This window comes from Capra hircus, chromosome 17 (assembly GCF_001704415.2).
Source record: "Capra hircus breed San Clemente chromosome 17, ASM170441v1, whole genome shotgun sequence".
NCBI classification, from domain to species: domain Eukaryota; kingdom Metazoa; phylum Chordata; class Mammalia; order Artiodactyla; family Bovidae; genus Capra; species Capra hircus.
The window spans coordinates 32106173-32250351 of NC_030824.1; positions in this window are offsets into that span (position 1 = coordinate 32106173).

The window sequence follows — 144179 nt, forward strand, 5'->3', positions numbered from 1 at the left end:
CATTTTAGGCAAGTTACTCTTTAACTTAAGGAGTAGAGGGAAGGAAGGAGAGAGCCAGTTAGGTGGGTGCAAAATGACTGGGTCAGTATGCAGAATGGAGCATCCATAAGCTGCGGAAGGACACTGGCAGAAATGAAAATGGTTACCGTTGTATGAGGGGGGAAAAAACCCACTATGGATTACTGAATATCCTTGTGTGCTTAGTTGCTCAGAAGTGTCCGACTCTTTGTGATCTCATGGACTACAGACTGCCAGGATCCTCTGTCCATGGGGATTCTCTAGGCAAGAATATTAGGGTGGGTTGCCATGTCCTCCTCCAGGGGATCTTCCCAACCCAAGGACTGAACCCAGGTCTCCCACATTGCAGATGGATTCTTTACCAACTGATCCATCAGGGAAGCCCAAGAATACTGGAGTGGGTAGCCTATCCTTCCTCCAAGGGATCTTCCTGATCCAGCAATTGAACTGGGGTCTCCTGCATTGCAGGCAGATTCTTTACCAACTGAGCTACCAGGGAAGTCCCTGAATATCCCTAGCATTCAGTAAACTCATACCAGAAAGAGTCTTTAATAATATTCATTTGTTGTTTTGTGTAACTTTTCTGAAACATGGGGACCCTTCTTACTGTTTATACTGATTGTAAGGGCCTGTCTATCCCAACCAAAGAGCTACTGACTAGTAAAAGCATGATAATATTTTTCTATAGCAATGTGTTAATGTCTTCCTTCTCTCCATGAATTTTTTCCTTTCTATGGTTGCAAATTTTGCCTTAATAATGAAGATGTTTATTTAATATTTTGGCTTTGATTTGCCAAGAAAGCTCTGGTCCCATATCCCTATTTCCTCATAGGTCTCTGTAAGATAATGAATCACTACTTTTGAACTTGATGAATTTAAAACTATACTTATTCTTCCCCAAAGATTCTGATTTGCATCAATCCTGTTTATGTTAATGATACAGTGATATCAATCATTGCCTCAAAAATTTTGAAGTTAACTTTAAAATCCTTTTCCTTCACATCTCATATTCAATATCTTACTAAGTTTTCCACAGGTACTTCAATTTCCAATTTAATTTCTACTCTTGCTTTTGATATTTGCCTCTGAAATTTTATTTCTGATTAAAAAATAAAAGCATTCCTAAACTGTGTTACTTTGCTACTGATAAGTTAATAATATTAGGAAAACAAACTTCAAAATTTCTGATCCTAAAATTCAATAATTTAAGTTTATTTAAATGTGGCTGATATATAATGCCTGAAATACTATGCTTTTGGTTTTTTGACTCACACTTAAACGTACTGCATTCCAATAACTTCACAACATGAATTATGATGTGTGTGACATAGTGTGTCTGCCACTAACAAAATAGTGTATACACGCTAGTTTAGCGTTTCATGGTTGGATACATTCATTTATGCAAGAAAAGTACTTTGCAACGTGTTTTTCAAATATGAGAAACCCACAATTATGGTAGAATATGGAATAAGAGAAAAGATTCTTAGAGAAGAGACATTTTTCTTTCAGATTAGTAAGCAAAGTGTACATATAGAGAAAATAACCTACATCAGAATAGGAAATTTTAGTGCCATATTAGGCACTAACAAGGATATTCAAGCTCAAGATGTCTTCCTTATTTTCAGTGTGATTCCTGAGAAGAGACATGCACATCAAAAGCAGTCAGGTAAAATGTAAGGTGATAAATAATTAAGGACCAAATAAATGGAAGCCCTAGTTCATGCAGAAATGTTAAGTGTTGGGTGAATGTTGAGTATCCTATACAATGTCCAACAGAGGGATGTGATTCACATGAATCTAGTGTAATTCTAGTGTATTAGAAGGATGATGCTGAAAAATTAGAGTTAACTTTAACAATATTCTTTTGAAACATGTAACAGATGATTACATTGAAGGCTTTAAATATGTTACAGTTTTATTTGTTAATTATACCACACAGTAAACTGGAAAAAAAAAAAAAGGGTAAGTATCACTTTAGGTGACAGAGGAGTGGATCTTATGAATTTGGGCAGAAGTTCTCCAGAATTTCCCAGTCTCTCTGTGTCACAGTCATGATCCTAGATTGACAGTGAGGATGTATTGGATTAGGGAGTTTAAAGAGAGTAGCAGATTTGAGAAAGTTTTGTAAAAAATGGAAGAGGGAACATCACATAAGAACAAATAATAGAAAAAATGTATGTATATGAAGTTTGAATTAAAGTTTTTTTCTTTTCCCTCCTCCTTATCTTCTTCCTCTTCTCTCACCTCCTCCTCTTTCCTCTTATTTTAGCAATTTTAAGCAGCTCTGATACAGAAGCAAAAGTGCAGCCCAATTTAGTCCCAGGGAGTTACTTGCTGAGTGTTATGTAAGGGCAAGGAGAGTGAAGGTGTTGACAACAGCTCAACTTAGGTGGAAAGAAAGTGATGACTCAAGGAGTTTGCAGATTAGGATAAAATGACAAGTTAAAGGACCCTTGAGAGACAGGACATTATAGGTGATGAGGACTAAAAGAGCTAGAATAATAGGGGTTATAATTAGAGAGAAAGATATCATAGGTTAAAATTCCAGAGGTGTGGTGATTTTCAGGTGATGGCAAACTTGTCAGTGTGAAGAAATATGAAGTGAGTGTTCATGCATTCCAGAGCCGTAAGAAACAGGCCCCATAAATGTTACTTACATGGAATGTAAGCCACGTGCCGACATTCTTCATGAGACAGGAAAGATGACCAAACTGGCAGAGACTATGAATGGTTGAGGATGAAGGACTTTTAAATAAAAAGGGGAGGTTTTAGTGATCTGCAGGCGACAGTGTAGCCCAGGGCAGGAGAGGGTGTCCTGTTTCTGGGGGAGGGCCAGATTTCAGCCACGGCAAGGAGACCGAAAGAGAACTGACACAAAAGTGGATGCTGTGATAAGAGAGCGCGTAACCCACAGGGACTGCTCTTCAGAGACTGCCTTAGCGCTGAATTTGAAAGAGGAAGTGAAAAGAGATTCTCGTTTTGGTTTTCTGGCCATAAGGTTCCCAGCAGAACTCTGGTGAGAGGTGTGTCAGTCAGTTCTGGAGAAGATCCTGGTCAGAAGCCTGCAAGGACTCTCGGTCAGGCAGAGAATGCCGGCGTTACGTATCACGCTTACACGTCTCAGACAGCACTTCCACCAGGAAAGGAACAAAGTGGCATTTGGCAGTCTCCCTTGAGGAACCTGATTTCAGTTTTTGCATTATCATTTACCAGTTTAATTGTGTGTTAAAGCAAACCTTGTTCTATCTTAGGTCAACAGGCTCTGTGGTAGCCACTGTTGTGTCCCTGTGTCCTCCACGTGTTTTCCTATTGTTTCAGGACCACCCAGTCTAAATTCCAAATGACAGCCTTTGTATCACTTAGAGCACTTTTTCTGTAGTCAAGGCCTGCTCTCCCCTCACGTCTGACATCTCTGCCAAGTGGGACCAGCATGCCTGGATGGTGAGAGTGAATCTGAGGCTGCCTCTGCCCTAACTCGCAGAGCTCCCCTGCAGGGTCAACTCCAGGTGCCCACAGCAGAAACTTGCTTAGTGGTTTCCTCTCTTTCTCAGTCTCCACTCCCTACTGGTATTTATGGGATCTATTCTCTCACATTCTTGTCATGGGCAAAGCCAACTAAGAGAGGTCCCAAGAAAAGAGGTCCCGTCATCCACGCATTCCAAGTAGGTTTGGTATAACATGGGTTTCCAATGTCCGGGATCTAATGCCTGATTATCTGAGGTGAAGCTGATGTGATACTAGAAGTAAAGTGCACAATAAATGCAATGCACTTGAATCATCTGGAAACCATCTCCTCACTGGTCCTTGGAAAAATTGTCTTCCATGAAACTGGTCCTTGGTACTAAAAAGGTTAGGGAAAGCTGCACTAGATTACTCAGGAAGGACTCAAGAAGGAAGGCAGTGTCTAGGAACAATTTGTAATCCTTAGATACAAAACTATAACGAGAACTAGGTGATCAAGAGTGGATTTGGGTGGAAAGAATTTCCTTGGAGAGAGTTGAGTCAAACCCCATCATGGTGAAGGGGCGGGCTGTGCTTTCCTTTGCCTACATCTAGAGAATGACTCACCCCTCCTCTGATGGGTTCACAGGGAAGCCCTTCAGTTATGATTGACGAATAATGGATATTTCTATTAGAGAATGATGACTATTTTTTGTATTGTCAAAGACAGACTAGAAGTCGTGGGATTAGCCCCCGTATCATCCAGAGATAGTCCTCTCCACAGAAACTGGATGCAGAAAGAATCTTTGTTTGTTTTTTCCTGCTTTTAACCTTTAGAATTCCACTTTACAGCATAACTGGTACAAACATTTTCATATTCATTTATTGTTTAGTTTTTAAGTCATGTCCTACTCTTCTGACTCCATGGACTATAGCCCATTAGGATTCTCTGTCCATGGGATTTCCCAGGCAAGAATACTGGAGTGAGTTGCTATTTCCTTCTCCAGGGGATCTTCCTGACCCAGAGATTGAACCCTGGTCTCCTGCATTACTGGCGGATTCTTTACTGCTGAGTTACCAAGGAAGCCCTTATTCATAAATTCATGTGTTCCTTGGCAACAAGAAAGTCAAGAGTTTCAATCCATGTTTGACTAAAACCCATGGAAATATTCTGGGAATGTGCATATAGCCAAAATTAATTATGACTGTCAATACTGAGGGGCTTCCCTGGTGGCTCAGAGGTTAAAGCATCCGCCTGGAATGTTGGAGACCTGGGTTCAATCCCTTGGTCGGGAAGATCCCCTGGAGAAGGAAATGGCAACCCACTCCAGTACTCTTGCCTGGATAATCCCATGGAGGGAGGAGCCTGGTAGGCTACAGTCCATGGGGTCGCAAAGAGTCAGACATGACTGAGCGACTTCACTTCACTTCTTCAATATTGAAGATAATAAGAGATGTTTTAAATCTTTGAATCCTTAATGGACGAAGCTATGAATATTTTAGGGGCTTCCCAGGTGTCACTAATGGTAAAGAACCTGCTCGCCAATGCAGGAGACATAAGAGATGCAGGTTCAGTCCCTTTGTTGGGAAGATCCCCTGGAGGACGGCACAGCAACCCACTCCAGTATTCTTGCCTGGAGAATTCCACGGACAGGGGAGGCTGGTGGCCTACAGTCCACAGGGTCGCAAAGAGTCAGACACAACTGGAGCGACTTAGCATGCATGAACACAAATTTTAGCTGTCATTTTTGGTTGTATATTAAATCTTGCAAGTGATTATGATTCTTCATGTGTGAACCATAAGACTTTCTTACACATTAATATATACCTGATTTGCATGAAATAGAAACAGCTACTTTCTGAACTGTCTAAACTCACTGCTGCTCTAGCCTTGGTTAAAGGGTGCAGCTCACCATCAGGGCAGCTCTCCTTCATTTCCTGCTGGCCTGTCTCCACTTTTGCCTCCCGGACAGTTGCTCTCTGTACTCCTTGTCATTCATTTTTCTGAACAGGTCCAGCTCAGGAGGACTAAACTGCAGCGAACTGTCAGTGCTGATGGACTGGCTGTCTTCCAGGCCCTTCTTGTTGGCGATCTTTTTGGACCGTTACATGCTGATTATGGTTTATTGATGATGCGTGTGAAACTGCTCAACAGATCAGATGTAGCATCTCTGAGCAGTGGAAACCTCCCGACTGGTTAGTATGTGGTGCAGCGCTTCTGCTTTCCACACTCCGCGGTGCTGTATCAGAGACATGCTGCCTGATAACCTCCGGAAGGACATGTAGCCCTTGACGGATTTGCTGTCTCTAGATGTTTCAGCCCACCTCGCTGCCTGAATAGAAAATCACAGTAACTTTGTGTACTCACCGGCATTTCTTCTCTCTTTAATACGCTGTGTTTTTTTCAATCTTCTCTGACTATTAACAAGTTTTTGAACAATATTTTCATAGTTGAAATATGGTATATGAGTAAATTAAAAATCGGAATCCTTGAATATTTGGGCTGTGGTGAGGATGTCTGTGTGTGAATTAAGCTCTGTGACTGTTGAAATCATGTGTGTCTATGTGTGTTAGTCGCTCGGTCGTGTCTGACTCTGTGACACTGTGGATGGACTGTAGCCCGTCAGGCTCCTCTGTCCATGCAATTCTCCAGGCAAGAATACTGGAGTGGGTAGCCATTCTCTTCTCCAGGTAATCTTCTCGATCCAAGGACTAAACCTGGGTGTCTCTCATTACAGGCAGATTCTTCACCATATGAGCCACCAGGGAAGTCCATGTCATCATATCTTAAAACAAGAGCACTGATGTAGGTGATTTATGTGGTAAATAAACTCCTGACCACTAGATGGGGCTATGAAACCTCTTGCATTAACTGAGCTCTTGCAAACATTCACTTTTCTTGAATTAAAAGTTTTTCCTTGAAAATTTCTTAGTCTTTTTCAACTTTAACCTCACCTTGTACTGAAGATTTAAAAAAAATGCTCCTGATTCTCTGTAATGATGACTAAGCAACATTACGGTAATGACATGGAAGTATAATCATTATGTTTCAGGAAGGAAATGGATATATTGCCAAAGTCACCTCATAGTTAATTCAGGCTTTTCACTGATAGGGATAGGTTTATCATGGTAACACCCTAACAATTCCTCCTTTCTTTCTTTCCCTATTTATTGGTCTGAGACACAACTCATTAACTTCACCTATTTGGATTGTGGACCCCAGATTGCCTCTAGGACTTAGACGCTATGAGAGTGTGATGATTACATTTGCAGTGGATATATAAACCACTACTGGTTTAATAAGCCCACACAATAATTTTTCTTTTATTCTTATTTACTTTGTGATAATCTGCAGGTCCTCGTGAACCTGGAGGAAAAAGGATCAGTCCTGAAAAATGATTAGCATTTCTTGTAAAAAACAGTATAATTGTAGTATTGTGTGACTTTATTTTTATCTTTACTTCAAAAGAAAGATTTATTTCACTTCACTTTAATTTACAAGTAATCATTTAACTGTTTTGGCTTTCACTTATTATAACCAACAAAAGAGAAAAAAATCAGTTTTCCCAAATATTTTGGACTGCCCGGCAGAGAATAAATTGTATAAAGTGGCTGTTCAATAAGTACTTATTATATAAATCAAAGACTCGAGTTACCATAAGTATATTTTGCATTATGAAGTCAGTGCAATTTCATTCGTGTCTCTTATTATTGTTCAGACTTTAATTTATTGAATTATCATATATTTCCAGTAACAACTAAGATTTACATAAGATTAGATGTGATATTCCATATTTAAGACAGATTTGGGGATACAGAAATAATAAAATTCAAGGGACCGCTATGTTCCTCATTGATTCAGGAACTTAATGAGATTCATAGACTTTAATAGTTTTAATCAAATGGCTTTCTCTCAACTCTACGTTCAGATGGAAATTGGTAATCGGGCAGAAGCTGTCAGTCAAATATTTCTGATGGAGATTGTTTGTGAAGAAAGGCATAATCAAAAGATTCTTTTTAAAGAAGTTAAATGCTTTTGGTAAAGCAAGGACATAAAATGGAAGGATGCTTCACTTGACTCCTTGCTCCCAGAATGAGACAATCCTGGAAAACTGCAGATAAAGAATCAGCCATTAATCTCTGCTGGCATTCAAACCAACCTGATACAAACACAGGAGCTAAAATGAGTTGATTTTACTTCTGAGAGTAAATACAACCTCAATTTCCTTTCAGCCTATAAAAGGCTTCTCAAAAATGTGATGAGACCTGGGCTCACACAAAGAAAACACATTAAAATATATGTTTCATTTTCAAAATGAAACTAGCATACTCCCCTGATTATGACAGCAAGACAAATTCATAACAGACATTCAGAAAATGCAAAAACTGCAAATGAGAAAATAAGAATTACCCATAATTCTATCACTCAAAGAAAACAATTTTCAGAGTTTTATTTGCATGTTTGTGTATTTGTGTAACCATGCTGACTATATTTTTCTAATTTGCCTTTGCTCTTTTTTCGTGTGATACATAGAAAGCTTTTTAAAAATCCCTTATCTCCTTTTTAAAACATGATTTTAATAGCTGCAAATAATTCTATTATATAGATATGCAATGATAATTTGACCAGGTGTGCATTAAATGATTTCTTAATCTTGACTACTGTATGCAATGCTACATTTTTTTTTTTTTTTTGGTCTGAGTTGATATGTGGTGAAAATCTGTCTCAGAATTACTTTTAAAAATGAATTGTCATATAATACAACTTTTTCGGCACCAGGTGCCAGTTTTGTGGAAGACAATTTTTCCACGGACAATTTTTTCCATGGAAATTAAAAGCATTACATATATTGTGCACTTCATTTCTATTATTATTACATCAGATCCACTACAGACCAACAGGCATTAGATCCTGGAGGCTGGGGACCCCATAATGCTTATTTGTAAAAGATGGTGTGGGTGTTATACATTCAACTCTGTATTTCACTACTGTTTTTTAATATATAAAAAAGAGCACCTCATATAGCACTCTGATTCCTCCATTGATACAGCATAGTGGAAGCAACAGGGGCAAGTGCAGGGCTGGTTCAGGTGTATTTTTCTAACAGTTGGTAGAAATACATAAAGATTATATCTGTCTATACTTTCTAAGGTGCTTGAACTTCTAATTTCTGAGAAGAACCTAAATACCAAATAGTATGCCACACAGCTACATTTGTAATCCTCATCAAGGCAGCATTTATTACAACAGTGAGAACAAAGAATTAATGTAAAGGCACAGATGCCAGTCCCAGTAGGCCTGCTGACAGTAAGCATTTTACTAATTTTCTGTATCTGGCCATAACTTCAGCCAAAATCCCATTTATAGCAAAGCTCCCATAAATTTAGCTTCTTTCTCTAGAAGCCCAATGAAATAATGATAAAAGTTGTATTGTGCTCCCCAACACAACATTAACAAGCAACTGTTTTTAGCTGATTTCCTTATGAAACTATTTTGCTATTTTCTAAAGGAGAATTTTAAACTATACTTGTTTTTTCTTTAACTTTTTATTTTAAAATAGTTTAAAATTTAGAGAGAAGTTGAAGGATAGATCAAATGGTGGATCCTCATTACCCAGATTCCACAGTTGATGACATTTAACCACACATGCCTTTTCATACTGTTAATGGGGTTTTCAAGGCAAGAATGCTGAGGTGATTTGCCATTCCCTTTTTCAGAAGGGCGATGCCAAAGAATGTTTAAACTACTGCACAATTGCACTTATTTCACATGCTAGCAAAGTAATGACTAAAATTCTCCAAGTGAGGGTTCAACAGTATGTGAACTGAGAACTTCCAGATGTTCAAGCTGGATTTAGAAAAGGCAGAGGAGCCAGAGGTCAAATTGCCAACATCCACTGGATCATAGAAAAAGCAAGCAACTTCCAGAAAAACATCTACCTCTGCTTCATTGACTAGGCTAAAGCCTTTGACTGTGTGGCTCACAGCAAACTGTGGAAAATTCCTAAAGAGATGGGAATACCAAACCACCTTACCTGCTTCCTGAGGAACGTCTATGCAGGTCAAGAAGCAACAGTTAGAACAGGACGTGGAACAATGGACTGGTTCCAAATTGGGAAAAGAGTATGTCAAGGCTGTACACTGTCACCCTGCTTATTTAACTTACATGCAAGTACATCATGTGAAGCACAAGCTGGAATCAAGATTGCTGGGAGAAATATCAATAACCTCAGATACGCAGATGACACCACCCTTATGGCAGAAAGTGAAGTGGAACTAAAGAGCCTCTTGATGAAGGTGAAAGGGGAGAGCGAAAAAGTAAGCTTAAAACTCACCATTTAGAAAACTAAGACCATGGCATCTGGTCCCATCACTTCATGGCAAATAGATGGGGAAACTTGACGGGCTTCATTTTCTTGGGCTCCAAAATCACTGCAGATGGGTACTTCAGCCACTAAATTAAAAGACACTTGCTCCTTAGAAGAAAAGCTATGACAAACCGAGACAGCATATTAAAAAGCAGAGACATTACTTTGCCTACAGAGGTTTGTATTAGTCACAACTATGGCTTTTCCAGTAGTCACGTATGGATGTGAGATTTGGACCATAAAGAAGGCTGACCACCAAAGAATTGATGCTTTTGAACTATGGTGTTGGAGAAGACTCTTGAGAATCCCTTGGAGTGTAAGATCAAACCAGTCAATCCTAAAGGAAATCAGTCCTGAATATTCATTGGAAGGACTGATGCTGAGGCTGAATCTCCAATACTTTGGCAGCCTGATGCGAAGAGCCAAACTCATTAGAAAAGACCTTGATGCTAGGAAAGATTGAAGGCAGAAGGAAAAAGAGATTAGAGTGGATGAGATGGTAGGATGGCATCACTGAGTTCATGGATATGAGTTTGAGCAAGCTCTGGGAGATGGTGAAGGACAGCGAAGCCTGGCATGCTTCAGTCCATGGGGTTCCAAAGAGCTGGACATGACTGAGCGACTGAACAACAACAACCACACTTGACTGAATTCTCTAGTACCTGTCTACCTGCCATCACACCCATCTACATGTATGTATCTGGCAGCAATATCACCTAAGTCAGCAGTCTCCAATCTTTCTGTCACCAGGGACCAGTTTCATGGAAAACAAGTCTCCCACAGATGGAGGGGGGGTGGTTTTGGGATAATTCAAGCACATTATGTTTATTGTGCACTTTATTTCTATTATTATTACATTGTAATATATAATAAAATAATTAGACAATTGTCACTTGCCACTCACTGATAGGATTGTAATATGAATCTACTGACAATTGATTTATTGTGATCTCTGCGCAGTCAAACCTCTCTGCTTATGAGCATCTATATTTGCAGCCCCTCCCCAGCGCTAGCCTCACCACCCCAGCTCCAGCTCAGGTCCTCAGGCAGTAGGTTCTCATAAGGAGCACACTACCTAGATCCTTCACATGTGCAGTTCACAGTAGGATTCACGCTCCTGAGAATCTAATGCCACCACTGACCTGATAGGAGGCAGACCTCAGGCGGTATTGTGAATGCTGGGGAGCAGCTGTAAATACAGATGAAGTTTCACTGGCTTGCCTGTCACTCACCTCCTTCTGTGCAGCCCAGTTCCTAACAAACCATGGACCACTGCCAGTTTGTGGTCTGGGGGTTGGGGACATCTGACCTAAGTGATGCTGTGTTCTTTTACTATACTTTATCCAGTAAGTGGTTACAATATCAATATTCCCATTCTTATTCCTGATGACTTTAACTCTGGTCACTTGATTAAGTGATGTCTCCTACATAAAGTTACTATTTTCCCTGTGTAATGAGTAATTACTTTGTGTTTTATGGGAAGACACCTTGTCACTATGAAAATTTAGCTTTCCTTATCAAACTTTTGCCCACTAGTTTTGGCATCCATGGAAGGTTCCTACCTAAAACAGTTGTTACTATGATTTTTGCCAAATGGTAATTTTCCAATTCCACCATTCTTTACATAAAAATGCCAACTAACACTGTCATTATTTTGATGATCAGATTTCTGAAAATCTGGCCCATGGCGCAACTTTAAGCTGGTTTCAGTATCATTTTTAATATTCCCCTGTCATTCTTTGAGCAGTTTTTTGTTCTTTAACACATCAATATTTTCTAGGTTTATTTGTAATTTTCCAGCTCTGGTCTCTGAATAAGCCATTCCTCTCTTGAGCTCAGTTTGTTAGTGCAGATATTTAGAAAACAAAAAATAATAAGCTCCGTGTGCTTACTGACCCTGGTTTCGCTATTTTCTGTCCCACTTAATTGGTTAATTGATTGAACTAAGGAAAAAATGTGTGTGTGGTACATGCATATATATATATGTAAATATATATATACATGCATACATTCAGAAACACGTATAAGCATATTTACATTTGTGTTTCTCTCTCACTTTAGATCCATAGCAATGCCTAAGTTCACTGCAATACCTCCAGTTTCGCTGACATCCACAGGATGCATGACAACTTTTTTCCTTATTGTGTCTGTCTGTTGTTCCCTTTCCAGACAAAGAGAAACCTGATTTCTGCTTTTCAATACCTGTGAAGTTAATCCATTCAGATGATGTCTTGGAGCTGCTACCCCAAACCTCCTTTTGCAGCTGTCATATTGCACAGGAGCCTAACTCCCTTGGCTGCCTCCAACAAGTCCAGGAGAAAGGGAATGACAAGGAGAAGAAGAGAAGTGAAAGCTCTCTAATGGTTTTGGACTAAATTACCCAAAGATGGAAGGAAGAAAGAAAACAAGAGAGGAAAGAAAGAATATCTTTATATTTAATGGATAGATAATTTGGGTGAAAAAATCCCTTGCTGTCAGCTTTTGTTTGAGTGATTTTATTTCAATCAAACTAGATATATGATAGTAAAAGAAAAAAAGTCGCCCAAAGAGCAAGAATCAAATCTTTGATTAATAATGAAGGCCAATGTCATGTGAAATGATCTGAGAATCCATGCAGTTTATCTCCAAGTCATGATTTTTCCCTTTATAGTTTGATCAGAGCTGCATAAAACTTTAGGGACAGATAGCTGACATACCTAGGATTATCCTTAATTCATTCTGATATGTTCACTTTTGTTTAAATGATATTCAAACATAAGTGTTAACAATGCAGATTATAGACTTTTGATTTTTTTTTTTGAGCTGTATTCACTCAGGAATATGAGTTTCTTTTACAGAACATCAAAGATATCTAGAGCATTATTTGAAGATCAGGGATAGAGCATAATGAAATTAAAGTTGTCTTCCCTATTCCTAATAAGTAGTATGGAATGACATTAAAATCTAATAGCTCAAATGCTCAACTTTTGACCATTTAGTGGAGTTGCTTACCTAATTCTTTAATGGCACAGAGAAATTGAAAGCAAAAGAAGAGAAGCTGAAAAACAAAAACTCTAATATAAATTCAACACTGTTTAGTAACAATACTGCGCACAAGACTGAGTTCCGTCGAGGAAAGAAAACTATGTTGCGATCAAATTAAGTTATTGACATTGTGTTAGAAGGCTACAATGAATGGGGTGTAAGCTTGCATACATTACCTTTTCTAGCCTGTTTATTTACAAAGATCCAGTCACAGATGATCTTATATTTTCTTGCACTGTTGTCAATGTTTCAAGCACAGAAGATTGAATGCTAGTCAGCGGCATTGTCACAGTTTTGAAACTGACAAAATATATTTATTCAAAAAATTTATTGAATGTGTTAGGTATTATTTTAGATCCTCACAATAAAGTGATGGATAAGAAATTATAGTAAAGTGATAAATATTTATTCTGTGCCCTCATAGATCTTCACTGGGATAGAGGCATACAGTAAATATATTAAATATACATACATATACATAAAATACTTAATATAATGCTAAGTTTGATCAGGAAAAACAAAGGTGGGTAAGGAAGTAGAGTGTCAAGGCTAGTGCTAGTCTATTAGAAACACGAAACACTGCAGATAATCACAAAACTTACATATTAGAACTGAAAAAATCAAGACACTGTTTAGTTCAACTCCTTTTTTGCAAATGTTGGTTCTGAATTCCACAGAGACTGTGACTTACTGAAGCTTCTGTGGCTTTTTGGTGTCTTTGGTAGGATTTGGGATTTCTTGCTTAGTAGAATGTTAGTCACATATCCTACCTGATATCCTGCTATTCAATACTTCATTACAAATTTAGATGGTGACTTAAAGTGTCATTTCATTTCTTGGGGTCAAAGGTCTTCTGATGCTTCCTAAAAATTTATTCTCTAAATTTTTCTCATCTTTATCAAATTAATATTGTACATAGTTTTAAAAGACAGAGACTATTATATCATCATATAGAATATGCTGTACTTTAATAATATCTAAAATTAAAAAAACCAAAAAAACAGTCTCTATCCCCATCTCTCTCAGTGCCTGATTTTAACTCCTAGAAGTAATCACTTCTCAATTTTCTGTATGTCTCTTCTAGGAAATGCCTCCGTATACCTAAAGAATATACTCATATCTCTATCTCTTGGTTTTCCAACCTTTGCACTTAATAGTCTCATTGAACAGGCACAGTTTCTGGCATGTTATAGGAATAGGAATTAAAATATCTCCTGTAGCTTCCTTAAGTTTCTTTAGTAGAGCTAGTATTTCCTTGGTCTTTGTCTTGTCTGTTTGGGCTGCTATAACAAAATATCATAGACCAAGTTACTTACAAACAATAAACATTTATTTTTGGAGTTCTAGATGCCAGACAGTCAAGATGTAGCTGATTGACTGTCTGGTGAGAAACAGCTGCTTGTCTTTTCTTTCTAACTTCATATGGAAGAAGTTGCAAGGGATACCTCTGGGGTCTCTTTTGTAAGGGTGTTAACCCTATTCTCGAGGGCTTCACCTTCATAAACTAGTCACCTTGCAAAGGTGCTACCTCTTACTGCTATCACATGGGTCTTTAAGATTTAACATGTGAATTTTAGAGGGACAGAGCATTTAGTCTACGGCATTATCCTTGGACCACCCAAATTCATGTTTTTCTCACATGCAAAATACATCCATTTCATCCTAAGAGTCCCAAAGTCTTAACTCATTCAGTATCAATTTAAAGTCTGAAGTCCAGTGTCTTAGTTAAATGTCATCTAGACCAGATATGGGTGAGACTTAAAGTATGGTTTATCTTGAGGCAAATTCCCTTCTAGATGTGAACTGGTGACATGAAATATATTATATGCTTCCAAAATACAATGGTAGGACAGGCATAGATTGGACATTCCCATTTCAACTGGGACAAACAGGAACGAAGAAATGAGCAATAGATTCTGAGCAAGTCCAAAACCCAACAACACACATCCTGATTGACATTAAGTTCCATACTAACTCTCTGTTTGACGTTATGCTCTCCAGACCCACTGGAGCAAAGGTTCCACTTTCCTGGCACATGAGGTGTGGGGTCCCATCTCCTGTACTGACTGCACACTAGTACTATTTCCCCAACATTGCTGGGCAGAGATTGGGTCCCTCAAGGCACCAGGCTGCCCTGTCGGATGGCTGGCTTGGACCAGCCAGCAGCAGCCTTCAGGCTGTGTCCGAACCAAACCAGCTGGAGCCCACAGTACCTGTGGCTGTGGCTGCGATGGGCACCTTTTGAGATTAAGGTAAAAGTAGTCTACAGCCACATACTTTTGAAAATATTTTGGGATAAGGCCTATCATTTTGAGGTTCAAGTCCAAGTTAAGAATTAAAAATTACATTTTAAACATTAAATTACCAATATTTCCTACTAACTTCCTACTATGAAAGGAAAAAACTAAAGCTGTTTCTCTTATCTCTTTTCTCCACATAGTTTCCTTTGAATCCATCCTCCCAGAACAGTCATGTCACATTTTCAGTTGAATCGATGTTTAGTATGTATATTATTGTGATTACAAATAATAAATTTAAAATCAAGTCATTATTTTGCAGTTTTCTTCAGAACATGGAATGTTTTTTCCTGATTGAAAATTTTTGGACTATTAACTATTTTGAGGATCATATATAACTAATTCCAAAAGTCTTAAAGTGTTCAAATTTCAAGAAGAATATAATTTTCCCTCGGGAAAAAACTCTTTTAGATCCTTATCTTCATACATCAATCTGGACACACTGCCCAGAGCAGTGACCTGGGATTTCCCTTGATCACCTTCTTTGGCATTCTTACATTTCTCCTGCATATCATGGAACTTGATTTTACTGTTTCTTGGTTTACCTACTGATTTTACAAGATGAAAGGGGGATCCTATGGTCGGAAATACCTTTATTCAACTTTCACATTTGATTCATAGTAAATGCTTTGCTCCATTGTCTTCTGATTGCAATGTACTAAGATGTGTTTGAAGGAGAAGGCTTTGGCACCCCACTCCAGTACTCTTGCCTGGAAAATCTCATGGATGGAGGAGCCTGGTGGGCTGCAGCCCATGGGGTCGCTAGGAGTCGGACACGACTGAGTGACTTCACTTTCACTTTCCTGCATTGGAGAAAGAAACGGCAACCCACTCTAGTGTTCTTGCCTGGAGAATCCCAGGGATGGCGGAGCCTGGTGGGCTGCCATCTATGAGGTCACACAGAGTCGGACACAACTGAAGCGACTTAGCAGCAGCAGCAGGATGTGTTTGATGACTTTCTTGTTTTTGATCCTTTGAGTATTCCTCCCTCTCTGATCATGACGGTTGCTGAGTGGGCCTGCCTTCTATTCTGACAGCTCATGTCTTCGGTTCTGGGAAACTGTCTTCTTATAACTTCTTGGGTAATTCCCCCTCCCATTTCTTCTTTTCTTTCCTGCTCCCACTTTCTCTTTCCTTTTCTGGAATGCCTAATTTATTATTTGAATATCTTTGACAGGTCTTTTTTTTTTTTTTAAAGCAAACTTTTCTCTAATTTCCCACTCTTTTTGTTCCTAACATCTGAAAAATTTCCTTAATTTTTCAATTTCATAACTTCTATTGTATTTGTATTTATTTTGTGAGACTCACCTTTTCCAATAATTAGTTTTTGGGTATTGATTATTTTCATTAAAAACAAACAAAAAAGCAACCAGTGTCTTTATCTTATGTACAACTTACCCTCTCTTATTTGAAGATTTTACTTAGTTACTTTTCTATCAATCACTTCCTAGACTGTTTCCTCTGAGTTCCTTTATTTCACTTTTGTCTTTCTAGAATGACAAACCCCCCGTCCCCCCTTTTTTTTCTCAAATCTGTTTGATCCTCTTTCCTGTTTATCCTTAAGCTTGAAGCACTGAAATGCTTTTTGGGGATTCTGCTTAAGGAGATGATTTGCAATTTATAGTCCTATTATAATGTTAGTAGGGAACCTGCCAGTTTGATGTGGTCAGGCCAAACGTGAGCATCTGTGGATCTTTACTTTGAGGTAAGTCAGTTTTGCTAGGGAGGATTCTCCAAGTTCTGTGCAGTTGATTATGTGGCTCCTCGCATTCCTAGAGTCAGGCTGTTAATGTAGACTATGGTTTTCAGTGTTCAGGAGATCAGATTCCATTTACAGAACTCCACCTAACTCTGTCCCTTTCAGCTTGTCTTTTTGTCTCAAAGTTCAATCTACTTCTAGTTCTCTAGAGGGTAAAGCTCTAGTCTTCTGTTGGGGGATGAAAGCTGAGAAATGCCTGCCTGCATTGGATGGATAGTTTCTTGGGCATCTAACCATCACTTAGAAACACTTTCAAATAGTCCTTCAGCTCTTTCTTAGTGGCATCTAGAAGAGTATGCTCAGACATATTCAGGGGTCAGCATTCCTTAATTAACTGTGCCTTTCATCACTCTTACATTCACTTTTGAACTTTCAGGTTTTGTTGATGTATCTTTTCCATGGTCCAATTTTGAACTTTCATCTTTGTTTTTGTAGATTTATGTTTCTTTCATTTTTTTTTTTTTTTGGTGTTATCAGTGCAGTTTTGCCTCAAGTCTTCTCATTTATATTCACTGAACTTTTGTAAAGGGTTAATGTCAAGTAAATTAGTGTAATTTAATTTTTTAAACACAAAATAAGTTAGGTATAAATAAAGATTAAGAATAATATTTATTTAGAATTATTGTACATGTTTGGGAGAGGCATATTATTAGAAACTAAAATGCAAGACTCATTTGACTGCATCCTTGTTCTAATAAATAGTTAAATCTTCAGCTGAATGCAAACTATGTTGGAATACATACAGCATGTGATGCAAATTCCCTTTCTGAATTGTTAACAACTACAGTTTTCATTGATTTGGGTATTTCAGAAATTAATTCATTAAAGACCTATTGTGCATAAGGTAGGTAGAGAAATTCATATAAAATGATTTTAAGTGAATATTCAATCATAAATTCTCAATCATGAAATTGTCTTGTATTAGCAAAATGAGTCCTGTTATCCAGTATTCCTTATTATTATGATATATGGAAATTGTTATTCGATAATACTACTAAAATTTAAAAGTATGTCCATGAAAATATTAAAAAAAAATGGTTGTTTTGGCTTCTGACTTATACTCAAGCCCTGATCTGCTATCTTCTTTTGGTTTAGTTCTCTTTTTAAATTTGATTCATATAAGGATTGACGATATATTAATGAAATGCCCAATTTTTATCAAAAATTCCACTGCATATCCCTTCTGTTGCCCCATGTCCAGCATCTTCAACAGCTTGACCTAATCATTCAGACCATAGCCATAAGGGGTCTTGGAACACTTGAATTCAAATATCCCTCAATATTTCATCTCCTCTCCTGGAGACATACTATACAGTTCATAATTCAGGCTATCTTTTTATGCTTTGATATAGTTTTGTTTAATATAAGATTGGGTCCAAGTGTTTTGTAAATTAATACAATTATATGTTTATAATTTCTTGTTGCATGACTATTATTATGAACTAATCAGACTTTTTCCTGCAGTAAAGAGTTCTTTATAAATCAAGCTTCTGACATCCTAGGTTAGATAGTTAATTATAAATGAGTTAAAACTGATGGGTTTTTCATTCTCTAATATGAAGTATGATTTTAATAAGCCATAATTCTGGAAAATGGGGAAACATTAGAAAAGTGATTGGTGAATATGATGATATAGTGCTATAGAAATCTAAGCACCAAAGAGGAAAGTGAACATAAGAAAAATGAAAGAAAATGATGTAGGGAAGGAAGAAAACTAAAATTTTTTTGAAAGTACTTAGTCATTGTTATTAATAGCAAAACTTTATGAAGTGCCCAACTAAGAGGAAATAAAAGTAAAGGGTGATTTAGAGATAACTGTGGTGACACATTCCATTATGTTTCTCTATAAGTAATTAAAAAAAAATAGACAGTACTAGGAACAGTCAATTTAGCATCCAACAAAGTTCTATTATTACTAAATAATCTGTAACTTTGTATAAATCTAACCTTCTAAATAGTCTGAAACCTTTGTAATGTCATATAATGTTGTTTTCAAAACTAAGAGTAAAAAGAATACAATTCATCAAAATGAAAAAAAGCTATAAGAAATGTAATATTTTTTAGAGGAAAACAACTACCACTTAGGATGAATAAGGAGTTCATTTATAATGGTTATTTGTCAGAGACAAAACAGGAAACCGCTACAAGGTACTCAGCTTCTGCAAGATATATATCCCAATTACTTATATTGCCAATTGACTGTATTTGACATTGCTGAGTACTTTGCTCTTTGGAAGTGGAGGGCTCTATTAAATAATAAAAGGTCCTTTTTGTATGGACTATTGCCTCTAATTTAGGTTATAAATTTCTGTAGATGACAGTTCAAAGTCAAGACAGTTAACACCATGAATATTACTACTACCAATGTGTGAATAATTTTAAATGTTGCAGCTGATTTGTGTGATTCAGTTTAAAAATGACGTACAGTTGCTGTGCTTAGTAGAAATTTAAAATATTTGTTATTATTGATTGGGAATTTTATAGGAGTTTTGGTGTTCTTAGTCTGAAAACCATAAAAGCAATTATTTTATATTTGCAAAGAGGAAAAAAGAATTGGATGCAAAAACCATATTGAAATTTCTCATAAACCTTCCAGACACTGTAGAGAACATACTATCCCAAACTCTCCAGACCAGTGTAAATAAGATAAATTGATATTTTTAAAGGGATAAAAAGTTAAATTGACTTATGTAGAGCTAACAGATCACCAAGAGTTGATCTAAGTGTTAATGTGTGTTCAAATAGGCTATAAATTGAATTTTCTAGTCTCATTTCTTATTTTTTTAAGTGTCAGAGGCTTAATACTAAAAATGAGCATTTTAATTATGTTTATGATATAATCTTGTCATTCCAAGTACTTTTTCTATTTTTTAAATTTTCTCCTTATATCTGTTTTCACTTCTCTGTTTTGACTTGCTCTGTTTCTCTATAGGTTCTTACATTTATGATATGATATGGTTTGTGTGTGTGTGTGTGTATGGTCTTATAAAATATACAGTAATGTTTGTATTGTTTCACTGTACTTTAATTTGCACATATAATATTGCGACATGCTTTAATTTACACATGGCTCTCATTCTGGTTTGGATTTTTTGCTTATTTGTTTGCTTTTAAGGAACATACCTCAACATAATAAAAGCTATATATGACAAACCCACAACAAACATTATCCTCAATGGTGAAAAATTAAAAGCATTTCCCCTAAAGTCAGGAACAAGACAAGGGTGTCCACTTTCACCGCTACTATTCAACATAGTTCTGGAAGTTTTGGCCACAGCGATCAGAGCAGAAAAAGAAATAAAAGGAATCCAAATTGGAAAAGAAGAAGTAAAACTCTCACTGTTTGCAGATGACATGATCCTCTACATGGAAAACCCTAAAGACTCCACCAGAAAATTACTAGAGCTAATCAATGAATATAGTAAATTTGCAGGATATAAAATCAACACACAGAAATCCCTTGCATTCCTATACATGAATAATGAGAAAGTAGAAAAAGAAATTAAGGAAACAATTCCATTCACCATTGCAACGAAAAGAATAAAATACTTAGGAATATATCTACCTAAAGAAACTAAAGACCTATATATAGAAAACTATAAAACACTGATGAAAGAAATCAAAGAGGACACTAACAGATGGAGAAATATACCATGTTCATGGATCAGAAGAATCAATATAGTGAAAATGAGTATACTACCCAAAGCAATTTACAAATTCAATGCAATCCCTATCAAGCTACCAGCCATATTTTTCACAGAACTAGAACAAATAATTTCAAGATTTGTATGGAAATACAAAACACCTCGAATAGCCAAAGCAATCTTGAGAAAGAAGAATGGAACTGGAGGAATCAACTTGCCTGACTTCAGGCTCTGCTACAAAGCCACAGTCATCAAGACAGTATGGTACTGGCACAAAGACAGACATATAGATCAATGGAACAAAATAGAAAGCCCAGAGATAAATCCACACACATATGGACACCTTATCTTTGACAAAGGAGGCAAGAATATACAATGGAGTAAAGACAATCTCCTTAACAAGTGGTGCTGGGAAGACTGGTCAACCACTTGTAAAAGAATGAAACTAGATCACTTTCTAACACTGCACACGAAAATAAACTCAAAATGGATTAAAGATCTAAATGTAAGACCAGAAACTATAAAACTCCTAGAGGAGAACATAGGCAAAACACTCTCCGACATAAATCACAGCAGGATCCTCTATGATCCACTTCCCAGAATTCTGGAAATAAAAGCAAAAATAAACAAATGGGATCTAATTAAAATTTTACTGCCAGATTACTTTAAAAATGCCTGTAGCATTTTCTACTCCCATTAGTCCATGAAAGTCCCCAGTCCCTTACAGTCTGGCAGATTTGGGATCAATACATAATCTGAATATCTGCAAAATTCATTCTTGTAGAGTTAAGTCTTTCTTGTATTAACCTGCATTATCTGGTTACAAAGAGTTATTCTTTATTGATTTCAGATACTGCAAATATCAGTTCCCAGTCTGTCACCTGTCTGCATGCAGCTGATTAAAAATCTTTTCATTTTGATACATAGTTTTACACAGAAAACTATTTGCATTCTGCTTTGTGTTCATGAAATCCTTATCTACCCCTAAGTCACAAACATACAGAATTCTCTTGCATTTTCCTTTTTAGCTTTATAATTTTACCTGTCACTTTTATAGCTATAATATATCTGTGTTCACATGCTTATGATGTGAGGAATCCAACTTTATTTTTTCAATATTCGTTAAAATTTTGCAACTTCAGTCATTTTCCCCACTGAGATGTGTGCCTGTATGCTCTGGAGCTAAGTCGTGTTCAACTCTTTGCAACCCCATGGACTGTAACCCACGAGGCTTCTCTGTCCAAGGAAGTCTCCAGGCAAGAATACTGTAGTGGGTTGGAATTTCCTACTCCAGGGGATCTGCCTAATCCAGGGACTGAATCTGTGACTCTTGTATCTTCTGTACTGGCAGGTGGATTCTTTACCACTGTGCCACCTGGGAAGCTCATAGTGTTAAAATTACTATTACATTTGTTGATTCAGTTATTTTTTCCATAGTTCTAATTAGCTGTATGTATATTCATAACCATAATATCTTCTGGATCTAGTGTAGCTTTTTATCATAATATAATATCTTCATTGTCTCATGGTATTTTTCATTAAGATTGAATTTTCTTATTTATAAAATTGCAACAGGTTTACTTTTGCTTAATTTTTGATACTATATCCTTTTTCATCTGTTTATTTTCAGCCCTCTTGCTCTATTTCTTTTAAGAACATCTATTACACATAGTACGTTGCTGAGTTTATTTTCATAAATTCAATTTTAGAGTCCTTGTGCTTTATTTATTTATTTATTTTTTTGAGTCCTTGTGCTTTAGACTGAGAATTTATTTATATTTTCCATGATTGCAATTAAGTTAGAACTATTCTTTGCCACTTTATTTTATATTTTAACTTCACTATTATTTATTCACTAAAAATGTTTTTATACGAGCTTCCTCTTACTTTAAAAGTTGTACATTCATTATTCTCTTCTGTTGGCAAGTTCTAATTATTGAGATCATATTTATAGCAATACTTAGGTTCTCAATTTTATGTCATCTGTCATAACTTACCTTTCTTTCTTGTTATTGTAAATCTGTGAAGAGTGTATAGTGAGACTACTGAAACTTATATTCAGATAAAAAATTCAGATTTATCTTTGCAATCACATATTAGTTTGGTAAAGTAGAATAAAATTGTAGTTTGAATATGTCTTTTTTATTATTATATATTCAGAGATAGTGTTGAAAGTTTTATGAAAAAATAGTTTCCTTTGATTGCTCTTCTGGAAGCTTGTAAGAATGTCTAATTGTCTTTAATTTTCTTTAACTATGCATTTTATTTAAGTGTAAGTGTAAATATCTGCTTAGCATTCACTAATTAACTTAATTTAAGTGTAAGTGTAAATATCTGCTTAGCATTCACTAATTAACTTAATTTAAGTGTAAGTGTAAATATCTGCTTAGCATTCACTAATTAACTTAATGATACTTCATCTTTCTTTAATTTTCATCATTTATTTTATTATTTTCTTTTTTGACTATATAGTTATATAAATGTTGATATGTGTATTCTATATTTATATCACATTAGGATTTAAAAATATATTATTGACATATTTTTTCACTGATGATATTTCCAAGAGGAATTTTTATCTGATATTTAATTAATTTATTGTTTATATTTGTTCTTCTATTTAAACCATCAGTTGATATCTTTAGGTCAATTACACTTTTCTCACAGAATGCAACTGTGCTTACATTTAATTGTATTTTTATATACAAGCAGATAATGATTACAGATAAAAATTTATGATATCACCATAAAACATAAAATATTTGGAATGCATTTCACAAAGGTTGTATAAGTCCTCTATACTGAAACCTATAAAGCACTGCTGAGAGAAAATAAAGACTTAAATAAATGGGTAAATATACCATATTCATGGATTAGAAAACTCAATATTTTTAAGATGGCAGTTGTTCTCACTTTATCTGTAAATTAAAAAGAATCCCAAAGAGAATCTCACTAGGCCTTAAACTTTGACAAGCTGATTCTAAAATGTATATGGGATAAAGCCCACTTGGTCATGCTGTATGATCTTTTTAATGTGTTATTGGATTCTGATTGCTAGAATTTTGTTAAGGGTTTTTGTATCTATGTTCATCAGTGATATTGGCCTGTAGTTTTCTTTTTGTGTGGCATCTTTGTCAGATTTTGGTATTAGGGTGATGGTGGCCTCATAGAATGAGTTTGGAAGTTTACCTTCCTCTGCAATTTTCTGAAAGAGTTTGAGTAGGATAGGTGTTAGCTCTTCTCTAAATTTTTGGTAGAATTCAGCTGTGAAGCTGTCTTTTCCTGGGCTTTTGTTTGCTGGAAGATTTCTAGTTACAGTTTCAATTTCCGTGCTTGTGATGGGTCTGTTAAGATTTTCCATTTCCTCCTGGATCAGTTTCAGAAAGTTGTACTTTTATAAGAATTTGTCCATTTCTTCCAAGGTGTCCATTTTATTGGCATATAGTTGCTGATAGTAGTCTCTTATGATCCTTTGTATTTCTGTGTTGTCTGTTGTGATCGCTCCATTTTCATTTATAATTTTATTGATCAAAACCACAAGGAGGTACCATTTCATGCCAGTCAAAATGTCTGCAATCCAAAAGTTTACAAGCAATGCTGGACAGGGTGTGGAGAAAAGGGAATCCTCTTACACTGTTGGTGGGAACGCAAACTAGTACAGCCACTATGGAGAACAGTGTGGAGATACCTTAAAAAACTGGAAATAGAACTGCCTTATGACAAAGCAATCCCACTGCTGGGCATACACACCAAGGAAACCAGAATTGAAAGAGACACGTGTACCCCAATATTCATATAATAGCACTGTTTATAATAGCCAGGACATGGAAGCAACCTAGATGTCCATCAGCAGATGAATGGATAAGAAAGCTGTGGTACATATAGACAATGGAGTATTACTCAGCCATTAAAAAGAATACATTTGAATCAGTTCTAATGAGCTGGATGAAACTGTAGCCTATTATACAGAGTGAAGTAAGCCAGAAAGACAAACACAAATACAGTATACTAACATATATGGAATTTAGAAAGATGGTAATGATAACCCTGTACGCAAGACAGCAAAAGAGACACAGATGTATAGAATAGTCTTATGGACTCTGTGGGAGAGGGTGAGGGTGGGATGATTTGGGAGAATGGCATTGAAACATGTATAATATCATATAAGAAATGAATCGCCAGTCCAGGTTCAGGACACACACCAAGCATGGAACAGTATTGATAGATTTTCCTGGGGAAACACAAAGAAAGGAGTGGTGGCTGTTGTGTGGTTACCTCATTATCCATGGAGATCTGAAGGATCCATACATTAAGACCTCAAGAAAATGATTCAATTGTATTCTTTTTAATGGCTGAGTAATACTCCATTGTGTATATGTACCGCAGCTTCATCTGCTGATGGACATTTAGGTTGCTTCCATGTCCTGGCTATTATAAACAGTGCTGCGATGAACATTGGGGTACACGTGTCTTTTTCAGTTCTGGTTTCCTCAGTGTGTATGCCCAGAAGTGGGATTGCTGAGTCATAAGGCAGTTCTATTTCCAGTTTTTAACCTGGAATTTATTATGCAGAGTGAAGTAAGCCAGAAAGAAAAACACAAATACAGTATACTAATGCATATATATGGAATTTAGAAAGATGGTAACGATAACCCTGTATGGAGACAGCAAAAGAGACACAGATGTACAGAACAGTCTTTTGGATTCTGTGGGAGAGGGTGAGGGTGGGATGATTTGGGAGAATGGCATTGAAACATGTATAATATCATATAAGAAATAAATCGCCAGTCTAGGTTCGATGCAGGATACAGGATGCTTGGGGCTGGTGCACTGGGATGACCCAGAGACATTGTACGGGGAGGGAGGTGGGAAGGGGGTTCAGGATGGGGAACACGTGTACCCCTGTAGCATATTCATGTTGATGTATGGCAAAACCAATACAATATTGTCAAGTAATTAGCCTCCAATTAAAATAAAGAGAGGGTGGGATGATTTGGGAGAATGGCATTGAAACATGTATAATATCATATAAGAAACAAATTGTCAGTCTAGGTTTGATGCAGGGTGCAGGATGCTTGGGTCTGGTGCACTGGGATGACCCGGAGGGATGGTGTGGAGGGGGAGGTGGGAGCGGGGTTTGGGATTGGGAACACATGTACACCCTTGGTGGATTCATGTTGATGTGTGGCAAAACCAATACAATATTGTAAAGTAAAATAATAATAATAAATAAATTTAAATTTAAAAATTATAAAATAAAAAAATGTATATGCAAATGAGAGGGACAAAAGTAGCCAAGGCAGTCTAGAAAATGTATGGCAATGTTAAGACTTGCATCCTATATTTCATGACTTACAAGGTTATTGTAGATAAGGAAGTGTGTTACTGATGTAAGACAGAGAAAGGAATCCAGAAATAAACAGACATACACAGTGAATTGAGTTTTGACAAATATGTCTAAATAGTCATTGTTGAACATCTTTTTATTTATATTCTGACTGAAGATTGCTGCTTAGCTTTTAGAATTTAGGAGACAATTGTTTTCATAAAATTTGCAAACATTCTTAACCATTATGTTTTTAAAAAAGTGTTTGTTTTTTTTTTTTCCTCTGCTATTAGTAGCTATCTCCAGTCATTCTGGGAATCTAGTTTTACAATATTAGATTGGTTGACATTTCTCACATGACACTAAGTCTCTGTTCATTCTTACCCATTCTCTTTCCTCTTTGATTTTCAGGTAGGAAATTTTCTAGTAATTTGTCTGCAAGTTTATCAGCCCTTCATTCTGTATCTCCAATCTGTTCTTAAAACTACAGAGTAAATGTTTTACTTCAGCTAAGATTCTTTTCAGGCTTCCCAGGTGGCATCACTGATAAAGAACCTGTCTGCCAACGTAGGAAACATAAGACACACAGGTGCACACCTTAGGTTAGGAAGATCCCCTGGAGGAGGAAACGGCAGCCCACTCCAGTACTCTTGCCTAGAGAATCCCATGGACAGAGGAGCCTGGAGGGCTACAGTCCATAAGGTCACAAAGAACTGGACACAACTAAAGAGACCCTAATAGCTCAGTTGGTAAAGAATCCACCTGCAATGTAGAAGACTCTGGTTTGATTCCTGGGTGTGGAAGATCCCCTGGAGAAGGGAAAGGCTACCCACTCCAGTATTCTGGCCTAGAGAATTCCATGGACTACAGTCCATGGGGTCACAAGGAGTCAGAAACAACAGAGAGACTTTCACTTTCACACACAAGGTAATTTTCAGCTCTATAATTTATTTTTGATTCTTTTTAATGGATTCTATTTCTCTTCAAAGATTCTTCTTTTATTCAATCATTGCAACCACCTTTTACTTTAAATCTTTGAACATACTTATACAAGCTCTTTTATTGAATGCTAATTGTGATATTCAGGTATGACCTAAATCAAATTCCTTATGATTATACAGTGGAAGTGAGAAATAGATTTAAGGGCCTAGATCTGATAGATAGCGTGCCTGATGAACTATGGAATGAGGTTCATGACATTGTACAGGAGACAGGGATCAAGACCATTCCCATGGAAAAGAAATGCAAAAAAGCAAAATGGCTGTCAGAGGAGGCCTTAAAACAGCTGTGAAAAGAAGAGAAATGAAAAGCAAAGGAGAAAAGGAAAGATATAAGCATCTGAATGCAGAATTCCAAAGAACAGCAAGAAGAGATAAGAAAGCCTTCTTCAGGGATCAGTGCAAAGAAATAGAGGAAAACAACAGAATGGGAAAGACTAGAGATCTCTTCAAGAAAATTAGAGATACCAAAGGAACATTTCATGCAAAGATGGGCTCGATAAAGGACAGAAATGGTATGGACCTAACAGAAGCAGAAGATATTAAGAAGAGGTGGCAAGAATACACAGAAGAACTGTACAAAAAGATCTTCACTACCAAGATAATCACAATGGTGTGATCATTCATCTAGAGCCAGACATCCTGGAATGTGAAGTCAAGTGGGCCTTAGAAAGCATCACTACGAACAAAGCTAGTGGAGGTGATGGAATTCCAGTTGAACTATTTCAAACCCTGAAAGATGATGCTGTGAAAGTGCTGCACTCAATATGCCAGCAAAATTGGAAAACTCAGCAGTGGCCACAGGACTGGAAAAGGTCAGTTTTCATTCCAATCACAAAGAAAGGGAATGCAAAAGAATGCTCAAACTACTGCACAATTGCCCTCATCTCACATGCTAGTAAAGCAGTGCTCAAAATTCTCCAAGCCAGGCTTCAGCAATGCATGAACCGTGTACTCCCTGATGTTCAAGCTGGTTTTAGAAAAGGCAGAGGAACCAGAGATCAAATTGCCAACATCCGCTGGATCATGGAAAAAGCAAGAGAGTTCCAGAAAAACATCTATTTCTGCTTCTTGACTATGCCAAAGCCTTTGACTGTGTGGATCACAATAAACTGTGGAAAATTCTGAGAGAGATGAGAATACCAGACCACTTGACCTGCCTCTTGAGAAATCTGTATGCAGGTCAGGAAGCAACAGTTAGAACTGGACATGGAACAACAGATTGGTTCCAAATAGGAAAATGAGTATGTCAAGGCTGTATATTGTCACCCTGCTCTTTAACTTCTATGCAGAGTACATCATGAGAAATGCTGGGCTGGAAGAAGCACAAGCTGGAATCAAGATTGCTGGGAGAAATATCAATAACCTCAGATATGCAGATGACGCCACCCTTGTGGCAGAAAGTGAAGAGGAGCTAAAAAGCCTGTTGATGAAAGTGAAAGAGGAGAGTGAAAAAGTTGGCTTAAAGGTCAACATTCAGAAAACGAAGATCATGGCATCCGGTCCCATCACTTCATTTCAAATAGATGGGGAAACAGTAGAAACAGTGTCAGACTTTATTTTTTGGGGCTCCAAAATCACTGCAGATGGTGACTGTAGCCATGAAATTAAAAGACGCTTACTCCTTGCAAGGAAGATTATGACCAACCTAGATAGCATATTCAAAAGCAGAGACATCACTTTGCCGACTAAGGTCCGTCTAGTCAAGGCTACGGTTTTTCCTGTGGTCATGTGTGGATGTGAGAGTTGTATTTTAAAAAGGCTGAGTTCTGAAGAATTGATGCTTTTGAACTGTAGTGTTGGAGAAGATTCTTAAGAGTCCCTTGGACTGCAAGGAGATCCAACTAGTCCATTCTGAAGGAGATCAGCCCTGGGGTTTCTTTGGAAGGAATGATGCTAAAGCTGAAACTCCAGTACTTTGGCCATCTCATGCAAACAGTTGACTCATTGGAAAAGACTGATGCTGGGAGGGATTGGGGGCAGGAGGAGAAGGGGTCGACAGAGGATGAGATGGCTGGATGGCATCACAGACTCGATGGAAGTGAATCTGAGTGAACTCTGGGAGTTGGTGATGGACAGGGAGGCCTGGTGTGCTGCAATTCATGGGGTCACAAAGATTCAGACACGACAGAGCGACTGAACTGAACTGAATTGTGATATCTCTGCCGTCTGTTTCTACTGATTGCTTGTTATAGGTCACACTGCCCTGCTTGTTTATATATTTAGAGATTTTAAATTATGTGATGGATAATATTCAAGACATTGTAATGTGTCTGGATTAGATAGTGGTCCTCTCAGTGGTGCTGTTTAAAAAAATTTTTTTTTCCTGGAAAGCTGTTAAATTACCAGTGGATCTATTTAATCTTGTCAGAATTTGCTGCTTCTTTAAAAAAAAAAAATCAAACAAACTCCCTTATTTGTGAGTTTGCATTTTGTTTTGCTTTTGTTTTTCAGTTTTGTCTTTAGTCACAGGGTATGGCTCTTACTTTAGGGCATAGTTGTTACTCCTAAGGCATGGTCTTTTGGAGGTCTCAACTAAGTGTCTGATGTTCACTGAAAAGTTTCTAAGCACCTTGCATTGTATAGCCTCTGTTATACTGTCTCTTATTAGCTAGCAATTCTATACTCTTGTCAAGACTTGCTATCCAAGTAGTCTTTATTTTTGAACTTTTCCTTAGTTTTATTGAAGTATAATTGGAATATAACACTGTATAAGTTTAAAATGCACAATAAAATGATATTGCATCTACATATACTTATTGAAGTAATCTTCATAATAAGTTTAGTTAATATCCATCACCTCACATAGTTATATACTAATCTTGACAAAGAACTTGCACAGGCCAGCCATTTCTCAAAAACTTCTGAGGAAGACCCTCTACTGTCCTGGCCTCTTCTGATTCCAGCCTTTTATTGGCATGCTTCTCTATGAATTTCAGCCTCGTTGGTTGTCTGAGTACTACTATTGGTCTTTTTTAGATCAGTGAGTTGACTTGCTTTATTCGAGTTACACTTCTTTTGGCTACAGAAAACCCATGTAAAAAAGCCCTAGAAAACAGGACTAACACCTTTAATCTCCTGAATTTTCTTTCTCCCAAGAACCACATTTATGCATTGCTTGTTTTCTAGTTACTAGAGACACTTATCACATATATTTTGTTCAGTTTTTTCCTTATTGAGAATAGGAGGGAAAGTTTAATCTTGACCCTCCTAATTTTATTTGTGGGAACTTTCAGTATGTTTAACTTCATTATATCTGACTGGAGCTTAAGAATTAATGGCATTTTTGTTAATGCAGTGTTTTATTTAATATTCTATTGCTTTGTAAATTGTTATAGTATATAATATCATAACCCATAATCATAGAATTCAGTGCTAAAAGATTTTTTCCCCTTAGAACTACCTGTTGGTTTATAGATAGGTAAATACATAAATGTTGTTGTTGTTCTTCAGGCTCTAAGTTGTGCCCAACTCTTTGAGACCCCATGGACTGTAGCATGTCAGGATCCTTTGTCCTCCACTATCTCCTGGAGTTTGCTCAGATACATGTACATTGAGTAAGTGATGCTATCTAAGCATATCATCCTCTGCCACCCCTTTCTCCTTACAGACTGACTTCTTCTGCTGTTATTTTTTCCAAATCTCATATCTCTTCTTTATAGGCCCCAGTCTGGAACCACATTGAAAGAAATATTCTGGGGAATGTAACTCCTGGTGTAACTCCTTTGGACTATGCACAAGGAAACCATGTGAAAAAGTAGTTCTGATACTGACTTGATAATAAGCAGTGAAGCACAAGTGTGATTTCCCTCAATATCTCATATATATATTTTTTTCTAAAATTGAAACTACTTTTGTTGTCAGACAATTTTGAATATATTTTATTTTTTCAAATTAATTTAATTTTTATTATATATTGGAGCATAGTTGTTTTATAATACTGTGTTAATTTTGAGTGTGTCAACTTTCCCTATTAATTGTTTTCACTTACTGCCCTCAACCCTGTTGCCCTAGGTGGTCTGATATTTCCATTCTCCTTTTCAATTAATATCATAATATTTCCTTACTTTGGTCATTCATCTATTCAACAAGCATTTACTGCGTCCCTACCATGTGCTAGGCATGGTTTCTAGATTCTGGGTGTACAAAGGCAAACAAAATAGTAAAAAATCCCTTCTTAATAGCTAAAATGTAAACTATGTTGGATAGTTAGAGTTGCTATAGCAAAAAATAATTCAGGGGAGAGATATTAAAAGCTTTTGTCAGGGAGGCAGCTTTACAATATTAAATAATAGAGAAAGTTTCATTGAAATTTTAACACGAGTCACATTGTAGAATTTGATCACTCTGTTTCACATTTCTCCATGTACTTCTCATCCCCTGTATTTTCTGCTCTCTGTTCCTTCTTTATCTTTTCTCCTTGGTATTTACACTTCTCTAAATATAAATACATATCTGTCTTTTTTACTGACCTCGTTAAATATAAGCTCCATGAAGACAGTGATTTTATAATGTTTTGTTCATTTTTGTATTCTCAACTCCAAGAAAGTGTTATTTTTTTTAATTGATAAATACAATTAAATGAGAAATTGAGTGAATGCTTGAAGAAAAACATTTCAGAGACCAGCAAGTGTAAAAGCAGTAGAGAGTGTGTCTGGTAAATTAAATTTAAAAAACTAAGAAAATAGCTGGACTGGAGTTAGTTTTGGAAACAACAGTAGGAGATGAAAAGAGAAAAGTTATGGAGCAAGAACGTGGCAGCTAACATCAGGCCTTAGGCCACTGTGATAACTTTGGCTCCTACTCTGAGTGAAAGAGAAAGCTATTTGGATGGGTCATATTAGTGGTGAGACCTCACTTTTGTATTTACAGGATCATGCTGACTGTTGTATTGAGAATTGATTGAAGATTCAAGAATGGAAGCAGAGAGACCAGTTAGGAATTCATTGCAATAACAGCCTTCCCAATATTTTCTTTTGTCCAGTGTCTGTAAGTGTAACTACCTTATTGTCCAGAGTACTGTTTCTTCTGCTCAGTTGAAAGCAGGGAAAAATAAAAGCAAATTTGAAGTGCCATTATAGATGAATTAAGGTGGGCAGAGAAAGATACTGAAAGCCATCTGACTTGGTTTAAATCATGTACTTGGAAGTAAACAATTTATACCTAATATTATTCTTAATAATTAAAAAAATCTAAAATTTCAGTGAATGTAAATGTGAACGGATGCCACACTTTGATACAAAAAGCATCTGCATAAGAATTTTTAAAATATGTACTTTTGTATTTGAGAAAAAGCCTCTTCAATTATGTTTTAATGACAGTAAGTTATTTTCTAGTATTGATACAAAATGAATGTCTTCTGGACAGTTAAATTTAAAATGAGGCTCTCATATTCAGTCAACACACTGCTTAGTCTAGATAATTTAGTCATAAAAGAATGACTCTAGAAAATTCATTTAACACTAATTCTGGCAAATAAGTTGATCTTAAACCCCCATTTCAATAAAATAAGTTGCAATTAGGCAAAACTTTGACTGTGACTATAACGTGGATGCCAACAGTCTTCTCCTGTGCTGGTAAGGCTGAACTCCTTAACACCCTAAGACATGACACACTCTACATTTAATATCAAGCACTCTGTGATAAAAGGGCCTTTGCATTGCACACAATCTTACTTTCTTACAAACACACACACATTTAGTAACTAATACAATTTGCCAACTCCCAGAGATCACTGAGAGAGAAGGCAATGGCACCCCACTCCAGTACTCTTGCCTGGAAAATCCCATGGACGGACGAGCCTGGTAGGCTGCAGTCCATGGGGTCGCTACAAGTCGAACGCAACTGAGCAACTTCACCTTCTCTTTTCACTTTCATGCATTGGAGGAAGAAATGGCAACCCACTCCATTATTCTTGCCTGGAGAATCCTAGGGACGGGGGAGCCTGGTGGGCTGCCATCTATGGGGTCGCACAGAGTCAAACATGACTGAAGCTACTTAGCAGTAGCAGAGATCACTGAAAGAAACAGACAGTAGTGAACCCTGTTCTTACATCTTGTATTTATATATTGGAAGATATTTTAATTATATGTTTGAGAAATTTTCTTGGTTATTAATATGCTAGAGATGAGCAACAACTAACATGTAATTAATGGTTATCAAATATTAAGCAACATGCTACATGCCTTATGTATATGCTCTCATTGAAGACTCACTAAAACCCTGTGAGTAATGGGCCCTCACAGTACTCATTTTAGAGATGAGGAAACAAGGCTAAAGGTTAATTCTTTAGTTCATGCAGATTGTAAGTGATCTGACAGAGATTTCAATTCTGATTCCAAAAAGCAGCTATTACCCACTACATAGGCCATAATTTAAAACTATACTGGGAATAGTTAGCTATTCATGTAAAAAATAAAACATTTAACTTAAAATACCTAATGTTTTATTTCACAAACATGATTTCTTTAAAAATTAACTAGTTTCCTAAGTTCTACCCTTTCGTCTAGTTAATTAGGTAGATATTTCTATTAAAAAGGGTAAGAGTACCACAAAGAACATATTGATAAAAATATTTTGGTTTTAAATACTTGAACATAATTTCCGGAATCTGTCTGCAGAAATGGTACTTAGGCAGAGTCAATCACAAGCCAGTCTTAGTGGTCTGTTCAGTTCAGTTCAGTTCAGTTGCTCAGTCGTGTCCAAATCTTTGCGACCCCATGAATGACAGCACGCCAGGCCTCCCTGTCCATCACCAACACCCGGAGTTCCCTCAAACTCATGTCCATCATGTCTGTGATGCCATCCAGCCATCTCATCCACTGTTGTCCCCTTCTCTTCCTGCCCCCAGTCCCTCTCAGCATCAGGGTCTTTTCCAGTGAGTCAACTCTTCGCATGAGGTGGCCAAAGTATTGGAGTTTCAGCTTCAGCATCAGTCCCTCCAATGAACACCTAGGACTGATCTCCTTTAGGATGGACTGGTTGGATCTCCTTGCAGTCCAAGGGACACTCAAGAGTCTTCTCCAAAACCACAGTTCAAAAGCACCAATTTTTCTGCACTCAGCTTTCTTCACAGTCCAACTCTCAATCCATACAGGACCACTTGAAAAACCATAGCCTTGACTAGACGGACCTTTGTTGGCAAAGTAATATCTCCGCTTTTGAATATGCTATCTCGGTTGGTCATAGCTTTCCTTCCAAGAGGTAAGTGTCTTTTAATTTCATGGCTGCAGTCACCATCTGCAGTGATTTTGAAGCCCGCCCCCAAACAAAGTCTGATGCTGTTTCCATTGTTTCCCCATCTATGTGCCATGAAGTGATGGGACCAGATGCCATGATCTTCGTTTTCTGAATGTTGAGCTTTAAGTCAACTTTCTCACTCTCCTCTTTCACTTTCATCAAGAGGCTTTTTAGGTCCTCTTCACTTTCTGCCATAAGGGTGGTGTCATCTGCATATCTGACGTTATTGATATTTCTCTCGGCAATCTTGATTCCAGCTTGTGTTTCTTTCAGTCCAGTGTTTCGCATGATGTACTCTGCATAGAAGTTAAATAAGCAGGGTGACAGTATACAGCCTTGACATACTCCTTTTCCTATTTGGAACTGTCTGTTGTTCCACCTCTAGTTCTAACTGTTGCTTTCTGACCTGCATATAGGTTTCTCAAGAGGCAGGTCAGGTGGTCTGATATTCTCATCTCTTTCAGAATTTTCCACAGTTCATTGTGATCCACACAGACAAAGGCTTTGGCATAGTCAATAATGCAGAAATAAATGCTTTTTTTTTTTCTGGAACTCTCTTGCTTTTTCCATGATCCAGCAGATGTTGGCAAGTTGATATCTGGTTCCTCTGTCTTCTCTAAAACCAGCTTGAACATTTGGAAGTTCACGGTTCACGTATTGTTGAAGCCTGGCTTGCAAAATTTTGATCATTATTTTACTAGCATGTGAGATGAGTGAAATTGTGTGGTAGTGTGTGTATTCTTTGGCATTGCCTTTCTTTGGGATTGAAATGAAAGTTGAGCTTTCCAGTCCTTTGGCCACTGTGGAGTTTTCCAAATTGGCTGGCATATTGAGTGCAGCACTTTCAGAGCATCGTCTTTCAAGATTTGAAATAGCTCGACTGGAATTCCATTACCTCCACTAGCTTTGTTCGTAGTGATGCTTTCTAAAGCCTACTTGACTTCACATTCCAGGATGTCTTGCTCTAGGTAAGTGATCACACCATCGTGATTATCTGAAGCTCTTTTTTTGTACAGGTCTTCTGTCTATTCTTCTCACCTCTTCTTAATATCTTCTGCTTCTGTTAGGTCCATACCATTTCTGTCATTTACTGAGCCTATCTTTGCATGAAATGTTCCCTTGGTATCTCTAATTTTCTTGAAGAGATCTCTAATCTTTCCCATTCTGTTGTTTTCCTCTATTTCTTTGCACTGATCGCTGAGGAAGGCTTTCTTATCTCTCCTTGCTATTCTTTGGAACTCTGTATTCAGATGCTTTATCTTTCCGTTTCTTCTTTGCTCTTCGGTTCTCTTCTTTTCACAGCTATTCATAAGGCCTCCTCAGACAGTCATTTTGCTTTTTTGCATTTCTTTTCCATGGGGATGGTCTTGATCCCTGTCTCCTGTACAATGTCACGAACCTCTGTCCATAGTTCATCAGGCACTCTATCTATCAGATCTAGTCCCAGTGGAAGTGAGAAATAGTGTTCTGTTACCTGTTTCTATATAACAAATAATTCTAAAGTATAGGAGCTAAATATGAATGGCTCAAAATATGGAGTTAAAGACACTTGAATAACCAAGAGAAATCAGTTTTACAGGAACTTTCAGCTCATCAAAGCTTGTTTATGCTAAGGTGCAGGGAAGTAATGTAGATGAAAGAATAGACCTGAAGTCACACAGGTATGGATTTAAATCCCATCCCTGCTGCTTTCTGAGCTTGTAACTTCTGGCAAGGCACTTAACAAACATATCTATATTCTGTGTTGAAATAAAAATGGTGTTGGAAATAATATTTAAACATTGTGAAGAATAATAATGCTTTTTGTCTGTCTAGCTAGCTAGTTATCCAGGTCTATCAGTTCCCTAGGTTTTCTGCTACAAACGACCAGGAACTTTGTGATTTAAGAAACTAAAACTCATTGACTCAGAGTTCTGGGAGACTTACACCTGAGATCAAGGTGTCGGCCAGCTTGGTGCCTTCCGATGGCTATAGGGAAGACACTGTTCCATGCCTCTCTCCCAGCTCCTGGTGGTTTGTTGATAATATCTGGCTCTCTTCAGCTTATAAAAACATTACTTTGATCTCTGCCTTTATCTTCACATGGTGTTTTCGGTATTTTTGTCTGTCTTTGTGTCCAAATTTCCCCTTCTTACAAAGACAGCAGTCATTCTGGATTAAGGTTCTACCCTAATAACTTCATTTTAACTTATTAAATTTACAGCAATGCTATTTACAAATAAGGTCACATTCTGAAGTGCTGGAGAGGGGGACTTAGGACTTCAAATGTGAACTTGAGAGTATACAGTTTAATCCTTCTTTCTTTCTTTCCTTCATTCTTTCATTTTGGGTTGAAGAACAAAAGCTGACCCCACACTTCAAAGGACAGGCTGACTGTTTTGGAGCTATAGTAATATATATTCATTTGATCAATACCAATTCTCAGTAAACATATCTCTGAAAGCCAAAAAATTTGTGACAACCCCCTACTTTGGAAAGTCAGCCACTAAGGAACAGGGTCACTTTATCTAACATGCTTCTGATGGCAATCAGTCAACAAGTACCTCAGCTGATCACCGAGCTTCCACCTAGGCTGTCAGCCCCCTGAAGCCCTTGAAACTTCTCCTGTACCCATGCTTCCCCAAATTCCCATATAAGATCATCAATCTGCTCTGCTTGAAGACTGTGACTGACCAATTTAGTTTTCCCTTAATATACTAATGAGTCCTAAATCTTTTTGTTTCAAGTGTTACATAATTATTACACAAGTTTCATCATTCTTTAACAGACTGAATGAATCAAATGAATATATTAATAACATGGCATCCGGTCCCATCACTTCATGGGAAATAGATGCAGAAACAGTGGAAACAGTGTCAGACTTTATTTTGGGGGGCTCCAAAATCACTGCAGATGGTGACTGCAGCCATGAAATTAAAAGACGCTTACTCCTTGGAAGAAAAATTATGACCAACCTAGATAGCATATTCAAAAGCAGAGACATCACTTTGCCGACTAAGGTCTGTCTAGTCAAGGCTATGGTTTTTCCAGTAGTCATGTATGGATGTGAGAGTTGGACTGTGAAGAAGGCTGAGTGCCGAAGAATTGATGCTTTTGAACTGTGGTGTTGGAGAAAACTCTTGAGAGTCCCTTGGACTGCAAGGAGATCCAACCAGTCCATTCTAAAGGAGATCAGTCCTGGGATTTCTTTGGAAGGAATGATGCTAAAGCTGAAACTCCAGTACTTTGGCCACCTCATGTGAAGAGTTGACTCATTGGAAAAGACTCTGATGCTGAGAGGGATTGGGGGCAGGAGGAGAAGAGGACGACAGAGGATGAGATGGCTGGATGGCATCACTGACTCGATGGCCATGAGTCTGAGTGAACTCTGGGAGTTGGTGATGGACAGGGAGGCCTGGCATGCTGTGATCAATGGGGTCTCAAAGAGTCGGACACGACTGAGAAACTGAACTGAACTGATCAATAAGTAATAATTAATATTCTTATTGAAATAAAGCAAATGATCAGAGTTTTATATTGGGTTCAGCAGAAACCCAAAGATCTTACCTGCTATTAGCTTTACTAACAATTTCAAAAACATAAGCAATGTTCCCGAGGCACAGCTGAAGAATGGTGAGATCCTTGACTGTCAGTGCAGATTTTTAACTCTTGTCTTTCCTTAAAGACATATCCTGGATTCAATTAACAGATGAAATTTTAAATTAATGTACATAGTTACACTATTTACATAGAATAGAGCCTTTTTAGTCCTGAAATATCTCTATTTTATGCTCACATAGTAATAGTATATACAGAAAACTTTCCAGGGAACCATGAACTTCCCTGGTGGCTCAGACAGTAAAGCATTTGTCTACAATGCGGAAGAACCACGTTCAATCCCTGGGTTGGGAAGATCCCCTGGAGAAGGATATGACAATCCACTCCAGTGTTGCCTGGAAAATCCCACGGACAGAGGAGCCTGGTAGGCTACAGTCCGTGGGGTCTCACAGAGTAGGACACGACTGAGCGACTTCACTTCACTTCTAGGTTTGTTTACCATAAAATATTCTAGGCAAATGAGAATTCCATAGATAAGGATCTTTCTTTCAGCGAATAAAATTTCCTTTGTGGGCATAGCTTCCTACCATCCCACTAATAATGGAGAGAATATATGCAGATCTGTAGCATAATCCTTTTCTTGAAAATTATTAATAAAAATATAATTTACATTTTAGAATAAAAATTTTAATGGTAAAATGGAATATTTTTGAAAGTAGAGGATCTTTTGTTTGTTGGTTGGTTCGTTTTGTTTGTTTGTTTGTTTTGGGTTTTTTTTTAGCTCTTGCTATTAATATTAGAATTATTATTTACAGATGAGTACTCCAAGACAAAACTAAAATTATAGCATGAGAAGGCACTGAGACATCCAAAAATGGGAATTATAGTCCACTGATGACATTATAATACTAAATGCCTTAAAACTTAATCTGTGGCTTTCTTGGTGGGCCAGATGGTAAAGAATCTGTCTGCAATGCAGAAGACCTGGGTTTGATCCCTGAGTTGGGAAGAGCCCCTGGAGAAGGGAGCAGCTCCCCACCCCAGTATAATCCCATGGACAAAGGAACCTGGTGGGCTACAGTCCATGGGGTCACAAAGAGTCAGACACACCTGAGTGACTAACACTAACACTAAACCTTAATCTAGATAGTGAATATGACAAGTGATTAAAAAAATGTTCTTTGAAATATCATCTGAAAGAATAGTGTGCTATTCCTGACTCTTTACCCTTAACCAGGATTTTCCATTACCCGTTCTCACAAGGACACCACTGCCTGAACCTCACGCACCAGATCACAAAGTTTCTTAGATTTGTCTGAAGTCAATTCAGTCCACTCAAGATGAAAGAAGAAAAACAAATTCTCACATCTCAAATGCCAAGTGTGGTAAGTAGTTTCCAGGATGGCTGCTAACAATTTCTTTTCTCTAAGCACATGTTGCTCCTCACATCAGTAGGTGGGGCCTAATTCCTACTTCGATTATGAGTCTAGGACAAGACTTGTGTGATTACTTTCCTAGGAACCTTCTAGCTTCTCCCTGAGCCTCCTGGGATGCTCTTGGGATGCTCCCTAGGGGAGCCGAGAAACCATGCTCTGAGAAGTCCAAGGTACATGGATAGTCCATGTGAAGATGTTCCAGGTTACAGCCCGCGTGAGTCTGTTCAGGCTCTTACAGCAAAATACCATACACTGGTTGGCTTAAACAGAGGAAACTTATTGTCTCACAGATCTGGAAGCTAGAAGTGCATGTTCAGGGTGCTAGCATTGTCAGCTCTGGCAAAGGCCTTCTTGCTATGTCCTTACACGATGGAGAGAAAGAAAGCTCCCTGATGTCTCTTCTCATAAGGCACCAAATCTATCAGAATAAAGCCCACTTTTATGACCTCCTCTGACAGTAACTACTTCCCAAAGATCCATCTCCCAATACCATCAAGTTAGGTGTTGAGGCTTGGGCATATAACGTTTTGGGGACACAAGCATTCATCCCATGACTTAGCCCTAAGTTACCTTCCAGTTTATAGCCAGCATTTCTGCACCACCACTTATATGAGTGAGCAATCTTCTATGATGGGCCCAGTCAGACTTCAGAAGACTGCAGGATAAACATCTGTCTTACTACAACCTCATAAGAAATTCAAAGTTTGAACCACTCAATCAACAGTAGTCAACTCACGAACGATCTCATTTTAGGCCACTATATTTTAGGCTAACTTGGTATGCTGCAAAACTAATCCAGACAGAAGTGAGCACCCAAGACCTAACTGCTGTTATACAAAAATTATAATGTTTGGCATTGTTTAGGATAAGGAAGAGAGTAGAGCTTTTGAGTATCTCAGGAAAGCTCTTAGCAAAGGATGGGAGACAGTGAGATTTTGTAAACGGACCCTCAAGGAAAGGCAGTCCATATTATGTAATGGCTGAAAGTGAAGTTGCTCAGTTGTGTCTGACTCTTTGCGACCCCATGGACTGTAGCCCACCAGGCTTCTCCGTCCATGGGATTCTCCAGGCAAGAGTACTGGAGTGGGTTGCCATTTCCTTCTCCAGGGGATCTTCCGGACCCAGGGATTGAACCCGGGTCTCCTGAATTCCAGGCAGATGCTTTAACCTCTGAGCCACCAGGGAAGAAGTGGCTGAAAAAGTATGGCTAAACTGTTGCAAGGTTGGAAAAATAAAGACATACCTACTAAAATGGTAGATTTAGCTAAGGAAATTACCAGGTGGAATGTTAAAAGTGTCAGGTGGTTTCTTTTAGTCACGTATGATAAGATATGGATATATAGAAATGATCAAGAAGGAAATAGTCAAGATTCAAGTAGAACTTAAGAAAAATGTAATATAGTCAGGAACTGTTATGTTAAAAAATAAAATTATTAATTATCTCTAAAAAATCTCAATAAAAAAGCACTGAAACTAAGAAATGACCCCGTTCTATACTTCCCTCATCCTGTTCAAACTATATTTCATGTTCCATTTCTTCAATCAGTAATTTGCCAGTACTTTAAACTTCTGTGCACTTCTGCTAGGCAAAGATGAAGAAAATTGATCATCTCTGATGAGGTATTTATAATTAGAAGGGAAAACAGATCTTGAAAAAATAACTGGAATTGTAATAAGTGCTAATTTAGAGCAGTAGTTACCTAGGCAGGTCTACATAGTCCAAAAAATGTTTTGGCCCTTGACTATCTCCTTGGAGATAACCTCTAAGCTCTTAGAATGTCCTGCTGATGTGTGTTTTTGTTTATCTGGGGTTTTGGCCATGCCAGATGGTTTATCTTAATAATGTGATTTATGGTGGGGGCCTTGGGCCACACAGTATAATTTGTCCACTGGAGAAGCTTAAGACTGAGACACTAAGCTCATCCATGGGGATTCTTTTGGCCTACATGACCAATACTCATCAAATCCCTGGTCACCAAGGCTCTAGAGAGTTTCTCTGTCTGGTAACACTTCACAAACGTTTTCACATATTGTTGTTGAGAGAATGAAATGCTGTCTATAGAACTTCACTTGGAGAAAAAAACTGAAATGGTGGCTGGGTTTTTCTAGCTTCTGTCTTAATGCTTCTTGTCTTTACTGATTTCAATCTTTATCCTTTCACAGTAGTAAACCATACCATCATATATCCATCAATATAACAGCTTTTCTGAGTTCTTCTAGAGAAATACTGACCTAGAGGTGGTCTTGGAGTTAGAGATGCCATGAAATAGACTGAGATATTAATGATGAGTCATTTACCTAAATGAAGAAGGAAGAAAGCTTATTGAGTCTCCAAGTAGTATGTGCTTTACTTATAGTTTTGAATGTATGAATGAGCATATGAATGAGTTAATATAAACATGCTGAATCTTAAGAATAGGAAACAAAGTTTTAAAAAAGTAAAGGGAAAAATTTAAAACAGGACAACTAGCTTATTGATATTGGTATGAAAATGCAATTGACAAAATAAATGTATCGCTAAAAATGGATAATTAATATTTCTGACCAGCAAAAATGCATAACTCTTGTGTACACATGACTAGATTTGGAGTCAGCCAACCTAGATTTGAGTAACTTAATAGTCAAATATTGTTTAAAAATAGTGGGTAAGTTTTTCTGGACCTTAGTTTCTTTATTCATGCGATGAAAATAATGATAATTCTTCTACCTTTGTCACAAAGTTTTCATGAATGCAAAAATATAATATTAAGAGGAGTACATTGAAAGTTACAGTATATGATTCTATGATTTGTCCATCATTACCATGGCTTACACATTCCTTCTCTTTCTTCTAATTATTTGACCAGTACAACCACTATTCTACTATTACTGTTAGCTATAAAACTTAAAATGCCTAAGATATTGAGATAGTTGCTTTAGCAAAACGACTTTGAAAAGATAATCAATCCCCAGTTTATTCTTTCAAAATGATGTTAGGAAACTGATAGTCATTGGAGAAGTTAATAGTTATATTTCTTGAACAGAATGTATAGCCCTCATTTTTTTTTTCTTTGAGAAGGAGAGCTATTTCATACTAGGTGGTCTTAAATAGATATATTTTTTATATTAGACACAACACAGAAAATATCATGAATAAAATGCTTTGGTCAAAACAGTCTTTCTTCAGGAAGAGAGTGAATCTAAAAACAAGCTAATAAGTTACTTTATGGTCTATTGTAAGAAGTTGTGGAAACAAGAGAGAAGTGTCATAAGGAATAAGAATTATTCAAGGAGTTATGGAAAATAGGGACTGTCCATAAGAAAAAAACAACTTACCTCAATGCTCCTTGCACTTTGCTTGAGGATTTTATGCACTTTTAATTTATTCATTGAGTTCTGGCTCTAAATACTCCAATGGAATCAAGACTGCTCCTCTTAAGGGGCAGGAAAAAGGCCATAGGGTTTTCAAATCAAAATTCATGTTGGGAATGCATGTAAGAATTAAAGATTAAAAAAAATAAATAAATAAAAAAATAAAAAATAAAAACAAAAACAAAATTCATGTTAATAAGTCAAAGCACAAAGGCTTGTCTGCTGAAACAGGAAGATTAATTCTGCATGCATTTCTGTCCCTCACCTTTTGTTTTGTTTTGTTTCGCATTAACACAAAATGTGTTTTGTTGACTCATGGTGTGCCATATCAGTTAAATTAAACATCAAACATCTGTCTAACTTTACGATTCCAACATGAGTATGTTGGCAGTCTCAGTAAAACCTGAGCTGTTTAAAGGCCCTCAATCAGTCAAAAGGATAGAGCTGCTGTAATGGCAAACTCAGCAAGCAATTACATCAAAGGATTTAAAATCTATTTCAGTAACGCCTTCTGGATAATTACATTGATCTCAGCAGTCCCTTTGCAGATTTCCTGGTACTGAAAAGCAGAGTCCTGCATGGCTTCACAGTTAGAAAAACACCATTCACTATTTCTTTTTATGTGAACATAGTTCAGTTCTCTTGAATATATCTACACAGCTATTTCTGACGTAACATCCATAAGTTAATAGACTTTTATTCATAAAGCTGAAATTCACTCTTTGTACACAATATTTTGTTGTTGTCCTCTTCCACCACACCAATTTTGCCAAAGTGGGAGAAATACTGAGAAGACCTTACTATCTTTTACATTCATGTTTGTCTCCTACTCTAAATCAAGCATTATAAATAAACAGATCCATCAATCAAGCCATATTTCTCTTCGTACTTTAATGTTCACTCTGTTTCCTTATCTTTTAATATGCATAAATGAAATGGCTGCAGATGAGAATGCTTCAAGTAGAAATTTTCATAGGCTTCCTTTCTTCCCTTTCCCCCTTCTCTTCCTCTCTCCTTCACTGCCTTCCTTCTACCCTTCCCCTTCTCTCACTTTCTCTCTCCTCTCTTTTTCTTTCAAGGGTTTGGTTAGGGGAGAGATTTATTCAGGGACTTTCATGAACTATCCACAGATTGTCTAAGTGGTTTTTAATGATGGCCAAGTCTTTTATTTCACGTTTTAAGCGATTGCTCTGGTGAAGGAATGTATGTGTGTGCTTAGTCACTCAGTCGTGTCTAACTCTTTGCAATCCCATGGACTGTAGCCCACCAGGCTCCTCTGTCCATGAGGTTTCTCCAAGCAAGAATCCTGGAGTGGGTTGCCCTGCCCTCTTCCAGGGGATCTTCCCAACCCAGGGATCGAACTCAGGTCTTCTACTTTGCAGACAGATTCTTTGCCATCTGAGCCACATGGGAAGCCCAAGAATACTGGAGTGGGTAGTCTATTACTTCTCCAGGGGAACTTTCAGGCCCAGGAATCTAACCAGGGTCTCTTGCATTGCAGGTGGATTCTTTACTAGCTGAGCTACCAGCAAAGCCTTGCGAAGGACTATTTAGATGTAAATACTGGAGTGGGTTGCCATGTCTTCCTCCAGGGGATCTTCCCAACCCAGGGATCAAAGCTGTGTCTCTTATATCTCCTGCATTGGCAGGCAGGGTTTTTACCACTAGCGCCAACTGGGAAGCATTAATTTACTTAATGCTTAAATTTGGGCTCTTTAAAATAGCTATCTAGTTAGCCAAAATCATACTGCAACTCTCTACTTTAAAATAAAGTGAAAGTGAAAGTCACTCAGTTGTGTTTGACTCTTTGCAACCCTATGGACTATAGTCCATGGAATTCTCCAGGCCAGAATACTGGACTGGGTAGCCTTCTCCTTCTCAAGTGGTTCTTCCCAACCCAGAGATTGAACCCAGGTCTCCCGCATTGCAGGCTGATTCTTTACCAGCTGAGTCACAAGGGAAGCCCGAGAATACTGGAGTGGGAAGCCTATCCCTTCTCCAGGGGATCTTCCGGACCCAGGAATCCAACCGGGGTCTCCTGCATTGCATGTGGGTTCTTTAACAACTGAGCTATCAGGGAAGCCCCACGTTTAAAATAAGTAAAAGTACAAATCGAATTCTACTAGAGAACTACACATTTTTCATGTCATATAAATAGATGATATGAGATAACTTAATTCTCTATTATTTATTTACTTGTTTGACTTTATTATCTGCTCTGTACCAGAATCCACAGTTACCACTATATAATAGTGGAATAAACCTTGTATTGCTAAATCTCCTTGCATTATACTATGAATACGTTAATGCTCTTTCCATCTTAGACAAAGTAAATACTCTTTTGGCACAATGTCTAATCAGCTGCCTAGCTTGTCTCTCCCATCTTTATTCTCAGACAGCTTGAAACTGTTCTCAAAAATGCTGTTTCCACTTCTCACCTCCAGTCATTCTTTTACCTTGACCTCAGCTGCTAGGAGAAAAACGATTAAGACCAGTTAATCACCCTTAATTAATTACCCTTAATCTCCATATATCCATAATCCCGATGGAAAAATGAAGTCCATCTGCACCTACTTGAGTATACTGGGGCATTTTGGGGATATAAGCATGTTGCAACCTTTATTACTCTTTTATCCAGCACATTAATAAGCAAGTCATCATTCTGTCCAGTTCAATAAAAGGAAGGAATGCCTAGTTTCAACTGATGCAATTTGAGCTGGAAGAAAGGAAATAAAAGTAAGAAAGGACGGTAATGTGACCTTGTGAGTGGAGCTCTTTGGGCTCATTCAGTGTATTGTTATAGCTACATCTGAACATACGTTAGGAAATGAAGTGTTAGATGCTTGAAAGAGCCACAGTGAGTTTTGCCAACTGGGGAGAACTGGACATAGAGAAGTGGTTAAGAGCCTTGGGGCTCTACAACTTTAATCATTCCTCTGAACCATGAGTCTCTGAGAGTGATAATTTTTCTAGCTGGAGACTCTATAGTTTTCTGGGAGGAGGCTGGCAAAGGAAAGTGACCACATAGGGATGCCTCTTGGAGTTCTGGACTTAGCTTCCTGACAAAGCTTAGCTATTATCTTGCTTGTCCCTTCAGGGCAAATTTAATCCCAAACTTTGCTTTCTGAAGCAAAGCTGCTGTCTCAGATTCAAAGAGATTTGACTGAATGTCTGGGCTTGATTCACTGATGGTTTAGCTAAGCTGGAAGTTAAGGGTTTGGATTTGATCCTTTGGATTGGGCAGTATTCAACAATAGTGCCAATTGCAAAATTAAAAATGATCGTGGCTATTCTACTTATTGGGAAGTACTGATAGTTATTTTCAAAGTTCTGGCTGATTCATCTTCTAATAGATGTTGTTATGTTTGTACTTGTTCTAGCTGTTTTGTTTGCCTCTTGGAAAACTATTGGCTAGTAGATAAAATATATCTGTTTTGGGATCTTGTACTGAGGAAACAAGTAACGACTGCTGATTACCTGAATTATTCATGAAAATGTCCATGGTAAGGGTTCGTTTTCTGATGAAACTGACTGGAGTCAACTTGCCATTTAGGTTTGCACCACCCAGATTGCCACTAATGCTACCTAGATCCATCATTATGCTGGATATGGCAATACATCTGCAATCTTAATAGAAAGGGCTCATAAAAGGCCCCATGTTCCTAATGTAGAGGCTACTGCTGAATGCATACATGTGACTCCACTGACATGACCTGTTTGTCTTTAGCTGAGGGAGCCCGTAATGCACAGGACATTGTCCCTGCCCATTCCTCACAGTTTGACTACCTGGATTTTTGACCTCCCTCTTGGTTATCAGTAGTTTCTCTCCATTGTTTTGATGTTTTATTTGTTTGTTTGTTTGTTTTAATAGCTTACAGTTTGATCCAGCTGACTTTCATACCATTATGACCTTTAAAATGAATTTGTGTCATGTTTCCAGATTTCTGAACCATCTGAAATCTAGAAAAAAAATTTACCATACTCTTTGATAGACTTTCAGTACTCCCTATCATCTGATATTATTAGTTTTTGGAATGTCCTCCTTAAAAAGTGACTCAAAAAGATTTATAACTCCACTTCCTTCTTAATAAGGCAGTTTAGTCACTTAATGTGACTGTCTTAAAAAAAGACATTACCTTCTTTCAACTACTTTCTGGCAATGATCAGAATAAAAGGGTAGAGTTATAAGGACCTATTTTGAGAGTCTGCAAATTCTCTGTGACAATTCCTGGGTAAGATGCTTCTCTTAACAGCAACTTCTTCTCCTAACAGCAACTTCATAGCTGCCTGGTTGGTACAACTTCTGGGTAGAAGCTTGGTCACAGGAATATCTAATGAATTTAAACTTGATTCTGATTCAGCTGCAAAGATTCTTTTGTTAGACAGGCATGTCACATGGCCGTCTGGCTGAATATATTACTTGTCAGTTCCTTCTATAGTGAACCATATGAGCCAAATAGAGGGACATAATGGGTTTCCCTATGCTTCCTAAACATGGTCATCTTTCTTAAAACTGATATCTAATGGAAAGATCTGGATTTGAGCAAGAGATAATTGGGGAAGGGTTGAATTCATAGCTACCAGAATCCTAGTATACTACTGTTCACCTAAGTCCACACTGGAAGCACTATCAACCTGAGTTCAGTGAGTGCTATAGATTCTTCTTGAAGGGGCCCAGCAATTTTACAATAGTTTCTTTAGAAGGGTGACATGTTCATCCCTAGGATATACTTGCTCTATGGGGTCTGGGAGCCAAGTGTTAACTTGCCTTCCTCCCCAAAAAACAATTACTGGCATCTCAGGAGTGGCCATAAAAGACATTCAAGTGATGAAGGAATTGATCCGGCAGATCATGCAGCTATCAGATGACCATAGAGATCTCTTCAAAATGAGGATACTTTTGGTTACTCAGAGGAACTTCCTATAGATAGGGACAATGAACTGTTCTTCCTGTGCACTCTGTGGGTCATTTTCCATGAAGTGGGAGCTATCCAATTAGAAAAGTGGTATGAGCATGTGAAATAAAAGAAACAAAAGGGATGCATTATTTGAGAAACAGAAAATTTAAAAAAAGTGTTAATAAATAAACCAAAGATCTGGTTGGAAAAAACAACGACATAAATAATATCTGTAATGTTAATATCTACAAGGATGATGCTATGAGGGTGCCATGGGGATGAGCGAGGAGACATAATAACTAGAAACAGAGTCTTGGTATAGTCATAGTTAACACTGATCAGATGCAGAAGAATAAGATTGTTAGTGTATGGATCCTAAAATATGTCCCGAGCAGAGATAGGGTTTGTCGATCATTTGAAAGAGCGCTGACATTTTGATTATGAGATAGGTTGGATTCTCCCATACTTTGTGAAGATGGGGAGATAACATGTGACATCACTATTGTGTTGCTGTTGTTTTGTTTGTGTCACTTTGTAATGTGACACAAAAGAGTTCAATGTGCCAGGGGAAACTTTATCAATATTGTGACTTACATTATATATATATGTGTGTGTATATATATATATATATATATATATATATATATATATATATATAAGCTATTTCTGGAAACAAATAAGAGACTCTGTCAAAAGATGTTTTCACAAGAAAACATTTTTATTTTGACTGATCTTAGAAATACTTTTGTCTTTGATTTGTGTAACATTATTTAGGTGACTAGTTATCACACTGAATAGCATTAAATTGACCTGTATTTAACTTTCATTCTTAAAGCAATGACAGAAGAGAAAGCAAGAGAAGTAGAGATTTATGGAAAGCAAGTCTAGCCTAAGCTTATATTGAGATTCATAGTAAATTTGAGATGACCAAGAATTAAATAGTCTGTTATCAAAAAAGTAAAAGAAATTAATTTTTAAGCTGTGTTAAAATAACTCTTTATCCTTAGCATCAACTCAGTGCAGACTGGTGTAATAATGTCAAATATTGGTAACAGTAAACAAATATAAGAAAGACAGTCTTCCTCTTTTGTCTGTCCTATGACCTCCCAGAATAGGAACAGTAGAACTCATCAACCACACTGAATACACAATTAAGAACTCACAGGAAAAGCATTCATGCAAAAGGATTGTGGTAGCTAAAACTGAACCTCTGAAAGTTAGACTAGTTAATAGAAAGCTAACTGCTGACACAGTTTCAATTAGTGTATATTGTAGATTGCATAATGCTATTTCAAGCATGGACTATAAAAAATTAGTGAGCTGAAAATAATGAAAGATAATTTGAATTATGGTAACATCGCTATTTCCCATCTAATATTTATACCACATTTGCAGTTTTATATTCATCCTCATTATTGTCAAATGGCAACAGCAAGAACAGAAACAGGCTCCATTGTTTTCCTGTAATGCATCTTCCCTGCCAGCTGGAAAAAGAAAGTTCCATTTCAGTGATGAAATTAGAACTCCAAACTTCTACTGGAGAGAGAAATACTCATTCTATGAGTTAATAATTTTATGACTCTCAGAAGAATAGTAGAGTTTCATTCTATTATTCATTTGAATTTTTCTGAATAGCACAAGGGAGTTATGAATGGTGTTCTCAAACACAGATAAGAGAACTCACACTACAAAAATTGCATTTCCATTTGTTAATGGATATGGCCAAAGATAATGCTTATTCATATCTGTATTATTGACTAAAATGTGATGCCAAACAAAAATATTTTGGTTTTGGATATTTGCATATTTTACATATTGTTTTCAATAATAGCTATAAAAGAATAATATGTCATTGAAAATATACATTTACAAGGCTAAAGAATGTGAATGGAATTTGGTCAGTCAGTCTTGTCAGACTCTTTGTGACCCCATGGACAGTAGCCTGCCAGGCTTCTCTGTCCATGGAATTTTCCAGGCAGAAAAATTGGAGCAGATTGCCATTTCATAATCCAGTGGATTTTTCTGACTGAACCCATGTCTCTGGTACCTTCTGCATTGGCAGATGGATTCTTTACTACTACGCCACCTGGGAAGCCCATGGATGGAATGCATATGCTCTTATCAATATTCTAGTTATTCTTCTCTTGCTTCTGCAAATACTTTGCCCCAATAGCTTATTTTATTTTGTTATTATTGTATGCATGTTTTATTTCTTTCAAAGAGATTTCTTTCATTGTTACCACTTTCAGGGTCTAAAACAATATACAATACACAACCTCCACTTATAAAACATTAAAGTTATAAAAAGAGAAATGCAAGTATTATAGGATACCCATAAAGGGACTAGATGCACTTATTAAATAACTGCTTAGCATAATGCCTTCAAGATGAAACTATATTGTTGCAAATAACAGGATGCCCCATTTTCCTTATGGCTAAGTAATATTTCATAACACATACACACACATATATATATTTTATGAAATATTACTCAGACATATGGAATATGGAATATTATATGTATACATATATTTGATCCTTTTACCCAATGACTGTTTGTTTCATATCTTGGCTATTGCACGTAATGATAGAATACACATGGGAATCCAGCTATCTTTTTAAGATTCTGTTTTTACTTCTTGTGGATATATATCCAGAAGTGGAAGTGCTGGATCATACAGACATTACGTTAAGTGAGTTAAGCCAGACAGTGAACAAAAATACAGGTCCTTAAACTGTAAAAATTTGAAGGAGGAAATTACAAGTCCAAGATGGCAAGACAGAAGGCTCCTGAATGCAACTCCTGCCAAGGATATGCCATATCTGTAACTACACATGAAGCAATTCCAGAAACCAGCTGAGGGAATCCTACCGAACCAACTGAGGAAATCTTGGACAAGCAAGAAAACATCCACACTGAAACAATTTTTGGCACATGCTGAACTACTGGAAGCCATTAAGAGCAAAAAAGACAGCCTGGATAATCACAAAGTTTTGAGAAACAGCCAAGAGTTCAGCTGGACTATAGTTATAAGGCTCACCTTACCTCCTACATGAAATAGTCTATCAAGGCTGGGAGAGATGGCTCTTTTATCTAAGGCACGCACAGTAGAGGAACTCAGATAAATAAAACAGAGTCATATATTCTAAAGAAAAGAGCTGACAAAACTCAAAAACAGACCTTAAAGAAACAAAGATCAGTGATTTACCTAGCAGAGAGTTCAATATGATGGTCATGAAGAGGTTCAGCAAAGTCAGGACAACAATGACTGAACAAGGCAAACATTTCAACCAAGAGATAAAAATTAAAAGAAAGTACCAAACATAAATCACAGGGCTGAAGAATAAAATAGCTGAGTTGAAAAATTCAATAGCAGAGAAAGGATCAGTGAACTCAAAGACATGGCTGTGACATTTCATCCAATAAGAGGAGCAAAAAGAAAATCTTCAGGCCTTCCCTGTGCAGCTGCATCTCAAAGAGGATCTGTCTCTCCACTACTGATAGACTCCTCTTGCTGCTCGGTATTGCTAGTCTGGTGATGGTCGGGATTTTCTATTGTCCTTATCTAGCGTCAAGTCTATACTGGCCTTGTGTACCTGTGGCTGGAAGGCAGAGCTTTCTCAGCAACCTTTCCTCTCCTCCAGCAGCAGGGTACATCCAGTTGCTTGGGCTCAGGCTAGGTCTCCCCTCTGTGAGGGTGGGGCATTCTTCCTCTTCTCCAACCACAATGGGTATTTGCCTGTGCTGTGGAGTGATGGGTTTTGTACTCATTCTACCAAAGGTTTAATGCTCTTACTCATTAGGAGAGACAGATTCAAGCATCCTAGAACTCCAGGGCAGATTTCTTGAAGAAATTAACACCTTACCTGAGTCTATAAAGAGTTAAAAAATATTTATAAAAATATGAAAAAAAAAAGTGGAAAGAGCATTTCAGACAGAGGAGGCAATATGAGCAAAGACACAGAGGCGCTGACCAGAGAAGCTTTAGTATTAACAAACGGCAAGCATTTATTTTCTTTGGAGTAAGAATAAATAAATAAATAAAATAATACACAGCAGAAAGAAATTCTAGGAGAAAGCTAAAGAAACAGAGACAGACAGAGGGAGTGAAAGGGAGGGAAATGACCTAGGGGAAGGCCTTGGGCACTGGCTAAGGAAACAGGAGCTTTATTTGGTTGGTAATATAGAACCTGAAAAGTGGAAGGGAGAGACCCTATTTTAGGTAGGCTGACCTGGTGGTGGTGAAGTGAAAGATTCAAGAAAGGCAAAATCAGAGTCACACATGAATTAAGCAGGGGGCCACTGCACAGTTTGAGGGAGAGTTGAGGAAAGTCTGAAGCTCCGTTGTGGCAGGGCAAATTTAAATTAGACATAGATTTGTAAAACTTTAGAAGGTAAAATAGATCAGTCTTGGAGACTGTCTAGTCTAGAGAAACATAAAGACGAAGAGCAAAAGGATGCCTTTTATGTGTCTTCTTGTTCTGAGCGCTACTGACATTGAGAATCTAGGAGCAAAAGCAAGCTGGTGGCAGAGGGCTGTGCTGTGAGGCTGGCAGGTTTGAAGTCCCTGTGGGACATAGAGAGAGGCTGGGGCTGTTGAGAAAGCAACTGGATGAACGGATTTGAAACTTCACCATGAAAAAGCAAGCATTAAAATGACTAAGTACACATGCGGATAACGCCTTAGCCGTAGAAGTCACAGGAGAAGCCAGCGCAGGAGGAGACAAGGGCAGCGCACTGGTCAGGCTCTACACCCTGAACACGTTCGCCTTTAGTTCTGGGAATCACCAAGGCAGAGGCCTCAGAATTCCCCCGCGCCCATGTGGGCCCCACGCCTGTCCCCGTCCATGGCCCCTCAGCCACTGACAAAAGATGCTCCTGGAGCCTTGCAGCATCCCAGCTACCCCGAGCACCCCTGGGGAAGGCACGGCTCAGAAGCCCCAGCAGTCAGTTAGTGGGAAACCGTGCATCTGGGCAGCACGTGGACTTGGGGTCGGTGACCACCACTTCCCCGGCGGCCCCTTACCCGGGCGGCAGCGGGATCGGGTTAGGATGGCTGAGGCGCCCTAATCCCCTAGGCAGCTCCGGGGGCGCCGAGAGAACTCTCCTGTCTGTGGCCAGAAGCAGGGCCTGAGGACACGGGGCGTGCATAGGAAGGGCCTGCACAGGAGGCACGCGGAAGATATCTGAGGGCTCCAGAAAGTTCTGCCACAACCTGCTTTGTGAGGAGCAATTAAAAGCCGCCTTTTTCCTTCAGAACCCACACTTCCCTCACGCAGCCGGGAGGGAGATGCTCGGGTCCCACCTTGCTAGGCCCCGCCCCTTGGTGGCCCCGCCCCGCGGAGCGCTAGGCGGGGCTTCCAGCCTGCGCTCATTGGTTTCCGCAGAGGACAACGGAATCTCACTGGTAGCCCAGCTGAGGTTGCTAGAAATAGACCCATAAGGGAACAGACACAGTCCTTTTTCTAGGAAAATATAGAAAATTAGGACAAAAGTTACAACATAGTGTGAGAACTGCTGGGAAGAGGATAGACACAGGTCCCAGTCTGAGAAGTCAAAGAAGACGGAGAGACAGAGAGAGAAATGAGAGGAGAGATTATTTCTTGTCTGAGGCTTTTAGTTATCATAGGAGCTCATTTCCCTATTTAGAGGGATATTAAAGGAAAATAAAAACCTAGAAAAGAGCCTTTGATATTCTGTGCCTTACTGTTGCTTGTAGGATGCTCTTTGACCAAGCCTGAATGATGCGTTTAAGAGCAAAGAACTCCAGAGTCGCTATTCTATGTATAGGCGGTGGCCTCTGATGCTGCAGATATTTAGACTTTAACACTTGATGTAGTTCTCAGTGAACACATTGGCCAAACCAAAAGTCCTTTTGCCTTCACACAGTGGAGTGTCACTTATAAAACCCATCATAACATCCTGCTTGTACAGTCCCTGACAGCACTGCTACCCTTGGGTTAGACCCTTTTCAGTCTATACCCCAACCCCAAGCCCTCTTTCTTCTCTATATCAGCCCACACAAGAAACTGGATAGAATTGTGTAACTGCTGCCTAGCAAGTTAAATTTAGGCTGTCTAATACAAAACCATTCATAATCCCTGAGAACACAAACCCAGAACTTCCTAGAGGGGAGAGGAAAGCAGAGCTACACTTTTATCCTTCTGAGAACAGAGCCTGGCAAGACTAGGGGAAGCATTAATAATTTGATAAATCATCCTGCTACAAATGTAAATTATCTGACACAGAGTAAATAAGTAGAACAGAGATACCAAGTCCAGATATCAACCCAATCTGAAACATTGCCATACCCCCCAATATTACCAGAGCATCCCTTCTCAAAGACCCAGAAGAGAAATAAGTAGCAGACCCTGAGTTTTATGCAAGGAGTGTAAAGACAGCTGTGTGCAGATCACAAGGAAGTCCATCAAACTGATGACCAAACTGCGCTGAAGACAAGATCCTGCACTTTGTCATCCAGAACAGCTGGAAGAAAGGAAGGCATGGTTACCTTCACAAAAGAGTAGTGTCATGTTCACTAACATCCTTGAAGACAAAGCTCCTCAATCCATGCTTTGGGTCATTTAAGCTCTTCATCAGCTGCAATTAACTTCTCTTTGCTTTCCTCTTGGGTTAACATTTAGGGAGTCAAAGTGTTAGTCACTCAATCGTGTCCGACTCTTTGCGACCCCAGGCTCCTCTGTCCATGGGATTTTCCAGGCAAGAATACTGGAGTTGGTTGCCATTTCCTCCTCCAGGGGATCTTCCTGATCCAAGGATCCCACCAGATATCCCACCTTGCAGACAGATTCTTTACCATCTGAGCCACCAGGGAAACTCAGTGTTTAGGGAATCCAGGCTTAAATGGCCAAAGCTGATCCACCTGTCCTTCTTGTAGACACAGGGCATCTGGGAAGTTGCCATCACCCTGCTAGGCACCCACAATGGATGTGACTGCAAGTCATGACAGGACAAGCTGACGAGGCAAAGAAAACTCAGTGTGATAGCCCTAAAGTGGACCTGTGGCTGTCCCTCAAATTTGAGCTCACCAGTCAACTTCTCTTTAAGGCATGCTTATTCAGATCTTATTGTTGTTACTGTTCTCATTCAGTTACTAAGTTGTGGCTGACTCTTTGTGACCCCATGGACTACAGTACACCAGGCTTCCCTGTCCTTCACTATCTCCTGGAGTTTGCTCAAACTCATGTCCATTGAGCTGGTGATGCTATCCATAAATCTCATCCTTTGTTTCTCCCTTCACCTCCTGCCCTTGATTTTTCCCAGCATCAGGGTTCCTTACAGTGAGTCGGCTCCTCACATTAGGTGACCAAAATATTGGAGCTTCAGCTTCAGCATCAGTCCTTCCAATGAATATTCAGGGTTGATTTCCTTCACGTTTTACTGGTTTGACCTGCTTGCAGTCCAAGAGACTCTCAAGACTCTTTTCCAGCACCACAATTTGAAAGCATCAATTCTTTGGTGCTCATCCTTCTTTATGGTTCAGTTCTCACATTCATACACATCCATACATGACTACTGGAAAAACCATAGCTTTGACTGTACAGACCTTTGTTAGCAAAATAATGTTTCTTCCTTTTAATGTGCTGTCTAGGTTTGTCACAGATTTCCTTCTAAGGAGCAAGTGTCTTAATTTCATTGTTGCAATCACTGTCCGCAGTGATTTTGGAGCCCAAGAAAGTAAAATCTGTCACTGCTTCCACTTTATCCCCTTTTATTTTCCATGAAATGACGGTACCAGATGCCATGATCAGAGTATTTTTGAATGTTGAATTTTATGCCAGTTAACTCATCCCTTTCACCTTCATCAAGAAGAAATCTTTTGTTCCTCTTCCCTTTATGCCATTAGAGTGGTATCATCTGCATTCAGACTTCCCCGGTGGCTCAATGGTAAAGAATCTATCTGCAATGCAGGAGACATAGGTTTGATCCCTGGGTTGGGAAGATCCCCTGGAGAAGGGCATGGCAACCCACTCCAGTATTCTTGCCTGGAGAGTTCCATGGACAGAGGAGTCTGGTGGGCTACAGTCCATGGGATTGCAAAGAGTCGCAGATGACTGAAGCGACTGAGTGCATACGTCTGCATTCAGATCTTGGGCAACCAATATTCTTGTTGATGAAGAATGTTTCTTCTTCATTGGAGACCCTGTGCTACTCAGATCCCCATTCAGCTTTTTGAAGTTCCCCAGTGCACTGGCTCCTCAGAAAGTTTCCAGATTGTTGTTTAGGACACAGGGACTCCTCAGCCTTGAATATCTATCAATACTTCATATCTTAAAGGAATTCCTAACATCATCTGCTGCTGCTGCTTCACTCCAGTCATGTTTGACTCTGTGCGACCCCACAGATGGCAGCCCACCAGGCTCCCCCATCCCTGGGATTCTCCAGGCAAGAACGCTGGAGTGGGTTGCCATTTCCTTCTCCAGTGCATGAAAGTGAAAAGTGAAAGTGAAGTCACTCAGTCGTGTCTGGCTCTTAGCGACCCCATGGACTGCAGCCCACCAGGATCCTCCGTCCATGGGATTTTCCAGGCAAGAGTACTGGAGTGGGGTGCCATTGCCTTCTTTGCCTAACATCATGACCAAAGTTCTTTTTGTTAAGTGGCAACGTAGCATAGATAGTATATTCTCCTTCTTAGATGAGCTCTTTTCCTCCAGGACTCCCTGCATCTTCTGTTCTCTGCCTCTTTTACTGTCATCCTTTGGCTCGTTTCCTGCCCCTGCATGACTTGTAGTTGAGTCTGAGCTGCTGTCGTTGGCCACCTAAAAGCGCCATCTGCCAGACTTCATCCATGAGGCAGCATTTAAGTGAGTGAGGTTCCAGTTTGCTCCCTCCCAGTGTAGGAGATTGGGGAGCTGTTCCACTTTGCCTTGACTGCTCCAGAAGGATGGGTAAGCATGATTTCTGTGGAAGTGGCACTAGGGTTTTCCTACCTACTTCCTAACTTTTTACCAAAATTTAAAAAAAAAAATATTTTTTTTCTTATTAAACAGTGAACCTCAGCCCAAAGTCCTACTGATATACTGTTTATTTCCATACAGTTTGATTCATATATAATGTAGATAACTGTGTCTTATAATCAGGTTGGCTTTTTCTTTTAAGTCGTATTTATTAAGGTATAATTTTCATTCAATAAATGCACTTTTTTCAGGTGTACAGTTGTAAGATTACTGGGTTTTGACAAATGTATATAGTCATGTGAATACCACCTTTGTCAAAAGTAAGCATTTCCATGACTCCTTCATTTACCTTCATGCTCCTTTGTAGTTAACCTCATTCCCTTATCTGTTTTGTGTTCAGAATGTCATTTTTCAGCTTCTTTTGGACTGATTATTTTATGAGTCAAGTATCTTATCTCCTTTGTTGGCTTATCAGCTATAAAGTTTTATTTTTTTAATGGTCCCCTGGGTTTGAAGCATACATCTTTAACTGATCACAGTCTACCTTGAAGTAATAGTATACCACTTCATATATAATGGGGCTTCCCTGACAGGCCAGTTGGTAAACAATCCATCCACCAGAGAAGGGATAGGCTACCCACTCCAGTATTCTTGGGCTTCCCTTGTGGCTCAGCTGGTAAAGAATCTGCCTGCATCGTGGGAGACCTGGGTTTGATCCCTGGGGTGGGAAGATCCCTTGGAGAAGGGAGAGGCTATCCAGTCCAGTATTCTGACCTTGAGAAGTCCTTGGAAAAGTTCATGGGGTTACAAAGAGTTGGACACGACTAAGCGACTTTCACGTTTTTTTTCATATATAGTATTTGAAACTCACAGTGGTATTCTTCTCTTTCCCTTCTCCTGTGCTTTATCCTTTTGTCATAACTTTTACTTCTACATCTTTTTAAATATCATAATAATTATTAATTTTACTTTAAACAATCAATTATCTTTTAAAGAGATTGGAAAATTAAGAAAAGCATTTTTTTTCACTATTTTAATCTGGTGCCATTTTTCTTCCTTTTGAAGTATTTCTTTTAATATTCCTGCAGTGCAGGTCTGCTGGTGATGGTTCATTTGAGTCTTATATACTTGGATATATCAGATACATATTATATCAGATATATATTATATTTATATATATTTTATATATCTGAAGTTTTTCATTTCCATTTTGAAAGATATTCCTATAGGTATAGAATAACAGTTGAACTTTTTTGTTTCCTTTTAAATTTTAAAAAGTTGTTTTAGTGTCTCTGGCTTATGTTGTCTTCATAAGCAGTCCAATTTCATTCTTACCCTTTGTTCTCCTATATTAAGATGTTCTTCTTTCTGGCTTTTTACAATATCTTCTCATTTTTAATTTGAAGAAATTTTATTGCATTGGAATAGTTTTCTTCATATTCCTTTGTTTATTAGCAGCAGCAGCATAGAGTTCTCTGAACTTATTGCATCTTTGGGTTATGGTTTCATCAAATTTGGAGAAAAAAATTAGCAATATTTCTTCATTCATTTCACTGTTCAGCCCTGACTCTTCATGAACTCCAAGTATAAGTACCTAAAATGCTTCAGGTTTTATCAAAACTCATTTGTATTCTGTTCATTTAAGAATGGCTCCAAAACTTTGAACACTCTCCAAACAGCTCTCTAATCAAAGAGGAAAGAGGAAATAGAAAATAAAATTACAGAATATCTAGAAAATAGTGATAATTTAAAGAAAAAAAATCAATGTATATCAAGGCCTATGGTCAGTATTATTATAATGAGAAGAAAATAGAGTGAAAATAGTTGATATTACTATATTGTGGTAAGAGAATAATTTATAAACTATTTACATAGTTTAGAACTTATTTAATTTCTGGACTATAGTATGTTTCTAATTTTAAAAAATATATATGTTCACAGGAACTTGAATAATGGTCGATATTACCACTTTTTTAGATCTTATGCTTGCTTCTACTTTAAACAACAATCTTGCATAATGTACTTTTTCAGAACAAATGATTTCTAACTCTTTCCCCCAAAGTGGTATTGCACAAATTGAGACTGTTTGTTAGAAGTCTCTTATTACTACCTATGCTTGTTGATGTTTTCTTTAAATCCTATAGTTTCCTTTATGTATTTGTTATTCCGTTATTTGGCACATAAATGTTCACATTGATTTCTGTCTTTGTTGTTTATTGTTTCTCTATTTAGAAGCTTTTCAAACCCCTCTTTTTTCATTTTTATCCCTTAATATTTCATAGTATTTAAATTCTTTTAAAGATATTTAAAAATTCTGTTCTTTTTTGAAAGCTGTGTATCATGGCTAAATACTATTTATATGTCTATGTTTATATTTAACTTTGTTTTTAATTGGATTCAATATCAACATCAATGTTTTTATATGGCAAATTTTAATTATGCTTTTCTCTTCAATTCACATTTTATTTTTCTGTTTTATTTAAGTGATTCTTCAAAAAGATATTACACTAAACTGAGTTTGGAATATCAGATAATATTTTCTTGTTGTCTTTTTACTTGAATGTTAGCCCTACTGGGTAAAGAACATTTAGGTAATGCCACTTTTTTTTTTTTTTTCCTTCTGTATCTTTTGTTACTTTTGAAAGAATTTGCAAGCCCTCTTTTCCTTATCTTTTGAAATAAAGGGCTGACTCCAGAGTTAATAATGATTGGGAAATGTGAATTGTAGAAGCAGAGTTGGGGCCCTCCTTACAATTTAGGCTGTGAATCCACCACACAGCAGATTTACTGAACTCACAGTTCCCTGAAAGACAGATAAAGGCCTGACACACATTCCTAATTGTTCTTACAGAAAGCAAACCCCCCTAGATGAAAACTGCTATGTAATTGAAAACAATAACATAGATCCTAGAGTGGTTGAAGTCAAAAGGCTGATGATGTTTGAAACAGCACCTTGATGCCAACCAATCCAAGAACTATGCAGAAGCTGAACCACGCCTGCTCCTTGTACACTGTAGACTCCTCACTACCTGCTCCAGTTTGGGCCACACAGCCTTGAGGGCATTAGCCTGCTGTGGCCCCATTTGCCTGGCAAAGCCATAAAAGCTACTTATTTCTCCTTCACCCCAAACTCTGTCTCCGTGTTTCTAGTTGACACTGGTAAATAGAGGCTGAATTTTGGCAACATTTTCTTGTAGGATTTCTTATACTCAGCCCTATTGACATTTTGCTTTGGATAATGCATTTCCATTAGGGGCTATCCTGTGGATTTTAAGACATTCTGTGGCACTCCTGGCCTCCCTCTACCCGCTGGATACCAGTAGCACCCATCATCAGTTGTGAAAATCAAACATATTCTCAGATGTTGCCCAAGGCAGGTAATTGTTCCTAGTTGGAGCTATTCTATTATTTCATAAAATCTGGTAGTGCTTAGGCAATACCTGAGACAAAGCTGCTTTCTTTTTGTCCCCCATTGGCTGTGATGCATATCCTTTTAATCTGTTTGATTAAATCTTTCTTTCTTCTTAAATTTTAGTAAGTTTAGATACTTTATGTCTCTGATATGGTAAAGTTCTCCTCATTACCATGTGACTTTTTATTTCACAGATTATCTCCCTTTATCTGAGGTGTTTTTTCTATTAAATCTTCAAAATAATTTTCTTTTTCCCTCATATTTTTCATGTTCCTTTCTTCATAACACTGGTCATGTCTGTGTTGGACTTTTGTTGTCTGAATCCCATGCCTATAGTTTGATTTGTGTTCAAATTCATCTCTTTGACTTGCATTCAAATTTGTCTCTTTGACTTATTTCTTTGGTGTATATTTCTAGGACTTTTGAAGCATATGACTTGTTGAAATCTAAAATCAGTTAGCTTGAACTCTTGGTATATGGTTAACTTTCTAATTTAATGGGAACTAGCTTACTTAATTTAGTATTTGAAGGTTATATATAATATATATATATATGTATTTGTTAACAACTGTAGAACTGGTTTATTATTGTTTTATGTCTTTTAATCTGTCCTATATTTCCTCAAGGCTACTTCTGAAAGTTAAGACAATAGATCAGAGAAAAAAATGAATACCTGCCTCAATCCTCTTTCAATTTATCCTCTCTTATGTGAGATGCAACAATTTCCCCAGGATTCTATCTTTTTAATTTTTGAAAATCATTGAGTTGATATTAGATATATACTGGGACATTTTCAGTATTATTGTACTTGATTATTTAGCATAAATTTCCATTTTTGCAATCATATAAATAACCATGTGCATAGAACTCTTTATTTATTGTTCATTGTCCGTATTGTCCATATTGTGCATATATGACCATTTAGCAAGGTTTTAATTTTTCATTTTATGTTGACATGAAAATGAGGAGCAAAACTCCTAGGTGGAAGCTTTATAATTTTTTGACTCTGTGTCAGTTGTTTCCTGACATTATATTATTTATGTTTTTGAAGTCATGAACTTAATAGTGACTATTAGTAATGACAAATTTTAAACCAAGAATACTTAATATGTTACCACATGGGAATTTTACTAGATTTAAAAAAAAAAAAAAAACAGAGAGAATGGATACTTTGGAAAAAAAAAATACTGGGTGCCTAACGAATTAATTCAACAAATGAGTACTATTAAAATGCCATGTAAAATGAAATGAGCATTAATAATGTAGAAGGCGGGGCACCCCACTCCAGTACTCTTGCCTGGAAAATCCCATGGACAGAGGAGCCTGGTAGGCTGCGGTCCATGGGGTTGTGAAGAGTCAAACACGACTGAGCGACTTCCCTTTGACTTTTCACTTTCCTGCATTGGAGAAGGAAATGGCAACCCACTCCAATGTTCTTGCCTGGAGAATCCCAGGGACGGGGGAGCCTTGATGGGCTGCCATCTGTGGGGTCACACAGAGTCGGACACGACTGAAGCAGCTTAGCAGCAGCAGCAGCATATCATATCTATTTCTTTATCTATATTTATTTCTGTCTCTATATCAATCTCAGGTCTCTGATTATTTGTTGAAATTTATGGTTTTTTTTTCTTTGTTCTTTGTGTACATATGTTTTCTTTGACAGTTCTATTGGATGGTTAATATTTTCCCCAGTGTATCACCCTTCTCCCCAAGATAAATCTTGGTTCTCTGAACAACCAAAATGCTAGATACTAGGAAAAGTATATTTGATCCTGCTTTAGTTTAGCTATTAAGGCAGACCCTAATAGGTCTCAAGGAAAAAAGTGTGGGAAGCATATTTATTACTTTCCTACTCTCTAAGACATTGGGAATTACCTAATAGAGAAAACCTTGTTATTTTTAAATAAATTGTCTTATTTTTTAACATTCTTTTTTTCAGGTATTAATAAACTTTATGATTTAAAAATGAAATGCTGATCTGTTCTTCAAAGAGATAGTAAGTTATGAAATGTATAAAATAAGCAAAATAAAAGTTTATTTGGTTTTAGCAATATTTGTTCTTGAATATGTCTAGAGGTTTCAGAAATACTTGATTATTATAGCATAATCCTATATATTTTAAAAGTTTATATCTATTTCAGAAGTCATTTTTTTTTATATTTTAGTGTGGAAGCTAATTTTGAGTCCATGGTGAACAGTAATGATCTCCTCGACCCTTGTCTTTTCCTTTCTTTGTTTCTTTTCCTTTATTCATGTTAATGACATTGGCACTGCTCTAAAATGAATACAATAAATGACAAAGAATACTTACTATTTATCATGGGTATACATAATATTCACTTTTTAGTAACTGGTAGTAGATGCATAAATCTAGGCAATTAAACTCATAAAAGTTTTTAGTTATTTCCCTTCCAATTTAGACAGGGAGCAACCAAGAGAACAAAGAAAAATTTTACATAAAAGTTAATGAGACACATAATCCATCTTCCTTTTTGCTGCAAGGACAAATTTTGCCATGGGATATTGAACAGAGTAGTGTGTAGGGAGATGTGAAGCCAGAATTTTCTCTTTAGTTTAGAATATTTAAAATTTAAAACTAGATTTTTATCTATAGTTCTCATTATACAGAATTGAAAGTTGAAGACAAATAGTACAATTTGTAACAGTTTGACTGGTTTCAAGGGAAATATTTTGCACATTAATTGATTTACTGAATTTCAGATCAAATTTGAATGATTATTATTACTTTGATGAGTCATAGTCCATAAATCATTGACTTCCAAATAACCTGAATGATAAAATTAATATTAAGTAGCATAACTAATGAACTTTACAATCTTTAACTTATTTTTCCTTACACATTTTTTTGGTTTAATTTGCACAATAAGCCACTTTCTTTACGGATACATTTTTAAATTCATTTTTTTCTTATAGAATTTTGCCTGATTTTTCTGAGAAATATGATAAAAATGGACACATAAAGAGGACATGAGAGTCCGCTAGTCACTCAGTCACGTCTGACTCTTTGTGACCCTATAAACTGTAGCCTTCCAGGTTTCTCTGTCCGTGAAATTCTGGGCAGTCATCATCATCACTTTCATCTTCATCTCCCACTAGAGTTACAGGAACTGTGATAGACACAGGAAGGATGGCACCTGGTCTCCACTCTCAAGGAGTCTATGCTTTAGCTATGGATGCTACACTGACTCACCTTAAATACCAAGGTACTGAGCTCCGTGTCACTAGTTAGGACTGTGGAGGAGCAGGAGGCCAATGTGGGGAGATCTCTTGAGTAGTCAACACAGGAGATGACCCACGTGAGTGATCTTTGAAAGGAACAACAAGAACCCCCACATAGCTGTGACCCTCCACTTCAATGAGAGCACCACACCATGAAACCTGGTCAGAAGCAGAGTCCCAGGGATCGTATACTCACATCATTTATTTCTGGTGAGTCTGAACCCTGATTCGGAGGGGCTTTCACTGTTCACTTGGAAAAGTACATCTCTGACCAGAATAATATTGCCTGTCATTTTCGTGTAACATCTTTGAGATTGGGAGTTTATGGTATTTCTCAGGGGAGGCAAAATCATCTGACCTTTACTTACCTTAAAGATTCATTTTTTTTTTTAATTGGAGGATAATTGCTTTTCAATGTTGTGTTAGCTTCTACTGTACAATGAAGTGAATCAGCTATATGTACACAGATATTCCTTCCCTCTAAAATCTCCCCCCACCCATCCCACATCCCACATCCCATCCCTCTAGGTCATTACGGAGCACTGAGCTGAGCTTGGTGCTATCAAGCTGGTTCCCAGTAGCTATCTGTTTCACACATGGTATTGTATACCTGTCACTCCTAATTTCCCATTTTATCCCACCCTCCCCTTCTTCCACTCTGTACCCATGGCAGTTCTCTATGTTTGCATTTCTATTTCCGCCCTGAAATTAAGTTCATCTCTAAAAGGTTCAGACAAAGAACAGAAATCACACAGTGGGTGGAGTTCATACCTTCTAAATGTGCAAGACCAGTGCAATCCTAGCTGTGATGTGAGAACTGTAAAGCACGTTATTCCATTGCTCCTACTATTACTGGAAAACCTGAGCTGTTGTTGAGGATCTCAGTAATGCAGAAGACCAAGAGTCAAGAATGTGTGTTGCTAAAACCAAACATTAGAGCACTCCGTGGCTCTTGAATAGACAGTGAGATTGGCACTTGCCTTTACATATGGAGAAACCTTGGGAAGGCAGCCACAATGTTAGCCCAGGGTCATATCACTTCTGAAATGTTGTGCTGAGGCACTTGTCTTTCTTCTGCAGAAGGCCTTGCTTTTCATGTTAGTATAAATAAGAGGAATCCTGTTCATCAATGAGAAGGGGCTAAAAGGCAAAATTGTTTTTTTAAGAATAGATTCCCTGGGCAAAATAATGTAATTGGCTTTCTTTAATATGAAATGAAAGACAAATTTATTCCATGTAAATATGTTCACTTGGAAGAGTGCTCCAATGTACTGAGTTGGGGAAAACATAATACACTCAGAGGTTGTCTAGTGTCCTTAACATTTGTGTGTGAGTTGGCTGCTGGGACTTTTTAGCACTGACTTCTGGGTTCATATACCAGAAAAAGCAAAAACAAAAGAAAACAAAAAGAAATGAAGAAATAAAAAAATGGAGATGATTTTTTCCTAATAAAGTTACTTCTGAGTACAATTAAGCTGTCTTCCATATTTTATACTGTTTAGGCAAACAAACAAACAAACAAAAAACCAATTTCAAGGTCTCTGTTTCTAGATACTAACAGGCATATCTTGCCATCTTTTCTTGCAGGGTTATCAAAATAAAAACACTGTGGGGGAATTTCCTGACAGTACAGTAGTTAGGACTCTGAGCTTTCATTGTTATGGGCCAAGGTGTGATCCCTGGTCTAGGAGCTAAAGTCCTGCAAGCTGTGTGGCACAGCCAAAAGAAAAAAAAAATTCACATAGTATCTTATATCACTTTGGCTTTGCAGACATAAAATGTATTCTGGTTATCTGGAACAGAGTGGATTACGTTATTTTTTTAACTTGAAAAATCACCAATGTATTCAAATCAAGCAAAGCAATATTTGATACAGATTAGAAACACAGGAACTAGATATAAAGATAGAAGTAAAAATATATCTAGATATATAGTAAGGTTAATAAGAGTTACCACCATCATAACACATGATACCTTGTAAAACACTGCTTAAATATAGTGATTTGAATTATAATAAGCTAATTCTTTTACATTCTGTAACATACATTAACTTGGCAGATTAAACACAGTCACCATATTTTATTATTGCTATTGTCATGCTATTACCTGACATTTAAGTACCAATTTCTCCATCACTCATGATAAGCTCTTCCCTGGTGGCTCAGTTGGTAAAGAATCTGCCTGAAATGCAGGAGGCCACCTGCAAAGCAGGAGATATGGGCTTGATCTTTGGGTCAGGAAGATCCCCTGGAGAAGGAAATGGCAACCCACTCCAGTATTCTTGCCTGGAGAATTCCATGGACAGAGAAGCCTGGTGGGCTATAGTCCATGGAGTCACAAAGAGTCAGACATAATTCAGTGACTAAACCACCAAACACCACCTGGATAAGCTAGTGCACTAATTTTCTAGGACTGGCATTTTAAAAAAAATACTGTAGACTTTGTGGCTTTTACAAGAGATACATATCTTGTCACAGTGCTAGAGACTACAAGTCCTAGGTCAAGGTGTCAGCAGGGTGGGTTTCCTCTGAGGCCTCTCTCCCTGGCAGGCAGATGGCTGCCTTCTTGCCATATCCTCACATGAACTTTCGTTTGTGTACATGTGTCCTTGGTGTCTCTTTGTGAGTCCAGTTTTTTCTTCTTCTAAAGATACCACCATCAGGGCTTATTTTAACTTTGTCACCTCTTTGAAAGTTTTCTATCCAAATACAAAGTTTTCCCAGGTGGCGCATTGGTAAAAAACACACCTGTCAATGCATGAGACTCGAGAAGTGGATTCAATCCCTGGATCTGGAAGATGCCCTGGAGTAGGAAAGGGCAACCTGCTCTAGTATACTTGCCTGGAAAATTCCATAGACAGAAGAGCCTGGCAGACTACAGACCATAGGATAGCAAATAGCCTGACACTGAGCATGCATGCAAACACAGTCACATTCTAAAGGATTAGGAGTTAGGGTTTTAGCATTTGAATTGTGGAGGGTCAAAATTCAGCCCATAACAAACAGTTTAACCTGATGAGGAATAGGTTGATAGTGGCCTGTTACAAGGTCAGGGTCACTGACTACAACAGTTCTGGGAGTCAAAGCATACTGGCATAAGTCCTTTTGATGGAGGTCAACATTACCTCCATTACCCCTACCATAGTTTGGCCTCAGGCCAAAATATACAGAGGGAATGCAGCTCCACCCATCAGCAGAAAATTGAATTAAAGGTTTATTGAACTTGGTCTTGTCCACTTGAACAAGATCCAGTCTCCCCCATAGCCAGTCCCTTCTGTCAGGAAGCAACCACGAGCCTCTTATCCTCATCAACGAGAGGGGAAACAGAATAAAAACCACAGTAACAGAAAACAAACCACACTGATCATGTGGATCACAGCCTTGTTTAATTCAATGAAACTATGAGTCATGCTGTGTAGGGCTACCCAAGATGGACGGATCATGGTGGAGAGTTCTGACAAAACGTTGTCCACTGGAAAAGGGAACGGAAAACTGCTTCAGCATTCTTGCCTTGAGAACCACATGAACAGCATGAAAAGACAAAATACATGACACTGAAAGATGAACTCTCCATGTTGCTTTGTGCCCAATATTCTACTGGAGAAGGTAGGAGAAATAGCTCCAGAGGAATGAAGAGGTTGAGCAAAGCTGAAACAAAACCCAGTTGTGGATCTGTCTGTTGGTGAAAGTACAGTCCAATGATGTAAAGAACAATATTGCATAGGAACCTGGAATATTAGATCCATGAATCACCTAAATTGGGAGTGGTCAAACAGGAGATGGCAAGAGTGGACATTGACATTTTAGGAATAAGTAAACTAAAATGGACCAGAATGGGCAAAATAATTCAGATGACCATAGCATCTACTCCTGTGGGTAAGAACCCCTTAGAAAAAATGAAGTAGCCCTCATAGTCAACAAAAGATTTTGAAATGCAGTTCAGTTCAGTTCAGTTGCTCAGTTGTGTCTGACTCTTTGCGACCCCATGAATTGCAGTACACCAGGCCTCCCTGTCCATCACCAATTCCCAGAGTTCACTCAGACTCACATCCATCGAGTCCGTGATGCCATCCAGCCATCTCATCCTCTGTCGTCCCCTTCTCCTCCTGCCGCCAATCCCTCCCAGCATCAGAGTCTTTTCCAATGAGTCAATTCTGCATGAGGTGGCCAAAGTACTGGAGTTTCAGCTTTAGCATCATTCCTTCCAAAGAAATCCCAGGGCTGATCTCCTTCAGAATGGACTGGTTGGATCTCCTTGCAGTCCAAGGGACCCTCAAGAGTCTTCTCCAACACTACAGTTCAAAAGCATCAATTCTTCGGTGCTCAGCCTTCTTCACAGTTCAACTCTTCACATCCATACATGACCACAGGAAAAACCATAGCCTTGACTAGACGGACCTTAGTCAGCAAAGTAATGTCTCTGCTTTTGAATATACTATCTAGGTTGGTCATAACTTTTCTTCCAAGGAGTAAGCATCTTTTAATTTCATGGCTGCAATCACCATCTCCGGTGATTTTGGAGCCCCAAAAGATAAAGTCTGACACATGTTTCCACTGTTTCCCAATCTATTTCTCACGAAGTGATGGGACCGGATGCCATGATCTTCGTTTTCTGAATGTTGAGCTTTAAGCCAACTTTTTCACTCTCCTCTTTCACTTTCATCAAGAGGCTCTTTATTTCCTCTTGACTTTCTGCCATAAAGGTGGTGTCATCTGCATATCTGAGGTTATTGATATTTCTTCCGGCAGTCTTGATTCCAGCTTGTGTATCTTCCAGTCCAGCATTTCTCATGATGTAGTCTGCATAATTCAATGTCAAAAATGACAGAATGATCTCTGGTTCTTTCCAAGGCAAAACCTTCAATATCACAGTAATTCAAATCTATGCCCCAACCACTAATGCTGAAGAAGGTGAAGTTGAGTGGTTCTATAAGGACCTACAATCTTCTAGAACTAACAACAAAAAAAGGCTAGAGGAGGTGATGGAATTACAGTGGAGCTATTTCAAATCCTGAAAAATGATGCTGTGAAAGTGTTGCACTCAGTATGTCAGCAAATTTGGAAATCTCAGCAGAGGCCACAGGACTGGGAAAGGTCAATTTTCATTCCAATCCCAAAGAAAGGCAATGCCAAAGAATGCTCAAACTACTGCACAATTGGACTCATCTTACACATTAGTAAAGTAATGCTCTAAATTCTCCAAGCCAGCCTTCAGCAATACATGAACCGTGAACTTCCAGATGTTCAAGCTGGTTTTAAAAAAGGCAGAGGAACCAGAGATCAAATTGCCAACATCCGCTGGATCATGGAAAAAGCAAGAAAGTTTCAGAAAAAAACATCTATTTCTGCTTTATTGACTATGCCAAAGACTTTGACTGTGTGAATCACAGTAAACTGGGGAAAATTCTGAAAGAGATGGGAATACCAGACCACTTAACCTGCCTCTTGAGAAACCCATATGCAGGTCAGGAAGCAACAGTTAGAACTGGACATGGAACAACAGACTGGTTCCAAATAGGAAAAGGAGTATGTCAAGGCTGTATATTGTCACCCTGCATCTTTAACTTATATGCATCATGAGAAATGCTGGGCTGGAAGAAACACAAGCTGGAATCAAGACTGCCGGAAGAAATATCAATAACCTCAGATATGCAGATGACACCACCATTATGGCAGAAAGTGAAGAAGAACTAAATAGCCTGTTGATGAAAGTGAAAGAGGATAGGGAAAAAGTTAGCTTAAAGCTCAACAGACTGGTTTGTTTGGGTTGGTAAATGTTTGAGTTTTTTTTTTTTTTTATGACAATGTGTAACTATCTGTTAACAGAAGCATGTGAAAAAAAAAAAAAAAAAGAAAACTAAGATCATGGCATCCAGTTCCATCATTTCATGGCAAATAGATGGGGAAACAGGGGAAACAGTGACAGACTTTATTTTGGCGGGGGGTGGGGGTGGGGGGTTCCAACATCACTGCAGATGGTGATTGCAGCAATGAAATTAAAAGACACTTACGCCTTGGAAGGAAAGTTATGACCAATCATAACTTATTTTTTTTAGCGTATTAAAAATCAGAGACATTACTTTGTCCACAAAGGTCCATCTAATCAAGGCTATGGTTTTTCCACTAGTCATGTATGGATGTGAGAGTTGGACTAGAAAGAAAGCTGAGTGCCAAAGAATTGATGCTTTTGAACTGTGGTGTTGTAGAAGACTCTTGAGAGTCCCTTGGACTGCAAGGAGATCCAACCAGTCCATCCTAAAGGAAATCAGTCCTGGATGTTCATTGGAAGGACTGATGCTGAAGATGAAATCCAATACTTTGGCCACCTGATACGAAGAGCTGACTCATTTGAAAAGACCTTGATGCTGGGACAGATTGGGTGCAGGAGGATAAGGGGATGACAGAGGATGAGTTGGCTGGATGGCATCAGCGACTCAGCAGACATGGGTTTGGGTGGACTCTGGAAGTTGTTATGGACAGGGAGGCTTGGTGTGCTGTGGTTCACGGGGTTGCAAAATGTCGGACACTACTGAGTGACTGAACTGAACTGAAATGAACGGAGAGCGCCTGAAGAACTATGGATGCAGTTTTGTAACACTGTATCAGAGGTGGTGATAAAACTCATCCCCAAGAAAAAAGAAATGTGAAAAAGCAAAATGGTTGTCTGAGGAGACCTTACAAGCAGCTGAGAAAAGAAAGAAGTGAACGACAAAGGAGAAGAAGAATGCTAGACCCATCTGAATGCAGAGTTCCAAAAAATAGCAAGGAGAGAGAAGAAAGCCTTCCTAGTAAATAAATAGAGGAAAAAAATAGAATGGGAAAGACTAGAGTTTTCTTCAAGAAAATTAGGGATAACAAGTGTGTTCAGTTCAGTTCAGTCACCTTTCATTCAAAGATGGATACGAGAAAGAACAGAAATGGTATGGACCTAACAGAAGCAGAAGTTATTAATAAGAGGTGGCAAAAATATGCAGAAGAACTATACAAAAAACTTAATGACCCAGATAACCACGATGCTGTGATCACTCACCTAGAGCCAGTCATCCTGGAATGTGAAGTCAAGTGGGTCTTAGGAGGCATCACTATGAACAAAGCTAGTGGAGGTGATGGAATTCCTGATGAGCTATTTCAAATCCTAAAACATGATACTGTGAAAATGCTGCACTCAGTATGTCAGCAAATTTGGAACTCTCAGCAGTGGCCACAGGACTGGAAAATGTCAGTTTTCATTCCAATTCCAAAGAAAGGCAGTGCCAAAAATGCTCAAACTACTGCACAAATGTGCTCATTTCACACGTGATCAAAGTAATGCTTAAAATTCTTCAAGCTATGTTTCAACAGTACATTAACTGAGAACTTTCAGATGTTAAAGCTGGATTTAGAAAAGTCAGAGAAACCAGAAATCAAATTGCCAACCTCTTCTGGATCATTGAAAAAGCAAGAGAGTTCCAGAAAAACATCTATTTCTGCTTTATTGACTATACCAAAGTCTTTGACTGTGTGTATCACAACAAACTGGAAAATTCTTAAAGAGATAGGAATATCAGACCATCTCCCCTGCCTCTTGAGAAATCTGTATGCAGATAAAGAATCAGTAGTTAGAACTGGACATGGAACAATGGACTGGTTCAAAACTGGGAAAGGTGTACGTCAAGGCTGTATATTTATTTAATAATTTATTAATTTATTAAATAAACCCTGTTTATTTAATTTATATCCTGTGTACATCACACAAATGCCGAGCTGGATGAAACACAAGCTGGAATCAAGATTTCTGGGAGAATTATGAATAACCTCAGATGTGCAGATGACACCATCCTTATGGCAGAAAGAGAAGAGGAGTTAAAGGGTCTTGTTCTGAAGATGAAAAGGAGAGTGAAAAACACTGGCTTAAAGCTGAACATTCAGAAAAGGAAGATCATGGCATACGGTCCCTTCACTTCATGGCAAATAGATGGGGAAACAATGGAAACAATGACAGACTTTATTTTCTTGGGCTCCAAAATCACCACAGATGGTGACTACAACCATGAAATTAAAGATGCTTTCTCCTTGGAAGAAAAGTTGTGACCAATGTAGGCAGCACATTAAAAAGAAGAGACATTACTTTCCTGACAAAGATCTGGATAGTCAAAGCTATGGTTTTTCCAATAGTTATGTATGGATATGAGAGTTGGACCGTAAGAAGGCTGAGCACTGAAGAATTGATGCTTTTGAACTGTGGTGTCAGAGAAAACTCTTGAGAGTCCCATGGACTGCAAGGAAATCAAACCAGTCTTTCCCAAAGGAAATCAGTTCTGGATATTCACTGGAAGGGCTGGTGCAGAACCTGAAGCTCCAATATTTTGGACACCTGATGTGAAGAGCTCACTCATTTGAAGAGACCCTGATGCTGGGAAAGATTGAAGGCAGGAGGAGAAGGGTATGACAGAGGATGAGATGGTTTGATGACATCACTGACTCAATGCACATGAGAACTAGCTCCAGGAGATTGTGAAGGACAGGGAAGTCTGGCATCCTAGCAGTCCATGGAGTTGGACATGACTGAGCAATTAAACAACACCAACTTTGAGGTAATAGAAAATACCCACACCTCAGTGACTTAAAATAGGTCAGAAACTTTTTTTTTTTTTGAAAGGACCAGATAGTAAGTACTTTAGTTATAGTGGGTTGTAGTAGCTGCCATGTCGAAACCACTTAACTCAGGCATTTTACAATGAAGCTACCATAGACAGTGTGTAACCTAATGGGTGTGACTTGACGAAAACACCTGACGAGCTGAACTGGATCCATGGGCTGTAGTTGCTTATGGTCACAGTTATCAACTCCCTGGTTCATCATGGAGACCCTGCTTTGCATTATCCTCTTTCAGATTCAGACTGAAGTCTCTTCTTCTTTATTCAGCCTAAGCAAATGCTGAACTCTCTTTGACCAAACAGAACACTAGAAAGGAAAGGATGAGCAGCCTGTTCACATGGGGAGAATGAGTGGAAAGCAGAAATGTTAGTGAAGGACACTGATAACATCACAATCACTATTTTTCTAAAATTGTGTTTCACATAATAGATTATCACTAGATACTTGTAGAAAGAGTAAGAATCCTTTCTTTCTGAAAATGTCACATATGAACAGGGAAACAAGAATAAGTATGACAGTAGATTTCCCTTTAAAACAGTGAAAAAATATTTAAAATACTGAAGGAGAAAAGTCCACTCAGAATTCTTTACCCAGCAAGTATGTCTTTCAAAAACAAAGAAAATGTCATTAATTTTAGACATATAAATGCTGAAAAAAATGTATTATCAGCTGACCTGAATAAGTGAAATATTAAAGAAAGTTCTTCAGGGAGAGGAAAATGATTCCAGATGGAAATACGGATGTACACACAAAAGACAATTAGGAGCACTGGAAACTGTAACTTGATTAAAAAAAAAGAAAGAAAGAATCCTCTCTTCCTAAGTGATTAATGCAAGTTCCATGATGTTATCGACAATATTTTGTTTATTGTTATAACCCACACATCTTGGACAGTGTGTCGCACATAGTAGATCCTCAGTAAATATTTGCTAACTGAGTAAATAAATGAATACTAAAGTGCATAAAATCTTATTCCATTGAAAACCCACTGCATTTAACTCACTGCAGAAAATGTTAGTTGGGGGATTAGCTTTGAATGTAGAGGAATTGGTTTTAATTATTCACTAATGAAGATTCTAAATATCTTGACAGAGGAATTTCTTGTCTCATATTTTAACTTTGTAGATTTTTTATTTTATCTTAGATATATTTTAGTTTTTTCTACCATATGTTTCCAAAATGATGTTATTTTCAATAACTCTTAATTACTACTCTAAACAGAAGACTCTTGCCTGGAAAATCCCATGGACAGAGGAGCCTGGTGGGCTGCAGCCCATGGGGTCACTAAGAGTTGGACACGGCTGAGCTACTTCACTTTCATTCTTCACTTTCATGCATTGGAGATGGAAATGGTGAGCCACTCCAGTGTTCTTGCTTTGAGAATCCCAAGGACGAGGGATCCTGGTGGGCTGCCATCTATGGGGTCGCACAGAGTTGGACACGACTGAAGTGACTTAGCAGCAGCAACAGCAAACAGAAGACAACTAGATATCTTAACACATCATATGCATTTAACTATTAAAAGTATTAAAACATTCATTTCATATTTTTGATCAGGAAGTCTAATGATAACTCTTAGAGAACTGTTTTAAAAAATAGTCTAACATTCCACTTATTCTTTTCTTCTCTTAATCACATTATTTTGTCTTTCACTAATTTTTAGTTATAGCATCTTATTTCAATCTCAATATAGCTTATTGATATTGATATATCTTGTTACTTATTCCTTAACATTCAAAAATGTCTCTCTCACATTAGTAAAATTCCAGAACAGCAGAGTGAATTTATCCTATCTTTTCAGCCCTTCACCTGTTAACATTTGTTTCCTAATCAACAGAATGAAGGATTACTTTCCTCTTTCTAACTACTGCATTTACGTTTTTGATCTCCAGCATCACTTAAATATTTCTGTGTCTACGGAAGGAACAGTGTGTGCAATGAGTGCATGAGTAATTTGATGGCAATCCCTTACACTGGACAGGTCACTAGGACTGAATTTCCTGGTTCTGTTCTTAAGGAGGTGGTCCCTTCTTTATCCTCTAATGGATATTGCACTTGAAAACATTCTAATTATGCAGGTCATCTCTATGCTTTAATGTGAAAGAGTTTTCCCTGTATAACTTTATAGAGTAAACTCAAGTTCTTTATAAAGAGAAGTCTTTCTTTTCAAATACCTTGACTTGTTAGTAAAATTATAGGTCAAAATCAACTAATGAATACAATTCACCTTTTCAACTTATAATAAACGTGACAAACTCAAAAATTCACTTCTTATTTAAACTGCAATTTCAGTGATCTTGAAGAGAAAGATTATATCTTTAGAGAGATGCATATAAAACCACATATACTCAAGGTAAAACATCATTTTTAACATATTTGTTATCTAGTTTGGGTCTAGTCTTTCTGGAGCAAAACATATGACTCTTCAATTTGATTAAATTGAATGCTATAGCATATCACCGCTGTTACACATTCTTATAGTACTGTATTAAATACTATGAAATATGCAAGGCTGCATAAGACTAGTTATGTTACCTTTGCCTTTGGAGTCCTCATCATTCTTGCCTTCAAGAATCTTCACTTTCTTCTAGCCAAAAAATACAGTTAAAATTAAATTCAAGATTAACAATTATAGCAATAGATAAAGTCTGAATATTTTCCAAATGCCTGCTAACAATTTATTCCTGCCTTGATTGGACCATATACAACTCATCAATGTGGTGAGCCAAATTAAGAATCTGGCTTTCTCTAAATAAGAGATTGACAAACGTTTCTTTAAATGGCCAAATAATGCATATTTTAGATTCTGCAGGTCCTATGATCTCAGTCACAACTACTAAGCCTTGAAGTCGTGTTAAGGAGCACAGATCATATGTAAACACATGAGTGCACATGTAAATAAAGCAAAATAATATTTTATTTGGAAAACTGGGTGGTGGGTCAGATTTGGCCTATGGGTGACAATTTGCTGACTCCTTGCTGTGGACCTGTACTGTTAAGTGAGGTAGTCTTTAGACACACCTATTTATATTCAAATGAAATATAATTAAATAATACTAAGCACTCAGTTCCTCAGTCATACCACATTTCAACTGCTCAATAGTCATATATGGTTAATGAGTCTCATATTGGATAGTGAATTAGAAGATTTCCATCAACACAGGACTTTCTGTTGGACAGCTCTGTGGTCTAGACCAGCTTAGCTGAGATCACCAGGAAGGCTGTATGCTATGCACTCAGTTCCTAAGCTAATCCTGACCTCAGCAGAAAATTTTAACCACAGTCTTGGTTGACCATTGTGTGAAGTCTTGGGTTAAAGTTACTGACAGTAACTCTGTATTTAGGGAATTAATTCTAAATAAATCTATAGCCTTAGAAAAATAGGTTTTTAACACCTCTAGCTATGTGCCTGGGTGTTTTCTTTAGTTTTTAAGCCACTATGCTGTTCTTAATGGCAGGTGACTCTCCCCAGAGTTCTTGGTCAGACACTATTTTTAGTTCTTCTAAGTCTTCTTATTTCAGAAGCTAGACAATATCATACTTCCTGAGTACTATTAAGATTCTGATTCACAATGATATTTTCTTGAATTGGAACGTTATTTTATCCCTCCCTATGACTCCCATAACTCACCATCTGAATTGGACTCCTTTTGTCACAATTTTGGAACCAGTCTATTGTTCCATGTCCAGTTGTAACCATTGCTTATTGACCTGCATACATATTTCTCAGGAGGCAGGTTAAGATGGTCTGGTATTCCCATTTCTATAAGAATTTTCCAGTTTGCTGTGATCTACACAGTCAAAGACTTTGGCATGATCAATAAAGCAGAAGTAGATGTTTCTCTGGAATTCTCTTGCTTTTTCTATGATCCAACAGATGTTGGCAATTTAATCTCTGTTTCCTCTGCCTTTTCTAAATTCAGCTTGAACATCTGCAAGTTCATGGTTTACGTACTGTTGAAGACTGGCTTGGGGAATTTTCAGCATTACTTGGTAGTGTGTGAGATGAGTGCAATTGTGTGGTGGTTTGAACATTCTTTGGCATTGCCCTTCTTTAAGACTGGAATGAAAACTGACCTATTTCACTTCTGTGACCACTGCTAAGTTTTCCAAATTTGCTGGCATACTGAGTGCAGCACTTTCACAGCATCATCTTTCAGGATTTGAAATAGTGCAACTGGAATTTCATCACCTCCACTAGCTTTGTTCATAGTGCCCATTTGACTTCACATTCCAAGATGTCTGGCTCTAGGTGAATGATCACACCATCATGGATATCTGGGTCATGATGATCTTTTTTTTTGTATACTTCTGCATATTTTTGCCACCTCTTCTTAATATCTTCTGCTTCTGTTAGGTCCACATCATTTCGGTCCTTTATTGTGCCCATTATTGCATGAAATGTTCCCTTGGTGCCTCCAATTTTCTGGAAAAATCTCTAGTCTTTCCCATTCTATTGCTTTCCTCTATTTCTTTGCATTGATCACCAATGAAGGCTTTCTCTCTTGATTATTTGGAACTCTGCATTCAAATAGGGGTATATCTTTCCTTTTCTCCTTTGCCTTTTGCATCTCTTCTTTTCTCAGCTATTTGTAAGCTCTCCTCAGGCAATCATTTTGCCTTTATTCATTGGTTTTTTCTTTGGGATGGTCTTGATCACTGCCTCCAATACAATGTTATGAACATTTGTCCATAGTTCTTAAGGCACTCTGTCTATCAGATCTAATTCCTTGTATCTATGTGTCACTTCCACTGTATAATCTTAAGGGATTTGATTTAGGTCATATGTGAATTGTCTAGTGGTTTTCCCTACTTTTTTAAGCTAAAGTCTGAATTTGACAATAAGGAGTTCATGATTAGAGCTACAGACTGGTTCCGAATTGGGAAAGGAGTACAGCAAGGCTGTATATGGTCACCCTGCTTATTTAAATTATACACAGAGTACATCATGCGAAATGCCATGCTGGATGAAGCACAAGCTGAAATCAAGGTTGCCAGGAGAAATATCAATAACCTCAGAAACACAGATGACACCACCCTTATGGCAGAACGTGATGAGGAGCTAAAAGCCTCTTGATAAATGTTAAAGAGGAGTGGGAAAAAGTTGGGTTAAAACTCAACATTCAAAAAACTAAGATCATGGCATCCAGTCCCATCACTTCATGGAAAATAGATGGCGAAACAGTGGAAATGGTGACAGACTTTATTTTCTTGGGCTTCAAAATCACTGCAGATGGTGACTATAGTCATGAAATTAAAAGGCTCTTGCTCCTTGAAAGAAAAGTTATGACCAACCTAGATAGCATATTAAAAAACAGAGACATTACTTTGCTGAAAAAGGCCCATCTAATCAAAGCGATGTTTTTTTTTTTTTCTCTGTAGTCATGTATGGATGTGAGAGTTGGACAGTGAAGAAGGCTGAGTGCTGGCAAACTGATGCTTTTGAACTGTGGTGTGGAGAAAACTCTTGAGAATCCCTTGGACTGCAAGGAGATCCGCCCAGTTCATTATGAAGGAGATCAGTCCTGGGATTTCTTTGGAAGAAATGATGCTGAAGCTGAAACTCCAATACTTTGACCACCTGATGGAAAGAACTGACTCATTGGAAAAGACCCTGATTCTGGGAAAGATTGAAGGCAGGAGGAGAAGGAGATGACAGAGGATGTGATGATTGGATGGCATCATTGACTTGATGGAAATGAGTTTAAGCAAGCTCCAGGAATTGGTGATGGACAGGAAAGCCTGACATGTTACAGTCCGTGGGGTTGCAATGAGTCAGACACCACTGAGCTACTGAACTGAACTGTGGTGATTTTTGCCAAAATGATGTGTTAGCTGGTAAAGAATCTGCCTGCAGTGTGGGAGACCTGGGTTCAATCCCTGGGTTGGGAAGATCCCCTGGAGAAGGGAACGGCTACCCACTCCAGTTTTCTGGCCTGGAGAATCCCATGGACTGTATAATCCTTGGGGTCTCAAAGAGTTGGACACAACTGAGCAACTTTCACTTTTGCCAAATCTATATCAGAATAATGAAACTTCTTTCTGGTTTCAAAAATCATGCTAGGATTTAGACATTCAAATGAATGTTGCTCATGCCAAAAATCAGTTTGAAATTTTTGTATTTTTTCCAATGATGCTGCCATTACTTTAAGCAGTTTGGAATTTGTCTATGAGAATTGCTTTCACAGCTTGAACAACTCAAGATTTAGGAAGTATCTATCTAGTCTTTTCCCTGTGCACTACACAAAGATATTGTATAGCATATTTGGACTTGAGAAGAGCAGTTTCTATTCTTAATGAGATTTCAAAGTAGGGCTAATACACACATATTACCAAAACTCTCTTCAGTGGAGCAGTACACTTTAGCAATAATAAAAATATAACTCAAAGTTATCTGTTGACTATGAAGATGAACATATACCTTGGTGTGTGTTAAAATGTGAAGTGTGACAATAGTACAGGCATTTCAATGTCTCTGAAAATAATTCCCAAATATTTAACAGTGTGATAAGATGCACTATTGACATACAAGATAACAACATACATTATAAATATTCCAACACACATTCCAGATAACAACATGCATCCCAGATAACACCCTTGCGAGACATTACTAATGTACAGTATAACTTGTATGTATTTGTATTAAGATATTTTATTGTTTTATAATTTTGAATACATGGACATTGGCTCTAAGATATAGAGCAGTGAAATTTATCACCTTGTTATTCTCTGAATATTAACACATCAGTCAACCAGCAGCATTGTTTTAAAATTATCTTCAGTACATCAAAGGTAAGTGATTTTTTAAAATATTAAATTGTTACTGGAATGATTGGACAGTAAGAGGAAAGACAGTGCACACACATGCACATAGACACACACATATTGAAGGAGAAAGAAGGAGACATAGACAGAGAACACAAGAATGAATGGCTTCAAAGGGACTCACAAAATGTTCATTTATTTTCTGTGTTCTAGGTAGATTAAAATTAATTAATTAAAAATTGCTACATCTGACCTCCATGCATGAAATTATAAAGAATTTGTGTATACCCTCTAAAAGAAAGTGATTTATACAATGTTATTTCTAAAAATAATTTAATCTTCACTACAAAATAAAAACCTAAGGAATGAGAATGACATATTTGTTGATGTGTGAAGAACAGTGCCATCGTTTAGAAAGAAAAAAACAGGTTATACCAGGATACAATGTCCTCAGTTCAGTTCAGTTCATTTCAATCACTCAGTCGTGTCTGACTCTTTGCGACCCCATGAATTGCAGCACACCAGACCTCCCTGTCATTCACCAACTTCCGGAGTTCACTGAAACTCATGTCCATCGAGTCGGTGATGCAATCCAGACATTTCATCCTCTGTCGTCCCCTTCTCCTCCTGCCCCCAATACCCCCCAGCATCAGAGTCTTTTTCAATGAGTCAACTCTTCGCATGAGGTGGCCAAAGTATTGGAGTTTCATCTTCAACATCAGTCCTTCCAATGAACACCCAGGACTGATCTCCATCAGAATGGACTGGTAGGATCTCCTTGCAGTCCAAGGGACTTTAAGAGTCTTCTCCAACACCACAGTTCAAAAGCATCAGTTCTTTGGCGCTCAGCTTTCTTCATAGTCCAACTCTCACATCCATACATGACCACAGGAAAAACCATAGCCTTGACTAGATGGACCTTTGTTGGCAAGGTGATATCTCTGCTTTTCAATATGCTATCTAGGTTGGTCATAACTTTCCTTCCAAGGAGTAAGCGTCTTTTAATTTCATGGCTGCAATCACTCTCTGCAGTGATTTTGGAGCCCAAAAAAGTAAAGTCTAACACATGTTTCCACTGTTTCCCCATCTATTTCCCATGAAGTGATGGGATCAGATGCTATGATCTTAGTTTTCTGAATGTTGAGCTTTAAACCAATATTTTCACTGCCCTCTTTCCTTTCATCAAGAGGCTTTTTAGTTCTTCTTCACTTTCTGCCATAAAGATGGCGTCATCTGCATATCTGAGGTTATTGATATATCTCCCAGCAATCTTGGTTGCAGCTTGTGCTTCTTCCAGCCCAGCATTTCTCATGATGTTTTCTGCATATAAGTTAAATAAGCAGCGTGATGTTCTCTGCTTATAAGTTAAATATACAGCCTTGATGTACTCCTTTTCCTATTTGGAACCAGTCTGTTGTTCCATGTCCAGTTCTAACTGTTGCTTCCTGACCTGCATACAGGTTTCTCAAGAGGCAGGTCAGGTGGTCTGGTATTCATATCTCTTTCAGAATTTTTCACAGTTTATTGTGATCCACACAGTCAAAGGCTTTGACATAGTCAATAAAGCAGAAATAGATGTTTTTCTGAAACTCTCTTGCTTTTCTGATGATCCACCGGGTGTTGACAATTTGATCTCTGGTTCCTCTGCCTTTTCTAAAATCAGCTTGAATATCTGGAAGTTCTTGGTTCACATATTGCTGAAGCCTGGCTTGGAGAATTTTGAGCATTACTTTACTAGCGTGTGAGATGAGTGCAATTGTGTGGTAGTTTGAGCATTCATTGGCATTGCCTTTCTTTGGGATTGGAATGAAAACTGACGTTTTCCAGTCTTGTGGCCAATGATGTGTTTTCCAAATTTGCTGGCATACTGAATGCAGGACTTTCACAGCATCATCTTTCAGGATTTGAAATAGCTCCAACTCGAATTCCATCACCTCCACTAGCTTTGTTCATAGTGATGCTGTCTAAGGCCCACTTGACTTCACATTCCAGGATGTCTGGCTCTAGATGAGTGATTACACCATCGTCAGTATCTTGGTCATTAAGATCTTTTTTGTACAGTTCTTCTGTGTATACTTGACACCTCTATTTAATATCTTCTGCTTCTGCTAGGTCCATACCATTTCTGTCCTTTATCGAGCCCATCTTTGCATGAAATGTTCCCTTGGTATCTCTGATTTTCTTGAAGAGATCTCTAGTCTTTCCCATTCTGTTGTTTTCCTCTGTTTCTTTGCACTGATTGCTGAGGAAGGCTTTCTTATCTCTCCTTGTTATTCTTTGGAACTCTGCATTCAAATGCTTATATCTATCATTTTCTCCTTTGCTCTTCACTTCTCTTCTTTTCATAGCTATTTGTAAGGCCTCCCCAGACAGCCATTTTGCTTTTAAAAATTTCTTTCCCAATGTCCTAATATACCCATATTTCATATGTTTCTGTTTTATTTTGACTATATAAATATGCTTATATTATTCTTCAGAAAAGACATCTGAAGCATAAATGGTTTTTAAAGGTCTAATATTTCTGAATATCCTTCCATATTAAAAGAAAAAGACAGACATTAGAATGAAAAAATGGCAAAGGGTCTGAAATAAGCATGTCAGAAAGAGGAACTTTTCAAATGATTAATGTGGAAATAAAATACAGAAGCTTAAACTGCTATCTTCAAGGAAGTAAGGATGACAACGTGAGAGCAACTTTTTTGTTTATCAGCTGTTTGATAACTTTCAGTCCTGGCATATGTGTGGTGAGATCAGCTGTTTTTGTGTGTTCTCAGTTGCTTAGTAGCTGGCCAAACTTCCAGGAAAGAATACTGTGTTGCCACTTCCTTTTCCCGGGGATCTTGACTCAGGGATCAAAACTGCATCTCTTGCATCACCGGCATTGGCAGGTGGATTCTTTACACTGCATCACTGGGGAGGCCTGAGTACTTGGTCACAGTTACTGTTCAACAAATTGCACTTGTTTCACACTGGGGAAGAGATATACCAATAGTCATCTTTATCTTTAAAATTCACTTTCTGCCTTTTTGTCCTTCCATGCATCCAGTCTGGTAATAGCAGCTATGTGAGTGGTAAAGGGACTTCAATCAACTTACATGACACTTTTCAGGAAACTCACTGTTTGTCTGTTGGAGTCTGCTCAAGTCCCATTTATTTTATTACTTAAGTTCCCATGAATTTAGCTCTTCTATTTGCATTTGCAGAATCTCAGATCTCTAGGCAATCCCTTCAATTTTCAAAAGAAATAATTGGGTAATATTTAAATTTAAAAATGCATCTGCTTGGACTCACCTAAATATTAAGTAACTAGAAGTGGGAACCATGGGATTATTTGATCTTTTTCCATATACTTTGTTACTTCAATTATTGCAATGTTCATGAGTAAGTTATTAAAGCTGAATAAATAATGAATCCTAAAAAGTGATTAATTTAAATTATATTGACTATAATTTAAATGAGGCTCTTTCCCCAATCAAGATGGGCCTTGACACAGGCTAGGTAATGCTTCAGTCTCTGTTATTGTCATAACTACATAAAGGCAACACTGAGCATGTGTAATTTTGCTTTAAACTGTGTGGTCAGTATAGGACGATGTTAATACATAACAACCATTAAATAATGGGATTTTTACTGCCAGGATATGTAATTAGTGGTAACAATACCACATTTTACTTAACTTTTTCATTCCCCACCCCCAGAAAATAAGTTTTAGGCATTAAAAAGCAACCATTTAGTAGGGCTTTGGTTTTTGATATAGTGTTTCAGATAATTGCCCACTCACTTCCCCTTTCAATTTTCTTTCAATTCTTTTGATTAATTTGAGAAGAAAACCTCAGTGAGTATAATCACGGCTCATAGGCTTGATTGGTAATAGCAGCTTGTTAAAATCGGGTTAGTACTGGTTGCAATGAAAATCCCAAACTCATGAATCCAGATTCCTGAATCAGAATTTCTATAAAGTTGTATAAATTCAAATCAAACATTAAAGGTGTGCAAACGTAGTAATATCTTTTTCTTTATGCTATTGATGTAGTTAAGAGATATACAAGGAAGAGAGCAAACTCAAACACAACAGGTACTTAAATATTTGTTGATTTGAAATGAGAGTTGACTTCTACTTAATTTTGCCTAGAAATACTGTCAAATTTAAGAAAATAAAGGAGATTTTTTAAAGGAGTTTTTTCAAACAATAAACCATTAACTGCCTACACCTTATTGAGTAGATTTAGCTTTGAGCCATCTGGTTGGCATTTAGTTAGAACATGTGCATAAATTCTCACAATATTGAGCTTCATCTTTGTTAAACAAAAAAGGCAGAAGACAATTCAGGACACACACCAAGCATGGAACAGTGTTGATAGAGTTTCCTGGGGAAACACAGAGAAAGGAGTGGTGGCTGTTGTGTGGTTACCTCATTATCCATAGAGATCTGAAGGATCCATACATTAAGACTTCAGGAAACTGATTCAAATGTATTCTTTTTAATTGCTGAGTAATACTCCATTATGTATATTGTACCACAGCCTTCTTATCCATTCATCTGCTGATGGACATCTAGGTTGCTTCCATGTCCTGGCTATTATAAACAGTGCTGCGATGAATATTGGGGTACACGTGTCTCTTTCAATTCTGGTTTCCTCAGGGTGTATGCTCAGCAGTGGGATTGCTGGGTCATAAGGCACTTCTATTTCCAGTTTTTTAACTGGAGCCCATTATACAGAGTGAAGTAAGCCAGAAAGAAAAACACCAATACAGTATACTAATGCATATATATAGAATTTGGAAAGATGGTAATGATAACCCTGTATGTGAGACAGCAAAAGAGACACAGATGTAAACAGTCTTTTGGTCTCTGTGGGAGAGGGAGAGGGTGGGATGATTTGGGAGAATGGCATTGAAACATGTATAATATCATACAAGAAACGAATCACCAGTCCAGGTTCGATGCAGGATACAGGATGCTTGGGGTTGCTGCGCTGGGATGACCCAGAGGCATCGTACGGGGAGGGAGGTGGGAGGGGGGTTCAGGATGGGAAACACGTGTACACCCGTGGTGGATTCATGTTGATGTATGGCAAAACCAACACAATATAGTAAAGTAATTAGCCTCCAATTAAAATAAATAAATTTAAATTAAAAAGAAAAAGGACTTCAGGAAAGAAACTCAAGTCTTTGTGCAAAGGCTCTATACACTGTATGACTGGGGGAGTCCCAGTCCTTACCCTGGTGTGGTCAGGAACTGAAGTTCTAGCTTTGTGATTGTAGAAGCACTGGGGGTTTCCAGGGCTGATTCCCCACATTAGCATCCTTGCCAATATTGATTGTTGCAACACTTAACTCTAGCTGGTCTCTGTGAGTTTTACCAGAGGACAGACTTCTCTCTAGAAGACCTCCTTGCTGAGATCATCCTTGGAAAAGTGAATACTTCTGCCATGTGCTAATAAGAGCTTGTTGTTGTTCAGTTGCTGAATTGTATCTGACTCTTTTTGGCCTTACAGACTGTAGCACATCAGGCTCCTCTGTCCTCCACTGTCTCCTGGAGTTTGCTCAGATTCATGTCCATTCAGTCAGTGATGCTATTAGGTATCAGTAATTGTTTAAAATAGTAAGAAACTAATTTTAACAGTATGGAGGGTATGCCACTTTCAGAGCTCTCAGAAAAATTACAAAGGGTTAAATATATGCTTTATTCCTTGCTGTCTCCCTCACCACATCCTATCCTCAACCTTGATAGGCATCCGATATTTACATAGATATTCCTGTCCTTAATTTGTGCCACAGTGCAGATGACCACTCAAAATCCATTTTCCTTTCTAAATAACTGTCCTATTCTTTCAATATAATTTAAAAAATAGGTGGGAACTCTACCAGACACCAGGGAGACAAAGTTAAATAAGATACAGACTCTTCCTTAAATAACTTCAGTTTTGTGGGAAGAAACATACATAGTTATAGAACACCACTGTTAGGCAATCTGAAAAGGAGATTAGAATAATTCATATTAAAGTATAAATCAGTCTAGTACACCAGACTTAAGTTATGTAGGATATTTATAGGTTCAAAAATTCTGGTAATTCAAATTAATTTTTGTTGGATAAAAAATAGATGTTAAAATTTTAGATTGAATTTAAATAGTGAAATGTAATTCAGTCACTTTTTCAAAAAGTAGTTTTCTAATTATGCTAATTGTAAGACTTGAAGGCCAATTTATCACTTACCAAAAACCAAGTGGATGAGAAACAAAGTGTCTTGATTTAAAAACCAGGAATTCAAACACAGTAAAATATCTAGGCCATGGGTAGCCTTATTGCACTGATTACTGATGCTATAATTCTCTCTGCAATGTCTTCTTCAGTAGAGATTTTTAGGTAAATTTTCCACAGACATTTCCTGAAGTATCTAACCTAGTAACATGAGCTACATGAGTAGAAAGAGATCTCCATTCACTTTTCTAGCTACATGGAACCCTTAGGGAAACTTAAGTCTTATTTTAGGGGAACTCTGAAACAAACCCTTTTAAATTCCCGTGACTATCGGGTTAGGAAGTTTAGAAAGGATTAGAACCCCAGTAACTATCAATATTGGGAAGGAAGTCTTTCCCAGTGTTTCTGAAAGTCTCTGAGGTCTCACAAAGGAGTCAGCCAGGTTCCTGTAGAATATTGCTTTGTCTGCTGGATTTCCATTCTTTCCACAAAGCCACTTAGGTTACATCGGGGTTTTTCAGGTGTACCCTTGGGGAAAAGCCAATGGCACACTAGAGTATTGACACCATGTCAGCATGATGCTATTTTCTAAATTAAAATAGCGAAAATATTTGGTAACCACCAGCCTGGACACAGCTTATCATATAGAGACCAAAGATGAACATTTGTTTTTAAAGGGAAAGGTGCTATTTGTTACAATCACCAATAAAGCAGGGCCATGATTACAAAAGTAATTTAAAATAGAAATTATAATCCTGCTAGAATGGTGGCCTCTCTGCTGACCTCGAGTGTTTTGAACAGAATAGTACAATAAACAGAATGCCTTACCCATCAAAACAAGTATTAGCCTTTCCAGTTTCAGAAGGTTCCTTTGACTTTCATGTTGCATTTTCAAGGTGCACATTTTTAAAGAAATAATGAAAAGCTTACTAAATTTCACAAGGGTAAATGATTAGTACAAATATAGTTAGCCAGTGTGTGCAGAAACTGACTTAATCCAAGCCCTTCCTTTAGAGCTTTATGCTCATTCCACACAGCATATTTGAACCATTTATTAGCTCTTGTGAACTGAGGTTCATTATGGTAATAACGGTTGTTATTAAATTCTAAGAGGTGCAATTTGTCTCTGGTTCAAAAATTTATGATTTAAGAATCATTATTCTTAGGTCGTACTTTATTTTTATCTAAAATCATTAGGAGAAGATACTTAGTTTTTAATGGTTTTGACATAAAAGCATGTTTTACAGCCTATATGTTTCCCTTTTAAAAGAAGGTTTATTTTAGAAACCAAGCACAATGATACATATGTCAATGTATAAATCATTTAATAAATGATTAGTTAATATGTTTAATTATGATTTGCAAGGTTTCTTTTTGTTACAACAGAAGTGGTGACTAATTTTGTTACTATAGATTAGCCCCTTGATTTATTCTGTTGCTAAAATTCACTTTTAACAGTTTTTATTTCCTTAAAAGAGCCCAACATGGTCTTACAAAGTTTATAACGGACTCTCTAATGAGACATTGATTACTGTTTCCTGAATCCATCTTCTGATGGCAAGGTGTTGATTACTGTTCATTGAATAATTTGCAGATTGCCTCACATGTACCTAAAATTACCTCAATGGTGACCTCATAAAACTCTCATTTTTAATTATTTATAATAATATTCAAGAGAAAGTAAAGTATGGTTCAGTTTTTAAAAACACAGAAAATGGCAACATGCAAAGACATTTGTGACATCTGTAAAAGATGCTGTTGATTTCACAGTGTTCAATCATTTCTATCATTAGAATATGCTCCTTGGGGAATCACAGAATGAAGATTATGTGGATAGGGAATGTTAATAGGACCAAATGGAATAAAGTATTTCCTGACTTCCAATGATCTGATCTAAGTAATGACCCAACAAAAATTTCTTCTAAACTTGGTGCCGTTTGGCTTTGTTAGGCTACACTGTACCTCCATATTTAGGGATATATTGATTCTCATTGCCATGGTACCTCTAAATACATGCTTATATGTCCAAATGCTCTTCCTCGAATCCAACCATTCTACTGCCCACCCAGGGTGGTGGGGGAGCTGCTGAACAGCCTGTAGTTTTCATTTTTATTTAATTATATTGTCAGGCATTCTCAGAAAAGAAACAAAGCTTATTCCTATGGATAAAAATTTCACTCTTATTTCTGGTACAGAGTTTTGGTCTTTAATTCAAGTCTGAGCATACCAGGTAATAACCACAAAGTCACATAATGATAAAATCCTTTTATTTCATAAGTTAGTAAGTTTAAGCAGAGACATTACTTTGTCAACAAAGGTCCATCTAGTCAAGGCTATGGTTTTTCCAGTGGTCATATATGGATGTGAGAGTTGAACTATAAAAAAGCTGAGCACCAAAGAATTGATGATTTTGAACTGTGGTTTTGGAGAAGACTCTTGAGAGTCCCTTAGACTGCAAGGAGATCCAACCAATCCATCCTAGAGGAAATCAGTCTTGAATATTCATTGGAAGCACGGATTCTGAAGCTGAAACTCCAATACCTTGGCCACCTGATGCGAAGAGTTGACACATTTGAAAAGATCCTAATGCTGGGAAAGATTGAGGGCAGGAGGAGAAGGAAACAACATAGGATGAGATGGTTGGATGGCATCAGCAACTCAATGGACATGGGGTTGGGTGAACTCCGGGTATTGGTGATGGACAGGGAGGCCTGGCATGCTGCAGTTCATGGGGTCACAAAGAGTTGGACACAGCTGAGCAACTGAACTGAACTGAGGTTTAAATATCACATTTGAAATTGAGAAGGAGGTGTCTGTTGTTTAAATAAACTCTAGTGAAATAAAATATATTATTTTTCATTCATGTTTTTATTACTATAAAGATTATTTTATAAACAATTTCTTCTATTTTATATTGTATTACATTCTATATCCATACTGATTGCCAAAACTATCATGTAATTTTTTTTTAATTTAACTTTGGTGGAGGTGTTAAAAAAGTATTTTATCATAACATCTTTTATCCCCAGTGAAACTTCTTAATTTTAAACAATTTGAGATTTAGTCTAGAAAGAAAATTCTTCTTCCTAAATTCCACTAATCACTGAAGGAGATTTTTATGATTGTCCATGGAAGGAATTACCTCCTCCAAAATTACTCTTGGCATATGAAATGAAAATGAGGGACCCTACTAATGATGGTATCAATATTCAAAACAGTAGAGCATGTCCTTGCTCTTAACATTTAATAGATTTCAATGCTTTCTTGGTTAGCAAAAATGTGTTAATTTGAAGAAAATGTACTTCAGGGATTTCACTATAGTAGACAATTTCTATGGAGAGACAGTCACAAATAATATAATGCAGCATTTAATCTCTAATCCCAAGAAACATACTCTGCAATAATTTCTAATACTTCTCTTTGATGGAGATTATATTATTTTGTGGTTGCACAATTTTACCATCAATAATTTCATATTTTTAATTTATTAAAATATTAAAAAATAATTTTAATAAAATAAAATAAATTGTAATAAATATTTTGGAAATTTTTTTCTATATATATATATATTTTTTGTATTTTGACTGCATTTAGTCTTCATTGCAGTGTACAGGCTTCTCTTGTTGCAGCACATGAGGTCTTGAGTATGCGTGCTTCTCTAGTTGTGGAATGTGGGCTCAGTTGTTCCATAGCGTGTGGAATCTTAGTTCCTCAACCAGGGATCGAACCCACATCCCATGTGCTAGAAGGTGGATTCTTAACCATTGGACGACCAGGGAAAAGTTGAAATTCATTGTGAGATCATTATCTTTCTTAGCAAATACAGGAAATAGCCAGACATTATTTACTCGGAACAATGCTTTATATTTTCACTATGTGAAATGTATTGTTCACTAAGAAATGTGTTGTTTAATTTCCAAATACTTGTGAGTCTTCCAGCTATCATTCTGATACTATTTCATAATTTAATTATGTTATGATCTGAGAAAATACTTCGTATAATTTCTGTTCTTCAAAAGTTGTTGGCTTCAGTTCAGTTCAGTTCAGTCAGTTCAGTTGCTCAGTTGTGTCCAACTCTTTGTGACCCCATGAACTGCAGCATGCCAGGCCTCCCTGTCCATCACCAACTCCCAGAGTTCACCCAAACACATGTCCATTGAGTTGCTGATGCCATCCAACCATCTCATCCTCTGTTGTTTCCTTCTCCTCCTGCCCTCAATCTTTCCCAGCATTAGGATCTTTTCAAATGTGTCAGCTCTTCGCATCAGATGGCCAGAATCCGTGCTTCCAATATTCAGGACTGATTTCCTCTAGGATGGATTGGTTGGATCTCCTTGCAGTCCAAGGGACTCTCAAGAGTCTTCTCCAACACTGCAGTTTGAAAGCATCAGTTCTTCGGTGCTCAGCTTTCTTCACAGTCCAATTCTCACATCCATACACGACTACTGGAAAAACCATAGCCTTGACTAGATGGACCTTTGTTGACCAAGTGATGTCTCTGATTTTCAACATGCTGTCTATGTTGGTCATAACTTTCCTTCCAAGGAGTAAGCGTTTTTTAATTTCATGGCTACAGTCACTATCTGCAGTGATTTTGGAGCCAAGAAAAATAAAGTCAGCCACTGTTTCCGCTGTTTCCCCATGTATTTTCCATGAAGTGATTGGACCAGATGCTGTGATCTTCGTTTTCTGAATGTTGTGCTTTAAGCCAACTTTTTCACTCTCCTCTTTCACATTCATCAAGAGGCTCTTTAGTTCTTCTTCAATTTCTGTCATAAGGGTGGTGTCAGCTGCCTATCTGAGGTTATTGACATTTCTCCCAGCAATCTTGATTCCAGCCTGTGCTTCTTCCAGCCCAGTGTTTCTCATGATATACTCTGTATATAAGTTAAATAAGCAGGGTGACAATATACAGCCTTGACGTGCTCCTTTTCCTATTTGAAACCAGTCTGTTGTTCCACGTCCAGTTCTAACTGTTGCTTCCTGACCTGCATACAGGTTTCTCAAGAGGTAGGTCAGGTAGTCCCATCTCTTTCAGAATTTTCCACAGCTTATTGTGATCCACACAGTCAAAGGCTTTGGCATAGTCAATAAAGCAGATATAGATCTTTTTCTGGAACTCTCTTGGTCTTTTGATGATCCAGCAGATGTTGGCAATTTGATCTCTGGTTCCTCTGCTTTTTCTAAAACCAGCTTGAACATCTGGAAGTTCATGGTTCACGTACTGTAGAAGCCTAGCTTGGAGAATTTTGAGCATTACTTTACTAGCGTGTGAGATGAGTGCAATTGTGTGGTAGTTTGAGCATTCTTTGGCATTGCCTTTCTTTGGGATTGGAATGAAAACGGACCTTTCCCAGTCCTGTGGCCACTGCTGAGTTTTCCAAATTTGCTGGCATATTGAGTGCAGCACTTTCACAGCATCACCTTTCAGGATTTGCAATAGCTCAACTGAAATTCCATCACTTCCACTAACTTTTTTAATAGTATTGCTTCCTAAGCCATTTGACTTCACATTCCAGGATGACTTCCTTGAGGTGAGTGATCAAACCATCGTGAGTGTCTTGGTCGTGAAGAACTTTTTTGTACAGTTTTTCTATGTATTCTTTCCACCTCTTCTTAATATCTTCTGCTTCTATTAGGTCCCTACCATTTCTGTCCTTTATTGAGCCCATCTTTGTATGAAATGTTCCCTTGGTATCTCTAATTTTCTTGAAGAGATCTCTAGTCTTTCCCATTCTATTATTTTCCTCTATTTCTTTGCATTTATCACTGAGGAAGGCTTTCTTATCTCTCCTTGCTATTCTTTGGAACTCTGCATTCAAATGCTTGTATCTATCATTTTCTCCTTTGCTCTTCACTTCTCTTCTTTTCACAGCTATCTGTAAGGCCTCCTCAGACAGCCATTTTGCTTTTTTGTATTTCTTTTTCTTGGCGAAGGTCTTGTTTCCTGTTGTTGGTATGCTTTTCATCAAACAAAGTGTGGTCTATTTTGGTAAATGTTCCATGAGATTGAGAAGAATGTGTGTTCTTCTACAGTACAGAGTATAAAGTAAATGTCAATGAGACAAAGTCAGTTTCTAGCGCTATACAGATCAAGTGTACTCAGCTGGTTTTATTCCTATTTGACTTCTTGCAGATAAAGAAATGTTGAAGTCTCCAACTATAATTGTGGGTTTTTTTTTCCCCCTTTCATCTTTCAATTCTTGCTTCATGTATTTCAGTGGTCTGTTCTGGAGTACATATGATTTTGGAATTGTTATGTTTTTGTGGAGAATTATTCACTTTATCCTCATGGAATACATCTTTTTATCCCTGAAAATTTTCTCGCTCTCATGTTGACTTTGCCCGATTTAATTATAACTACTCTAGCCTTTTCTTTTGTTTAAACTAGTGTTTGTATGGTGTATTTTTCTTCATCTCTTTATTTTTAGCCTATGTAAGTCTAAAAGTACCAATTATTTTTAGTCTATGTAAGTTTATTCCCTTCATGGATCACAGCCTTGTCGTGCCAAAGGGACTTGCATAACTCATTTAAGTTATGAGCCATGTTGTGCGGTGCCACCCAAGACAGACAGGTCATAGTGAAGCATTCTGGCCAAACATGTTTCATTGGAGGAGGAAATGGCAACCCATTCTAGTCGTGAAAAGCCAGCTCTTTGGAAAATACCCTGATGCTAGGAAAGACTGAAGGGAAAAGGGGAAGGAGGCTGCAGAAGGTGATATGGTTAGATAGCATTACTGACTCAATGGACAATTTGAACAAATAGTGGAATATAGTGGAAAACAGAGGAGTCTGGCATGCACAGTCCATGGGGTTGCAAAGAGTTAAGACTTAGCGACTGAACAACAACAACAACATCTTATATAGACAGCATATACTGTTTTCTTTAAATCTACTTTTGCAATATGAGTCTTTTACTTGGGATAGTCCATTCAAATTTAAAGTACTTTAAAAATGTACTTTTATTAATAATTACCATGTTATAATTGTTTTCTGTTTGTTTAATTCATTCTTTGTTTCATACCCTCATTTTCTGCTTTCATTGGTTTTAAATTAACAATTTACATGATTCATTTTTGTCTCCTGTCTTATCATATCAATTTTTCTTCTTTAAAAAAACTTAGAGGTTGACCTAAGTTTTATAATACACACTTTTAAACTAAGTTCACCTTCAAATAATGATATACCACTTCAAGAATAGTACAAATGTTTTAAAGCATAATATTCTGAACTCTTCAATCCTTTTCCTTGTGATATTACTGTCATTAATCTTAATTAACTATAGATAATGATCACTCAATACAGTGTTGGTATCATTAATTTTATTTTCTTTTTTATTATAATTACTTTAAAAAGTGATTTTTAGATCAAGTAAGAATAAAAATTAAATATTTGATATAGTCTTTATTTATTCTCTAATGCTCCTTTTTTCCTCTATATAAATCTAAGTTTCTGACAAATATTATTTTTCTTTTGCCTGAACTAAATGTTTTTACCATTTTTCTTAAGTTCCTGGTGATGAATTTCCTTTGTTTCGGTTTGTCTGAGAAATTGTTTATCCTTCTTCACTTTTGAAGAATGATTTTGCTCAATATACAACTCTAGGTTAGTGATTATTTTTCTTTATTTCAATTTTTCAATAACAGTTTACCGTCTTCTTACTTGAATGCCTTCTAGTGAGAAGCCTCCTGTAATTCTCATCCACGTTGCCCTGTAAACATGGAGCTTTTTTCTCTGATTTCTTTAAAGGTTTTATTTTTTTCTTAGATTTTCTTAAGTTCAAGTATGACATGCTAACATGTCTTGTGTTTTCTTTTTCTTATAGTTATCCTGTTCAGTGTTCTCTGAGATCCCTGCATCTGTGATTTGGCATCTGTCTTTTAGTTTGAAAATCTCTCAATAACTATTCCTTCAAATATTACCTCTATTTTATTCTCTGGTATTCCAATTAAGTGTATATTATACCATTTGAAATTCTCCACACATCTTAGGCATTCTGTCCTGTTTCTTTCTTTTTTTTTCCTTTGCATTTTATTTTGAAAGATTCTATTGATCTATCTTCAGTCTCATTGATTCTCCTCTCGGCTACATTTAATCTACCTACTGATGAGCCCCTAAAGCATTCATCACTTCTGTTACAGTGTTTTTGATTTCTAGCATTTTCTCTAGGTTCTTTCCTAGAATTTATCTTCTTATTCACCAATCTGTACTTGCATACTGCCTATGTTAATCACAGTTAATCTAAATTCAGTTCTCCGGTAATTGTAAACTTTGTGTTATATGAGCTAAATTCTGGCACTTGTGTTTCTTTTCGGACTTTGTTTTTTCTTGTATTTCGGCACACTTGTAACATTTTCTTGAAATCTAGACAGATAGTAGGAACTGTAGTAGATAGGTTCTTACATGAAGATTTTGGTTATTCTATCTAGGCGCTGAGATCCATTTAATGTTTGCTGTAGACCCAACTGAACAACCGAACTGAATTGCACTGATAGATATGTTTACATCCTGCTAGAATCAGTTTATGTATTCCCTCTTGATTTTGTGTTTTTACATACTTCCCTTCAGAGATGGTATCTCTCCTACAATTATTTCAGCTTTAACCCACTTATTACACTGGAGCCCTGTTGATGTGATCATAGAATATAGAGAGAGGATTTTCTACATTTTTTCCAATTAAATCTCAGTGCCCTAGTGCACCTGCATCTTGGAGTAAACTGTGACTTTTATAAATGCTTTTCAAGTAGCATAGATTTTTCCAAATGTCTCCTACTCTCTTCCCTACCCACAGTGTTCCCAGTGTATTTTCCTGAAGTCCTGATCATTTTGAACCAAGCCCCTCCACCTCTTATCTGAGACAGAAGATTAGAGGGGACCTGGAGGTAGGAGAAAGCCCTTCCCTCCACTGGGATAAATCTCTGGCAGAGACTTTCCCTTGGGATGTGAGTGTTTGTTATGAAAAAGCTTTTTATCTTTTTTTTTTTTAATTTGATATTGATCGCTCTTTCCCTCCCTTCACCATAGCCATAAGGAGATCTTTCTCAGGTCTTCATTGTGAGGACTTGGTGGAAATCCTGGGTTAAAAGCCCAAAAATCTGTTTGTTTAGTTATTTAGCTGCTAAGTCATCTCCAACTCTTTTTTGTCCTATGCACTGTAGCCCACAAGTCTCTGAAAAATTCATGGGATTTCCCAGGCAAGAATACTGGAATGGGTTGCCCATTCCAGGGGATATTCCCAGGGGATCTTCCTGACCCAAGAGTTTAACTCATGTCTCCTGCTTGGCAGATAGGTTCTTTACCACTGAGCCACCAGGAAAGCCCACAAAGGCTGTAGTTCCCAGGAATTTCTCATTCTTATGGTTTCAGCAATACTTCAAAATTATTATTAAAGTGGTCTTACCAGTTTACCACTCCAGTGCTTTCTTCAGTTAAGCTTATCTAGTCTGTGTCTAGATAAGTCTGTCTTTCCAAAGTTTGGGGTGGTTTCCCTTGTGACCTCAGTTCTCTAATGGATAAAATAAAAAAGATTGATTTCTAGTTTGTTCAGCCTTTTCTCATAAAACTGTGTGTGAAGACATCTACGCTCCTTACTTGTCAGCTGAAATGGGAAGTCTCTTTTAATAGGGTATTTTAAATTTGCATTTTCCTTAGTTTGAATTAAGTTGAGCAACTTTTCTCATGTTTAGAAGAATGGGAAAAGTTTTGTGTTTCTTTTCCCCACAATTCTCTTCCTACGTTATTTCTTTTCTAGTTCTCTACTGCTCTATGAAAATAACTTAGATTAGCGGCTTAAGACAAGAATGAGTTGTCTGCCTCATGTTTCTGTTGTTGATGGAACTCACTTCAGTGGCTCTTGCTAGATATTTTATGCAGTTGCAGACACATGGCAGCTATCGAGCTAGATATGAGTTGTCTGAAGATTCAACCAGGCTGGATATCCAAGATGGTGCAATTACATGCCTGATAGCTTGGTACTTAACATTAGTTTTGTATTGCTTTATTAGCAGATTATCACAAACTCAGTGGCTTAAACAGTGAAGTTTTGTTAACTTACAGTTATGCAAACCTGACGTTGGACTTGGATCTCACTGGGCTAAAACTGAGTAGTTGGCAGAACTCAGCCTCAGTAGATTTGGAATTTTCTTTCAGCTGCAGCACTGCAGTTCTATTTCCTTGTTCACTGTCAGTGAGGACCATTCCCACCATTAGAGGCTATGTGCATTCCTTGGTTTAAGGTGACTTTCTTCCATCTTCAAAGCTAGCCACAGTAGATTGCATCTGCCTTTTGCTTTAAATACCTTTAAAAGAATATTGTTATATTTATTTCTATTTTTGACTATATTGGGTCTTTGTTTTATGCATGGACTTTCTGTAGCTGCAGTGAGGAGGGGCTACTCTTTGTTGTGGTGAGCGGGCTTCTCGAGAGGATCAGGAAGTTCCCCTGGGAAGATTCCTGGAATGGGCAACCCATTCCAGTACTCTTACCTGGGAAATCCCATGAATCTCCAAGAGCCTGGTGGGCTACAGTCCATGGGATCACAAAAAGAGTCAGACATGACTTCGTGGCTAAATAACAAAACAAAAGAGGAAAGTGGTTTCTCTTTTGCAGACCATAGGCTCTAGGCACACAGGCTTCGATACTTGGGGCACTTGGGCTCAGCAGCTGCAGCTCCCAGGCTCTAGAGCGCAGGATCAATGGTTGTGGTGCAAGGGCTTAGTCGCTCCGGGGCATGTGGAATCACCCTGGACCAAGGAGGGAACCAGTGGCCCCTGTATTGCAAGGCAGATTCTTAAACACTGGACTACCAGGTAAGCACTAAATATATCTTTCTTTTTACTCCACTGGGTTAATCTGATTCACATTTTTGCATTCCTTTCCCACTTTAAGGGCCTATTGAATACATGGAGTCTGCCTGGGTAACCCAGCATAATCTCCCAATTTAAAATTTGTAAACTGAGACACACTTGTGAAATTTTTTCCTCTTGTAAAGTAACATTTTCACAGGTTTTAGGGATTAGAAAATGGGCTTTTTGTGGGGCCATTATTCTTTCGACCACAGAATTCTTTGTTTTCTCTTTCTCTACATGGTATTGCATTTTCCAGAGCATGGTTTGTTCTTCTCAGGGCATGGTTGTCACACAGAGTAGCTTCCTTCCAAGAGAGACTTCCTGAATAACCAATGTTCTAGAGAAGTAGGAAGTATCAGCTGCCAGATCATTGAAGAACCATATCAGGAAAGTTTTCAGCATAACATACCTTCTACTATATTGCTCAACATAGCCACAGGCTCCATCCAGATTTAATCATAGAAAGACAAAAAAATCAACAAGAACATTTTTTTCTAGAGGGGGATGTCAAATTGCAGTATGTGGCATGAAACATATAATATAACATGGTTCTCATTTTCTCTTGCTGTATAAAAATCAACTCCAAAACTTAATATTTCCAAAACCAGTCTCATAATTTTATGGGACAGGTTCTTTCTGGGAGTCTTTCAGGCAGTTGTGGTTAGATGGTATCTGGAACTGCAGTCCTCTGAATTCTCAACTAGTCTAGACATCCAAGGTCATAAACTTACATAACTGACAACTGGTGCTGGTGGCTTGCTGGGAGCACAGCTTGGCCCACTCACTTGGACACCTACACTTGGCCACTCCATGTGGTTTGGATTCTCATGATGTGCCAGCTGGGTTCTGAGAGCATCCTGAGAGTGAGTGTTCCAAGAGACACAGCTGAAAACTATAAGGCAATTTGTATGATGTTGGCTTAGATGCTCCAGAGCGTCATTTCATTTGTAGTCTATCAGTTAAGCAAGTCAATTCAATCAGCTTAGATTCAAGAGGAAGAGAATTAGGCCTCTTGACAAAGATGTAGAAGTCAGGGTGGGATCAGAGTTATTGTTGTGGCTATTTTGGAAAATATAATCTACCATATATATTTTTCTCATTTTTCTGTTTCATTATTGGATTTTTCTATTTGCTTTGCAGGAGGTCTTTTTGTAGTTTTCTTTTTGGATGTTTCATAAACCATCCTGGAAATTCAGTGATAAAACAATAATTTATTATTATCTTTTAAGGTTCTCAGGCAATCAAACATTGGGCTCAGCTGAGTGGTTTTTGTCTGGTGCCTCTCATATGCTGGCAGTCAGATAATAATGTTACGGGAGTCATATGAATGCTTCTTTATTGAAGTAACAGATGTGGACTGGTCCGGCATCTTTCTCCATTGTCTCTCATATGGCCATCTTGGGCTTCCTTATAACTTTCATAGCCTTAGGGCTTCAGCTGAGCAAGGCAGAAACTGCAGATCATTTTAAAGGGAAGGCCTGGAACCGACATAGCCTCACTTTTGCTTAACTCTGAATCGTGGAAAAAGCAAGAGAGTTTCAGAAAAAACATCTATTTCTGCTTTATTGACTATGCCAAAGCCTTTGACTGTGTGGATCACAAGAAACTGTGGAAAATTCTGAGAGAGATGGGAATACCAGACCACCTAACCTGCCTCTTGAGAAATCTGTATGCAGGCCAGGAAGCAACAGTTAGAACTGGACATGGAACAACAGACTGGTTCCAAATAGGAAAAGGAGTATGTCAAGGTTGTATATTGTCACCCTGCTTATTTAACTTATATGCAGAGTACATCATGAGAAACGCTGGACTGGAAGAAACACAAGCTGGAATCAAGATTGCCAGGAGAAATAATCTCAGATATGCAGAGGACACCACCCTTATGGCAGAAAATGAAGAGGAACTAAAAAGCCTCTTGATGAAAGTGAAAGAGGAGAGTGAAAAAATTGGCTTAAAGCTCAACATTCAGAAAACGAAGATCATGGCATCTGGTCCCATCACTTCATGGGAAATAGATGGGGAAACAGTAGAAACAGTGTCAGACTTCATTTTTTGGGGCTCCAAAATCACTGCAGATGGTGACTGCAGCCATGAAATTAAAAGATGCTTACTCCTTGGAAGAAAAGTTATGAGCAACCTACATAGTATATTCAAAAGCAGAGTCATTACTTTGCCGACTAAGGTCCGTCTAGTCAAGGCTATGGTTTTTCCTGTGGTCATGTATGGATGTGAGAGTTGGACTGTGAAGAAGGCTGAGCGCTGAAGAACTGATGCTTTTGAACTGTGGTGTTGGAGAAGACTCTTGAGGGTCCCTTGGACTGCAAGGAGATCCAACCAGTCCATTCTGAAGGAGATCAGTCCTGGGATTTCTTTGGAAGGACTGATGCTACAGCTGAAACTCCAGTACTTCGGCCAATTCATGCGAAGAGTTAACTCATTGGAAAAGACCCTGATGCTGGGAGAGATTGGGGGCAGGAGGAGAAGGGGACGACCGAGGATGAGATGGCTGGATGGCATCACTGACTCGATGGACGTGAGTCTGAATGAACTCTGGGAGATGGTGATGGACAGGGAGGCCTGGTGTGCTACAATTCATGGGATCGCAAAGAGTCGGACACGACTGAGCGACTGACCTGAACTAAGGGTCAAAGCAGTCACTGATAAGTTCAGAGTCAAGGAGGGGAGGAATAGACTATGCCCTTACAAGGAAGGAGTGTAACAAATTAACAGCCATCTTTAATCTCCGACGTACATAAAAGAAATAGTACTTTCCCTGTTATATGAACTGTAAATTGTTTTTCCAGCTTCTTTTTGTCATGATGATTTTCTACTCAATAAATTAGAAAACAACAACAACTTTGTTTTCAAGTCTAACTTATCTTCATAGTTCTTTGTTTTGTAATTAGAAATGCCTTTCTCATTCAAAAAATAATTTTTAAAATTATCATGTTTTCTCTAGTAATATTCATTTTGTGTGTGGGGGTTTAGATCTTTGATCTGTATATAATTTTTTTTAAATTTAGTTTATGAATCCCATTTTATGCTGTTTTGTTTCTAATACCATTTATTGAATAATTTATCTTTACCACACTTGTTTTTTTAACCTGAATTATGTATGGCAACCCAGTCCAGTGTTCTTGCCTGGAGAATCCCAGGGACGGGGGAGCCTGGTGGGCTGCCGTCTATGGGGTCGCACAGAGTCGGACACGACTGAAGCGACTTAGCAGCAGTAACAGTAGCAGCATGTATTCTATTATCTTACAACTATTCTATTTAGGAAATTTTCATTTCTGCTTTTCATCTGTTTATGCTCAAGCAAAAATGGTTTTAATACTTGTGGTTTTATATCATCTTGCTTACTTATTTTTTCATTAGAATATCAGAATTAGTTTGATTCAAAAACAATTCTGTTGTTTTTTTCAGATAAAATATTTATACTTTCATAATGTTGCATGTGCCTATCAAGAAGACAGTATAAATTTCCATTATTCTCCTGCTCTGTGTCTGTTTTGACCAAAAGAATAAAGTAGAAGGGATGGTACTTCTTTATTAGTGTAGTAAATTTTCTTTCACATAGATTTTTTTACATGCTTTATTTAAGATATTCCTAAGGATCCTTTTTATCCTAGTTATTGCAAATGCAAGCATCTCTCTAATAATATCATCTGATTTATTGTCATATGTATATTTCCCAGCCATTTTTCTGATTTCTCTATGCATTTATCCATTTCTCAGTTTCTTTTACTTTTTTGAGTAAAACATCATGTTAACCAAAATGATAATTTTATCTTGGAAAGTACATTTTAAAAGACAATTTTATGACTCTTTCCTCAAATACCTCTCTCTGCTGATGTGGGAAACGTATACATGCACCTAATGTTAAATAAATGTCACATACTACCTAGAACATGAATGAATTCACAACTGGAGTTCCAGAAATTTTATATTTGGGAACTAATTCATCTAGTTTGATTTGCTTATATTACAGATGAGAGAAGAGAGATTCAAAGAAATAAAATAAGTCTATGAGAACCTGTCAGTCAAAATCCAGTATTAGAGTGACCAGATCATTCAGGTTAGAACAGAGCTGACATACCACATTTCTCCCTAATACTTCCTTCTTTACGGGACTTTATTTAAATTAATTAATAAATTAACTTATTTGGCTACACCTGGTCTTAGTTGCAGTATACAGGATCTTTGATTTTAATTGCAGCATGCAAAATCTTTAGTTACAGCATACGGACTCTTAGTTGTATGTAGGATTTAGTTCCCTTACCAGGAATTGAGCCCGGGCTCCATGGATTGGGAGCACAGTCTTAGTTGCTGGACTACCAAGGAAATCCTGACCCCTTAGTGTGTTTTACATCTGCATCGAACTAGATTGCCTCCTTGCCCTACCTCCACACAGCTGCCTGGCTACCTGGGTTGTTCTCTCTGCATATAATGCCTATATTACATGTTCACAAATCCAGTTACTCCCCATCATTTTAAAAACTCTTATCATTTTTAATCATCCTCCCATGAGGCTTATTTTCCATAAAATACAACACTACTTTCACAAACTAGCATTGATGTGTACCTTTCATGGTTTGTATATTTTTGTAACTTACCATCTCTTGAGTGCATGTATTAACATTATAACACTTTTGGGTCCTATGTTATTTATTGTACTCAGCCTTGACCTCCTTCAATGTTTAGCACAGAACACTGAACATAATAGAAAAGTGAAAATATTCATTGAGTTAATGACTAATAACATTCATATTTATTGAGCCATTATGGACACGTATATAATCCATCTGTACTAGAATTGAAATGAAAATACATAGGATTACACATATACCTAGGGACTTCCCTGGTGGCTCAGATGGTAAAGAATCTGCCTGCAGTGCAGGACTTGTGAGGTTGATCCCTGGGTTGGAAAGATCCTCTGGAGAAGGGAATGGCTACCCATTCCAGTATTCTTGCCTAGAGAAATCCATGGACAGAGGTGCTACAGAGTCACAAAGAGTCAGGCACAACTGAGCAATTAACACTTTCATTTTTCACATACACATGCCTACATATATGTACAGGTATAAATTCTGATGTTAGTAACATTCCATGTATTTAATTCATCAGTGGAAATGTTCTTATATAATGCATGTCATGAGAAAGGCATATTAGGTGTTTTGAAGGTCAGAATTTATTGATCTTAGCATATGAAATGGCAATGAACTTGATGTAGATGAGTTTCTTTTTGTAAATCTGTTACCACAAGGACAAGCACTGAACACTTACATCTGTAACTGTTCATCAGACAATGTAAAACTGTATAAGATGAAACAAAATGTTTACAAGATAGCACATTTTAAATTTATTGACCTAAACTTAGAACAAAGAAGCAGTACTCATGGGTAACATATCACTTACTGAAGAATCAGAAATAATATTGTCAGATTTTTTAAGACTACTACCTTTGCTTAAAATAGATAAACTGTTACACTGTGGCAGATTCATGTTGATGTATGGCAAAACCAGTACAATATTCTAAAGTAATTAACCTCCAAATTAAAATAAATAAATTTATATTAAAAAAAAAGAATGAATAAACACCAAGGTCCTGCTGAATTGCACAGGGAACTATACCTAATCTCCTCACTAAACCATCATGGAAAAGAATATTTAAAAAAAATGTATATATGTGTAAAATTGTATCACTTTGCTGTACAGCAGAGATTGGCCTGTGTGCGCTAAGTCACTTTAGTCATGTATGACTCTTTGTGACCCCATGGACTGTAGCCCATCAGGCTCCACTGTCCATGGGATTCTCGAGGCAAGAATACTGGAATGGGTTGCCATGCCCTCCTCCAGATGATCTTCCCCACCCAGGAATCAAACCCAAGTCTCTTCTGTCTCCTGACTTGGCATGCAGGTTCTTTAGCAGTAGCACCACCTAAAGCAACATAACATGACATTGTAAATAAACTACACTTCAGTAAAAAAAAGAAAAAAAAATAGTTAGCTTACAGCATTTGGCATAGTAAAAAAAGAAATCTGTTTTGTTAATTAGAAACACAAAATTCTATAATTAACTGATAAATATAAGAATACACTAGGACAGGAGGATTTGAAAAGTGGTAGTACAGAGCAGAAGATGTTAAGAAGAGGTGGCAAGAATACACAGAAGGACTGTACAAAAATGATCTTCACAACCAAGATAATCATGACAGTATGATCACTCACCTAGAGCCGGACATCCTGGAATGTGAAGCCAAGTGGGCCTTAGAAAGCATCACTAAGAACAAAGCTAGTGGAGGTGATGGAATTCCAGTTGAGTTCTTTCAAATCCTGAAAGATGATGCTGTGAAAGCGCTGCACTCAATATAACAGCAAATTTGGAAAACTCAGCAGTGGCCACAGGACTGGAAAAGGTCAGTTTTCATTCCAATCCCAATGAAAGGCAATGCCAAAGAATGCTCAAACTACCACACAATTGCACTCATCTCACACGCTGGTAAATTAATGCTCAAAATTCTCCAAGCCAGGCTTTAGCAATACATGAACCGTGAACTTCCAGATGTTCAAGCTGGTTTTAGAAAAGGCAAAGGAAGCAGAGATCAAATTGTGAGCATCAGCTGGATCATGGAAAAACCAAGAGAGTTCCAGAAAAACATCTATTTCTCCTTTATTGACTATGCCAAAGCCTTGACTGTGTGGATCACAAGAAACTGTGGAAAATTCTGAAAGAGATGGGAATACCAGACCACCTGACCTGCCTGTTGAGAAACCTGTATGCAGGTCAGGAAGTAACAGTTAGAACTGAACATGGAACAACAGACTGGTTCCAAATATGAAAAGGAGTATGTTAAGGCTGTATATGGTCACCCTGTTTATTTAACTTATATGCAGAGTACATCATGAGAAACGCTGGGCTGGAAGAAGCACAAACTGGAATCAAGATTGCCAGGAGAAATATCAATAACCTCAGATATGCAGATGACACCAGCCTTATGGCAGAAAGTGAAGAGGAACTAAAAAGCTTCTTGATGAAAGTGAAAGAGGAGAGTGAAAAAGTTGACTTAAAGCTCAACATTCAGAAAATGAAGATCATGGCATCTGGTCCTATCACTTCATGGGAAATAGATGGGGAAACAGTGGAAACAGCGTCAGACTTTATTTTTTTGGGCTCCAAAATCAAAGCAGATGGTGATTACAGCCATGAAATTAAGAAACGCTTACTCCTTGGAAGAAAAGTTATGACCAACCTATATTGCATATTGAAAAGCAGAGATTTTACTTTGACAACAAAGGTCCATCTAGTCAAGGCTGTTTTTCCTGTGGTCATGTATGGATGTGAGAGTTGGACAGTGAAGAAAGCTGAGCACAAAAGAATTGATGTTTTTGAACTGTGGTGTTGGAGAAGACTCTTGAGAGTCCCTCAAACTGCAAGGAGATCCAACAAGTCCATTCTAAAGGAGATTAGTCCTGGGTGTTCTTTGGAAGGAATGATGCTGAAGCTGAAACTCCAGTACTTTGGCCACCTCACGCAAAGAGTTGATTCATTGGAAAAGACCGTGATGCTGGGAGGGATTGGGGGCAGGAAGAAAAGGGGATGACAGAGGATGAGATGGCTGGATGGCATCACCAACTTGATGGACATGAGTTTGAGTGAACTCCAGGAGATGGTGATGGACAGGGAGGCCTGGCGTGCTGCGATTCAGGGGGTGGCAAAGAGTTGGACATGACTGAGCGACTGAACTGAACTGAGTACCCATAATAAACATTTGAAGTCTGTTTTACCATAAAGGAATAGATTGGTTTTGCCATACAATATTGTAAAGTAAAATAAAGTAAAAATAAAAATTAAAAAAAAAAAAGAAATAGATTGGAAAAAAACTTGAATACATTACCTGTCCAGGTAGTCAACAAAAAAGATGAACTTCTTATACAAAATATCTTCTCTTTCAAGAAAGGCGTGTTTTTAACCTGACTTATTTAAATTAATTTTCTTTACAGAGTATGCCATCTGTTATTCTGCCACGTTATGTGTGAAAGGGCCTTCTGAACTCTGCTGTATGCCGCAGTAAACACTCTTTCTATTACTTACCAAGTCAAAATTTAGAATACATTACCCACACTGTTAATGATGACTTTCCTGAAAGTCAATCCTTTGAAGAGCAGCCTCCAGTGAAACTTTTTTGATATAAAAATAACTGGAAATAATTATTTTGTTTGTTTGGATACTTTTTTTTCACAGATATATTTCATACTTGATGTTCAATAGTTAAGGGTTAAAAGGCTAACCAAGCAGGCTTGCTTGCTTGCTTTTGAAATTGAATTTATCTGTGTTTTATTTTTGAACACAAGTATTCTGTGACTTTCAAGTGAATTTGTATTTGTCGAAAGTTAGCAGTAATATCTGTTAGGGCAGATCATATGCATAATTTAAGAACCAAAAACCCAATTGAAATGTGTACAAATTATCATCAGAAATCACACACGAGAATGTTCATCACAGCTGTATTTGTACTGGTCTCAAGTGTAAGCTACCTGAATACCTGTTAAGAAAGGAAAAGGTGAATATATAGTAATATGTTCACACAATGGGATACTGTACAGTGATGAGAAAGATGAAACTTCACTCTAGTTAACATTATAAATGAATCACACAAATAAATGCCCAGTGAAAGGGGTCAGGTACAAAACACTACACTCAATATGAATCCAATCAAATAAAGTATGAAATGGGCAACACTAACCCTCTTGCACTGTTGGTGGGAATGTAAATTAGAACAGCCACATAGAGAAGAGTATGTTCATGTGCTCAGTCACTCAGTTGTGCCCAGCTGTTTGTGATCCCACGGACTTTGGCCCCCAGGTTCCTCTGGTCATGGAATTATCCAGGTAAGAATACTGGAGTGGTTGCCATTTCCTTCTCCTGGAGATCTTCCTGACCCAGGGATTGAACTCATCCCTCGTACATCTCCTGCATTGGCACACAGATTCTTTACCACTGTGCCGCTTGGGAAGCCCATGGAGAAGAGTTTGGACGCTCCTTTAAAAACTAAAAATAGAGCTACCATATGATCCTACAATCCCACTATTGGACATATATCTGGTAAATTCCACAATACAAACAGACACATGCACTCCAGTGTTGATGAAGTGAAGTGAAAGCCACTCAAGTCATGTCTGACTCTTTGTGACCCCATGGACTAGGACTGTACAGTCCATGGAATTCTCTAGGCCAGAATACTTTAGTGAATAGCCTTTCCCTCCTCCAGGGGATCTTCCCAACCCAGGGATTGAACCCAGGTTTCCAGCACTGCAGGTGGATTCTTTACAAGCTGAGCCACAACGGAAGCCCAAGAATACTGGAGTGGGTAGCTTATCCTTTCTCCAGTGGGTCTTCCTGACCCAGGGATTGAACTGGGGTTTTCTGCATTACAGGTAGATTCTTTTTTTTTTTTAAATTTATTTATTTTATTTTATTTATATTTATATTTTTTAAATTTTAAAATCTTTAATTCTTACAAGTGTTCCCAAACATGAACCCCCCTCCCACCTCCCTCCCCACAACATCTCTCTGGGTCATCCCCATGCACCAGCCCCAAGCAAGCTGCACCCTATGTCAGACATGGACTGGCGATTCAATTCTTACATGACAGTATACATGTTAGAATTCCCATTCTCCCAAATCATCCCACCCTCTCCCTCTCCCTCTGAGTCCAAAAGTCCATTATACACATCTGTGTCTTTTTTCCTGTCTTGCATACAGGGTCCTCATTGCCATCTTCCTAAATTCCATATATATGTGTTAGTATACTGTATTGGTGTTTTTCTTTCTGGCTTGCTTCACTCTGTATAATTGGCTCCAGTTTCATCCATCTCATCAGAACTGATTCAAATGAATTCTTTTTAATGGCTGAGTAATACTCCATTGTGTATATGTACCACTACTTTCTTATCCATTCATCTGCTGATGGACATCTAGGTTGTTTCCATGTCCTGGCTATTATAAACAGTGCTGCGATGAACATTGGGGTACATGTGTCTCTTTCAATTCTGGTTTCCTTGGTATGTATGCCCAGCAGTGGGATTGCTGGGTCATAAGGTAGTTCTATTTGCAATTTTTTAAGGAATCTCCACACTGTTCTCCATAGTGGCTGTACTAGTTTGCATTCCCACCAACAGTGTAGGAGGGTTCCCTTTTCTCCACACCCTCTCCAGCATTTATTGCTTGCAGATTTTTGGATCGCAGCCATTCTGACTGGTGTGAAGTGGTACCTCATTGTGGTTTTGATTTGCATTTCTCTAATAATGAGTGATGTTGAGCATCTTTTCATGTGTTTGTTAGCCATCTGTATGTCTTCTTTGGAGAAATGTCTATTTAGTTCTTTGGCCCATTTTTTGATTGGGTCGTTTATTTTTCTGGAATTGAGCTGCATAAGTTGCTTGTATATTTTTGAGATTAATTGTTTGTCAGTTGCTTCATTTGCTATTATTTTCTCCCATTCAGAAGGCTGTCTTTTCACCTTGCTTAGAGTTTCCTTTGTTGTACAGAAGCTTTTAATTTTAATTAGATCCCATTTGTTTATTTTTGCTTTTATTTCCAGAATTCTGGGAGGTGGATCATGGAGGATCCTGCTGTGATTTATGTCTGAGAGTGTTTTGCCTATGTTCTCCTCTAGGAGTTTTATAGTTTCTGATCTTACATTTAGATCTTTAATCCATTTTGAGTTTATTTTTGTGTACGGTGTTAGAAAGTGATCTAGTTTCATTCTTTTACAAGTGGTTGACCAGTTTTCCCAGCACCACTTGTTAAAGAGATTGTCTTTACTCCATTGTATATTCTTGCCTCCTTTGTCAAAGATAAGGTGTCCATATGTGTGTGGGTTTATCTCTGGGCTTTCTATTTTGTTCCATTGATCTATATGTCTGTCTTTGTGCCAGTACCATACTGTCTTGATGACTGTGGCTTTGTAGTAGAGCCTGAAGTCAGGCAAGTTGATTCCTCCAGTTCCATTCTTCTTTCTCAAGATTGCTTTGGCTATTCGAGGTTTTTTGTATTTCCATACAAATCTTGAAATTATTTGTTCTAGTTCTGTGAAAAATGTGGCTGGTAGCTTGACAGGGATTGCATTGAATTTGTAAATTGCTTTGGGTAGTATACTCATTTTCACTATATTGATTCTTCCGATCCATGAACATGGTCTATTTCTCCATCTATTAGTGTCCTCTTTGATTTCTTTCATCAGTGTTTCAACAAAGCCAAAAGCTGGTTCTTTGAAAGGATAAATAAAATTGACAAACCATTAGCCAGACTCATCAAGAAGCAAAGAGAGAAAAATCAAATCAATAAAATTAGAAATGAAAATGGAGAGATCACAACAGACAACACAGAAATACAAAGGATCATAAGAGACTACTATCAGCAGTTGTATGCCAATAAAATGGACAACGTGGAAGAAACGGACAAATTCTTAGAAAAGTACAATTTTCCAAAACTGAACCAGGAAGAAATAGAAAATCTTAACAGACCCATCACAAGCACGGAAATTGAAACGGTAATCAGAAATCTTCAGCAAACAAAAGCCCAGGTCCAGATGGCTTCACAGCTGAATTCTACCAAAAATTTCGAGAGGAGCTAACACCTATCCTCCTCAAACTCTTCCAGAAAATGGCAGAGGAAGGTAAACTTCCAAACTCATTCTATGAGGCCACCATTACCCTAATACCAAAACCTGACAAAGATGTCACAAAAAAGGAAAACTACAGGCCAATATCACTGATGAACATAAATGCAAAAATCCTCAACAAAATTCTAGCAATCAGAATCCAACAATACATTAAAAAGATCATACACCATGACCAAGTGGGCTTTATCCCAGGGATGCAAGGATTCTTCAATATCCGCAAATCAATCAATGTAATTCACCACATTAACAAATTGAACAATAAAAACCATATGATTATCTCAATAGATGCAGAGAAGGCCTTTGACAAAATTCAACATCCATTTATGATAAAAACTCTCCAGAAAGCAGGAATAGAAGGAACATACCTCAACATAATAAAAGCTATATATGACAAACCCACAGCAAACATTATCCTCAACGGTGAAAAATTGAAAGCATTTCCCCTAAAGTCAGGAACAAGACAAGGGTGTCCACTTTCACCGCTACTATTCAACATAGTTCTGGAAGTTTTGGCCACAGCAATCAGAGCAGAAAAAGAAATAAAAGGAATCCAAATTGGAAAAGAAGAAGTAAAACTCTCACTGTTTGCAGATGACATGATCCTCTACATGGAAAACCCTAAAGACTCCACCAGGAAATGACTAGAGCTAATCAATGAATATAGTAAATTTGCAGGATATAAAATCAACACACAGAAATCCCTTGCATTCCTATACACGAATAATGAGAAAGTAGAAAAAGAAATTAAGGAAACAATTCCATTCACCATTGCAACGAAAAGGATAAAATACTTAGGAATATATCTACCTAAATAAACTAAAGACCTATATACAGAAAACTATGCAGGTAGATTCTTTACTAACTGAGCAATCAAGGAAATCCTGATGTCCATAGCAGCACTACTTACAGTAATCAGGACATAGAAGCAATCTAGATGTCCATTGGTTGACAAATGGATAAAGCGGATGTGGTGCACATATACAATAGAAAACTGTTATTGTCGTTTAGTTGCTAAATCATGTCTGACTCTTTTGCAACCCCATGGACTATAGCCTGCCAAGCTCCTCTGTCCATGGGATTTCCCAGACAAGAACACTGGAATGGGCTGCTATTTCTTTCTCCAGGGGATCTTCCAGAATTAGGGATTGAACCTGCACCTTCTGCTTGGCAGGTGGATTCTTTACCACTGAGCCACCTGGAAAACCCACAATGGAAAATTACTCGGGCATAAAAAAGGAATCAGATTGGTCATTTGTAGAGATGTGGATGGACTTGAGGTCTGTTATATACAGTAAAATAAGCCAGAAGAGGAAAACAAATATGGTATACTAACATATATGTGTGGAATATAGGAAAATGGTACTGATGTGTCTATTTGCAGGGTGGAATAGAGATGCACATGTAGGGAACAGATGTGTGGCTTTGGGGAGAAGGGAGGATGGGATGAATCGGAAGAGTATCATTGACCTAGATACACCACTACCATGTGTAAAATATTTAAGGGAACCTGCTGAATAGCACAAGGAGCTCAGCTCAGTGCTCTGTGATGACCTAGAGGGATGGGATGGGATGGGGTGGGAGGAAGATCCAAGAAGGAGGAGTTGTATGTACACATATAGCTGATTCACTCACTGTACAGAAAAAGCCAACACAGCATTGTAAAGCAACTATACCCCCACAAAAGAAAAAAGAAAAGTAACTTGTGTATGGGCTTCCCAGGTGGCACTAGAGGTAAAGAATCCATATGCCAATGCCAGAGATGCAGGAGGCGTATATTCGATCCCCGGGTCAGGGAGATCCCCTGGAGAAGGAAATGGCACCCTACTGCAGAATTCATGCCTGGATAATCCTATGGAGAGAGGAGCCTGGTGGGCTACAGTCCATGGGGCTGAGAAGAGCTGGGCACGACCGGTCGACTGAACACACACTATGTATTACAATCTAGGCTGTTAGAAGTAAAGTGTGGTTACCCTTGACTGGAGGGGACATTAGAGCAATCCTGATTGCTGGTGATGGAAACATGCTTAATATGGATGCTCTTCACATGAGTGTACTCAGTTTCAGAAAATAATTAAACGAATGGACTTTGTTCTGTACATACATTTTTCTTCAGTAAGAGTTTTAACAGTGCTGACAATGAGCTGGACCATCAGATTTGTACATTTACAATCTAGTTATTGGAACATCTTTCCTGCAATCAGCATAATTCTCTAGTCACAACACCTGGGAAGTGAATCTGCCTTTTTCAACAGTGGAAATAAAGAGGGATTGCATTTTCTTGTATAAATCTAGAACAAAAAAGTACAATACCAGTATACATGTGTGGTATTTTCCAGATTTTAGAGGGGTTTCAGGAGCATCATTTGATTTTATCCCCACTCCTATCCTCTGTCAGGCTTCACAGACTGTATCTTGGGAAACAAAATAACATTATTTTATTGATAAATAAATATTATTTCAGGTAGGTGCCATAAATTTTTTATTTATTTATGAAGCTGCTATTTCCATTGTATAACTTAAAATCATAGGAATGTCTTAAAAACATTTTTGATAAATTTACATGCAATTGGTAGATGTATTTGTACTCAAGTTTGTATGATCTTTCTGAGGTTTGTTCTGATAATTATCACAATGTTTTAAGGTCCCTTTGAGTGAGGCTAGTATTATTTCGAATTATTTGTAATTGTGGATTTAAAAAAGATTTCTAGACCTTAGAACGAATGAACAGAGTGTGTTTGGAGAAATCATCTTTCTTTATTATTCATATGTGCTAATAATCATTAACTCCAATTAGGTATCTCATAAACATTCTGGACACACTCCTATCTAATTAAACTTTAAAAAGTAGCTTCTCTTGTTGATATAAAGATAAATCATGTACTTTGCACCAGGAAATAAGAGCTTGAATTTATGTGACTTAAGCCTTGATTCTGTCCCACCTTTTTGTCCTCCCCTGCAGTTAAAATGAAAGCATCTGCAGCTGGAATCACTGAGGCAAAAAGACCTAAATTTAAACCACATGGTTGGAATTAGAGTCCCAGTTTTATTTCACTTCAGTTGCTGATTCTTGTTAGACCTATCGGCCCTCTTCAAAATTAAGACTCACAAATACTTCTTGTAACTTTCTGTTCTTTCCAAATGCAAAACACTTGTTTTGTTTTTATAGGCCATTAATTTTTCTTTCCTTTTTTCTTTTTTTGGTCTTGTGGCATGCAGGATCTTAGTTCTCAGACCAGGAATTGAACCTGAACCCAGGACAGTGAAAGCACAGAGTCCTAACCACTAGACTACCAGGGAATTTCCTTAGTTATGACTAACTAAGACAATTCATGGAAAATAATGCTTACCTCATCTTTGTGCTGTGCCATGCTGTGCTTTGTTGCTCAGTTGTGTCCAACTCTTTGCGACCCTATTGACTGTAGCCCACCAGGCTCCTCTGTACATGGAATTCTCCAGTCAAGAATACAGGAGTGGGTTGCCATGCCCTCCTCCAGGGGATCTTCCCAACCCAGGGATCGAACCCAGGGATTGAACCCAGGTCTCCTGCATTGCAGGCAGATTCTTTACCACTAAGCCTGCCAGGGAAGCCCCTATCTCATCTTTACTACTTACTAAATATCAGATGATTTTATTATGATTATTGTCTTCATCGTTGGAAATGGATAAGATGGATAAGATAGATAAGCTATTTCTTGTTTTTGTTATTCAGGAGCTAAGTCTTATCCAACTCTTTGTGGTCCCATAGACTGTAGCCTTCCAGTCTCCTCTATCCTTCACTATCTCCAGGAATTTGCTCAAATTTATATCATTGAGTTAGTGATGTTATCTAACATCTCATGCTCTGCCACCCCCTTCTTCTTTTGTCTTCAATCTCCTAGAATCAGGGTCTTTTCCAATGAATTGACTCTTCTCATCAGGTGGTCAAAGTATTGGAATTTCAGTCATTCCAATGAATATTCAGGACTGATTTCCTTTAGGGTTGACTGGTTTCATCCGCTTGATGTCCAAGGGACTCTCAAGAGTCTTCTCGAGCACCACAACTTGAAAACATCAGTTCTTCAATTCTCAGCCTTCTTTATGGTCCAACTCTCATATGCATAGATGACTACTGGAAAAATCATAGCTTTGACTATATGAAACTTTGCTGGCAAAGTGATGTCTCTGCTCTTTTAATATGCTCTCTATAATTGCTATAGATTTTCTTCCAAGAAGCATATGTCTTTTAATTTCATGGCTGCAGTCCCATCTGCAGTAATTTTGGAGACAAAGATAATAAAGTCTTTTACTACTTTCACTTTTTCTCCTTCTATTCACCATGGAGTGATGGGACCAGATGCCATGATCTTAGCTTTTTTGAATTTTGAGTTTTAAGCCAGCTTTTTCACTATCTTCCATCTTCATTAAGAGGCATTTTAGGTCCTCTTCATTTTCTGCCATTAGGATGGCATCATCTACATATCTGAGGTTGTTGATACTTCTGGCAATCTTGGTTGCAGTTTGTCATTCACCCAGCCTGGTATTTCACACGATGTACTCTGCATAGAAGTTAAGTAAGCAGGGTGACAATATACAGTCTTGTCATATTCCTTTCCCAATTTTAAAACAGTCAGTTGTTTCATGTAATGTTCAAATTGATTTGTGACCCACATACAGATTTCTCAGGAGACAGGTAAGGTGATCTGGTATTCCCTTCTCTTTGAGAATTTTCCACAGTTTGTTGTGATCCACATAGTCAAAGTCTTGATTGTAATCAGTGAAACAGAAGTAGATATTTTTCTGGAATTTCCTTGCTCTCTCTATGACCAATGAATGCTGACAATTTGATTTCTGCCTCCTTTGCCTTTTCTAAACTCAGCTTGTACATTTGGAAATTCTTGGTTCACATACTGCTGAAGCCTAGCTTGAAGGGTTTTGAGCATAACCTTAATAATATGTGAAATGAGTACAATTGTATGGTACTTTAGAGATTCCTTGACAGATAAGCACATAAGATATTAGGTGCTTAATACTTGGTGAATGAAAGGATTACTATAAATTGCTCTCAGATTTATCAGTAAGGAACAGAAATGAGGAACATTTCCTCATCTAGGAAATGTTTTCTAAACAATCTTTTTAGTGAGTGCTTCCATATAAAAATGATTTTTCCCTTTCTTTGACTTCAGGAATATTTCATATTACTTTTCTAAAAACTACTCATTTTATTTAGAATAGTTTTACCTGCAAAGTTCTCACATATACCTCACACAACCAGTTTCCCCGTAACATATAATAGGACTCATACATTATCATTATAAGCATTAGTCACTAATGAACTAATAGCAGCAAGTTTTATTAACTGAAACCCATACTTTGTTCACATTTCATTAGTTTTTATTAATTACATTTTCTATTTCAGCATGCTATCTAGGTTACCATATATTTACCCATTGCATCTCCTAAGGTACTTCTTGGCTAAGGTGTGTCTCAGAATTATTTGTTTTGTTGACCTTGACAGTTTTGAGAAGTACTGATCAGATATTTTGCAGACAATCCCTCAAGTTGGATTGTCTGATTTTTTTTTCTTGGTATATAGAGATTATGGGTTTTTAGAAATTAGACCATAGAGATAAAGTGTAATTTTCATCACTTCACCTCAAGTACATACTGTCAATGTGAATTTTCACCATTAATATCAACAGCGATTACTTTATGAAGGTAATGTTTACTACATTTCTCCACTGCAAAATAACTTTCTCTCCTTTCCATTCTCTGTTCTCTGGAATTAATTTACTCTTGCAACTTAACATGACCCACATTTAAGAAGTAGAAAGTATGCCTCATCTCCTTGAAGGAGATTAACAAAAGTTCTTTGGAGTTTTTCTACACAGATTTTTCTCCTCTTCTCCATTTACTTATTTATTCAATAATTTATTGATACTTATGTCAGCATGGATATTAATTTCATACCTTTATACTCTTAACCTTGTACTTGGAAGTGATATATAGTTATATGTTAATTATTTTTGATCACATTATCCTATCTTCAACCACTAATTAACAAATAGTAACAATTTGTTATTAACTGAAACTCACACTTGATTTCTGAGGCACTTTCATGTTGCTCTTATTCTCTTTGACATACCTCCATATTCTCTCAAATTATCCCACTCTTGCCTTCTCCATCACAGCACTGTTTATAATAGCCAGGACATGGAAGCAACCTAGATGTCCATCAGTAGATGAATGGATAAGAAAGTTGTGGTACATATATACAATGGAATATTACCCAGCCATTGAAAAGAATACATTTGAATCAGTTCTAATGAGGTGGATGAAACTGGAGCCGATTATACAGTGAAGTAAGCCAGAAAGAAAAACACCAGTGCTGCATACTAATGCATATATATGGAATTTAGAATAATGATAATGGTTTTGTTTTGTTTTGTTTTGTTTTGTTTTTTTTCTTGGAAAATCTCATCAGAACCATACCAGGTATGCATTCTTATATTTATGGTTAGAAACATAGAATCAAATTTATACTTACTCCACTTTTATTATTTTAAAATATATTTGTTTTCACTCTTGAGGGGGAATTAGAAAAAAGAAGAAACCAAGATAAGGTACTGGGTTCACAGCACTCTTTATATCAAAGACATTTCACAATATCAATATTAAAGCCTGATCAATTAACAAAATTTATTTTTAATAGATAGATTTATCCTAGTTTCATACTGACTAAAATTTTACTATAAATATATTTTACTCAAATTTTGGCTATGTGATAAAAGTAAGAGAATGTTTTGCGACGTAAAATCATGTTCACTTTGAAAGTATTGTTCAGTTCAGTTCCGCTCAGTTCAGTCGCTCAGTCATGTCCGACTCTTTGCTACCCCATGAATCGCAGCACACCAGGCCTCCCTGTCCATCACCGGCTCCCGGAGTTCACCCAAACTCATGTCCATCGAGTCGGTGATGCCATCCAGCCACCTCATCCTCTGTCATCCCCTTCTCTTCCTGCCCCCAATTTCTCCCAGCATCAGGGTCTTTTCCAATGAGTTAACTCTTCGCATGAGGGGGCCAAAGTACTGGAGTTTCAGCTTTAGCATTAGTCCTTCCAAAGAACATCCAGGACTGATCTCCTTTAGAATGGACTGATTGGATCTCCTTGCAGTCCGAGGGACTCTCAAGAGTCTTCTCCAACACCACACTTCAAAAGCATCAATTCTTCGGTGCTCAGCATTCTTCACAGTCCAACTCTCACATCCATACATGACCACTGGAAAAACCATAGCCTTGACTAGACAGACTTTTGTTGGCAAAGTAATGTCTCTGCTTTTAAATATGCTGTCTATGTTGGTCATAACTTTCCTTCCAAGGAGTAAGCATCTTTTAATTTCATGGCTGCAGTCACCATCTGCAGTGATTTTGGAGCCCCCAAAAATAAAAGTCTGACACTGTTTCCACTGTTTCCCCATCTATTTCCCATGAAGTGATGGGACAGGATGCCATGATCTTAGTTTTCTGAATGTTGAGCTTTAAGCCAACTTTTTCACTCTCCTCTTTCACTTTCATCAACAGGCTTTTTAGTTCCTCTTCACTTTCTGCAATAAGGGTGATGTCATCTGCATGTCTGAGGTTATTGATATTTCTCCCGGCAATCTTGATTCCAGCTTGCACTTTTCTAGCCCAGCGTTTCTTATGATGTACTCTGCACATAAGTTAAATAAGCATGGTGATAATATATAGCCTTGATGTACTCCTTTTCCTATTTGGAACCAGTCTGTTGTTCCATGTCCAGTTCTAACTGTTGCTTCCTGACCTACGTATAGGTTTCTCAAGAGGCAGATCAGGTGGTCTGGTTCCCATCTCTTTCAGAATTTTCCACAGTTTATTGTGATCAACACAGTCAAAGGCTTTGGCATAGTCAATAAAACAGAAATAGATGTTTTTCTGGAACTCTCTTGCTTTTTCCATGATCCAGTGGATGTTGGCAATTTGATCTCTGGTTCCTCTGCCTTTTCTGAAACCAGCTTGAACATCTGCAAGTTCAAAGGAACTAGGCAGATATGAATTGCTACCATTAAAACACTTAAGAGGATATAAACTTTTATGACATATATCAATATTTTTCTTATTTAAAAATAGTTTCAAATATTTGTTATATGATTACTAGAATACCCCATTAACAATAGAAAATGCACTATTTTCTGTGATTCCATGGTGGTGTCTTTAAATAGACACATCTAGTAATGAGATAAAAAAGTAAAATGAAGATATGAAATATAGAAGATGACATCAAGAAATCAGTCACCCAAAGGAAGAGTGTACAAAACTTTTTCTGCTTTCATGATGTATATTTTTTAAAGTAAAAAGCTTATTTACTGCTGATTTATAGAATCTATTTGCAAATATTCCCTTTTCTTACTTTGGTTCTGTTTCTTTATGTAAGAGGGGGGGACACAAGCATCACTTTTACATTAGTGTTTGTCTTATTTAAAGTACTCCTTAAGGTTCTATAATTACATTTCTAAAGATGAATGAATATATATTAGCTCTTAGTTTGAAGTTAAAGAGGTGTCATTTGAATTAAGATATCACTCAGTAAAAATGTCCATTTTGTTTCATTTTATGTTCAGAAAAAGGAAAATAGAAATTTAAATGTAAATCTTGTCTCCTTAAAATGAAGATGAATTAACCATGGGATGATGTTTCAAGTCCCATCCAGCTTTGAAATTTGATTAAGTCTGCAGGGAAACTTAAATTTAATGGCCATGTACTCTGTTTCTATAGCCATCATATATGTGGAGATTCTCAGAACAAATTAAGAAAATTCCAATTTTCCACTTTTGGCTAGCCATAGAGACATGGGCTATGTCACTATCTCCTTTGCAAAGTTGAAACATGCTTTAGAAGTGTGATCTTACTGATTGATTTCAGAATTTGAACTTATTGATTGATTGATTGACTGGGCTTGCTCTCTGGTGACTGAAAATTTGAAAATCAGCAAAATCGAAAGAAGGTAGAACAAACTGATAATTGTTATGATAAAACTAATATGGCTGTAGCAGCAGTAATTTTTCTTGTTACTTTTGTTACTATTTTCTGAAGGCTCCTTAGCCCTATTCTGAACTCTTTTAGTGTCTATGCTTTGTAAACTGTCATTCATTTATGATGGTTCCTCCTAATTTCTTGCTTGGTTTTGTAGTAGTTATTTCTAACATAAATGTAGAACTATGTATCATAACCCAAAATTCTGCAGAAGGTGTCAACATTATAATATCTTAACAGAGACCCGAATTCACCCTATCCTGATGATCAATTATTATTTGACAGGAGAGGAAGATATGCATTTGCTCATTCTGATCACATATTCATTTATTCTGAAGGCATTAAGAAGAATTCAGGAAATGCATATTTTAAATGAAGATCAAAATCAGAAATAAGTGAGGGTTGAAAGGAAGGTGATAACCATTATATCTTAAGCATTCCATCCAAGATTGGGCATTCATTTTAAGTTCTTGCTTCACGCTGCTCAATGTGCAGGGTCAGGACCATTTTTTGCTGTTCAATTTTACCATAAGGAAGGGGTTGAGTGGACTGGCACAGAGAAATCACTGGTTTTAGAGCACCAGTAAAATCCTGAAGACACCCTTTTTTTTTTTTTTTTTTGCTTTCACAAAATTAAAGCAATAAACACAGCCCATAAAATGTATCAATTACATTTCTGTATCTTATAATGATACTCATAGATATAGCATCATCTTCTCTGTGATAGAAGCTTTATAAGACCCATATTATTGCCTTAATAACTTGCTTGTAAATTGTTTTGACTTTACTGAGAAATACTGGAAATGTTTAATATCAGGATTTTTGGGTAGAGTGACTTTCTGTATTCAAATATCCAATGCCTTTTTGGTATTTGACCCTTGTTCACTGTGGTCTCAGAGTAAGATGGCTTTTTTAGTTGAAAAATGCTGACCAAACCCTCTAATCTACTGTTCCTAGGAGCATTGGCATTTCTCCCTGATATACAATGACAGTCTTAATCTTGCTCATGATAAATCATGTCAAAGCACATAAGACAAACTGACTTATGTGTATTCCAATGATCTCTTTCTTAACTTAAATGGGAAAGTTGATCTAAGTTCTATACTTTTCGTTACTCTCCCAAATTTTGTTGAAAATCCTTTGTTTTTATTCTTTTCTACTTTATTTCACCTTATATTCCTGAAAGAGTATTACTGTTTATCAATTTGTGCTTAATATGTGCACTGTATTCGAAAACTGTATAGCAATAAAGTTGTAGACAGTCATCTGTTTGTATATGTTTGCATTTCAAGTGAAAAATCATGCTAAAATTACTATATAACTCTTCCTACTAAAACCAGAGGAAACCAAGTGCAATCGGTTCATAACACTTACCTTAGTGCTGAGAATGAGGCTTTAGATTTGGTAAGTTCATCATACTTTGCACACACAATTTTTCGCCTTTGGGATTCTGACTCCCCAGATGTAAAAGAGGCTTCATATGTGAAATTATGATTCTGATCCTTCCGAATTTAGCATGTCATGGTTTATTATTTCATTAAGAATGGAAAAGATAACCAATACAATATTGTAAAGTAATTAACCTCCAATTAAAATAAATAAATTTATATTTAAAGTTAAAAAAAGATATATAGATTTTAAAAATAGGTTTAGTATTTTTGACATAAACAGACTATTTAGAAGATAAAAATTATTCACACTTCTTTTTAAAAAAAGAATATCACAGTACTGTTGATTTGCAGTTTTGTGATCATTTTAGGTGAATAGCAAAGTGATTCAGTTATATATACTGTATCTATTCTTAGATTCTTTTCCCTCCTAGGCTATGACAGATATTGAGTACAGTTGCCTGTGCTAAACAGTAGGTCCTTATTGGTTATATATTTTATACATAGTGGCCTATACTGAAGAGACTTTGCAGCAGCAGCAGCCTGTATGTATTCATCCAAAACTCCTAGTTTATCCTCCCACCACCTACTTTCTCCTTTCATAACAGTGAGTTTACAACTTCTACAACATTGTTTACAATGTCTATGAGTCAATTTCTATTGTGTAAATATGTTCATTTTTATCATTTTTTTGAGATTCCACATATCCACACTTATCCCACTGTAACAGTCATGGAAAGAAGTACAGAAGATCAGTCAAAAGCACCTGAGAACTATAACACTCATGCATGTTCTTATAAGGCGCCTATATCAAAGTAGTGCTTAATAAATATTTTACTTCCTTTTCCCTTTATACTTCATTGTTATCTATCCTGAACTTCTAGTCTCTGATTATTTATTTTATTATCTATTTCTCCACATGTTTGCTTTTAGATATATTGATTTTAAACACATTTGTCTTTATTAGAATTGTTTTCTCCAAAAGACAGATGATAAAATTTGGATTGATCCATGTTGAAATAGAATGTATCAAGAAAGGATGCCTAGTCTCATTGCCTGGATATACATGGATTATTCTGTCTGATTTTACTTCACATTTTGACCTTTCTTTATTCTTTACACTGAATTTTTTTTTTTATCTTTTACAATCTTATTGAAGTGTTTATATTTGTCCAAGCCATTATAAAATCCTTTTGGCATATATAACTGAAAAGTGAAAGCTAGTTACTCAGTCGTGTCCAACTCATTGTGACCCCATGGACTGTAGCCCACCAGGCTCCTCTGTCCATGGAACTCTCCATGCAAGAATACTGGAGTGGGTTGTCATTTCGTTCTCCAAAGAAGAATATAAATAAAATATTGATATATTCACTCTCAACTCTAATACTCTCTGGATTCTCCAATTTAATTTACATTTATAGATCACTATGAATGCCTTTTTCCAAAATAGCTACACTTGGTGTCATCATGGAAACCTCTTTTATTTGGTCAGGTATTATCTTCATACTGAAAAAAAAAATGGTATCTGGAGGGCCCCTTAACTGGCTCATCTGACAGTACCACAAGATTTCTCTTTTAACAATTCTGGTTTAATCAAGTCAGTTCATTCACTTCCTAACTACCAACATAGTAAAGTCATAAGTTTTAATGTGGCTGAAACATTTCTTAATAACTTTCCTTAGTTCTCCATAGGTTTATTTCCTGCCATACCTTTCTCCTACCTTATACACTATTCCATTCATATAGATCAATTTGCAATTTTCTCAGTAGTTGTGTTCTTGAATGTCTCAAGGTAATTTTGATTTATAAAGACATCCTAGAACCCCCTTTGAGACAGAGAAAGCAGCCTATAATATCCCTATTTCTAAAATTTCAACTTATATTAGAGCATGTTTTCAGTTCAGTTCAGTTCAGCTGCCCAGTCATGTCTCTTTGTGACCCCATGGGCTCCATCATGCCAGGCTTCCCTGTCCATCACCAAGTCCCAGAGCAGTCTCAAACTCATGTCCATTGAGTCAGTGATGCCATCCAACCAACTCATTCTCCGTCGTCCCCTACTCTTCCTGCCTTCCATCTTTCCCAGCATCAGGGTCTTTCCCAATGAGTCAGTTCTTTGCATCAAGTGGCAAAAGTTTTGGGATTTCAGCTTCAGCATCATTCTTTCCAATGAATATCCAGGACTGATTTCATTTAGGATTGGCTGGTTTGATTCCCTTGCTGTCCAAGGGACTCTTAAGAGTCTTCTTCAACACTACAGTTCAAAAACATCAATTCTTTGGCACTCAGTTTTCTTTATGGTCCAACTCCTACGTCATTACATGACTACTGGAATATGCTGTCCAGGTTGATCATAGCTTTTCTTCTAAGGAGGGACTGTCTTTTAATTTCATGGCTGCAGTCACAATCTGTAGTCATTTTGGAGCCCAAGAAAATAAAGTCTGTCACTGTTTAATTGCTTCCCCATCTATTTACCATGAAGTGATGGGATAGGATGCCATTGTTTTAGAGCATGTACAGCTTTCTTTAAGTTCCCCAGGTAGAATCATTTCATTCCTTTTTGTCCACATATATCTTCTTGTGACATTTATCACAATGTATTGTATTTATGTGCTATTTTTCTCACTAAACTGTGAACTTGAGGCTCACATTGTAAAGTAGACACTCAATGTTGAATGAAACATGAGTGTATAAATGAATAAATTAATGAAGTAGGAAATAGTTCATCTTAGGTCTTGAGGTAAATTAACAATTTTAATAGATTAGAAACACAAGATGATATCTTTGGATTTTTTGTCTCCATCATGGAGAATGGAGAAAGTCGAGTAGAAACAACCACACTGCTGCTGCTGCCTCACTTCAGTCGTGTCGAACTCTGTGCAGCCCCATAGACGGCAGCCCACCAGGCTCCTCTGTCCCTGGGATTCTCCAGGCGAGAATACTGGAGTGGGTTGCCATTTCCCTCTCCAATTCATGCATGGATGCTAAGTCGCTTCAGTCATGTCTGACTCTGTGCGACCCCATGGACAGCAGCCCTCCAGGCTCCTCTGTCCACATTATTCTCCAGGCAAGAATACTAGAGTGGGTTTCCATTTCCTTCTCCCAACAACCACACTATGTAAACACAAACCTGTTTTCAGAGAACTTGAAGGAAAATGCAAGGTCAGTTCAGTTCAGTCACTCAGTCGTGTCTGACTCTTTGTGATGCCATGGACTGTAGCGCGCCAGGCCTCTCTGTCCATCATCAACTCCTGGAGTTTACTCAAACTCATATCCATTGAGTTGGTGATGCCATCCAATCATCTCATCCTCTGTCATCCCCTTCTCCTCCCACCTTCAATCTTTCCCAGCATCAGGGTCTTTTCAAATGAGTTAGTTCTTCACAACAGGTGGCCAAAGTATTGGAGTTTCAGCTTCAGCATCAGTCCTTCCAATGAATATTCAGCACTGATTTCCTTTAAAATGCAAGGTAGATTTTTTCTAATCTCAGCTGAATTTAATAAAGAGAATGGGAAGACAGAAAGCTAATGCACTATTTCTAGTTATTAGCTAAATTTGGTGAACTTTTGTCAGAAAATAGGATCAAAAATGAATGAGACATAGTTTGGATACATTTTAGTTAAAATAATCAATACGGGGAGGGAGATGGGAGGGGTGTTCAGGATGAGGAACACATGTGCACCTGTGGTAGATTCATGTTGATGTATGGCAAAGCAATACAATATTGTAAAGTAATTAGCCTCCGATTAAAATCAATAAATTTAAATTAAAAAACAAACAAACAAAATATATAACCTAAAATATTAAAAATTGATAACATGTTGGCCACACACACATATACCCCACACCAAACACAAACAACACACAGAGATATATACATATAAAGAGGAATAAACATACATATGAGGCTTTCAAGTTTCTTTGCAGGATAAATAAATCTGTTAGTAATTCACTTTGTTCCGTTGCAAACAATTTAACATTTTACCATTCAGCTGATATGCTCTGTTAGAATAAGTCTAGTCCAATAAACAGTGCAGTCTGCTTTTTTATGGCTTATTTGCTGCAGGTTTTATTGATCCTTTCTTTTTGACCTCAATGAAAATAGAAGAAAATATTAAGAAACAAGTCAAAAAAAAGATATAAAAGTCAAAAAGTAACATACTTACTAGCCTAGTGAATTATGATTCCAATAGAAAGTAGAGACTGTGAGTCAGAGTGAAAAAAATTAGATAGAAAATAGAGGTTTTGTTCCACTGCTTTGACACTAGAGAAGGCAGGATGGATAGAAAATAATTTGGACTTTCCAGGAAATAAGAGGAAATTACTTTCACAACCTACAGGTGCCTGGGAGCCCCACTTTTAACACTCTGCAGGAAGGAAAGTCAGACAAAGAAGCAACTGATTAGCTTTCCTCTAGCTTCATTATTTTATATTTGCAATGTTTTCTTAGATTTCAGGAACCACAGCATTTTTACATTATGTACACACAAAATGCAAAGACCAACTCTGCTAAAGAAGACATAATGTTCAGACTACATAAATGCACTTTATAAACATGTTAACAATGAACTGGTTAACACAGGAGAAATTATTATCTCCATTGACAGCCTCTGAAATAGATTAATAAATTAATTTAAAAACCAGAAGCTAGACATCCGTCTTGGGTATACATTTCAAAGACAGTGAGCCATAAAAGGTGGGATGTTTGCGTCTTATCGTGCTGCTTCTTAGCTTTCATTTAGGTGATATATGGTAATGATACCCTGGTCTAAATACAGAAGAAATGACTGATGATGCTTTTAACCCTCACAAATGAAAAGTTAATCATATCACAATAGTAATTCTATTTAAAATATGCCACAGCCCTTTGATGATCACTTGAAATATCTCTCAGGGAAATATGCTTGTGTTACATCTTAGTAAACATGACTGGAAATATCATAAGTGGCCATAACATAATCGGTAATAAAATTCTATGAAACACCACATATTCTCTGAATGCATTCTAGAATTCCTATTAATGTTAATGGGAATAACTAAGCTAGCACAAATGGGAACAAGATGTTTTAACATCTAACACTTTGGAAACTTAATAGTCATAAGCAAAATCAATAGGACTTGGGCCTTATGTTATATGTAAATTCATCCTTCTAAATGGCTGCAATTTGGCATGAAAATAGACTCTCCTCTTGGCCTAGCTATCATTTTTTTCTGCCTGTGAGTTACAGTAGAGATGTAATAATATTAAAAAACCTCATGCCATTATTCTTTAAGGAAAATACTATAAGGTTTCAAAATGCTATATATTTCTAAATGTATTTGTCTTATAAAGCAGCATTTAGTGACTTCAAATGGTGTTGAGGGACATTGAAGCCATAGTTTATTTTTTCCTGGCTCAATCATTGATTTGCTTTGGAATTCTGGACAAGGTATTCAGCCTTCAAATGAGCTTCAGCTCACGAAGCTGTAAAACTTGTCAAAGTAGTCATCATGCCTGTATTAACCTGATAAGAAAATGAATTTAAAATACAGTTGGGCAATCCAACATGAACACTTTGCTAGAAATATTTCTACTGTCCACATATAGGGAGCACATTGGGGATGGCACCATACATTCCCTCCTAGAACTTTAAACGACCAGATGCCTTGGGGCTTCCTCTTTTATATTACTGCTTTGAGACTCAATCTGCTTTTTACTCTTTCTCCTCTTTACTGATCTTTGTATATAGCATTCAGCTTGATAATCTTTTATGGGCCAAAAATATTCACACTTTATCTATTCAGCAGCTGTTTTTATTAAATGCCTTCCAAGAGGTGGAGATGAACTTTAATGCTGTAGCATCAACAGACCCTTCCCTCATTAAGGTGATATTCAGGTGGACTATCAGGGAAAATAAATGAGTTAAACAAAAATTGTGTGGTATATCAGAAGAAAAATGTTGTAGGTAAAATGATGTAGTGAAAGAGCTATACAATCCATGGACTTCGCCAGGCCAGAATACTGGAGTGGGTCACCTTTCCCTTCTCCAGGGGATCTTCCCAACCCAGGGCTCAAACCCAGGTCTTCTGAATTGCAGGCAGATTCTTTACCAGCTGAGCCACAGGGGAAGACCAAGAATACTGGAGTGGGTAGCCGATCCCTTCTTAAGTGGATCTTCCCAACCTAGGAATTGAACTGGAGTGTCCTGCAGTGCAGGTGGATGCTTTACCAACTGAGCTATCAGGGAAGCCCAAAAAAGCTAGGGGATGCCAATGGAATGTGTTGCAATTTTACCCAAATTGTTAGGAAGGTTTTCTAAATAGTGATGTTTGAGTAAAAATTCTCTTGAGTAGGAACTATGGAAATACTTTGTTCAGTCACTCAGGAGTGTCCAACTCTTTGCCACCGCATGGACTGCAGCACACCAGGCTTCTCTGTTCTATACCATCTCCCAGTGTTTGCTCAAACTCATGTCCATTGAGTAAGTGATGCACCAACCGTCTCATCTTCTGTCGTCCCCTTCTCTGCTTGCCTTCAATCTTTCCCAGTAGTCTTTATTCATGGGTCAGATCTTTGCATCAGATGGCCAAAGTATTAGAGCTTTGGTTCCAATGTCAGTCCTTCCAAAGAATATTCAGGGCTCATTTCTTTAGAATTGGCTGGTTTGATCTCCTTGCAGTCCAAGGGACTCTTAAGAGTTTTCTCCAACACCACAGTTTAAAGGCATTGGTTCTTTGATGCTCAGCTTTCTTTATGATTAAATTTTCAAATCAATAATGACTACTGGATAAACCATAGCTTTGACTATACAGACTTTTGTTGGCAAAGTAATGTCTCTGCTTTTTAATATGCTGTCTAGGTCTATCATAGCTTTCTTTCAAGGAGCAAGCATCATTTAATTTCATGGCTGCAGTCACCATCTGCAGTTATTTTAAAGTCCAAGAAAATAAAGTCCGTCACTGTTTCCCCATCTATTTGCTATGAAGGCATGGGATCGGATACCATGATCTTCATTTTTTGAATGTTGAGTTTTAAGACAACTTTTTCACCTTCCACCTTCTTTCCTTTCTTCCCATTGACCTCATCAAGAGACTCTTTAGTCCCTCTTCACTTTCTGCCGTAAAGGTGATGTCTTTTGCATATCTGAGGTGATTGATATTTCTCCTGGCAATCTTGATTCCAGCTTGTGCTTCATTCAGCTCAGCATTTCGCATGATGTACCCTGTATAAAAGTTAAATAATCAGGGTGACAATATACAGCCTTGACGTACTCCTTTCCCAATTTTGAAACAGTCTATTGTTCCATGTCCAGTTCTAATTGCTGCTTCTTCACTTGTATACAGATTTTTCAGGAGGCAGGTAAGGTTGTCTAGTGTTCCCATCTCTTTGAGAATTTTCAACTGTTGCTGTGATCCACAAGTCAAAGTCTTTAGAGTAATCAAAGAAGCAGAAATATATGTTTTTCTGGAATTCTCTTGTTTTTCTATGATCCAATGGATTTTAGCAACTTGATCTCTGGTTCCTCTGCCTTTTCTAAATCCAGCTGGAACATCTGGAAATTCTCGCCTCACATATTCTTGGAGCCTAGCTTAGAGAATTTGAATAATTACTTTGCTAGCATGTGAAATGAGTGCAATTGTGTGATAGTTTGAACATTCTTTGGCATTGCCCTTTTTTGGGACTGGAATTAAAATTGACCATTTGCAATTCCATGACCACTGCTGAGTTTTCCAAATTTGCTGGCATAATGAGTGTAGCACTTTCACAGCATTATCTTTTAGGATTTTTAATAGCTCAACTGGAATTCTATCACCTCCACTAGCTTTGTTCATAGTGTTGCTTCCTAAGGCCAACCTGACTTTGCACTCCAGGATGTCTATCTCTAAGTGAGTGATCACACCATCATGGTTATATGGGTAATCAAGATCTCTTTTGTGTAGTTCTTCTACATCTTCTGCTTTTTATTGGGTCCGTACCATTTCTGTCCTTTATTGTGCCCATCGTTGCATGAAATATTCCCTCGTATCTCTAATTTTCTTGAAGAGATCTCTGGTCTTTCCCATTCTATTGTTTTCCTCTATTTCTTTACACTGATCACTTAGGAAGGCTGTCTTATCTCTCCTTGTTATTCTTTGGAACTCTGCATTCAAATGGGTAGATCTTTCCTTTTCTCCTTTGCCTTTCACTTCTTTTCTCTGCCATTTGTAAGGCCTCCTCCATTTTGCCTTTTTGCATTTCTTTTTTTGGGGGGATGGTTTTGATCACTGCCTCCTGTACAATGTTACAAACCTTGGTTCATAGTTCTTCAGGCACTCTGTTTATCAGATCTAATCCCTTGAATCTATTTGCCACTGTCACTGGGTAATTGTAAAGGATCTAATTTATTTCATACCTGAATGGCCTAGTGGTTTTCCTTATGTTCTTCAATTTAAGTCTGAATTTTGACTTAAAATTCAGTTCATGATCTGAGCCACAGTCAGCTCCTGGTCTTATTTTTAATGACTGTATAAAACTTCTCCATCTTTGGCTACAAAGAATATAATCAATCTGATTTCAGTATTGACCATGGTGATGGTATGGTGATGTCTATGTTTAGAGTCATCGTTTGTGTTGGAAGAGGGTGTTTGCTATGACCAATTCAGTCTCTTGGCAAAACTCAGCCTTTTCCATGTTTCATTTTGTACTCCAAGGCCAAACTTGCTTGTTACTCCAAGTATCTTTTGATTTATGACTTTCACATTCCAATCCCCTATAATGAAAAGGACATCTTTTTTTTGGTGTTAGTTCTAGAAAGTCTTGTAGGTTTTCACAGAACCGTTCAACTTCAGCTTCCTAAGCATTAGTAGTTCGGGCATATACTTGGATTACTGTGCAACTGAATTGTTTGCCTTGGAAACGAGCAGAGATAAGTCTGTCATTGTTGAGAGTGCATCCAAGTATTGCATTTCAGACTTTTTCATTGACTATGAGGGCTACTGCATTTCTTCTAAGAGATTCTTGTCCACAGTAGTAGGTATAATGGTCATCTGAATTAAATCCACTCATTCTGGTTCATTTTGGTTCACTGATTCCTTAATGTTCACTCTTTGTATCTCCTGTTTGACCACTTCCAATTTACCTTCATTCATGGACCAAACCTTCCAGGTTCCTATGCAGTGTTGTTCTTTACAGCATCACACTTTACTTTTACCTCCAGATTTATCCACAGCTAGGCTTTGTTTCCACTTTGGCTCAGCCTTTTCATCCTCTGGATCTATTTCTCTGCTCTTCTCCAGTAGCACATTGGGCACTTACCCATATGGGAAGTTCATCTTTCAGTGTCACATATTTTTGCCTTTTCATGCTATTCTTGGGGTTCTCAAGGCAAGAATACTGAATTTGTTTTCCATTTCCTTCTCTAATGGACCACGTTTTGTCAGAACTCTCCACCATGACACATCCAACTCTGATAATCAAGATGGCACATACTTTCATCTTCTGGAAAAACATCATAATTGCAAGAAGCTGCTGAGCAACCATTGACAGGAAAATGTTGTATCCCACCCAAAAATATACCTCAGATCCAAGGGCAAATGAGAAACCCCAAGAAGACAGTAGCGGGTGGGGGGTGAGAGGGTGAGTAAAATAACTTTTAAAATAAAATCTCAGACCTGCCAGAGACTCTCAGAGGGTGCAAAGAAGACTTTGTTTGCACCAGAACCAAGGGAAAAGAGAAGTGACCCCCCATAAGAGACTGAGCCAGACCTACTTTTGAGTATTTGAGGTGTGAGCCAGATCTGCCTTTGAGACCTGCCTTTGACTGCGGAGGCACGGGTCAGCAGCCTGCCTCAGGGGCAAGGGCTCTGGCTACAGCAGACCTCGAAGGTGCAGTGTGTGGTGTAAGTCCTCTTGCAGGAGGTCGCCATTAGCTCCACTATTAAGTTGCCAAGCAGAAGACCTACAAACTGGAGAACATCATACCAAAAACGCTCCTTCACTGTTTTAAGTGTTCTAGGGCCCACAACAGATTTCCCAACATGGGGATCTGTTAAAAGGACTGAGAATGCCCAGGGAATTTGAATTTCAATGGGATTTGATTACAGACATTCCACAGGACTGGGGAAGCAAACTCTCAGAGAGCACAACAAAACTTTATATGTACCAGGACTCGGGAGAAAGGAGCAGTGATGCCACAAGAGACTGAACCAGACTTGCCTGTGAGTGTCCAGGAGTCTCCAGTGAAAGCGTGGGTCCACAGTGGCCTGCCATGGGGGTCAGGGACATTTACTACTACAGTTCTTGGAACCGTGGCATGCTTGAACAAGTCAGTTTGAAGGAGGTTGCCAATACTGCCATTACCCCTACCATAGTTTGGCCTCAAGCCTACCCATCAGCAGAAAATTGGATTAAAGTTTCACCGAGCATGGCCTTGCCCACCAGAGCAAGACCCTGTTTCCCCACAGCCAGTCCCTCCCATCAGGAAGCTTGTACAAGCCTCTTATCCACATCCATCAGAGGGCAGACAGAATGAAAGCCACAATCACAGAAAACTAACCCAAACTGATGACATAGATCACAACCTTTTCTAACTTAATGAAACTATGAGCCATGCCATGTAGGACCACCCGAAATGGACAGGTCATGGAAATATTTCAGGGAAGATAATTTTAGGCAGAAGTTGTGACAAGAGTGATTCCTTGAGTTGGGAGGGTACATGGTGTTTGTGAACAGTAGAGTCCAGTGAAGTTTTGCAGAATGAGTGAGGAGTTGGTGGCATAGGGGAAGTGGCTTTAAAGGTGACTGATGAGAGGGCTTTGACATTAACTCTGAGTTAGGAAAGTCATGGGAAAGTTTCAAGTTGTGTGTGATATGATACAAATTACATGTGTGCGTGCTCATTCATGTCTGAATCTTTGTGACCCCAAGGACTGCAGCCTGCCAGGCTCTTCTGTACATGGAAGTTTCCAGGAAACAATACTGGAAACAACACATTAAGATAATCACTCTGCCTATTGTTTAGGGAACAAACAGTGAAGGGACAAAGAAAAACTTAAGAAGACCAGTTTGTTGCCTATAGTCCAGGAGAGAGGTGATGGTACTTTTGACTAAGGTGGTAGCAGTAACAATGCTGAGAAATAATCAGATTCCAGATACATTTTGCATCTAGAGCCACAGCAATTTGCTTTTGTATGGAAATTTTGTGTGGGAGAGTACATCTTCAAGGTTTTTGGCTTGAACATACAGAAGACTGAAATTGACATTCATTGAGATGTTTGGATGTGAGAGTTGGACTATAAAGAAAGCTGAGTGCCAAAGAATTGATGCTTTTGAACTATGGTGTTGGAGAAGACTCTCAAGAGTCCCTTGGACTGCAAGGAGATCCAACCAGTCAGTTCTAAAGGAAATCAATCCTGAATATTCATTGGAAGGACTGGTGCTAAAGCTGAAACTCCAATACTGGCCACATGATGAGAAGAACTGATTCATTGGAAAAGACCCTGATGCTGGGAAAGACTGAAGGTGGGAGGAGAAGGGTATGACAGAGGATGAGATAGTTGGATGGTATCACCTAATTGGTGGACATGAGTTTGAGCAAGCTCTGGGAGACTGTGAAGGACAGAGAAGCCTGGTGTGCAACGGACCATGGGGTTTCAAAGAGTTGGACATGACCGAGTGACTGAATTGAACTGAACTGAGATGTGGAAGCCTGTAATGATAGGAGAAGTTAGGAGATTCATTTTAGGTACATTGGGTTTGCAATATATGTTATCATCAGAAGGAAAATGGTTAATGGAGATCTGTGGATTCTAGTTTGGAGATTAGGACAAGTCCAGTCTGGAGATATCAATTCATCAATCATGAGCAGAGTAATGTTATGTAAAGCCAAAGAACTGGATCAGTTCACCAAAGGAGTAGATATAGGCTGAAAATAACAGAGCCATCCTGAAGCTCTTCAAGAGAAAGAGACCAGGCAGATGAGGAATAGCCAGTAAGTCTAAGAAATTTTAGCCAGCGAGGCAGAGGAAAATCCACAAGAGTGGTTCTGAGGAGCCAAGAGAAGAAAGCATTTCTGGAAGGGAGAGATCTGTTTTGTTAGAGGTTACTGACAAGTCAGGTGGGATGCTTACAGGACACTGACCTTGGATTTGGAAATGCAGAGTTGCTAGTATTTGTGACAACAGCATTTTTGCAGTCTTCAATGAAAGAAACCTGATTCAAGTAGATTCAAAATCAAATGGGAGGAGAGGAAAAGATGGTGAGGAGCTCAGGCAGCTCCTCTGAGAAGTTTTGTTCTGTAAAGAGGGGCAGAAAAATGGATAAGTAGCTATAAGAAAATGTAGGGTCAAGAAGAAGCTCTTTAAATGTGAGTTAATAGAATATTTCTAGGTGCTTTCATACTTACTATTTTGCATTTTCCTCATTGAAATAAAAAGTAAAGTTACTGTCTTAGAGTAAATACAGGGGATGCATTTTGGATATTTGAGGAGAAGAATTAAAAAGTAAATAAACTAGGAAAATATATAGATCATTCAGAATGATGTTGACCAGAACGGAAACTAATGCCAGTTATGAGAGAATAGAGGTGAAGAACAGTTTTGGGAATCACCTCTACATCTCCATGTTCTTTTTTTTTTTTTCAGTTTATCTTTTTTATCCTTTTTTTTTCCCCCCTGTCACTACATAACAAGTGTGGGAGCTCATTGTATCATCTCAGGCTGCTTTGACAGATACAAGGGATATTTCAGATTATAAAATAAGTCTTTAAGTAATATTCGAAGTGACTATATACTCTGATAACCTCCTAAGTCTTAAAAAGAATTTATTGACCACACCTGGGGACTTTTCCTTTCCTTGTTCGCATTGCTGTATGCCACCCATGCGTTATTTGACTCTTGCAGGATTTCTGCAGCCTTTGTCTCAGCCCAGGCCCCTGACATCTGCTCCAGGTTGTACATTTTATATTCTGTTTTTAGACGATTCTTTTCTCCAGATCTCCTTTGCCTGAACCTTACTTTGTGCCCTCATTATCTTTCATCTGACTATGGTATTTTCTTCCTGAAAATGCTCACTGCTTCTCATTTTTACATGCTGGCAGTCAATCCTCATGCTATTCTTTTTTCTTGAGGTATAGTTGATTTACAGTGTTGTCTTAATTTCAGAAGTACAACAAAGTGATTCAGTTGCACAGACATATATATGTACTTTTTCAGATGATTTTCCCTTATAGCTTATTACAAACATTGAGTAGAGTTCTTTGTGCTATATAGTAACTTATTGTTATTTACATATTTTATATATAGTAGTGTGTATGTGTTAATCCAAGCAATACTATTTTGAAACAGTACTAATCATGCTTATTTCTGGCTTAAAAACCTGTAGTAGACTATAGGGCCATTATGATAAATTTTATTTATTTAAAAATGTTATTGGTATAGCTGATTTGCAATGTTGTATTAGTGTCTGCTATACAGCAAAGTGAATCAGTTATGCATATGCATGTATCTACTCTTGTTTTAGATTTTTTTCCCATAAAAGGCATTACAGAATATTGAGTAAAGTTGCCTGTGTTATATAGTAGGTCCTTATTAGTTATCTATTTTATATCTAGTAGTGTGTATATGTCAATCCCAGTCTACTAATTTATTCTTCCCCTTCTTACCTTCTGGTAACCATAAGTTTGTTTTCTACATCTGTGATTCTATTTCTGTTTTGTAGACATGTTTATTTGCACCCTTTTCTAGATTCCACATATTAATGGTGTCATATGACATTTGTCTTTCTTTGACTTATTTCACTCAGTATGACAATCCCTAGGTCCATCCATGTTGCTGCAAATGGCATTATTTCACTCCTTTTTATGGTTAATATTCCATTGTATATATGCGTATATAACATATATTCTTTATCCATTCATCTGTAATAAATATAAATTTCACAAGCTCGGCTGATCTTTCTGGTCTCTTTCTTAGATTACATACTTCCTTACTGTGTTCCTTGTTCATCACAGACCTCCTGCTCTTTCCCAAATGTACCGTGCTCTTTGAGCCTTCCACCAGATGTATATGGATTTCTATGCCCTGTCCATCTAGAGAAGAATAGACCAATAGCTCTAACTCAAGCATGTCCTCCAGGATGAAATCTGCCTCCATTTTTTTATGTGGGCAGTTACCAGTTCCCTCATCTATGCTTCCTTCTCTTCTGTAGAACTTTGTCTCATTAAAGCATGATTTTGACTTACTGTTATATCCCTCACGTCTAGAACTATTCTTGGCTAAGTAGATGCACAAAAAATACCAGATAAATAAGCACCTTAAGCTGTATGGCAGGATCTGGAGCATGGCAAGCATTTAAAAGTGGCTATTGGATGGTTCTCACTGCTTCTAAATATTTTGCTGACTTTAAATGCCTCTTTTCCTTTCTCATATGGATCCACCACAAAGACTTTAATTGAGGCAAGATGACTCATACAACTCAAATGTGAGGACCACAGTATCTTGTTTGTGAATAGCCAATATTTTTCCCTTGGCAACACAGATGTAGAGTTGGCCCTACTTGCACTTCTCCTCTGATAGGGCCTCATTAATTTTTTGGCATGACTGAAGATTTATTCAAAAATAAACTAGCTTCAGTTTATAAAAGAAAACCCAATTTATAAATGAGTTACAGGTAGCCAAAATAGATTAGAATGATTGAAAATCTCCCATACAATCTCATCTAATCCACCTGCACTTGTGTGTATATGTGTGTGTGTGTGTGTGTGTGTGTGTGTGTGAATGCATGGCATCAAGCATGTAAAAATAAAGTGAAGTGAAGTGAAGTGGCTCAGTCGTGTCTGAGTCTTTGCGACCCCACAGACTGTAGCCTACCAGGCTCCTCCATCCATGGGATTTTCCAGGCAAGAGTATTAGAGTGGGTTGCCATTTCCTTTTACAGAGGATCTTCCTGACTCAGGGATCGAACCTGGGTCTCCCGCATTGTAGACAGGCGCTTTACCGTCTGAATCACCAGGGAAGAAAAACAAAACTTGGTAAAAATTTTTAAAAGGTAATTGTGCCATTGGCCCACACAAAGAGTAATGGACACAGATTTCCCACCTCTGTGATCTTACACCCTAGTTTCTAGAGTATGGCCTTCTAAAAAGCTTGGCCTCTTCTCTCTCAGTTTGGCCATAAATAGCAACACATATGGTTGAAAGTTAGTGCTTTTTGATGAATTAGCATATTGTTTGAACAAAAATTTTAGGCTCTATTCTAATAATTTCTTTCAGTTGGAAAGCATGGTATTATTTATAAATTATTCTTATTAAAAATAATAAAGTATAGTTTATAGCAGAAGGGGCTAGTAAATGTATTTACAGGGATATTTTGTTGTGCAAACCAAAAAAATAATGAGACTGAACTTTCATTGTTTCAGTGAGCCACCTTTCCAAAACTGACAGCCTTGTCAAGATTCAAGTTTTCTAGGTATAAAAATAGAATACCACATCTCTAATCCTAAACCCATGCAAGAGAGCAATAGATTAGCCCACCACAGTTATTCTTTATTTACTTTTAATATTTATATATATTTTTTATATTCTTATCTCAAGAAATTGGGGCTCACTGTTCTCTGACAAAATGTAGTGACAATGGTGTTAGCAGAAGTGAAAAGATTATAATGAATGATTTATTTTAAACAAAAGTATTTATTTACCTCTTTACTCTTGGCTGTGCTCGGTCTTCATTGCTGCACTCACTTTCTCTAGTTTTGGCGAGCAGGGGCTACTTTCTGGCTGAGCTGCATGGGCGTCTCATTGTGCTAGCTTCTCTTGTTGTGGAACACAGACCCCAGGGCACTTGGGCTTTAGTAGTTGTGGTTCCTGGGCTCTAGAGTGTGGGCTCAGTAGTAGCAGCACACAGCTTTGGCTGTTCTGCAGCATGCAGGTATCTTCTCAGACAGGGACCCTTTAGGATGGACTGATTGGATCTCCTTGTAGTCCAGGGGACTCTCAAGAGTTTTCTTCAACACCACAGTTCAAAGGCATTAGCTCTTCCGTGCTCAGGTTTCTTTATAGTCCAACTCACATCCATACATGACCACTGGAAAAACCATAGGTTTGACTAGATGGACCTTTGTTGGCAAAGTAATGTCTCTGCGTTTTAATATGCTGTCCAGGGTGGTCATAACTTTTCTTCCAAGGAGTAAGCATCTTTTAATTTCATGGCTGCAGTCACAATCTGCAGTGATTTTGGAGTCCAAAAAAATAAAGTCTCTCACTGTTTCCATTGTTTCCACATCTATTTGCCAAGAAGTGATGGGACTGGAAGCGATGATATTGGTTTTTTGAACGTTGAGTTTTAAGCCAGGTTTTTCACTCTCCTCTTTCCCTTTCATCAAGAGACTCTTTAGTTCCTCTTTGCTTTTTGCCATAAGGGTGAGGTCATTTGCATATCTGAGGTTGTTGATATTTCTCCCAGCAATCTTAATTCCAGCTTGTGTTTCATTTAGTCTGGCATTTCACATGATGTACTCTGCATAGAAGTTAAATAAGCAGGGTGATAATATACAGCCTTTCCAAATATACTCCTTTCCCAATTTGGAACCAACCCATTGTTCTATGTCTGGTTCTAACATTCAGTTCAGTTCAGTTCAGTCACTCAGTCATGTCTGACTCTTTGCGACCCCATGCATGCCAGGCCTCCCTGTTCAATACCAACTCCCGGAGTTCACTCAAACTCAAGTCCATTGAGTCGGTGATGCCATCCAGCCATCTCATCCTCTGTCGTCCCCTTCTCCTCCTGCCCCCAATCCCTCCCAGCATCAGAGTATTTTCCAATGAGTCAACTCTTCTCAAGAGATGGCCAAAGTACTGGAGTTTCAGCTTTAGCATCAGTCCTTCCAAAGAAATCCCAGGGCTGATCTCCTTTAGGATGAACTGGTTGGATCTCCTTGCAGTCCAAGGGACTCTCAAGAGTCTTCTTCAACACCATAGTTCAAAAGCATCAATTCTTCGGCACTCAGCCTTCTTCACAGTCCAACTCTCACATCCATACATGACCACTGGAAAAATCATAGCCTTGACTAGATGGACCTTTGTTGGCAAAGCAATGTCTCTGCTTTTGAATATGCTATCTAGGTTGGTCATAAATTTTCTTCCAAGGAGTAAGTGTCTTTTAATTTCATGGCTGCAGTCACCATCTGCAGTGATTTTGGAGCCCTCCCAAAATAAAATCTGACACTGTTTCCACTACTTCCTCATCTATTTCCCATAAAGTGATGGCACATTATTACTAAGTAAATCTAAGTAGTTTAACATTGATCTTCCAAGATGGTGCAATGGTAAAAAATCCATCTGCCAATGTGGGAGTTGCAAGAGATGCAGATTAGATCCTTGTGTTTGGAAGGTCACCTGGAGTAGGAAATGGCATCCTGCTCCAGTACTCTTACTGGAAAATTCCATGGACAGAGCAGCCTGGTGAGTTACAGTCCATGGGATCCCAGAGTCAGACATGACTAAGTGACTGAGCACACACACATAGTTTACATTCGGTTTCACCCTTTGTGTTGCAGATTCTATGAATTTTCACAAATGTATAATGCCATGTATGCATCAGTATAGTATCATGTAGAATATTTTCATTGCCCTAAAGGTATCCTCTGCTCAATCATTTTATCCCATGCTCTCCTCAGACCTCAGCCAACAACTAATCTTTTTATTGTCTCTGTAGGCTTCCCTGGTGTCTCAGACAGTGAAGAATCTGCCTGCAGTGCAGGAGACTCGGGTTCCATACCTGGATTAGAAAGAACCCCTGGAGGAGGACATGGCAACCCACTCCAGTATTCTTGCCTGGAGAATCACCATGAACAGAGGAGCCTGGCAGTCTACAGGCCATGAGGCCATAAGGCCATAAAGAGTCGGACATGACTAGATGATTAAGCCAAGCAGAACATAGTCTTGCCTTTTCCAAAGTGACTTGATTTTTACCAAAGTGTGTGATGGAGTTGCTTGAAGGACACAATTTTTCTTTGGTTTATTTCAAATACCAGATTTTTTTTTTTAATGACAAAACCTGCTCATTTAAAATTGAGTTTTAAGTGCTCCATTCCTGATTGGAATGTTTAAAGGGGATCTATTTATTGCTGCTGTCCACCAGAAGTTACCCAGTAATTACTTGGCATCTTACATTATCAGTTAAAACTTAATACTTTCACAGCAAAATGGTTCATTCTATCACTGTCAATAAAATGCTACATGTATGCTGATGTTATGGGTTTAATTTTTCACTGATGAATTTAAGAAACATCTTAAAGAATTGAATATAATCCCTGGGTTGGGAAGATCCCCTGGTGAAGAGAATGACAATTCCTTCTCAATCCTATCCGTATTGGAAAAACTGAAGAAGTATGCTCAAGGTATGGCCAAATGACTATTTGATGATGACCTCTATATGGGCGTGAACCTGGACAGCCATTTCAATAGAAGTCAGGCCACTGATCTTCAAGACAAGGGGGAATGACTTCCCCAAGGTGATTCAGAGATAATCAGGGTTGCCTCAAGCCAAAGAAGATTATTCTTGAATTTTAAGTTTTAATGTTGATTGCTCTAGGTTTTAGGCCCACAAGGGACTCATTATCCCTTTATTATTCTTTTCTGGAAAAAAATGCTTGTTATTTATTTTATTTTATTAGAATAAAGTTGATTTACAAGGTTATATTAGTTTCAGCTGTACAACAAAGTGATTCAGTTATATATAGATATTAATTCTTTTTCAGATTTTTCCCATATAGGTTACTATAGATTAGTGAGTAGAGTTCCCAGTGATATAGAGTAGGTCCTTGTTGGTTGTCTATTTTATAAATAGTAGTGTATGTATGTTAATCCCAAGCTATTTTCCTATTTCTGTGTTTTGAATTAGAAGTGTCTGTCCTATGCCTCTCTGACCATTTTATTTTGGAAGCATGTGACTTGTTGATTTTCACAGACTCACAGCTGGAGAGGAATTTTGCCTCAGGATGAATCCTCTTTGGTATTATGTTACAACAGCCCAAATGGACTAAGACAGTGATGATGCCAAAACCTTTCAGTCCTGACTTCCCACTACAGCTGCTCTCAAAAGCCCCTTTGTCACTCTGCTCATTCAAGTCACCATTGTCTCACATTTATTTTACAGACATTGTTTTAAAATTGGCCTCTTTATGAAACTATTGCCCCTCTTCAGCTTTGTCCATATGTGGTCGCATCCTTAAAAGTATAAATTAGTGACATTTCCTACCCCTTAAAACCTTTCAATGGCTTCCCATTGCAATTAACATAAACATGTTCATAATTCTGAGCTGACTCCCACCTAATACAGCAGCCTCAGCCGGCATCGTTTTTGTCTTCTTCAACCACATGACTCTTCATTCACTGGATCACACTGTTTTGCTCTTTCACATTCAAGATCTTTATGTGCTGCTATGTAAGTATACAAAACTTCCCAGGTTACGCTAGTGGTAAAGAATCTGTCTGCCAATGCAGGAGATGTAACAGACTTGGGTTCCATCCCTGGGTCAGGAAGATCCCCTGGAGGAGGACACAGCACCCCACTCCAGTACTGCTGCCTGGAGAAACCCATGGATGGAAGATGCAGGCGGACTATAGTTCATGGCATCACAAAGAGTTGGACACTACTGAGCAACTTAGCACACACACACTTAAGTGTACAAAGCTCTTCCCTTTCTCTTTCGTGACTCCCCACCCTGCATCTACATAAAACTATAGATTTTTCAAATACTAATTCAATAGTTGTTTCCAGTGGAGAAGGCGATGGGACCCCACTCCAGTGCTCTTGCCTGGAAAATCCCATGGATGGAGGAGCCTGGTGGGCTGCAGTCCATGGGGTCGCCAAGAGTCGGACACGACTGAGCGACTGCACTTTCACTTTTCACTTTCATGCACTGGAGAAGGAAATGGCAACCCACTCCAGTGTTCTTGCCTGGAGAATTCCAGGGATGGGGGAGCCTGGTGGGCTGCCGTCTCTGGGGTCGCCCAGAGTTGGACATGACTAAAGCGACTTAGCAGCAGTAGCAGCAGTTGTTTCCAGGGAAAAATAACATAATCAATGATATTCTCTTGTTACATAATGTTATTGGTATAGTTACTTTAAAATGTTGTGTTGGTTTCTACTGACAGAAAAGTGAATCGCTATGTGTATACATATATGCCCTGTTTTTTGCATTTCTCTTCATATTTGGGTCACCACAGAGCACTGAAAAGAGTTCCCTGTGCTATACAATATGTTTTCATTAGTTATCTGTTTTATCATACATAGTGGTGCATATATGTCAATCCTAATCTCCCATTTCATTTTTGTAATTATGTATTTATTTTTACTAATTTGATTAATTTTTTCTATATTGAAGCATAAATTTCATGCAGACTGGAATTATATTTGTTTGTGAGGTTTGAATTTGAGTTCAAAACCAAATTTAGTAGGAACAAAATAATGCCATTTTTAGTGACATGAATGGATTTAGAGATTGCCTACAGAGGGGATGTCAGAAAGATAAAGAGAACTATCATACAATATTACTTATACATGGATTCTAGAAAAGTGGTTCAGATGAACTAATTTGCAAAACAGAAATAGAGTCACAAGTTAGAAAACAAACTTTTGAGAAGGGATAAATTGGGAGAGATAAGTTGGGAGACTGAGACTGACATATACACTACTACTAAATTGTTCTTCAGTTGCTGTCAGTCTGATTCTTTGCAACCCCATGGACTACAGCATATCAGGTATCCCTGTCCTTCACTATAAATCAGAGTTTGTTCAAATTCATGTCCATTGAGTTGGTGATGCTATATAACCATCTCATCTTCTGCCACCCCCTTCTCCTTTTGCCATCAATCTTTCCCAACATCAGGGTCTCTTCCAATGAGTTGACTCTTTACATGAGATGGCCAAAGTATTGGAACTTCAGCTTCAGTATCCAATGAATATTCAGGGTTGATTTCCTTTAGGATTGACTTGTTTGATCTCTATGCAGTCCAAGGGATTCTCAAGTCTTCTCCAGCACTACAGTTTAAAATAATCAATTGTTTGGTGCTCAGCCTTCTTTATTGTTCCACTACATGACTCCTTGAAAAACCATAGCTTTGACTAGACAGACCTTTGTTGGCAAAGTGATACCTCTGCTTTTTAATATGCTATGTTTGTCATAACTTTCCTCCAAGGTGCAAACATCTTTTAATTTCATGGGTTCAGTCACCTTCCATAGTGATTTTGGAGCCAAAGAAAATAAAATATGTCACTGGTTCCACTTTTCTCCCTTATATCATGTAAAATAGATAACTAAAGAGGACCTATTGTTTAGCACACGCAACTCTACTTAATTCTCTGTGGTGACCTAAATGGAAAGGAAATCTAAGAAAGTGTAGATATATATATGTATTTATATAACTGATTCATTTTGCTGTATAGCAGAAACTAACACAGCATGGTAAAGCAAGTATATTCCAAGAAAAAATAAATAAACTTAGCAGACTAATTACAATAAAGCAGGCAATATACATTTATTGGATAAATATTGGAGTGCATGATTGAATAAATCTCCAAGGTTCTGGAATAGGTATTGTAGGGAAACAGCAAATTAGCAAGATGGCATGGTCAGGCTCTTTTGCCCCACTCCCTTTCGCTTTTGCCCCACGTTTTGTAAATAATGATCATGTAACAGTTGAGACCACTTACAGCCCTGCACATGCGCGTCATGAGGTACTTGCTCGACTGAGGGTTGCGTGCGGTTATGTTATGCTATGCGATGCCATGCTATGCTATGCCACACTACGCTACGTTAAGTTACATTATGTTATGTCATGTCTGCTGTTGTGGCTGCTTTGGCAGCGAGAAGAGAATAAACGTGTCTGCAGTTCCTACAGTTCCTTGCATCTTCTTCCAGCTTCCCTGATTGTGCCTTGCCTCTTAGGTTCAACAAACAGTGCTGACAGTGAGATACAGCAAGACAATTGGCATCATGAACAGAGTCAGCGAAACAGGTATATCTTTTCTCTATCAACTAATTTATTATTTCAGTTTTCTGCTAGGTATTAGAATTCAAGAGTGCTTATCGTGAGTATTATTAAAGAGTAGGGAGTGGATGGTAAGTAACAAAACTTTTTTGCTGGTAAGTGAATACTAATGAATGCTGCTGCTGCTGCTGCTGCTAAGTTGCTTCAGTCGTGTCCGACTTTGTGCAACCCCATAGACGGAAGCCCACCAGGCTCCCCCGTCCCTGGGATTCTCCAGGCAGGAACACTGGAGTGGGTTGCCATTTCCTTCTCCAGTGCATGAAAGTGAAAAGTGAAAGTGAAGTCACTCAGTCGTGTCCAACTCTTAGCAACCCCATGGACTGCAGCCTACAGGCTCCTCCGCCCATGGGATTTTCTGGGCAAGAGTACTGGAGTGGGTTGCCACTAAGGAGCAATTTTCAACTCCCATCTTAAAACTGCAATTTCTCTTTACTGGTTTCCGTGAATCCCCACCCCCACCTTTAATTTCAGAGATTTCAGCATTTCTCTAGTTTCTAAATGCCTTGGTGGTACAATTAAGAATACACTTCAAGTATTCAGTTCAGTACAGTCACTCAGTCGTGTCAGACTTTTTGCGACTCCATGCCAGGCCTCCCTGTCCATCACCAACTCCCAGAGTTCACCCAAACCCATGTCCATTGAGTTGGTGATGCCATCAGGCCATCTCATCCTCTGTAGTCCCCTTCTCCTCCTGCCCCCAATCCCTCCCAGCATCAGAGTCTTTTCCAATGAGTAAACTCTTCGCATGAGGTGGACAAAGTACTGGAGTTTCACTTTAGCATCAGTCCTTCCAAAGAACACCCAGGACTGATCTCCTTTAGAATGGACTGGTTGGATCTCCTTGCAGTCCAAGGGACTCTCAAGAGTCTTCTCCAACACCATAGTTCAAAAGCATCGATTCTTCGGCTTTTGTTCAGCTTTCTTTACAATCCAACTCTCACATCCATACATGACCGCTGGAAAAACCATAGCCTTGACTATATGGACCTTTGTTGGCAAAGTAATGTCTCTGCTTTTCAATATGCTATCTTGGTTGGTCATAACTTTTCTTCCAAGGAATAAGCATCTTTTAATTTCATGGCTGCAATCACCATCTGCAGTGATTTTGGAGCCCCCAAAATAAAGTCTGACATTGTTTCCACTGTCCCCATCTATTTCCCATGAAGTGATGGGACCAGATGCTATGATCTTCGTTTTCTGAATGTTGAGCTTTAAGTCAACTTTTTTACTCTCCTTTTTCACTTTCATCAAGGAACTTTTTAGTTCCTCTTTACTTTCTGCCATAAGGGTGGTGTCATCTGCATATCTGAGGATATTATTTCTCCTGGCAATCTTGAATCCAGCTTGTGCTTCTTCCAGCCCAGCATTTTTCATGATGTACTCTGCATATAAGTTAAATAAGCAGAGTGACAATATGCAGCCTTGATGTACTCCTTTTCCTATTTGGAACCAGTCTGTTGTTTCATGTCCAGTGTCCATGTTCCAGCTCTAACTGTTGCTTCCTAACCTGCATATAGGTTTCTCAAGAGTGAACACTATCCAAACAGAATCTTCCAAAACATTGGTGGAAATATGCTCCCATTTTAAACCAGATTTATAAACATATTCTTCAGTGTCATGGGTGTCTTGATGGGCACTTCGCCCACCCTCCCTACTTCATGTACTGCGTAAGTCTTGCTGTTTTTCTGCTATTCCATTTCTTTTTTAATGTGTTCTTGTAGATAAACTTGAAAAGTGTACTTTATATAAAGGAAATAGAATAAAAACATTTTAGATCGCTCATCTCTGTTTCTAACTCCTGCCTCCTCTGAGCTCTTCTCCCCTCCTACAGATCAATACTTCTTGTCTTCCTTTAATGAACACTCCACATTGATGTCTCTTAGGTGCTGTGTTACTTTATGACACGTTTCTTGGTTACAACTGACTCTTAGTAAGTCATTGGGGCACCCTGCCATTCCCTACACAAAGCAGCCTGCAAAAAATGGTCATCACATATTAATGTCTGATTTTGTTTTCCTTTGGAAAGGAATAACTTGATTTTTAATTCCTTAACTTCATCTTTTCTTTACATTCCTGCAAAAACTGCAAAAGAATTTTAAGAATAATGTGAGAAAACAGCAAGCAGAAGCTAAGATTTTTTAAAGGCTTCTGAAACACTTTTCTTAAAATAACTGAAAGTTACAATAGCCATGTTGGTTATTTTTATTTTCTTTATGTCTTGTTACCATAGTAGCAAGTCATTGAATACTTTTTGTCCCCAGGAAGATAAGCCAGAGGTACCAGTTTACCTGAAAAACAATTCCTGTTTTCAAAGGCATGCTCCCATCTGAGCTGGCCAGTGCTGGTGGCAAGGGAGACATGAAGAACATGAGTAGAAACAGAGTAAACCCATGGATGGTACTCTTTTGAAAATTTATTTAATTGAAGTATAGTTGATTTATAATGCTATATTTTTGTCTGGTGTATAACAATGTGATTCTATTATATCCTTTCTCAGATTCTTTCCCATTGTAGATCATTACAGGCTATTCAATATAGTTCCTTTTACTATAGAGTAGATCATTGTTGGTTGTCTATTTCATATATAGTAGTGTGTATCTGTTAATCCCAAACTCCTAATTTATCCCTGATCCTTAATTTTCCTTTGTTAACCATAAGTTTGTTTTCTATGTCTGTGAGTATGTTGGTTTTGTAAATAAGTTCATTTGTATTGTATTTTAGATTTTACATGTAAATTATATCATATATTTGTCTTTCTCTGACTTCAGTTACTCTGGTAGTCTCTGGGTCCGTAAATGTTGCTGCAATTGACATTATTTCTTTCTCTTTTATGAGTGAGTAGTATTCTATCATATATATATATAGATATATATATTCTATCATATATATATCTATATATATATACACACCATGTCTTCTTTATCCATTCCTCTATTGAATATTTCGATTGCTTCCATGTTCTGGCCATTGTAAAAAGTACTCTTATGATTATATATAACATTATATACCATTGCAGTGAGTGTAACTTTGTGAATTAGAATTTTCTCCAGATAAATGCCCTGGAGTGGGATTGCTGGATTACATGTTAAGTCTATTTTTAGTTTATTAAGGAATATCCATACTGTTTTCCATAGTAGCTGCGCTACTATGTTACATTCCCTCAATATTGTAGGAGGGTTCCCTTTTCTCTACATCATTTTATTATTTGATATTTATAGACTTTTAAATGATGGCCACTCTGATATCCATTGGATCATCAAAAAAGCAAGAAAGTTCCAGAAAAAAAAATCTGTTTCTGTCTTATTAACTATGCCAAAGCCTTTGAATGTGTGGATCACAACAAACTGTGGAAAATTCTGAAAGAGATGGGAATACCAGGCCACCTGACCTGCCTCCTGAGAAATCTGTATGCCAGTCAGGAAGCAACAGTTAGAACTGGACATGAAACAACAGACTGGTTCTAAATAGGGAAAGGAGTGTGTCAAAGATATATATATATATTGTCACCCCTTCTTATTTAACTTATATGCAGAGCACATCATGAGAAACGTTGGGCTGGATGAAGCACAAGCTGGAATCAAGATTCCCAGGAGAAATATCAGTAACCTCAGATATGCAGATGACACCACCCTTATGGCAGAAAGTGAAGAGGAACTAAAAAGCCTGTTGATGAAAGTGAAAGAGGAGAGTGAAAAAGTTGGGTTAAAACTCAACATTCAGAAAACTAAGGCTCTGGCATCTGGTCCCATCACCTTATGGAAAATAGATGGGGAAATAGTGGAAACAGCGACAGACTTTATATTTTTTGAGGGGGAGGCTCCGAAATCACTGCAGATAGTGACTGTAGCCATGAAATGAAAAGAAGCTTGCTCCTTGGAAGAAAACTTATGACCAACCTAGACAGCATATTAAAAAGCAGAGACATTACTTTGCCAACAAAAGCCTGTCTAGTCAAGGCTATGGTTTTTCCAGTGGTCATATATGGATGTAAGAGTTGGGCGATAAAGAAAGCTGAGCCCCAAAGAACTGATACTTTTGAACTATGGTATTGGAAAAGACTCTGGAGAATCCCTTGGACTGGAAAGAGACCCAACCAGTCTATCCTAAAGGAAATCAGTTCTGAATATTCACTGGAAGGACTGATGCTGAAGCTGAAACTCCAATACTTTGGCCACCTGATGTGAAGAACTGACTCATTTGAAACGACTCTGATGCTGGGAAAGATTGAAGGTGGGAAAAGAAGGGAAGGACAAAGCATGAGATGGTTAGATGGCATCACTATCTCAATGAACATGAGTTTGAGTAAACTGCAGGAGTTGGTGATGGACAGGGAGGCCTGGCATGCTGCAGTCTATGGGGTTGCAAAGAGCTGGACATGACTGAGCGACTGAACTGAACAGAACTCTGACTTGTATGAGGTGATACCTCATTGTACTTTTGCTTTATATTCCTCTAATAATTAGTGATGTTGGGCATCTAGTCATGTGCTTATTGGCCATCATGGATGGTGTTCTTGATTCTTCATAGTGAACAGGTTTTTATGTGTTCTTGTGCTCTTGCGGCTTTTCTTTCAGCTATTACATTGTGTGTGGTGATTAACAAAGGAAGAGTCTACTGCTAAGACATTCCAGTTCGACTTCATCTTCTGCTTCTATTACCTAGTTCACCTTTCTTTGCCTTGTGTACCTACAAACTATGGTCATGATCCCAAGC